Source organism: Malus sylvestris, chromosome 6 (assembly GCF_916048215.2).
Source record: "Malus sylvestris chromosome 6, drMalSylv7.2, whole genome shotgun sequence".
Taxonomy (NCBI): domain Eukaryota; kingdom Viridiplantae; phylum Streptophyta; class Magnoliopsida; order Rosales; family Rosaceae; genus Malus; species Malus sylvestris.
In genome coordinates, this window is record NC_062265.1 from 7,558,697 (window position 1) to 7,702,875 (window position 144,179).

Below are 144,179 nucleotides of genomic sequence, written 5' to 3' on the forward strand. Positions count from 1 at the left end.
TCGCCTTGTAGAGTGGTGGTGAATATCTTGCACATGAGATCATCGTTGTTTCGATAAAGGATCATTGCACTTTGGTAACGTTTTAAGTGTCTTTCCGGGTCTTCATCCCCTTTAAAAGATGTGAAATGTGGCATGCTGAACTCGCGTGGAGGCTCTGCCTGCTCAATCTCCTCCGTGAAGGGTGACCTGCTTATGTTGGTTATGTTCCGTCGTAGTGCCTCGTCGGTGACCTCGTTGCGTTGGAAATCATGCAATCGCTTGGTCAAGAGTCTCTCTACTTCTTCCTGAATTTGCATTTGTTGGGGTAGCGGAGCTCTCGGCTGCCCCCAGTCATGACTTGCTGGTCTAGGCTGCTCTTCCATGTGTTTGGCTCGTCTATGCCGCGGATGCAGTGCATGTGATGCGTTCCTAGTAGGTGAGCGAGTTCTTCGCATGCTGCTGGTTGAACTTGAGCTGGATTAAGTGACTGCTTCTCTCCGTCCGTCGTGCTGCCTACTCTGATGTGAGGTGGAGGACGCTCCTTGTGGGCTTAGCTGCGAATAGACACTTTGCTCGGAAGGTTGTTCATGTTGACTATCGGAGTATAACCCCAACCGTGAATGTATGCTCCTTCGTGGGCCTAGTCGAGAGTGCATGCTCCTTCGCGCTCTAAGACGGGAATGTACACTGCCCAAACGTTCGGCTCGTGGCTGCTTGTCGGGACGCTGCTGGAAATGTCCGTTTGCCCTTGTCCTACTTCGGGATACCTCGTCCAGGGCACGTTGGATCCCAATGTGTTGCAAAAGTTGATTCACCAAGGTTGTCTGTTGTGCAAGGGCGCTCGTCAACTCTATGACTTGTCGAGACAAGTGTTGTTCGCCATTTGGATTGGAAGAGCTTGGAAGGAATGCGCCTCCTTGGGCAGTGAAAGGGTGGTAGACTTCGGGCGCGAGATTTGAGTTGAGAAATGTCAAACTCGCGAAAAAATGTGGTGAGAATGCCCCCGGTTCGATGGTAGGTCCGGATGGTTGAGATAGTCTTGGGCCGACTTGGGCTGCTTGGAAAGCCACTGGAGCAGGATAGGCAGTGAGAATGGGCTGCTCGTCGGGAGCAGGCTGGGTCATGAAAGCAGGCTGCTTGGCAGGAGCAGCCTGGGCCACGGGAATGTGCTGCTCGACGGAAGCAGGTTGGGCCATGGGAGTCGGCTGTTTGACGGAAGTAGGCTGGACCACGAGAGTGGGCTGCTCGTCGGGAGCAGGTTGGGTCACGAGAACAGGCTGTTTGGCAAGAGCAGGCTGGGCCACGGGAGTGGGCTGCTTGATGGAAGCAGGCTGGACCACGGGAGTGGGCTGCTCGTCGGGAGCAGGCTGGGTCACGAGAGCAAGCTTCTTGGCAGGAGCAGGCTGGGTCACGAGAGCAAGCTGCTTGGCAGGAGCAGGCTGGGCCACGGGAATGGGCTGCTTGATGGAAGCAGGCTGGACCACGGGAGTGGGCTGCTCGTCGGGAGCAGGCTGGGTCACGAGAGCAAGCTGCTTGGCAGGAGCAGGCTGGGCCGCGAGAGCAAGTTGCTTGGCGGGAGCAGGCTGGGCCACGAGATTGGGCTGCTCGACGGAAGCAGGCTGGACCACAAGAGTGGGCTGCTCGTCGGGAGCAGGCTGGACCACGGGAGTGGGCTGCTCGTCGGGAGCAGGCTGGGTCACGAGAGTAGGCTGGGCCATGGGAGTGGGCTGCTCATCGGGAGCAGGCTGGGTCACGAGAGCAGGCTGCTCAATGCGCGGTGCATGTGAATGCGAGGCTTGGGCTTGGGTCCACGTAAACTTGGATGGCACGGCTTGGGTCGTGGTCTTGGTACCGTGAGCCTTGGATGGCACGGCTCGGGCCGTGGTGAAAGCTCCATGGACCTCGCCACGAATGGCTACCGAAGTAGCCACCGCGGTGGTTCCCATGGTGGCCGTGGTGAAGGCACCATGAACCTCGCCGTGGGTGGCTACCGAGGTAGCCACCGCGGTGGTTCCCATGGTGGAAACTCGTGGTGGTGATGCCGCTCCCCTTATTGTCGCATTTTGCCTCATAGATCTCCGCAATCCCATTTCTTGTATATTAGAATTTTCATTTATGGAATTTTCTAAATTTCTAGCCATTATATTTTGCTTATACGTTTTATTAAAGAACCTTTGCAAGTAAAAAATTCTAATAATAAGAACGTATGAAAAATATTCAAATGGACTAAAAAATAAAGAAAAAACCTTTTTGTGCGAGAGTCTTCTACGAGTATGGATTTCAACTCTCAATGAAAGCACCAATTTATGGATGCAAATTTCTTCCTCCTCGATCTTGGACGATTTTGCACCTACAAATTAATTAACACCTTAGGTTAAGGCCAAGAGCCTCACGCGCCCACGATGAATGGGGGGGGGGCTTTGGCCGAAGAACCTCTGATGCCAAAGTTAGAATTTAGAGAGAAATAGTGTTTAGAGAATTTTGGGATTTTTGCCAAAGTGTTGGAATTAGCTTTTTGGTGAGAATGAGAGTATATTTATAGGGATAGGAGGTGGCTAGGGTTTTTAGGTTTAATTTAGGTTTAATTAGCCAATTTATTATGATAAATTTGCTAATTAAACATAAAGGGAATAAATGGATGGTTATAGAATCAATTAGCTAGCTTAATTGGGGTAGTAAAGTGGGAAAAGATAGGGAAGGTAGAAAGCTTAAGGGGATGGCCGGCCATGTGATGTTTTAGGGTTGAATTGGTTGTATTTTGTGGTTATTTGGATATAATGGATGGTTTAATTGAGAATTAATGGGTTAATTAGGCAATAAACCCATTAATTAGCCAATTAACATAATTTAAAAGGAATGTGTTTGGGAATTACCTTGTAGAAAGGATTTGATGAGATGGACTTTGAATTGTTACCTATTTTGGGCACTTTTGTCTTGGTTGAAAGAGGGTTGCCCGCTGCTTGCGCGTAGGAACCTCGTTGTATTGCAAGGGTATTTTTTTCCTTTTTGTCCAAAAAACCCACGTGTCGCCTTGTGAATATTTTTGGCTCCACACATAACTGAACAGAAAACTGGTTTGAAAAGTAATTAAATTTAAAAAGTATACACAATTATCCTTTCAAACTTTGTAGTTATTCGATTAAAAAGGTGAAACACACACCGTGGCAAGTATTAAGAATAGTTGGCTGCACATGCTTATGAGCGTTAGTTGTTTTATGATTGGACTAGGATTCTCTCTCCTCCTCTTTCTATCCCCTTTCATCCCTTCATCTTACATTATCTTATTTTATCTTTTTCTTGTTATAAAAAATTAATATAAGATGTTGACGTGGTTTAACCATGACCGTTTAAATATGAGGAGATGGAAGGGGAGGGAAAAAAGAGGGAAGAGAATCCTACTCCAATGTTGTGTGGGCATAAAAGTGACAAAGCAGTCGGTAGGTGGAAAGGGAATTGTAAGATATTGTCAAGAAAAATAGTATATTATACTATGAGAAAGCCTTTACGGGAAGAGATTCTCATTTTTTTATTTATAAAAATAGAGACTAGTTGTGGAGTTCACATCATATCAAAATTTAACGATAAGAACTGTCTACTTTTTAAGTTGTACCTCATAGATTATCCTTGCAAAATATTAGCCAAATCGGAAATATATAAGATATCTAATTGGGTTAAAAAAAAAATGAACGAATACTTTCTTATACAATAAACAATGAAATTTGATCTTTTAATTACATAGGCAAATTGTTTCAGATTGAATTGAATTTTTGCAAAAATGATCTATGAATCGAGACTTACAAAATAGACGTTTCGGATCGTTAAAATTCAATGTAAAATGAGGCCCACACCTAATTTTCATTTTAAAAAAATAAGGATGTTTATCAATTTTTAATAACATATATTATTAATATATTAAAGCCAGTTGTATTTTGTAGTGTTGGAAGGAAAAGATGATACTGAATTCTTACTCTTAAACTCAATGTCATAGATTAATTGTTTATTTTGTTTTCTTACAATATTATTTGGTTCCTTGCTATATTTCTTTATTTATTTTTTACAAACCTCTTTGAACGTGCGGGCAATGACTTTTTCTTTTATTACGCATTTTACACTTGACTTAATTATGTTTTATTTCTTCAATCACTTAAAAACGGTTTGTGTTAGTTGTTTTATTTTCATTGTAATTGTCCAATTACCTTACTAAACAAATTGAAAACAGCTAATGTAAGTCATCTTTAGGGGTGCTACGTATTAGGGCTTCAATATTAGCAAATGACGTTTCGTCTACCGTTTTTTTTAATTTACATCTACATACTATTGTTCATCAACTTCAAGTATAAACTTGCACCCAAAATCTCATATTGTTTGACAATTACATGAATAACAATCTCATATTGTTTGAGGATTGTGTCAATAAAAGTATGTAGATACTATTGTTATGATGTGCGCACAACCACAATTTATGAAATAATCACTTTAAAAAAAATATAAAAAAAATAAAGAAACATATAAAAATGCCTCTCGCGGAGAGGCTAGTTATTAACTTATTATTGAAGCCGCAGCCATCACCAACTGCTTCAAGTTTTATTCTAAGAATCGTCCCCAGCTTATGAAGATGATGTGAAACTTTTTACAACCGCAAACAGATCCTTGTCAACAACCCCATGATAACCTCCTTCAACAAAATGTTCCACCACTTCGACCCCATTTTCCTTCAACATCTTCGCCACCTCCATCTGACGATCAATCAGTAAATCTCCATCGGATCCAGCCATCAAAACCCTGAATCCAGCTGCCTTCAATTGATCCAACTTCTCACTCATTGGATTGCAATACTCGTGGTCACGGTCAACGCCCATGGGCAACGACAGTTCCCACATCAGATCGCTACTACTCAGCGGCAACGTGGGGTTGTTCTCCAACCTTGACTCAGATCTGCTTCTCTGGGCCCCACTGAAGAACGGTTGATGCAATATCAACCCTCGGATTTTCAACCGGTGAAAATCGTCAGCTTCCGCAGCCGCACGAAGTCCTGCATGGTAGGCTATGTTGCCACCGGCGCTGCTGCCCATGAGGTAACAATTCGACAAGTCAGCATAGTCCCTTAGCCAGTTGTCTGGGGCTGTTTCGATAAAGTGCAGCGCTTCCACCGCGTCCTCGTACGCAGCGGGCAGCCGGTGCTCCGGAGCCAGCCTGTACTCCACCGATGCGATGATCACGGGGACTTGGGTAGCCAAGTTGACGTAGAAGTCGTTCATTATGGTTGAGGCTGCGCTGAGCAGTATGAACCCGCCGCCGTGGAAGTACACCACGAGCGGTAGCTTGGCGGGCGGGGTTGCGGAGGAGTGGTCGAGCAGGTGGCGGGGCAGGAATATTCGGACCCAGGTGTTGTTTGATTGGTTGATGGGGACGTCTTTGGTGAAAAATGGGGTGGGAAGGTTGGGATCGCAGGTGGCTGGGCTGTCGGGAAATTTGGTCAAGCGTGTGATTGTGCCGTCCGGATTGGATGCAAGGTTGAGGAACTTGTAGGGATCGGAATTATCGACAGTGGGATTGGACATAGTGGAAGCTGCCGTTTGTTCTGGCATTTCCTGACTTTGGGAAATATTGGAGATGTGTGAGTGAGTGTATGTGTGAATGATTGAAACCAAATGCTCAAGATGGAGCCTATTAAAAGAAAGTTGGTGGCCGAATTAAATATCATTCAGCTTCTCTTTCATGTCTAGATTCCAACGTTGTTGAGACAAGGGCATTACGTGTGCGTTAATTTCACAACATTTAATAGTTAATACAAACAAAAATTAGGTAAGGTAGAGGTAGAGCCATTCTTTTACCCACATTTCTTTGATTTTTTTTTTTTTTTATAAAAAATTATTAAAAGCTGAATAAGGCTGCCCCGAATACTACAATCTAAATACAGAGGCCAAAAGATAACTAAAAAACAGAAAACCCAAATCACATGCCCACCACACAACACCACAGAATGGAATACCTTAAATATGGCAAGGAAACTGATTTAGAACAAAATTGGGATGAATTTTACGAAGTAAAGTACAGAAAATGAAAGCGTTTTACTTTACAATTGACAAAATTGGGATGAATTATAGGTAGATGTTGTAGGCATAATTTACTGAAAAATTATGGAGGCCTTAGAGAGAGGGGTGCGGCAATAGGGAGAAGAATAGAGAGATGTGTAATTGTGGGTGTGTGTTATCTCACCCCATTGTGTCTTTATTTATAGTAGTAGGAAGGGTAAAACATTTCCTTTTAGGATTTGTTGACCCTAAAAACTACCAAGCCTACGTGGCGCGCAGGCTGAGTAATCTATAAGCTAACTACGTCCTTCGATGAATCCAGGGGGTGCCAACTCGTCGGCCTAGCCCGGCCGAGGAGTAAATTTGTTGATGTTGCGTTGGGCGCACGGCTGACTTCTGCGTCTCGCGATTGCGACCGAGGAAGGAACACGTCTCGGCTTCTTGGGTTCTCGAACCTGAAGACAAGACTACTATTCTTACGAAGTTCACGAATCGTCGTCATCGGATTCGGTCACAGTGATGTTATTCGTCAAAGTAAACTCACGCCGAATCGACACCAAAGTGTAAGGGCATAAATACTCAAAGCAAATATAAGTCTTTATAGTGAACGTGGTTTGGCCGTCTGAATGCCGAACTCTAAACCCCACTTGAGAGTATCCAATCATAAAATAACTCGGCGTGCAATGCGCCAAGCAAACTGTAACACCTCACTTTGCCAAGAAGGCTAATGAGATGACCTCAATCAACAAGGATTCGGAAATCCTTCTCGATCAAGACTTGGATAGGTAACCAACCGTCCTCGCCGCAGTGTTGTTGATGCCAACGGAAGATGCTGCGAGATCGGCTGATTCTACGGCGACAGAGCTATCTATGCCGACTTAAGATATCATCGGTTGCTTTCACGTTGCTGTTGATGCCAACAGAAGATTTGTCAGCGAAAAGAGAAAATAAAAATCTCAGTTGTTGAGAGAGTGTGCGCAGGGTAGTTGTGTGTTGAATTGGAGGCCCTTGAATGATGCACAGCCTCCTGTATTTATAACACTGGATACCTTTCAAGTTGAGTTAAAACCCTACTCGGACTAGGTCTTATTCTCCTGATCAAACACCAACTCGACTAGTCCTATTTTCACTATAATTGTGAACCTAGTCCTTTATCAAGCCGGATTCACTTCCGGGTTATTAATCCTGTCGAGACTCCTTATTGAGCCAAGACTCGCATGTCTTGCAGCATGACCTAACCGACCTAGGTTTGGAGGCCTACACACCAAACGATCCATGGTACCCTTGTTGTAAGGCCTTCCGGGCCAAGAATAATTCTACACTCAGCCCAAACTAATATTTTGGGCCCAAACATTGCCCCCTCGCTTCTGAGGTCCTCGGCCTGAATTCTTTGGTCGAGTTCCGACCTTGAAGAAGCGAATCTAACACTCAGGACCCAAATAATGTTTCCAAGGCGCATTTATTGAGCACGATTGCACAATCTTAATCCTCCTGACCAATACACCATGTGGCACCCTTTAACACGACCAATCCCTAATAATGATGTCTAAGGCGTGCGACTCCCTGAACTGTCATCCTATCATGACCTTGTTGCTGAACACCATGCCCCTTCAATCCGCAAGCTATTCGTCATCGTGCAGACGTCGAAACGTCTTTCGCCCTAAATCTCGCCGCCACACGCAATCGTGCGTCCCCAAAACACGAAACCCTCGGTCTTCTTAACTGGGTTATCTGAATGTTCATAATGATCAGCGAATTCTTCGGTCGATTTTACCCTTCATTTTGAATTTCGAACGATTGCCCTTCCTTCCACAATTCTATAAATACCGAAATTCTTTCATTTGTACTTTACGCTTTCAAATTTTGTGAAATTTTCGCCATCGTTCTCCAATGCATCTCTTCCTTCTAGGTCTTTGTCTTCAACCTTAACCTTGAAAGTTCTTTTCTTGCCATCCCTTCAAATCATTCACCATGGCCTCCTTTATCTCCAAGCTTTCCAATGAGTGTGACCAATGCTACAAAATCATCGATCGGAGTTCAATCAACACCATCCAATTTGAGAGTGACATGAGTACCCCTCATCATATCTTGGGTCCTCTTTTTAAAGCGGCAGTACCATCAACCGTCACTGGGCTTCTCCAGAAGCACTGCTTGTCACCCTTGCTACAAGGGTTTGAATGGCCGAAGTGGGATGTGGCAAGGCCCCAAGGCTCTTGGCCCTCAACCACTACAACCTGGGCAGCCTGGGTTGTACGAATGGAAAAGCTCTTCGGCGAACAATGGAAAGTCCTTGGCATTTACGACACCATTCATCTCTCGTCCATGGAAGTCATCTTGGACAAGAAGCTCCTCCTAGCAGCCTTATGCTTCTGGTGTTCGACCACCAACACCATGGTCCTCCCTCTCGGCCCCATTGGCCCCACCATCCTTGATCTCACTACCATCTTGGGGACTTCCCCAACTGGAATCCCAATCGATGCTGCCCTCTCTAGGTACCCGTCGAACCTCAACTTGAAGGCGCTCTTCGACAAGCGGGCTCTTGAGACACTAAGCGGTGAAGGCCAAATACCTTCGAAAGAAGAGGTTCACAAGCTTCATAAGAACTTCTTCAACTATAACACCCTCTATCTCCATTTTGCTGGCCGACGAGAAAAGCCTCTGCGAGAGGGAGAACACGAGGCTTTCATTTTCTATTTGTACAACAAATTTATCTGTTGTACCAAATCTAACAAGTGTCTGATCGAGAATATGCCGGTGGCCGAAGCCCTAGCTAGCAGTTACACTCTAGCACTCAGCCCGACCATTCTCGCCCATCTCCTACGCTGCTTGGTCGAAACGACCCTAAATAAGGTCGATTCGTAGCAGAATGGTCCCCTATGGGTCTTCCAACTCTGGCTGCAGGTCTACTTTGCTCCTCTTCGGCCGACGATTGCCGATTTTTCACCTAAGGAAGCGCTCGACCCTCAGCTGGCTTTTCGGCCAATCCCCCCTCACCAAGTCGAAGAAGTGTTCAGATACTTTTTCGCCTTTGACGACCTTTCTGATGACGAGTTCTTGATCTACCGTCGTCGAGAATACCCTTCATCGATCAGACTTCTTACAACAGCGTGGGGCGCGGACGAAGATGCCGACCTTCGTCAATCCTAAGGGTCTTTCGTGCTTGCCCGCGACCTGTCTCTCGGCTGTGAGGGTTGCCGAGCGAGTTGGGAAGTGTATCATCCTAACTTCCTTACTCGGTAGCTTGGTTACCTTCAAGGTTGCCCAGTCCCCCTTCTCTCCTCACGGTCCATCCTAAGCAGTGGACGCGAACATGGCTCTTCAGAGAAGGAATGCATCGACGCCAAAAGAGAGTTCCAGGAGCGGTGCCAAAAATTCCGTTTTCGACCGGTCACTCCAGAGCCTCTTTGCACTGACACCTTCGGCGACTGGTGGGAAGAGTACACCCAACAGTTTTTTGGTGTTCCGGTCGAAACCATTTTGAACAAAATCTTCGATGATCGACCTAAGAAGGCTCCTGCCCCCCACCCTCAAGGTGATAGTTTATTTCTACCTTTTCCCTTCCATTTTGAACTCTGATCGGCCTCGCTGATTTGCTTTTACTTTTCCAGGCAGTCGACCATTGAAAAAGGTGGAAGTGGTCACTGCGGCTGCAGCTGAGAAAAAAGTCAATCGTTTCCAAGAGGGCTAAGGCCGCTGTGCAGGCCGTGCTGAGCAAACCGCCTCGTTAAGAGGTCGAGCCAGCCATCAAAGCTCCTCGGCCCGCCAAACGGGTCAAAAAGATGGTGAAGAAAGGAGAACGGGAGATTCACGTTATTTCCAGTCAAACTACGGGGATGACTACTCCCAGTGTTTCCCCTTCTCCCCCCATCCTCCAAGCTTTGGTTGAGAAGCGGTCTGTTCCGGCCGAAGAAACAGTCCAAGTACGGCCTGTTTCCAAAGTCGGTACACCAGTTGTTGCTCCACTGGTCGAGGCTGCACCCATCCTGAAAGAGGCAGTCTTTGTGACCGAGGGAACTTATCCTGAAAATCCAAAACCCTCGGCCTTCATTCTGGAAGAGAGCGACGGGAGCGACGAGGTTCCATAGGCGAGTCGCTTTCGACCTCACCGTCAACCTTCTCTTGTGTCCGAGGAGGCTGTCCAAGTCGGCCCTTCTACGGTCGACTGTGGCAAACAACCTGCCGGAGAGCTAGAAGCGACGGCGGAAACGCCCATTCATCCGCAGGAAGCCACTTCGGCCTTCGTGAGTACCTCCTACCGCCTTTTCTTAGTTATTTCTCTGCCATATGACTCTAAACCAGGAAAATACTAAATGTTAGGTGCCTCTTCCTGTGTCTGAGGTGGCTGTCCAAGTCGGCCCCTCTACGGCCGACCGTGGCAAACGACCTGTAGGAGAGCCAGAAGCGACGACGGAAATGCCCGACCAGGACGTCAATATCCCTCCGCAGGAAGCCACTTCGGCCTTTGTAAGTATCCCCTACCGCATTTCCTTGGTTGTTTCTCTGCCATAGAACTCTAAACCAGGGAAATACTAAATGTCAGGTGTTTGTACACTCTTTTCATCGAAAATTTTATGCGCCTAATGGTGTTATCTATATTTCTTGGCCGCTTCCATGGCCCTTAAACGTAGATAACCTCCATCGGCCGCGTGAATTGAGAAGCCATCTAAGATACTGGGCTCGGCCATTAAGTTCTTTAGGTTCGAGCAACGATCCTGAAGACATGGTCGAAGTCTCCTCCCGGCAGGTTTAACAAAACACAACATTTTTGCTACATTTTTCGTGATTTCCTTGAGCTGAAACTGATTTTTGTGTATAGGCTTCATGGGAAGTCGAGTTCAAAGCCCTCATGTCAAGTACTGCTGGAGTGGCTGGCCCTTCAGTCCTTACAACTGACCCCGTCAATTCAACTGCTCTGGTTTGGGTGCGAGAAGTTCTGTCTCTCTCTGCGTCGCAGGTCCTTGAATGCAAAGGCCTCGATTTATTGGGTACCTGCCTAAACGACCTCGGTATAGATGGTCACATGAGCACCGGAGCCATTGTTCAGGCGTCGTCTGCCTTAGAGCGAGTTCGGGAGACTTTTAGTGTCCTTGAGACCGCTCTTTGGGCTAAATAAGATCTGAAAGCTGCCATAGCCATCCAAGATACTCTTTGTCCGAACATTGATGCTTTAAAGACGAAAGAGGAAGCTTTGGCCGACCTCGACTGTCAAATAGCCGTACTGATAGAACGAAGGTCGACTATTGCTTCCGAGATTACTAAAGACTTCGAGTCGGGCGGCAGGGATTGTCTGACTGAGTATGCAGCACGCGCAAAACTAATTGAGCAGTTGAAGATGGACAAGAAGAACCGGCAGACCGAGGTCATAATGGGCGAGGTGTGGTGGCTGGAGCTTAAGGCTCTTCTCGGCACTCTTCTTCCTTATTCGCCCTAAATTTATTTAGATGTAAACTGATCGACCAACTCAATTTGCATTATTCGATCTTAATGAAATGAATTTGTATTCCCGTATTTCCCATGTGACTGGATAATACTTCTTTAAAAACTTCCCATTGATTGGCAATTTGTGAACTAAACCAGTCCGGTCTCTAAGATGATATGCGCCTTTGCTGAGAACCTTATGTATGACGAAAGGCCTTTCCCAAGTCGGCGACCATTTGTCGAACCTAGGGTCTTTAATTCCTACGGGCAACACCGTTTGCCAAACTAACTCTCCTTCGCCGAATGTTTTTTGTCGGACCTTTTGATTGTATGCTCGCTCGGCAATCTGTTTTTATGCCACCAGCAAGTTATAAGCGTCGAGTCGCGCTTCTTCTAAGTCTTTTAACTCCTGTCTCATCGACTGATTATATTCGGCGCTAAACAGACTACTCTGTTCAATTGTTCGTAACGAGTTTATGCTTAGCTCGACTGGTAACATTGCATCGTGTCCGTAGGTTAGTGCATACGAGGTTGTCCCAGTCACCGATCGGAGTGATGTTCGATATGCCCATAAAGCCTCATTTAACTTTAAATGCCACAAGTCAGGCCTTTCTTTTATTATTTTCTCGATAATGCCGATCAACACTTTGTTACTTGCCTCGGCCTGCCCATTTGCTTATGAGTAATATGGTGTAGATTGTTGAAGCTGAATTTTCAAACTTGCCGTATATTCTTTAAACCTTTCGGCTGTAAAGACTGTGCCATTGTCAGTTATAATCGCTTCTGGTATGCCAAATCTGGTCACAATGTGTTCTTCCACAAAGTCGCAAACTTCTTTAGACGTTAGCTCGGCATACGATTTTACTTCGACCCACTTAGTGAAGTAATCGGTTGATACCAGTATCCATGCGTGCTTGGCAGCCCCGTAAGATGGTGTGATTTTGCCGATTACGTCCATGGCCCATCTTCTAAACGGCTATGGTTTAGTGACCGAATGTAATGACTCGGCCGGGACCCATTGTATAGGACCATGAATCTGACACTGTATGCACCCTCGTGCGAACTCGATACAATCCTTTAATATTCTTGGCCAAAAATAACCGTGTCGTCGAAGCAACCACCGTATTTTACGTCCGGACTAATGAGCTCCACAAACCCCTTCATGGACTTCTATGATTGCTTGAGCACTCTCTTGGGGGCCGAGGCATAGTAGTAATAGTGTTGGAAATGTGCCCTAAAACCAATCATATGATGATACTTTACGGACATTTCACATGTTAAACTAATCTAGTTTAATATCAAGGGCAAAGATTATTGTTTTAAGTCGTCTCATATAAATGTTATATGCTTAAACGATAAGTCCAAGGAATATGTAATTAGGAGAATGTAATTTAAACAAGTTAGATTAATGAGACCATTCTCTTTCGTATACATATCCTAAACGTTCCTGATCATAGGATTGCCAATTGGGCATTGACAGTCCGTTAAGATCAGTACGTGTTGTGTCTTCTCTCAGGGAGAGTGACTGGTCTCGAGTCATTAGTGTGATTGACACCAAGACAAGCATGTAGGTGCTCAATAGAGAATGAGTCCACTGAACACGATCAACGATGAGTTCTCATACTCATGTCACATGAGAACTCATAGTTGGGATAATGCAAAGTAGTCCTTTGACCTGAGGCATCATAGTTGTCTTGTGGTTAGGTCCTTGATCTTTGACTATGTCAAAGTCACCCCAACAGATGGTGTCCACGGCATAGTTGGGGTTAAGCGGGTTAAGCCACTTAACCATGGAGGCAAGTGAATGCGCAACAAGGGATCTCTAACCTTCAAACCGTTTTAGGGAGAATACTCTATGATATAATTAAGAATCTCTGGCCAGAGTATGAATGAGATTTAGGAAATCATTCCAAATCACACTCAAGGTAATCATATAAGTAAATGAATCACATTGGATAGTAAACATGAAAAAACTATCAAACCAAACAATGTGGTCAAGAGTATTGTATTAGAAAAAGACCGTATTGCATTGTAATCCTAAACTGAATAGGTTCTCCACCTCTTCTGATTAGCTTGGGTAACCATGACATACTGCTAGGTGTCACTCATGGTTTGTGGAAGCCCTAAACGTGTATAATCACTAAAGGGAGAATTGAAAGTAAGTTTCAATTCACAATCAATTTGAAAGAGTTCTAATCGCCCATTAGCTCGCTAAAAGGAACCTAATGGATCGTACACCGTGTAAGGTAGAGATTGAAGAAACAACGGAGATGAGTAAGGATAATTAAATGGTTTAATTATTTATGGCAAGGATTAATTAATATTATTAATTAATCAAACGAATAAAGTTCGTTAAAGACCTCGGGTTAGTTTTGGGCCTCAAGGCCCAATGGGCTTCGAATGTCAAGCCCATTGACTTAAGTTGTATGACAACTTAATGACTAAATATTCACAAAGGCCCAAATAGCCCAATAACACCCTATGGCCGGCCATTTGATAAAGGAGTGGGTTTTTGACTTATTTACAAGTTTGCCACTCCAATGAAGATAGGTATAAATATGACTTTATAGCCTTTTCTTCATTAGGGTTTCTTTTAGGAGAAAAGATGAGAACAAAAGCTCTCTTTGCTCTCTAACAGGCCGCCACCCTAGAGGAACATAGCTAGCAATCTTACTTCCTCTAGGTCACTCATTTCTTCATCAATCATTCCTTGGTGTGGAGACTTAGAGGTTCTCAACTTTGAGAACTTGGAGAAACCAATTCTTCCATCCAAATCCATGGAGTTAAGAAGTAAGGAATGAAGGCCCTACTCTTAGGTGATTATCCTTTACTTATGCAAAGAGGAATCAACAAAGGTATAAATTTCTCAACTCACTTTGTTTTAAGTTAAGTCATGGTTCACCTAACTACTAGGCTTTGAATTTCATGGGTAATGTTTTGTTTTTTAGTGCATACAAGCATGATTCCGCCTTTAATTGTTAATTGCATGTTATAGATGTTGTTTAAATGAACATGTTTTTCACAAAATTTCCTTCACAGGTTTCTCTCTAATCCAGGGAAGGACCACTGGGAAGCTGTTAAGTGGATTCTCAGATATTTGAAGGGGACTTCTAAGATGTGTTTGTGCTTTGGCGGTTCCAAACCAATATTGAAAGGATTTACAGATGCTGGCATGGGAGGTGACCTGGATGGTAGAAAATCTACGTCTGGGTACTTGTTTACTTTTGCAGGGGGAGCCGTGTCTTGGCAATCCAAGTTTCAAAAGTGTGTTGCTTTGTCAACAACCGAGGTTGAATACATAGCCGCTACAGAAGCATGCAATGAGCTTTTATGGCTGAAGCAGTTTCTCCAAGAGTTGGGTTTGAAGCAAAGTGATTATGGCGTTTATTGTGATAGTCAGAGTGTTCTGGATTTGAGCAAGAACACTACATACCATTCACGCACTAAGTATATTGATATTCGTTATCACTGGATTAGACATGCTATTGAGACCAAGTTGCTATAGCTGAAGAAGATTCATACCGATAATAATTCTTCAGACATGTTGACAAAGGTAGTCACAAAATCAAAGTTGGAATTCTGCATTAAGGCTGCTAGGATGGACTCCAGGTAACTTGGAGTCATGATTGGAATTCTTCCCTCATGGACTGGAGGGGGAGATTGTTGGTATATGGTCCAGCCCATGATGAATGTTCTAGATTATTCTAGTAAGCAAGTGAGGTGGCTGGAGCATGCTAGACAATTCTAGCATGTTATTAAGTTGATGGAAGAAGCTAGAGAGTACTAGCTTCCTTGGTTGCAAATGGAAAGATCTAGAAGCTATAATTTTGTGGCTAGTCTAGAATTATCTATGCTAGAAGTTTGAAGAATACACTAGAAACTAGTAGAATGTCAAACCCTCATCTATAAATATGGGTGTGATGTTGTAATGAAGTAACTAATTAAGAACCAAGTGTGAGTAGCAAAGGATCAAGTCCAAAGCTAGAGTTCCACTCCAAGAGTGAGAGTGAGAGTGTTCTACTACACATTGTGAGTGAAGTTTAGAGTGATAGAAAGTGTGTCATACTTTCTTGTATCCATCAAGCTTTGTCTTTAGCTTGGTAAGACTACTCTTGTTGTACTCATCTTTTTTCATATAGTGAAGATTGATCATTGTTTCGTGTACGTAGACATAAATTGATGAACCACATAAATTCTTGGTGTCCATTTTCTACTTTACCTTGAGCATTCTCTATCTTGTAGTACCGACATTCCTAACAGTAAGAACCCACTTCCGTGGTAGTACACCACGAGTTGTAGCTTGGCGGGCAAGGTTGCGAAGGAGTGGTCGAGCAGGTGGTAGGGCAGGAATATTCGGACCCAGGTGTTGTTTAATTGGTTGATTAGGACGTCTTTGGTGAAAACTGGGGTGGGAAGGTTGGGATCGTAGGTGGCTAGGCTATCGGGAAATTTGGCCAAGCGTGAAATTGTGCCGTCTGGATTGGATACAAGCTTGAGGGACTTGTAAGGATCGGAATTATAGACGGTGGGATTTGATAAGCTCATATTTATATATATTTTACATCAAATTCACTTGTCTTTTCTTAGTTAGTTCCTTATATTTTTGAGCTATTTACTTTGTTTTTGTGTTTTGTAGGATTTGTCAAGCAAAGAAAAGAAAAACAGCACAAGTTGGATATTAAGTAACAAATTCGTCAAAACTGCCTTATATGCTTAGAAAGCTACAGATGTCTATTTTCTGGAGCATTTCGCGGATTGTTAATAGCATTTTTGTAGAAGAAGTTATGGTCGTTTTAACACTGAAAGGTTTCCAAGACGTTGAGCAGTTTGTAACTGCATTGAAGGCAATAAATCCAATAAAACTTGCAGCCAAGAACAAGCCAGCTGACATCTCCTCAAATATCAGATGAAATGGAATTAAAGATGAGGATTAAGTGGGATTAATTGGCATAAAGGTTGTCCAAAGAGTTACAATTGTTTTACAATTTCCTCTCACTTATTGTCATCACTAAATGGCTGTTAGTGGGGTGAATTATGGAGCAGAAATGGGGCAGCAAGCATGGGCATAAAGGCTGGAGGTTGCAGCAGCAAAAGAGGGTTCTTGAGAGGAAAAAAAAAATAGAAAAAAAAGGAAGGAAAAAAGGCAAGGCTGCTGCGTTGAGAAAGGAAGGAAAGGAAGGAGGAAATCTTGGCATTCTCTTCTCTCGGTTTTATCTTCTCAAACTCATGTCTTTCTTTTGGTTTATTTTGAGAACTATGTGTAACTAATTTTTTAGAAGTTAGGGGCTGTTTTGAAGCCCCGAATATGATTGCAATTTTGTTATGACATTTCGTTGAATTACTTTTATGAATGGATGAAACTTGGTTCACTACTTGTCTCATTGATGAATTCTTTATTTGTTTTCTATGGATGCATACGTAGTAAGCATATCTAGGATTCTAATGCTATGAATATGTGTGTGCCTGCCCTTGTTGAATGAGGACCCACATATGTTCTAAAGTAGCACTTGTTAATTGCGATTAACATGTGAATCAATTTCTAGGATAAGTAAGACAACGCCAGTACTTACGATGCCTTGTGATGACTCAAACTCTTTTCGTTCTTAATGATTTCTACTTGTTAAATCTATGAACACGCCATTCTAGATTGCATGCTAGAGACTAAGTTAAGTTGAAAACGTCATTCTCTTAACATACTACGTAAGAAAAAGTAATAGGTTGAGTTCTAACATTGAGCCAACTTGAGCATCTTCATTCGGAAATAAAAGAAATTTGAATGAAACATAACATGTTTGCATGATTATTTGGTGGTGGATAGCAATACCCCTAACTCGTTTTTCTTAATTTGTGAACTACTTAAAATTTGTTTCTATCCTGTTTTTGTTAGATTTAATTTAAATAGAAAATCAACTCCAAAAATCCCTAAATTTTGTGTGAGTGTAGCTCTGTGTGTCTAGTATCTGCATATAAAATATCGTAGAATTTAGATAAGTGTAAGTCGGTCTAATAATTATTTTTCGGTGGCTGGTCAGTAGGGCTAGCAACCAGTTTTTGTGACATTTTAGGTAGTTAGATAAAACAATCTTCTGCGGGAAAGACCCTTATTTTCATATGCTACAATTGAAAAATCTTAGTGTTAATAAGGAAAATCAATAGGACATTTGTGTGCTACTTTGTGGTGTGCATTTAATCCTATCAAATTTTTGGCGCCGTGTCGCCGGGGATTGTTATTTTTAATTACTTATTTTTTTTTTGTTTTCTTTTCTTGTCTCATTAGTGTTTTTGTTTTTGTTTTTATTTCAGGTACTCTTCGTAGTATATGCATACTCGAAGGTCCAAGAGCATTGATCTAGCTTCATACGATCCTGAGCTTGAACGAACACTTCGAAAGCTTCAGGGCAAAATCAAGCCGAAGCGTGCATCGATGTCCTTACCACCATCTTCTCCATTACATTTGAGTTCTGAAGAGGAGGAAGAACCACAAGAAGGCATGGCTGATAACCGTACTTTGAGGGAGTTGGCAACGCCGAATACGGATCAACAACCATTGTGCATCACCTATCCAAATGCAGATGGAGGATTTGAGCTCAAGTCTGGCATGATTCACTACTTGCCTAAGTTCCATGGCTTCTCAACAGAGGATGCCAACAAGCATCTCATGGAGTTTCACGTGGTATGCTCGGGAATGAGACCAGCAAATGTGGATGAGGAGCAAGTCAAGTTGAGGGCATTCCCATTTACATTAGAAGCCAAGGCAAAGGAGTGGCTTTACAATTTACCTCCGGGATCAATGAACACATGGAACCAGGTGAAGCAAGCATTTTTGGAGCAATATTTTCTGGCCACAAAAGCTGCAAGCATAAGGAAGGACATATGTGCAATCCGACAACAACATGGAGAGCCCTTTGGAGATTACTATGAGCGATTCACACATTTGGTTGCATCTTGTCCTAATCATCAAATTTCAGAGCATCTTTTAATACAGTATTTTTATGAAGGATTATGTGGTACTGATCGTGTAATGCTTGATGCAGCAAGTGGAGGAGCATTCATGGACAAGACACCAATAAATGCTAAGGCATTATTAAAGAACATTGCTGGCAATACACGACAATTTGGAGGGAGAGATGAGCTACCTTTTAAGAAAGTTAACGAGGTAAGTGCTAATTCTAGTATTGAATTACAATTAGCTAACTTGACTAATCTTGTGCAACAGGTTATGGTGGCTCCAAAACAGGTGTGTGGTGTATGTTCAATGATGGGACATGCCACGGACATGTGCCCTTCGTTGATGGATCAAGGTGGTCTTGAGCAAGCTAATGCGTTAGGAGGATTTCAAGGGCAATAAAGGCAAAAGTATGATCCATATTCCAACAACTATAACGCAGGATGGCGCGATCATCCACACTTAAAATGGAACAATCAAGACAACAGACAACAATCTGTTCCCAACAACTATAACCGTCCGTCTGGCTTCTTTCAAGCAAGACCGCAGGCACCATTGCAGCCTCAACAACAACAAGCTCCAAGTAAGTCTCTTGAGGATTTAATTGCTTCTTTAGCTAACTCTACTCAATCTCATCAACAGAAAACAGACAAAGCAATTGAAAACCTTGAGCGCCAAATGAGTCAGTTAGCAAGTTTGATGGGGGAACAACACCAACCAGGAAGGTTGCCTAGCCAAACCGTGGTGAATCCAAATGCGGAGCAGATGAATGTTGTGACTTTAAGGAGTGGAAAAGAAGTTTTTGAGCAGCCGAGGATGCAAAAGAGGACTAGAAAAGACACAATTGAACAAGGGGAGCTACAAACCAAGAATCTTGAGCAAGATGAAGCTTCAACAGAAACTGAAAAGTCTCCTAAAGATACAGAATTGAACAAAAGAGATTCTGATAAGGTAAGTAAAGAAGTTCAAAATTCATTTAACTCATGTGTCCCTATTCCTTTTCCTCGTAGGTTTATGAAGTCTAAGAAAGAGCAAACTGATAAGGAAATCTTGGATACTTTCCGGAAAGTCCAAGTGAACTTACCTCTTTTAGATGCCATAAAACAAGTTCCCAAGTATGCAAAGTTCCTTAAAGAGCTTTGTACGAACAAAAGGAGATTCAATGATCAAGAAACTGTGGCATTGAGCGAGGAAGTATCAGCTGTTTTGCAGAGAAAGCTGCCACCAAAGTTAAAAGATGCCGGTAGCTTTACCATTCCATGTGTAATCGGAGGGAAAGAGTTTGGGAGAGCATTGTGTGATTTGGGGGCATCCATTAATCTGATGCCATATTCAGTGTATGAGTCATTGAACCTTGGAGACTTGAAGGAAACAAAGGTAGTAATCCAGTTGGCAGATCGTTCAAATAGATATCCCAAAGGCCTATTGGAGGATGTACTTGTGCAAGTGAATGAGCTCATTTTTCCCGCTGATTTTTTTGTTCTTGAGATGGAGCATGACCCTATGCCTACTGCATTTCCTCTTATATTGGGAAGACCATTCCTTAGAACGGCGCGTACGAAGATTGATGTCTACGATGGTACCTTAACCATGGAAATTGATGGAGAAAGTGTCAAGTTCAAAATCTTCAATGCTATGAGGTACCCTAGTGATTTAGAATCTTGTTTGTCTATTGATGCGTTTGACTATTTTGTGCAGGATTGTTTTAATGAAGGTGTGGGACAAGATAATTTAGAAAAGGCGTTAGTGCATAGCATTACACATGGAAATTTTTCAGAGCACATTGAAGAAGAATTAATCCAAACAATGGCCTCTCTTGAGTCTCTTTCGCCAATTCGTGGTAAGTGTTCTTCCTATTTTATTTCTCTTACTACTTCTAACGAAAAAACTCTTCCTTCTGTGATTCAGGCACCTAAATTGGAGCTTAAACCGATCCCTGAACATCTGAAGTATGCATTTTTGGGAGAGGATGAAACATTACCAGTCATCATATCGTCACAACTCACAGCAGAAGAGGGGGAGAAACTGATCCGGGTACTGAAGGATCACAAAATTGCCATAGCTTGGAACATTGCAGATATCAAAGGTATAAATCCAGCTACATGTATGCATAGGATTCTGCTGGAAGAAGGTGCAAAACCAACTAGGGAAGCTCAACGCCGTTTGAACACACTCATGATAGAGGTCGTTAAGAAAGAGGTTATCAAACTTCTTGATGTTGGCATCATATATCCTATTTCGGACAGCAAGTGGGTGAGCCCTGTTCAAGTAGTTCCGAAGCGATCCGGAGTCACAGTTGTTAAAAATGAAGCTAGTGAGCTAGTGCCTACACATGTGCAAAATAGTTGGAGAGTCTGTACAGACTATCGGAAGATAAATAGCACCACACGCAAGGATCACTTTCCAGTTCCGTTCATTGATCAAATGTTAGAAAGGTTAGCTGGTCATTCTCATTATTGCTTTCTTGATGGCTATTCTGGATATAATCAGATTGCAGTTGCTCCGGAGGATCAAGAAAATACGACTTTCACATGTCCATTTGGCACATTTGCATATCGAAGGATGCCGTTTGGACTTTGCAACGCCCCCGCCACATTTCAAAGGTGTATGGTAAGTATCTTTTCTGATATGATTGAGAAAATAATTGAAGTGTTCATGGATGATTTTTCAGTTTATGGTGATTCTTTTGATACATGTCTACATAATCTGTCCCTAGTTTTAAAACGTTGTCAAGAAACTAATCTGGTGTTAAATTGGAAAAAATGCCATTTCATGGTTTCGCATGGATTAGTTCTAGGGCATATCATATCTGAAAAGGGAATTGAAGTTGATAAATCTAAAGTAGAACTTGTTAGTTCTTTACCCATCCCTACTACTGTCAGGGAGGTTCGTTCTTTTCTTGGACATGCAGGTTTCTACCGTAGGTTTATGAAGGACTTCTCAATGATTTCTAGACCTTTATGCCGTTTACTTCAAAAGGATGTAACATTTGATATAAATGAAGAGTGTGTGGTAGCATTCAACAAGCTTAAGGAGTTGTTATCCACGGCTCATGTGATCATGCCACCAGATTGGAGTTTACCTTTTGAGTTGATGTACGATGCTTCAGACTATGATGTTGGTGCAGTTTTAGGGCAGTGTGTCAACAAAGTGCCACATGTCATCTATTATGCATCTCGAACACTCAATGATGCACAGTTGAATTATTCAACAACAGAGAAGGAGCTTCTAGCTGTTGTATTTGCTTTAGAAAAATTTAGATCTTATCTGATTGGGACTAAAGTTATTGTGTTTTCTAACCATGCAGCTTTGAAGTATCTACTCACAAAAAAAGATGCAAAACCACGACTCATTCGATGGATACTTCTGCTTCAAGAGTTTGACTTGGAGATCAAGGATAAGAAAGGGAGTGAGAATGTTGTAGCAGATCATCTTAGCCGACTTGTGCATTCAAACACAGAGGAAGATCTCATCCCTTTACGTGAATGTTTTCCAGATGAGCAACTGTTTTCATTAAAGATTACTGACCCTTGGTATGCAGATATTATCAATTATAAGGTCATCAAAAAGATTCCGGATGATTTTACACGTGCTCAAAAAGATAAGCTTGTCAAAACCGCCAAATACTACGAGTGGGATGATCCTTATTTGTGGAAATATTGCACTGATCAATTGATTAGAAGGTGTGTCCCCGAATCTGAGTTTAAATCTATTCTAACTTTTTGTCATTCTTATGCATGTGGTGGCCATTTTGGAGCAAAGAGGACAGCCCTGAAGGTGTTAGAGAGTGGTTTTTATTGGCCTAGTTTGTTTAAGGATGCGTACGAGTTTTGTGCAACATGTGATTGTTGTCAACGAACAGGTAACTTGGGCCCAAGAAATCAAATGCCACAAACCCCTATTTTGGTTGTTGAGATCTTTGATGTGCGGGGCATTGATTTCATGGGACCTTTTCCATCTTCAAATGGTTTTCTTTACATTTTATTGGATGTGGATTATGTTTCTAAATGGGTGGAAGCAAAAGCCACCAAAACTAATGATTCAAAAGTTGTTTCAGATTTTATTAAGAGTAACATCTTTGCAAGATTTGGAATACCTAGAGCAATCATTAGCGATAGAGGGAGTCATTTTTTGCAATCGAACATTTGAAGCGTTGCTTAGGAAGTACAATGTCACACATAAGGTGTCTACACCTTATCATCCACAAACTAGTGGTCAAGCAGAAATATCAAACCGTGAGGTGAAACAAATTTTGGAGAAAATTGTGAGTCCTAGTAGGAAAGATTGGAGCATGCGCTTGAATGATGCATTGTGGGCTTATAGGACTGCTTATAAGACTCCTATTGGAATGTCCCCATTTCGGTTAGTTTATGGGAAACCATGTCATCTTCCAGTAGAGTTAGAGCACAAAGCTTATTGGGCGATCAAAGCCTACAACATGGACATGAGTGTTGCTGGACAACAGAGGAAACTTCAATTGAATGAGTTAGAAGAAATCCGGAATGATGCATACGAGTCTAGTCAAATATACAAGGAGAAATCAAAGGCATTTCATGACAAGATGATATCAAGGAAGAGCTTTTCCATTGGACAAAAAGTTCTTCTATTTAATTCTCGCCTTCGGTTATTTCCAGGTAAACTTCGTTCTCGATGGGTTGGTCCATTTGTTATAACTAATATTTTTCCTCATGGTGCAGTGGAAATCCAAAGTGCAAAGACCGGAAACATGTTCAAAGTGAATGGGCATAGACTCAAGCCATATTATGAGTCTTTTGCGGAGCATGATGTGGAGGTTGTACCCCTCCAAGAACCATCTCCCCTTGGATGATTACTCTTGGTACCGTCCGGCTGCGGACGTAAAAGCAAGCGCTTATTGGGAGGCAACCCAATATTTCTATTCATTGTTTTTTTATGTCATTTTCAATTTTCCGTTTGTTTTTGTTTTCTGAATTTTCTTGCATGCTAAACTGATTTATTTCTTTTCTTTGTAGGAAAATTTGGTTATGTCCACCCTTGAAGTTGATTGTAAAATTGGAGTTTGGGGGTCATCGCTTGATTTTACTACAAATTGGGGAAGTTTTCAGTCCAAATGCTTTATTTTGTTTCTTACTATTTTATTTTATTTTATTTTTATTTTATGCATTCTTGTATTTTTTTCTAATATTGGGGACAATGTCTAGTTTAGGTTTGGGGGTAAGGATTGAAAAACTGACGAAATTGAAAATTTTCGTACCTTCAACTAAGAATTGGTTTGATTTGTTTCCGTGTTATTTCTTTTTGTTTTCTTAATTAGTTTTGTTTACCAAAAAAAAAAATATTCAGAAAATGTGAAAATCCAAAAAAATATTGTCTTATTTTCTTTATCGTTTTGAAGTATATTTTTGTTAGTTTCCCGACCCAATGATATAATTGGATTGAATTTGAACCACGGTGATCAAGAATTTAGTAAGCATGTGTTGTGTGAAATTCCTTATTCTCTTGTTAGCCTTGTACATGTTTAATCATCTTTGAAAAACCAAATGCACATAGCCTTATTGATGTGAAACTAAAGTATGACTTAAAACTTCGCATGTGAATATAGTGACCAAATACAACCTATGTGAGTTTTTGAGCCTATTGAAAGTGTGTGCATTTTTCATACACTCATATTCTTTCATGTGTGATGAACTTATGTGAATTACATCTCTAGAACTTGCGTAACGATCTTTTGAAATGTTTGTCATTGATTGCATGAACTTGAAAATGATAGAGGCATTAGGTTTATCACCATGGCCCAAATAAGCATATTTCCTAAAGAAAAATGATATCATTAGATTGCCAATTTGAGCTGTATATGTTGAGCCTTTTATTTCTTATCACCAAATATGTCTACCCTTATAGCTTAAACATTTTTCCTTACCTTTTCCAAGCTAGCTAGTGAGCAATGTGAGATTGTCTTATGAGAAATATTTGTGAAGTACTTCGAAAGAGTTTGGCAAAAGAATAAGTGTGGGGGTATTTCATGTTTGTATTTAGTTATGTACGAAACTTGGTTCAAAAAAAAAAAAAAAAAAGAAAAATTGTATACAAAGCAAATAAAAGTTTTTTTTTTAAGTTTCAGTTTAGAGGTGTGGTTGGAGGTATTAGTAGAATGGTTGGAGAGCTTGAGTTCTTATAAATCTCAACAAGAGAATTGCTTGCAATGTAGCTTAGAACTTGTGTTTACCTATCCCTTCATTTCTATAACCCTCTCCTTAAGCCTCATCACAACCAATAAAAGTCCTCTTGATTTAAGTTTTGCAATTATGATTGTGGAGATGAGATCTTTGTGCAAGCTTATGGTAGATCTTTCACATTTGATTCTTTGAGCGAAACACGTTAAACTAAACATATGTGTGATTGAGTGTATGTCCCGTGAGAAGATCACTAGTTAGCATGTGGTGTTTTAAAAAAAAAAAAACTTGAAATTGCATTAGCATGGCTATTACACACACTACACTTCATGGATGATTAAAAGGTTACTGCTAACATTTGAATAAGGAAGATGAGCTTGGATTAGCTTGTTTGGTGCTAGCTAAGGTTCTTGATGATTTTTTTTCTTGAATAAAATTTTATGAGGGTCACATAGGGGGAAGCTATTGTTTTTCATGTCGCTACTTTTTCATATTTTCTTCATTTTGCTCGAGGACTAGCAAAAGCTAAGTGTGGGGGTATTTGATAAGCTCATATTTATATATATTTTACATCAAATTCACTTGTCTTTTCTTAGTTAGTTCCTTATATTTTTGAGCTATTTACTTTGTTTTTGTGTTTTGTAGGATTTGTCAAGCAAAGAAAAGAAAAATAGCACAAGTTGGATATTAAGTAACAAATTCGTCAAAACTGCCTGTGCAGGTCAGCTGACTTTGGAAGCAAGTTTCGAACAGCTCAGAATGAATTAGAGAATGAGCCTTATATGCTTAGAAAGCTACAGATGTCTATTTTCTGGAGCATTTCGCGGATTGTTAATAGCATTTTTGTAGAAGAAGTTATGGCCGTTTTAACACTGAAAGGTTTCCAAGACGTTGAGCAGTTTGTAACTGCATTGAAGGCAATAAATCCAATAAAACTTGCAGCCAAGAACAAGCCAGCTGACATCTCCTCAAATATCAGATGAAATGGAATTAAAGATGAGGATTAAGTGGGATTAATTGGCATAAAGGTTGCCCAAAGAGTTACAATTGTTTTACAATTTCCTCTCACTTATTGTCATCACTAAATGGCTGTTAGTGGGGTGAATTATGGAGCAGAAATGGGGCAGCAGGCATGGGCATAAAGGCTGGAGGTTGCAGCAGCAAAAGAGGGTTCTTGAGAGGAAAAAAAATAGAAAAAAAAGGAAGGAAAAAAGGCAAGGCTGCTGCGTTGAGAAAGGAAGGAAAGGAAGGAGGAAATCTTGGCATTCTCTTCTCTCGGTTTTATCTTCTCAAACTCATGTCTTTCTTTTGGTTTATTTTGAGAACTATGTGTAACTAATTTTTTAGAAGTTAGGGGCTGTTTTGAAGCCCCGAATTTGATTGCAATTTTGTTATGACATTTCGTTGAATTACTTTTATGAATGGATGAAACTTGGTTCACTACTTGTCTCATTGATGAATTCTTTATTTGTTTTCTATGGATGCATACGTAGTAAGCATATCTAGGATTCTAATGCTATGAATATGTGTGTGCCTGCCCTTGTCGAATGAGGACCCACATATGTTCTAAAGTAGCACTTGTTAATTGCGATTAACATGTGAATCAATTTCTAGGATAAGTAAGACAACGCTAGTACTTACGATGCCTTGTGATGACTCAAACTCTTTTCGTTCTTAATGATTTCTACTTGTTAAATCTATGAACACGCCATTCTAGATTGCATGCTAGAGACTAAGTTAAGTTGAAAACGCCATTCTCTTAACATACTATTTAAGAAAGAGTAATAGGTTGAGTTCTAACATTGAGCCAACTTGAGCATCTTCATTCGGAAATAAAAGAAATTTGAATGAAACATAACATGTTTGCATGATTATTTGGTGGTGGATAGCAATACCCCTAACTCGTTTTTCTTAATTTGTGAACTACTTAAAATTTGTTTCTATCCTGTTTTTGTTAGATTTAATTTAAATAGAAAATCAACTCCAAAAATCCCAAAATTTTGTGTGAGTGTAGCTCTGTGTGTCTAGTATCTTCATATAAAATTTCGTAGAATTTAGATAAGTGTAAGTCGGTCTAATAATTATTTTTCGGTGGCTGGTCAGTAGGTCTAGCAACCAGTTTTTGTGACATTTTAGGTCGTTAGATAAAACAATCTTCTGCGGGAAAGACCCTTATTTTCATATGCTACAATTGACAAATCTTAGTGTTAATAAGGAAAATCAATAGGACATTTGTGTGCTACTTTGTGGTGTGCATTTAATCCTATCAGGATTGGATATAGTGGAAGCTGCTGTTTGTTCTTGCATTTTTTAAAAGAGTAATGCTAGGTAAACCAAATTTTTTACACTAAATTTGCAAACTAAATAATGTGATAGTAGATAATTGGATTATTAATTAAGTGTCAATTAACGTGTTTATTTCTTATTAGTGACACATCATTTGATTTGCAATTTGATTTAAAAATTTTGATTTCCCTTGTATTACTCTTAGAACATATTGGAGATATGTGAGTGTATGTGTGAATGGTTGAAGCCAAATGCTCAAGATGGAGCCTTTTAAAAGAAAGTAGGTGGTCGAGTTAAATATGATTCAGCATCTCTTTCATGTCTAGATTCCAACGTTATCGAGACAAGGGCAGTACGCGTCCGTTAATTTCACAACATTCAATAGTTAATACAAACAAATCATTAATAGCCGAACAAGGCAGCCCCAAATACGAGAAATTTTTCATTATGATCGGAACACGAATGATATATTACGTGGTGGTAATAAATTTTATTTTTTAAGTTATTAACTTTTTAACACATATATCTCATAATTTGTATAATAACACGTAGTGTACCACCCCATATTAAAACAATCTAAATACAAAGGCCGAAAGATAATTAAAAACAGAAAAAAACAAAGCACATGCCCAACACACAACACCACAGAATGGAAAACCTTAAATATGGCAAAGAAACTGATTTAGAACAAAATTGGGATGAAGTCTATGAAATAAAGAAAATGAAGCGTTTTACTTAACAATTGACAAAAAATGACGCAAGAGAAAAAAGCTCCACTCAAATATCAAATTTGGTATTAAAAGAGAAGAATTTTGTTGGAATTTTTCGATTGCTTGAGAAGATTTCAAAAAAAAAAAAATATTATCTTTGGCAACTATGTATTTAATTTCACATTTTATTTTAATTTAGAATAAATAATCTATTGGGATCTTGTTTTCTTTATATGATTATTCAATTTAGGATTTTCAAAGTCTAATAAATATTGGACTTTTGGTTTTTTCGTCCAATTTATGTAATTTCAGTTTCTCTAAGACCCTTGAACTTCTAGCCACTTAGGCTTCGTTTGGTAGGCCGTATAAAGCATCGGATAATATTAATAATACCTAACATGATCCTCTAGATCCATTTGTTGATGATCTTAATAATCCATAAATCGTGTTTGTTCATCGTACATCATACGATGAGTTTTTTTAGATACAATTTGTATTTAATTTTAAATAAAAATATTTAAAATGATTCATGAATTCTCACAAAGAGTATCCGGATTCAGTAATAATCCAGGCCCATCCATTATATTCGGTTCATGCCCACTTAATTATACTCTCCAAGACCACGGTATTATTTGGTTGGGTATGTAGAGAACACGCTTACTCTAGCTCTCTCTGTCTCGCTTTGCATCGCTCGCTCTCTCCTCTCCTCCTATTTTCTTCTTCTTCTCTCTGATTTGCCCTCCTCCTCTTTTTCTTGCAATTTTTTTTTTCTTCTTCTTCTCTACCAGTTTCTGCCCTCCTCTGTCTATTTTTCTTGCAATTTTTTTTTTTCAATTGAATGAATTTGGTTATTGTTCTCTCTAATTTTGCAATTGATTATAATTTTTTTATTAATTAAAATTTTAGGGTTTTGTCAGTATCAGGTCTGAAAAAAATTGACCTATATGTATATTTTTTTTCATTGTGCGCCCATCTCCCCTGATAGAAGAACACCCACCTGGTTTGTTTTCCTGGTATGGGTCGAATCATTGAAAAAAAATCAATTTGGTTAGATTTTTGGCAAGAATTGCAAAGATCCTGAGTTAGATATGTTGAAAATTCGATCCCAGTTGAAGAAATGGGTTCGGACGATATTTCCCAACTTCTCGAGTGTTTTGGTGAATTTGGTTATTTAGTATCTCTGTGTTAATCTACTAAATGGGTTTAAAGTTTAATTTTGGTTGGTGTGGTTATTACCTTCTGAATTTCTCTCTTCTTTTTTTTTTTTCTTCTTGGGTTATCTCGGTTGAAACTCTTTGAGTATGAGTACGGGAAACAAGTTCACGCCCAAGTCTGAAAGTACAACCTGCAGGGAGATGAATTCATTTGAAGTGGGCTTATTGATTTCTACTCTTCTTTGGGTTTATCTGATTATGCCTTGAGATGCTTTAATTTAACTCCATGGTTGCAAAGTTATATCCAAATTGGGGAAATTGAAAGTGCATTTTGATGTATTTCATAAAATTTTAGCATCTGAAATGAAACATGATGATTTCAATAATATCGAGCATGCTGGGTGCGGTGTATATATAAAATAGTGATTTGGTAGCAAGAATTGGTTAGAGTATAAATATAAATAATCCAATCATTAGTACATACCCACACATAAAGTATGTGTGAAATATTTAATTTTTGTTTTTAAAATTGAATGAGAGAGGAAGAGAGTGAGAGAGAACGTGGCAGTGAGAAGAGAGGGAGATAGGTTTATTTTTTAATTTTTAATTTTTTTTAATTCTTTTAAATCAAACATTATACAATAACTTGTAGGTGAGGTTTAAACAAAAATAAATAAAATTTTGTTTTATGAAATTACCTTACTATTCTTAACTTTTTTGTTGTGATAGAAGACAAAAATGTATTTTCACCCTCTATTGCTTGATAAAAAAAGGTTTCATTAATATGTAGTTTAGATTAGTCCGATGTTGCACCAAATATCCGACTAATTTAGTCAGTATTATCTGATAACTATTTATCTTATCAGACTAAATTAATCAGTATAGTCCGAATTGCCAAACGACACCTTAGAGTTTGAGTTTTGTAATATTTTTTCAAAATTGACGGTAACTGGGCAGCACCATTTCATCTCGCTCTCTCTCTCTCTCTCATCACACACAACTCATCCAGATAAGATGGTGCTTGGGTACTCAATAGTGAGTACTTACTTTTAGATTTTATCCAATGATATTTCAACACATTTTATTATTACTTAATAAATAAGAGACGTTATTAGTTTATCTTGGGTTTTAAAAAATAAGGAACACGTTGTTGTACAATTCTAATTTTCAGAATGTTTATGATTCCTCCATGTGATTTTCAGCATGTTTATGAACGAAAGATTAGAGAATCTTTTTGAACTGATTTAGAAAGGACAATGGATGTTTGGCGGATTTACTTCAGGATTTCCAGCTAGTTTATTTATAATTTTATATAGTATGGTTTTATAATGATTTAGATATGATTCGTTGATTAATGTGGTTAAGATTAATATTGTGCATCGTTATTTCATGGAAATGTTATGCTTTGTTGATTGTGGTTTGTTGATGGATAATGTTGTGATCTATGGATGATAAAATGACTACTTTGATTTTCATATGTTTTCGTTTTGTAAATTCGAAGTCTAGTGAGACATGTGCGTTGAGTTCCTTTGAGGGATTCTGACTCTATGTTTTCTTGCCAGTTTTTCATTAATTGTGAATTACGATTGGCTTGATCTCATCTTAGAATACTCATTGTTTCATTTTTGGTCATGTCTTAGGACGGTTAGATAGGTAAGTTTTTTACATCACGTGTCATTCCTAGAGATAATTCAGGATGGGGCATGACACTTCTAATGCAGTACTGATTAATAGTTTTTGTACAGCTGGAATTAGTTAGCCAAGGGCTTTTTGTAATTAGTTGTAAATGTTAGGGTCAATGATGTCAACTGAATTGTATCTATATATACTGAAATGTGTGCGTTGTTTTGTCATTGAATGAAATGAGAAGAAGCATTTTTTACACCTCTGAGTTTTCTTACAAGCTAAGTTTCTTTATTAAGGTTCCACTATAAAATTTAGACATAAGAGTATGATTGACCAAGAATTTAGACATAAGCGAAGAAAGTTGGGGTTCCACTATAAAATCAATTGGTAATATAAGGAGTATATAGCTCAATTACTTTTTATTTGTCCAGTTAAGATTTGATTTTAATTCCTATTTCGGATTATCCTTGTATTTTTCTTTCTACAAATACCTCCACATAAAGAAGAATAAAAAGTAAGTTGTGTAGAATTGTAGAATATATATATATATATATATATATATATTTTATTTTATTTTTTTTTAGAGAACCTCGGCGGTACGAGAGAATTTTATTGATAGGAAAAAAGAAGTTACACCTAGACAGGGAGGACATAAACCTAACCCCTCGTATATGTTTAACTTGGTATTAGAGCAAAATTTTGAAGACTCAATAAAGTAGCTTTTACTTTCTGGTTTTTAATTTTTAATTTCATTGTTTTGAAAACTCAAAACTAAAACTAGCAACCAACGTTCTTCAGTTTTAGAAAAAAAAAAGAGTAAAAACTAAAACCGAATAGTTATCAAATGGTCCCTCAGTTAATGAAATATTACGAGCACTCGTTCATACTCAATCCATGACCATAGTTTTAGCCGCGGCAAACATCCATTTGTCCATCAGTCCAGTCCAAAATTACACTTCTCGTGAAAAGCATATCTATTATCTATGGAAGGGATTCAAGTCAACGAAATCAAGCTTAAAGAAGATGAAGATGACTTGGGAGGACTTGCAACTTGTGAGAAGTTTACAATAAGCCTTATAAATTCATTGCCTTTCAATTGGTTGATCCCAACTCCCAACCGTCATCATTGGTTTTGGCTGGCCACTTCGGACCCCTCCCTCTACCCTTCTCATCTACTTCCTCATTGTATTGCCCCAAGTCAGAAATCAACCCCAACCAACACACTTTGGTGGCCCAAACTTTGTTTAAGATTGTAAACATAGTTGCATCAGTTGGCTAAGATAGTGTGTCTGTCGCTTATCTCATAATTTGAGTCCCTTCTCGTAGATTGGAATAGTTTAAAATATTGTCCTTGTTTAAGATTAAAAAGAAGGATAGGGTCACTAATTCCAACTTGGAGACTTCACTTAATTTTAATATAGGGGTGTGACATCTACACACCTCATTTTACTTCTCACACACCTTTTTAATTTTCGGCCGTCGGATCGGATGAATTGAAGAAGATCAACGGACATAAATTATCAAGGGGTGTGTGAGAAGTAAATATATACTACATTTCATTCCCAGTTGCCAAGCTATGCCTGCCTACATCTTCTTTATCCTCTTCTTCAGCTCAATATTTCTTGATACAGTGCAATCATGACTGCGCTCCCGATATTCAGTCTCCTTTCCATGTAAGAGGCCCGCATTCGCAACACTGTGGCCACCATGGTTATGAGCTTCACTGCAACAACAACACTACCTTAATTCACTTCCCATCGTATGGTGACATGGTAGTGAAATCCATCTCGTACGATGTCAAAAACCTCGATCTTATCGACCCCAAAAATTGCATCCATCAAGTCTTTCTCAATCTCAATCTCTCCCTTACCCCATTTCGATATTACTATGCTCTGAAAGAATACTCGTATCTCAACTCTCCTGTTAGGCTTTCGCCTTCTTTTGCAGAAGTCCCCTGCTTAAGCGGCTTGGGCTATCATGTTTACACTGTGGAGCCTTCTTTGTCGGTCCCGGATTCTTGCAGGGTAGTGAAAACGATCCCCATTACTTTCGGGTGTCGTCCTTATCTCTCGGACAGTAGTTTTGATCTTGGATTAACTTGGGGCTTTCTTGGGCAACAAGATTGTGAAGCAAATGAAGGCCAAAGCTTACCGCAGCTCGAAACAGACCAACAAACACAAGCTAAAAGTAAAATATTACCGGACTCCATCTTTCTTTTCTTTCTTATTCCAAAAACTTTTAAATTTCTAATGATAATTTTAAAACTTCTTGGTGTATAGTAACATAGTAATTCCTTATTTGTTGTCATTATAGTTGGAACCACAAGTTATCGAGTGGGAACAAGGATGGAGCTATATGCAGAAAGGGATCAGCAAGCTAAAGAGGATTATACAAGGATTGCGAGAGCCTCAATTCAGCTCGAAAGATTATATGATGCTTTACACAACTGTCTATAACATGTGTACTCAAAAACCGCCTTTTGATTACTCTCGGCAGCTTTATGACAAATATCAGGAGACATTCGAGAACTACATTAATTCAACTGTGTTGCCCTCTCTGAAAGAGAAGCTTGACGAGTTTATGTTGCAGGAGCTTGTCAAAAGTTGGGAAAATCATAAAGTTATGGTTAGATGGCTGTCGTGCTTCTTTCATTATCTTGATCGCTACTTCATCGCTGATAGATCACTCAGGCCCCCGAATGAAGTTGGACTTAACGGCCTCCGCAACTTGGTTTATCGAGAGATCAAGGCCAATACCAGAGTTGTTGTAATTGGTCTTATTAATAAAGAGCGTGAGGGGGAGCAGATTGACAGAACCCTGCTGAAGAATGTGATTAACATATTCGTTGAAATTGGCATGGGAGAAATGGATGCTTACGAAGAGGACTTTGAAGCACATATGCTAACGGATACTGGAAAATAGTATTCTCGCAAAGCAGCAAGTTGGGTTTTGGAGGATCCTGAAACGGATTACACGTTGAAGGCCGAGGAGTGCTTGCGAAGGGAGAGGGATAGAGTTTCTCATTACCTGCATCCGAGCAGTGAGCAGAAGCTAGTGGAGAAAGTTGGACATGAGCTGCTCGCGGTTTTTGTAACTGATCAACTGCAGCATTCTCTATAGGAAGGATAAGCCTATTGCCAATGTAATAATGTATTTAAGCTGAAACGTTTCTGCTTAATGTTTGTGCAACAATTCACCTAAAATTTGATGAAAACTTCCCTTCAAAAGTAATTTTCCGAGTTTGTGTAGTTTCAATATTTGATTCATTCTTGTTGACAGGACAAAAATTTAATGTGACAGTACGTACGTGGTCATCTCATCACGTACTTGCCACATTTGATTTCTGTTTTGAACATTAATAGGGGCTAAAGTAACATATAAGTTATCAGATTGCAAAACTGAAATTAGAAAATGTTGTGATGCTGCATATGTTTGATACTGCATCTACTGATGCTGCATATGGAATCTAATACCAAGGTGACCCCTAGGTAAATCTCTAGGGTAAGGCTTATTGTAATCTTTAAGGTAAGGCTCATTGTAATCTTTAGGGTAAGGGTATGTAAATCACCTTTCCCTTGATTTAAGGGAGGAGACTGATTGGGTAATGTCTTTGTGCTAGGTTTAGATTAGGTAGGCAACACGCCTTCTTCTTTCTTGTTGACTGCTTGCTGCAGCCATCCTTCCCATCTCGTTTCTTTTCCCTCATCCTTCTCATATATACCCGGACTCACTCTTGTACAAACACATGAAATATACATTGAAACTTTAAACCAGAAAATCTACATGGTATCAGAGCAAGTTTTGTAACCTGCCTCTGGCCATTTTTTTCGCTGCATCTTTCCTTCAATCTTAAGCCATGGTTGAAGAAGATTCAGTAAACATAGAGGGTGACATCTCGCATACCTCTCCTTCAAATTTCTCAGACGTCGAGGTTAACACCAATCAACATTTGTGTTTAGTTCTCTTGAACGAGTTTAATTATCTCCCTTGGTCTCGAGATGTGTCTCTTGGTCTCGGAGGCAAAGGGAAATTAGGGTTTGTAGACATCTCTTCCTCTACATATGGTGCATGGCTTTGCAAGGATCAACTTGTCATGTCCTTGCTGCTCAACACCATGGAGAAACATATTGTTGAGATTTTTAGCTACTACAATTCTTCATGTGAACTTTAGACAACCTTGCAGGATATGTATGGAAATCAAAACAACTATGCACGTGTCTTTTAACTTAAGAAGGACATTGCCAGGGCCCAGCAAGAAGGGAAAACATTTGTTCAACACCTTGGACTCCTCAAGGCTATGTGGAATAAGTTGGATGTATACCTTTCACATACCACAGATCCTGCCATTCTCCTGAAATGAGCTGACGAAAACAGAATATACCAACTGTTGGGGAGTTTGAACTCTAAGCACGACGATCTAAGGAGTCATGTCTTGATGAGTCAAGAGCTTCCCACCTTCAACAATGTTTGTGCAACTATCCAACGAGAAGAAGCAAGGAAGAAAGTGATGAATGTTGAGCACAACTCGAGATTGACTTAGACTTGGGCATATGCCTCAAATTACAAGAACTTGGAGGCTAAGGTGTACAATGGTAGAAATCCACACCTAAAATGCAAATATTGCAATGGCATTGGTCATGTGGAAGACAAGTGTTGGGAACTTCATCCTGAACTCAAGCCTAAGTTCAGCAAAGATGGAAAAATGATACCAAGGTCCTCATAGCAATTTCAACCTCAATACAAGGCCCAACTTGCTAATGTTCATCCCTCTATTGTCTCACAAGGATCCATGGAGTTCACTGCCAATCCATTGTCTCTTGTCAATGAGTTTGCAGCTTATCTTCAAAGTAAGGGACATGGAGGAGGTTCGCAAGCTCAAGGAAATGAAGAGAACAATCATGCAACCATGTTGGGACAATTTGCCGGCTTTCTTGCTGGAAATGAGAAAGTTTCATGAGATGAAGTGATGAGTAGATTTTATATTATATATTTTACCTTAATCTTAGTATATTTTGGTTAATATATTGGAAGAATTTTGATACTTTGAATTGTATTTTCAATATAGGACTTTCGGCTTTCTTGCTGGAAATGAGAAAGTTTCACGAGATGAAGCACCAGATATACTCAAAGCATTCACTACTGCCTTGTTAACTAGTACTGAAAATGATTGTTGGTTAATTGATTCAGGAGCCACAGATAATATGACAAACAAAATCACAAATTTGCATCATTTTAAATGTTTTTCAAATCCCTCACATGTGTTTGTTACAAATGGAAAAACTGTTTTAGTTTTGGGAAAAAAGAGAAATAAACTTACTCTCACACAAAACACCTTCCATTGCCTTATATGTGCCAACATTTCCTCTCCAACTTCTATCAATTGGAAAGATCATAAACACCCTAAACTGCCTGCCATTTTCTCACTAAATAACGTGATGTTTGAAGATGTTCTCACCATGAAGATGATTGGTGAGGGTCTTCATAAATTTACTTTATTACTTGTGCAAGAACACCTGTTTTACTCAAGATTTTCAAGCCCAATCGAAGTCCATGGATGAAAATCAACTTTGGCATAAGAGATTAGCTCACCCCTCTGAAGTTATCTTGTCTAAACTGTTTTCAAATTTTTGTAAATCACATTTTACTTGAAATACTTGTCAATTTTCTATGTTTACTAGACTACCTTTTGGTAACTCAATGTCTAGGACAAGTAAACTTTTTGAAATGGTGCACACCGATGTATGGGGACCTGCAACTGAATCAATAAAAGGGTTTAGGTATTTTGTCTTATTTGTTGATGACTTCTCTCGAATGAGTTTTGTGTATCTTATGAAATCAAAGAGTGAAGTCCAAACTATTTTCAAAGATTTTCATATGCATGTTAAAACTCAATTTCAATCAGACATTAAGGTGTTGAGATCAAATAATGGCACTGAATTTCTATTCAACAACATGCTTCCATACAGAAGTTCTCAGGGCATAATACATCAAACCAGTTGTGTAGGGACTCCCCAAAAAAATGGAGTAGACGAGAGAAAAAATAGAGATCTCATGGAGAAGACTCGTGCTCTTAAGCTTCACATGCATGTTCCAAAGAAATTTTGGTCATTAGCCATCCTCACTTCCGCTTACCTCATTAATCGACTCCCAAGTCGTGTGCTAGAGTTTAAATCTCTCTATGAAGTACTCAAGGGTAGAAAATTTGATTTGACACACCTCAAGGTTTTTGGATGTGTTTGCTTGGTTCACATTCAAGCCTTGAACCATGACAAATTAGATGTCTGGGCAACCAAGTGTGTGTTTGTGGGGTATTCTTCCACCCAAAAGGGATACAAGTGCTACAATCCAGCCACTAAAAAGTGTGTTGTGTCAAGGGATGTGAAATTTGAAAAGATTGCCCACATTTTACTCATAGAGAGAATACTGCAGGTCAGGGGGAAGAATTGTTTGAAATGTTTCCACTTCCTCCGGTCATTAATAATCCAGTGTTGAAAGAAAGCTTAGTTGCAATGATACCAAATATTGAAGAAATACAACCTGGCTCAATCTCTGATCATTGTATCCCTGCTAATAAGGGAGACGAGGAGTCTCATTCTGATCATTCACAATCTCCGACAGAGTCTCAAGGGTTTAGAAGAAATCGTCTCGAACCAGAAAACCTCCAACTAGGCTGCAAGACTATGTTACTTATGCCTCACTGTATCTTATCAGTTAAACTATCAGCCTTGGTGAGTTCTCAACATCTCATGATTCATTTCTCTGTGAAATTGATAAACTCAGTGAACTAGAAGCTTTCAAGAGACATCTATCCTCCCACAATGGACTCAAGCCATGGTAGATGAGCTTCATGCTCTAGAAGAAAATAAAAACTTGGAGCTTGGTTCAACTACCACCAAGAAAAAAGGCTGTTGGAAGTCGTTAGATTTACAAGATTAAATTCAAGGCTAATGGTTCTATTGAGAGACACAAGGCCAGGCTTGTTGCTCGAGGGTTCACTCAAACCTTTGGGGTAAATTACAAGGAAACATGCACTTGTGGCCAAGATGAATTTAGTGAGGGTTTTACTCTCAATTGCAATCAATTGTGGGTGGACTCTTTATCAAATAGATGTGAAGAATGCTTTCTTTCACGAAGAGTTACAAGAAGAAATGTACATGCAGCCTCCTCCAGGTTATGATGGTATTAAAGGCCACATGGTTTATAAACTACACAAGGAAATCTATGGATTGAAACAATCTCCAAGAGCTTGGTATGCCAAGCTCAGCTCAGTTCTAGAGAATAATGGATTCCTATGAAGTACTATTGACTCCTCATTGTTTGTAAGAACTAACACTAGTGGGAAATTGGTGGTGCTTATCTGTGTGGATGATCTCATCATCACAAGAGATAGTGTCGCTGAAATTGAGGCACTAAAACTCTCACTATGCCAAACCTTTGCTATCAAATACTTGGGAAAGCTGAAGTATTTTTTGGGCATCAAAAGGGCAACCTTTTCAAAGGGATTGTTTCTACATCAACGAAAATATGTATTAGATTGATGTGTTATAAACTTACACACAAATTAAACCCTCTTTTTGACAATTGTAGTAAAGATGTAAGTAGGGATCGTTCTGGACCGGGGATTATGAGGGATTGCTAATCTATTAAAACTGACCTTAAAACATCAAACTAGGCTTTAAAAACACTTAACTAGACTCAAAGAACTCAAAACAAACTGAAAAGACTCAAAACTAACTAGAATGGCTCAAAACAGCTTAAAACAACTAAATAGACTCAAACTAGACACTAGCAATGACTTGGACGAAAATTGATTGAAACTTGACTCAAAACACTTAAAAACACAAACTCAGACTGATTCTAACTAATTAGACACTCTAAGGTAAAGGGGATTGGGTTTTTGATGAGTTTTAAGCAAACAAACAAATTGTAAAACTAAACAGATTGTAAAACGAATTTTGGGAAATAAGATGGTTGATGGATTAGCTAGAGGTTCATTCTTCACACATGGCACACTTGTACATGAATCGATTTCCAATTTCTTTTCAATAAATTATGAAGTTCAACACCCCAGATTAACCATGATGCACTAATTAATCCTCAGATTTTCCTTGACTCTTTGAATTGGATGAAAGCATGCGACAACCCAAATTATTCTCGAAAAGTCCCCTACATGAATGCATAATAGAGATACAATCAGAGATCATTACGTTCCATAAAAATCTTAAGTGTTGACGAGACATTTGTAACTATGAATGCATAATACGTTTGACAAGAATTCAATTAACACGATTGTGACTAGTAACCTTCACTACTCATGAATATAAACTTGTAACAATTAAGTGAAACTCATTTATATTCTAGCATCAAATTCATGCATGAAAACGAAGTATGCATCCTTAATCAACATACAAGAATCAGTTTTGAAGAAAACAGTTAATTGAATTGCATTCACAACTTATCAAATCACAATTGGAAGAAATCAATTCATATCTCAAGGATGTTCATGGCTTCGAACTTCCCTCTAGCTAAGTAGGGGTTTAGCTCCACATGTTCACAAAACAAAGATACATAAATTTAGACATTGAAAACAAAATATTGAAAACACTTAAGAATGATCCAGCAATCCAAACTTGAATGCAAGCTCCAAGGGTCCTCCTTCTTCTCTTTGTTGCGACACAAGGTATGGGTTTGAGTGGTGGTTTGTATGGGAGAATGGTTGAAAGTATGTATGGTGGTGAATGGGTGAGATGATGGATGCAGCAAAGATGTTTGTATATGGATTTTGGTTGTGAGAATGGTGGTGAAAGGTGTGTATGGAAGTGGATGAATGATGAATGCCCAATGGCTGTTACACACTTACTTAAATAGCAAAATATGTCAAAACACTAAGGAAATACAACTAGGGTGCGGCAAAAAAACCAAGGGAAAGAAAGTAATGATTGTAGAAGGATTTTTAACTCTAAATCAAATCAAAAATCCAAGGAAAAGGTTAAAGGGACAAGGAAGGGGACACAAGGCAAGGGAAAGGGAAAGGTATGACACAATAGTGAAAGTGAAAGTGAAAGTGAAAGTTGTGGCAGAAATCTAGAAGAAAGGGGAAGGAGTGCACAGATAGGGAAAAGAAAGGGAGTGGTATGACAAGGAAAAGGGAAGGAAAGGCAAAAGGTCAAGGCTGCAAGGAATGAGACAGGATATGTGCACGGCAAGGAAGGTGAAAGGTGGTGGAATGGTTCAGCAAGGGGACAATGAAGGGGACAAGGGTGGTGTGTAAGGCAAGGAAGGGGAAAGTGATAAAATGGTGTAGCAATGAGCCAATGGAGGGGACAAGAATGGTGTGCACGGCAAGGAAGGTGAAAGGTGGTGTGACACCCCTTTGTGGCTGAGATTAAGGCTTCTAGAATCCTTTATTTAGTGTCCTAATATCTTTAGGAACCCTCCTTGTGGCTAGAACTTAGTTGGATTAGGATTAAGAAAGGTTAAATCAAAATAAGGTAACTTGACTCATGTTTCTTCTTTTCTTGCTAAGCTCTTTATCTTCTTTAAATTAACTCTTCTTTATCTTTAACACATTCCTAGCCTCTTTCCATAAAATCTACAGAAAAATTTTAAACTGCATTGAAGAAGTGCAAAATGGCTCAGATTGCATGGACTAAATATGCAATTTTTTCTTTTTCAATGAAACAATATTAATGATCTGTGTGGCTCAAAGTAAAAAGAATGTATGTATTTGTTCTCACGTATGGTGCGGAATGAGAAACTTTTTATTGTGACCGAAATACAAGTAATACACCACGTGTTTTTATATAAGTAGTGAGAAATTTTATTTTTTAAGTTATTAATTTTTAGGAAATTTAGCCATAAATTAATAAAAAAAATTACTAATTAACCATATATCATCAATGCAGAGGTTTTCTTTTGGACTTAATCAATGGACTATTTACATTATTTTGGTATAAGTCAATAAAGAAAGCCCAAGTTACTATAAGCCATTACAAAATTACGTTTTTGCCTAACAAATCTCCCTTTATTTGCGCAAAGAAGCCTTCCATTCAACTGATGAACTATCATGCGAAGAAGCCTCACATTCAATAGAGGACAATCGCACCAGAGCTTCAATGGCAGCGAAATTTTTTCTTCAATTTTAGCTGCAACTTTAATCAAGATACTTGGTTGATGCATACGATTCCAAATCTTCTAAGATTTTCAGTTTTCTGCTGTGTTTAGAGATCAACCATATTTGGTGTTTGATAAATTGAGATATGTGTTTTTTTCCCAATTATGTTCTATGCATTCAATTGTTTCTTCGTTTTCTCTTTGTTTATTTGCATTGAATTGATGTAGTTTTGTGATTTTGTACTAAATTTGAATTTAAATTTTTCAAAATTTGGCTTTGCCTATGGTTGTGGATATGATTTGATAATTTGTTGCTCTGAAATTTAAGCTTCTTCGAAATCTCAGTTAATTATAGCTTAGATGTTCGTTGGGTAGAGTTTTGGTGTTTGTTTGATTGTGTTTGAGTGTTAGTGGCATCTTTTCAATTTTGTAGGAACTTCATTGCAGTGTCTATTTATGTTTTGTGTTAGTGATTTCAGTCCTTTTGTTTTTGTTTTAGGATAATGGAGCTTTGTGTGATTGCAAAGTGTACATACAAAATGGAAAATTTGTTTTTTCCAGTTTCACGTAGTTCTTTATATGTTGACGTTTACAAAGTGATTCATTTGAGGTTTAAGGAGTTGTATATGAGAAGTTTCATGCTGAGGTATTCACTGTTGAATTATTCTAATTGTGTATTAGAAAATGAGAATGAGTTTGATATAATGTTGGCATGTTTGACAATAGCAAAGGCAAAATCAATTGATATATTGGTAAAGGATGTTAGTGTGTGTAGTGAGGTTTTGTCAATGGGTAATGATCTAGTACAATGGAACGACGATAGTTCTTTATCTTGTGCTACAAGTTCAAGTTGCAAAGATCGCAAAAACTTCTTGGGAAGGTCAATGACAGCTAGTAGCAAGGCTTTGTTGTCTAATGAATGGTTGCATTATATTCATCACGTTGGGCAACAATTTGAGGATGGGGTAGAAGATTTTTGCATAATTGTGTAAGTATGCTCTTGAGGCAGGTTTAGTTTTGTATATTTGAACAATGACAAAAGTCGCATCATTGATGTGTATTTCATCATAAAATTCAAATGTTAATAATTGAAAACTACAATGCATTTAAAACTTAACATAAAAATTAAGAAACTTCATTCCAGTTGTTGTTTACTTACATTTTCATCCTTGCTACCCTCATCCTCATCACCCTCCTCATTCTCGTCACCCTGATCCTCTTCACCATCATTATTTGTTGCACTAGCAAAATTTTCATCCTTGACATCATCGTGATTTCCATAATCATACCCTTCCACATCATCACAATCATTAATCTCACTTTGTGCTTCGAAAAATGGTTGCACCATGAAAGTTATTGTGTTATAATATGTATGATTGTAGATATGTAAATTTCGTTGCATACAAATGATGCATCACAAGGCTCCACATGGCATATGACTCATCATAAATGGACAAGTCATCAATGACATGTCGCACAAATCAAGCAAAGGAAGTGTAAAACATCCCCAAAATTCGGCACAAGGGAGGAAATCCCCCTTAAAATCGGCAAGGGGCCCAAAATCTCTCAAAACCGGAAAGAAAGCCAAAGCATCTTCACAAAACAAGCAAGAATTAAAGATTGATCACAAAGTAGGCAACAAGGCTTATAAATTTCGGCCAATATGAAGAAGGTGGCTAAAATTAAGACACAAAACATGCCTAAATTCTCCCATGGACGAATCATGTCACAAATCAAAGCCAAATCCATCCAAAGGCAAGCTTTGAAAGTCTATAAATACAAGGACCCAAGACACACAAAGGGGCCGAAAATCCTACATAGCTAATTGAAGCAGACTTCATTCGAGGGGTGCAATACCCTAAATGGATCTCCAACATCATCATTGTCCTTAAGAAATCTGGACAAATACTTGTTTGCATAGACTTCTGAGACCTCAACGATGCTTGCCTGAATGATGACTTTCCCTTGCCAATCATCAAAATCATAGTGGACGCGACCACTGGCCACGAGGCACTACCATTCATAGATGGCTCTTATGGGTACAATCAAATCCGCATTGCTCCCAAAGACGTGGAGCTAACACCGTCTGCACTCCAAAAAGTATCTACTGCTACAAGTTAATGCCTTTTGGCTTGAAGAACACTGGGGCTACATATCAATGTGCAATGTAGAAGATCTTCAACAACATGCTACACAAAAATGTAGAATGTTACATAAGCAACGTAGTTGTCAAGACCAAGAAGATATCCGATCACTTGAAGGATTTACGAATGTTGTTCGACAAACTACGGCACTACAACCTCAAGATAAACTCGTTGAAGGTGCATTCGGCATCACCTCTGGGAAGTTTCTTAGCTTCATTGTCAAGCACCGTGGCATTTAATTAAACCAATCGAAGATTAAAGCCATTCAAAGAATGTCCGAGCCAAGGAATCTACACGAGTTGAAAAGTTTACAAGGACGGCTAGCCTTTATCAGGTGCTTTATCTCTAACCTTGTTGGACGCTGTTAACCCTTCAGTTGACTCTTGAAGAATGATGTTTCATTCATATAGGATGACATCTATCGTAATACCTTTAAGAGCATAAAAAGGTACTTGGTAAGCCCACCTATCTTAGGAGCTCCCGTGCCTGGAAAGCCGTTCATCCTATACATTGCCGCACAAGAAGGTTCCATTGGAGCACTCTTGGCATAAGAAAATGAAGACCAAAAGGAAATAGCACTCTACTACCTAAGTAGAACTCTCATTAGTGCCAAGCTTAACTACTCACCAATCGAGAAGATGTGCCTTGCCCTAGTCTTTGTCGTCCAAAAGCTAAGACACTACATGCATGCTTACATTATCCACTTGGTTGTTAAAGCTGACCCAATCAAGTACGTTATGTCCAAACCTGTTCTGATAGGACGACTAGCTAAATGGTCGTTACTTCTCAATCAATATGAGATTATCTATGTCCCAGCTAAAGTCGTCAAGGGATAAGCCCTAGCAGATTTCCTTGCCGACCATCTAATCCTAGCCGATTGGAAAATCACAAATGACTTGTTTGATGAAGAAGTGTTCTACATCGACATCTTCCTGACATGGACAATGTTCTTTGAAAGATCCGCACGAATGGACGGAGCAAAGGCAGGAGTAGTTTTCATGTCACCACAAAGACAAGTACTACCCTACCAAGCATTGATCATTAGACTCCAAATGGCGATCGACATGGAAATCATAAAGCTAGAAGTGTATGGCGACTCCAAGCTCATAATTAATCAACTCTTGACTGAATATGAAGTGAGGAAGGATGATCTTGTACCATACTTTTGGCTAGCAACTCAACTGCTACAAAAGTTTGAGGCTGTAACGCTAGAACATGTGCCAAGAAAAGAAAATCAAATGGCAAACGCTCTTGCTAACCTAGCCTCAAATAGGGCACTAGGAGAAAATGAAGTTGCGGACGTGCTAGTTTGCCAAAGATGGGTGATCCTACTCGTCACTAAAATGCTACTAGATGATACAAATCTCATCTTAGTATTTCTAATCGACGCTGAAAAGTGGAGACAACCACTGATTAACTACTTAGAGCATGGACAACTTCCAGACGATCCTAGAAACCAAACTGAAATACGTCAACGAGCACCTCACTTCCTCTACTACAAAGAAACACTATACCGACACTCTTTTGAATGAGTACTTCTGAGATGCCTAGGTGAGGAAGAAGCCAATCAAGCCATGGAAGAAACACACTCAGACGTATGTAGGACATATCATTCTAAACCAAAGCTACATTTCCAGCTCAAAATAATGGGTTACTACTAGCCAAGCATGGCGAAGGATTGCCTGGAGTACACCAAAAGGTGCCAAGCCTGCCAATTCCATGCCAACTTTATACATCAATCGCTTAAGCCATTACACTCTACAATTGCTTCATGGCCATTTGATGCATGGGGATTAAACGTCGTGGGACCAATCACACCAAAATCATCTGCTGGAGAAGCCTACATCCTAGCCGCAATGGAGTACTTTTCCAAGTGGGCTGAAGCAGTACCCCTAAGGAAAGTCAAGAAGGAAACTGTCATCCATTTCATCAAAGAGCATATCATTCATCGATATGGTATGCATCGCTACATCGTCACCAACAACAAAAAATAGTTCTCCATTCGACTCATGGACGAGCTCTGCGATAAATACAAATTTAAGCAGCATAAGTCTTCCATGTATCATGCTTCAGCCAACAGTCACATGGAAGCATTCAACAAAATGTTGTGCAACCTCCTAAAAAAGGTAATCGGCCGAACAAAAAGAAACTGGCATGAAAGAATAAGCGAAGCATTTTGGGCATATAGGACGACATGTAGAACTCCTACCCAAGCTACGCCTTATTCTCTAGTATATGGTGTGGAAGATGTCCTACCACTCGAAAGTCAAATCCCTTCACTAAGGATGGCTATACAAGAAGGCTTGACTGAAGATGAAAATGCAAAGTTATGACTTCAAGAGTTAGAAGCAGTCGATGAAAGGAGGCTTGAAACTCAACAACACTTGGAATGCCATCAAGTATGGCTATCCAAGGCATTCAACAAGAAAGTCCGCCTAAGTTCTTTCCAAACTGGAGATCTTATCTTGGTATTACGAAGGCCTATCATCACAACTCACAAAACAAAAGCAAGATCACATCAAAGTGGGATGGATTTTACGTAATAGGTGTACACCAACGACGCCTACTTAATCATGGTGGAAGATAGCTTGAAGATTGGCCCCATCAATGGCAGATTCTTAAAGCGCTACTACCCCTAAACCAAACAAACAATGCTCCTTGTTAGCTCGAGCTTAAAAGGTAACACTCAATTCGCACAAGCTTAAAAGGTGACACCCAATGCTCCTCGCCTACATGAGCCTAAACTGCACATAGCACAAAGCTCATCGCCTACATGAGCCTAAACTGCATGGCACAATGCTCTTTGTTCGCACAAGCTTAAAAGGCGACACACAATGCTCCTTGTTCGCACTAGCTTAAAAGGCGACACCCAACGCTCATTGTTCGCATTCACATTGCAGGACTTCAAAACACGTTTCCTACATGTGACAAGCACATGCCTACAACGCGCCTTGAAGTGGGGGCATTTGTAAACATGTAAATTTCGTTAAATACAAATGATGCCTCACAAGGCTCCTCGTGGCATATGACTCATCACAAATGGACAATTCATCAATGACATGTGGCACAAATCATGCAAAGGAAGTGTAAAACATTCCCAAAATTCGGCAAAAGGGAGAAAATCCCCCTTAAAATCGGGAAGGGGCCCAAAATCTCTCAAAACCGGAAAGAAAGCCAAAGCATCTTCACAAAACAAGCAAGAATTAAAGATTGCTCACAAAGTAAGCAACAAGGCTTATAAATTTCGGCCAATATGAAGAAGGTAGTTGAAGCTTTCTTTCGACCAAAAGCCGAAACACTCCCTTAAAGAATCAACAAGCCCTTGTGCTGATTCTTTCAAGACTTTGTTGCAAGCTCAAAACTTGTAACGACGTTCAATTCAAGATCAAGTCGTCAAGGCCCTTGAATCAACGAAATCTCACATCTACACCACCTTTGCCATAGCTTTGACGTGAAAACCATCCACGCGTTGTTTTCAAGCTCAAAACTTGAAACAATCGTTCAATCTTTCGTTCGAGATCAAGTCATCGCGACCCTTGGATCAACAACCTACACATCTACATCAAATTTGAAGATTGGATCAAAGGAAAATTGTAAACAGAGATTGTAACCCTACAAATTCAAATCAATACAAATCTACTTGGTACACGTGTTCTCATTTTATTTGTTACAGAATTTTCATGTTTACAATGATCAAAAGTAAAACATGCGTATAATGCTATGAGTATGTTTATACCTCAATATTTTGAACATTCCCTAATTGGTTGAATTTGGTGTGCAGCTCTTGAAGGCTCCATTTTGTCATTATTGGTGTGGAGATCTCCTTCCCAATCACTGGTTGTATGAGAGTAGTTCTATCACAGAGTAGTTCTATCACATAACAGAAACTGCATAAAAATAATGAAATACATGTTAAGTTAAAAGCTAATTTTTATACTATAAAAACATCAATCCAAAAAGTAATAAAAACAAAAAATTAAAATAAAAATGAATATAAAAAATTGTTGGACTCACTGGAAGTATAATGATGCAACCACCGATTGATCCCATTGGTTTATTTTCAGTTTCTTTCGCCTTAGCGTGTTCAACCAATGAAGTGTTGATGTAGCTACAAACAAATTGAGCCCATGAATATTTAGATAACTTCTCTAACTTCTCGCAATACTCCACAATTTTCGAGTTTAGTGTGCTAGTAAAGTTGCTGAAAAGCATCGTGAGACATAACTCAAGAAGGATTAACACTACCACATCCTTGTCGTAGTCAACAACTTCAGACTCTTCTTCACTCATTTCTTTTCCTTTTCCTTTTGCTTAATTTGAATTATGTAGAGGTGGATTGGTAGCCCATGCAATTGCTTTATAAAGTCCATTATCAAGTTTCACTTTCGATATTTTCCATTTACCAAAATACCTTTGTCGGAAAGTTGAGTTGAACCTTGGCCCTATCATTTAGGCATCTTTCCTTCATTTGGTAGCCCCAAAACCTTCGTCACTTATTTGGAGGTTATTTTGATACTTTGTTTCCCAAAGTTGAATGACTTGGTTTGATGGTTACTTTCACCATCTCGTTCAAGTCGAAGTCCAACTTGACTATGTCATCCTTGCTCACATCGTAGAATGGCTTTATTAAGGGCCAACATGGAGTTTTCTTTGGCAAGTCAATTTGCTTACTATTGAGGATGCCTTTCACCTCTTGAACAATTGTGTTGAAGGCATTCGTGTTGCACCTAAACTACGCATGGTCTAGGTGCTTAGCTTTTCGATCACATGCCTTTCTGTTTTCTTGCCCTTTTGCTTTCATTTTTTAAGTACTGCCTTTCGCTTGTCTATGTATCCCTTTAACTTTTTTTGGGGACATGTTTCAACTGTAAAAGAAAAAAAAATATACAGTTTCTGTAAGCGATATTAATACTGTATGTATGAATCCATTAATGTAAAAGCATACAACATGAATTAGACACTGCAACGAAGTGCCTAAATTCACGAACAAGAAACAGACACTATGTTCCAGTGTTTGAATCCACAAACCTATTTGAATCTCAATGCACAATTATAGAACAAGAAACAAACACTACAACAAAGTGTCTGAATCCACAACCTATTTGAATCTCAATGCACAATCACAGAACAGGAATCCACAAAATTTAGAATTTGAAATGGAACACATAACCTAAGAAAAAGAGAACGGGAAGAGGGAATTAAACTAAACAACATAACCACCATGAATAAACATACACAGAGCCAACAAATATGCCGAAACAAACTAAATTTGTTATATGCCCATACCAATTTTAATATCCAAACAAGCTCAAATTCAAAACCAAAAGGTATAGTGTGCAAAATTACATCAAAGCTCTCAAAAACACAATTCAAATAACCTAAAACGTAAGAATTGAAGAACAAGAAGAAAATAGGGAAAAACAAATTACCTTGAACGTGATTTCTCAGTCGCAAGTGCAAATTGTTCGTTGGAATCAGTGCAAATGCGAATTGTTCGTCAGAATTTATGGATGTTGTGCGATTTAAAATGAGGGAGATGGAAAGGTTTGGTGTTTTAAATGATAATGGCATCATTTGTAATTTTAATTTGATTGAGGTGCTTTAATGCATCTTAAAGTCTCATTGACCTATTTATAATTCCAATAAATTTGATTGACCTATTGTTAGTATCATAACTTTTAATTGATTTTATACAAAATCACCCATAATTTTTTAACACACATATCTCACCATTTGTATAGTGACATGTGGTGTACCACCCCGTGTTCTAGTCACGTTGAAAAATCTCTCGATAAATAACATATCTCATCATACTTAATATTAAAATATGAATTAGGGTGAGGGTGGGCCGGTAAATGAGTGATTATGTTAAGTTAATAGTTTTGACGAGTGAAGTGAACTTGTGATTTGCTGCTTAATTGCTCTAATTATGTGCTTAGTTACAACCGAAGTTACATAATTTTCTCTTCAAAAAGGGAACCTGGTGATGATTTTGTCACGTCAGTCCACTTTTTGGGGGTTAAGAAGACTAAGAGAGGCATTTCAGCCTCTTTCTAGCCACTATCTTCTTATTCACCAGCATCATGATGAATTTCCAGCTATTGTTACTCGTTTGAAAAGTACTTTTAAATGACTGAAAATGCCTTTACATAAAAAAAACACTTTTGCATGATTAACTTGTATTTTTATTATGGATTGGTTTCTAAATCTTTTTTCAAAAAAACGATTTCAGTCATTTAAAAGCACTTTTAAAGAAAATGTTTTTGGATTTTAAAAGTACAGTGTTTTTACATGACTAACTTGCATTTTTTCTAATGACGTTTTCAGTCACTTAAGACTGCAATTTGAGAAAATGTCTTTGAAGTGCTTTTTCCAAGATTAATATATTTTTACAAAGTATTGATCTAAAACATTTTTTCTAAAAGAGCTTTCACTCACTTAAAAGCACTTTCAGAGAGAATATTTTTGAATTTTAAAAGCACTTTAGATGCTTAAGCATCGGTTTGCACATAATTGATGTTTCTTGTAGGAAGCAGTTCAAGTGTTTTTTTCAGGATTAACTTGTATTTTTATTAAAAATTATTTTCTAAAACATTTTTTTATAAAAACGATAGAACTTTTCAAACGAGTGTAACCCCACTACATACACATACGAACAATGGGACTTAACTGAAACAAACAGAAAACCACGAGGACTTAATGGTAATAATGAAAAGCCCCAAATCCTAATTTCTCTGTATATTACAATGGGGGTTTGAGTCTTCACCAAAACCCTCCCTGCGCGTATCCTCTAGCTCCAGCTCTCATGGCGTTTGGCAATCTGCCTGCTATGAAATGAGCTTCCGGATTCCGCTTTTAGTTTCCCACTTGATTTACAGTTATCTCTTTAAATTACTTTTACCGTAGACCAATATTTTTACCAAGTTGAAGTGAGAAGAAAAGCAAACCTAAATTTTCACCGGCGAACCAGTTAAAGGTAAATTCCATTTTTCTATGCTGCTTGTTCTTAATTTCTGTTATTTAACTTTTTTAATTTTTAGTTATTTTTCTTTTTTAATTTTTTAGGAATTACTATCGTGGATAAAATTGAGTGAACAGAAATCGATTGGATTTTGGAACATCTATTTGGAGAAGCAGAAAGTTAGAGAGAAGAGGATTATTTGCTCAATTTCCGAAAGTATAGAATTATCTAATTTCAAGATAAACACTTTTTCATAAAAGGATCAATGCATAATACAAAGAAAGAAAAACTCGAAAAATGTCGTGGTTAAGGTGTAAAGAGAATTGTAGGAAACTAGAGGGGTACAGATGCCGATTTCTGTAATGTTTCCAAGTGTGCATCTTGTATTGCTACTGAGTATAGTCCAACACCCTTTTGAGTCTTAAAGTCAGCATCATCATCCGTTACATTCTGTATATGTCGAAAATCGAAATGGAGGGGAGCTTTCGGTTGGGTTCTGTTGTATGTATGCTGTTTATATTTCATGTTCATTATGTTTTCCCCGGCTAGGTGTTCTTGCTTTATTTTAGTAAGTCTCCCTCGTATCATCGAGGTTACAGGAAAAAGGAATGTTATTGGATTCAGACTTAACATGTTAGCTTGTGGTTGTTGTGAATTTGATGTGCCTTATATAAACGTAGGACATATGCATGAGTTTGGGCTCAGGTCAGTTAAATCCTTCAATGAAATCACTATTTATTGTTCTTAGTGCCTATTTGACGGCCATAAAATCTCATACTAATTATTTACCTTTTAAACTTGTTTTCTCGCTAGTTATTTCTTTTATCGAAGAGTCTGATAGAAATTCCAAATTGTAAATTTTAGCCACTCAAGGTCTCTAGCTTGATACAAAATCTCTATGTTTATGTTTTTTTTTTTTAAAAAAATACTTGGAGGATATTAATTTTTTCAGGGACAACAATGGGTTACCAATTTATCGAGTGGGAGCAAGGTTGGGACTATATACAGCAGGGGATCTCAAAGATGAACAGGATTGTACAAGGATCATCAGAACATCAGTTCACCTCAGAAGAATATATGAAGCTTTACACAACCATCTATAACATGTCTATTCAGCAACCTCCTCATAATTATTCTCGGCAGCTTTATGAAAAGTATCGGGAGACATTTGAGGAATACATTTCTTCAACAGTGCTTCCCTCTCTTCTGGAGAAGCATCATGAGTTTATGTTGCAGGAGTTTGTCAGAAGTTGGGGAAATTATAAAGTTATGTTTAGGTGGCTGTCACACGTCTTTCGTTTTTCTGATGACCACTGCATCACTCAGAATCAGACATCACTTCCTGGGCCAAACGAAGTTGCACTTAATTGCTTCCGTAATTTGGTTTATCAGAAGGTAAATGCTGATGTGAGATATTATGTACTTGGCCTTATTGATAAAGAACGCGAGGGAGAGAAAATTGACAGAGCACTACTGAAGAATGTGATAAATATATATGTTGAAATTGGAATGGGAGAATTGGATGTGTATGAAAGGGACTTCGAAGAATACATGCTCATTCAGACTCGCGAGTACTATTGCCACAAAACATCAAGTTGGATTTTGGAGTACTCTTATACGGATTACATGTTGAAGGCTGAAGAATGCTTGAGAAGGGAGAAGGATAGAGTTTCTTATTACCTGCTTCCAAGCAGTGAGAAGAAGCTAATGGAGACAGTGAAACATTGGTTGGTAGTGATTCATGCAAATCAACTGATTGAGAAGAAGCATTCTGAATCTGGATGTGCTTTGCTTACAATTGAAAATTTGGAGGAGCTTTCTAGGAGATTTATTACTAGTGTGGCACTGGAACAGCAAGTTCCTGCTGAAGGTTCGACTATTGTTCAACAGGCTGAAGATGCTGTAATGATTGAGGAGTGAGATGAGTCGCACTACAACAATTGAACGATAAAAAATGGTAACAAAGTGTAGTTATCATGAGTTTTACTTTTGGATATGCTGCGAATTATGTGCAGCTATTTTGAAATCCTTGAGTTTAACTACCTTGGTGCCATTTGTGTCTTGGAAATGTTGCCCTTGTGGCATTTAAATGGATATATTTCTAACAATAGAACTCATAGTTTCCGTTACAGCATCTTCAGCCTTGTGGCATTTAGGTTGCGTTCATTGGTTATTCTTCTCGTTTCAATCCCGTTCATATGTGTTTTCTGCACTTGTTCGTATCTAGAAATTGAAATTAGGATTATAATGCCTAACAATGTTTCCGTTACAGTTTGGACGTTATATATTGAATATTTCCATTCACAACAATGGCAACCAAAATAATGGAGTGGGCTGAAGGATGGATCTATATGCAGCAGGGAGTTACAAAGCTAACGACGATTTTAGAAGGATTACCGGAGACTCAGTTCACACCTGAAGAGTATATGATGCTTTACACAACTATCCATACATTGTGCATTCAAAAACTCCTTACGATTATTCGCAGCAGCTTTATGAAAAATATCGGGAGACATTGGACGAATACATTACTTCAACTGTTTTGCCCTCTCTAAGAGAGAAGCAGGATGACATTTTATTGCAGGAATTTGTCAAACGTTGGGAAAACAATAAAATTATGGTTAGGTGGCTTGCGCGCTTCTTTCATTATCTTGATTGCTACTTCATCGCTCGGAGGTCACTTCCTCCGCTACATCAAGTTGGGATGAACTACTTCCAGCGATTTGGTTTACCGGGAGGTAAATGCGGATGTGAGAGTTGCTGTAATTCGTGTTGTTGGAAAAGAATGCGAGGGGGAGGAAATCAACAGAGAAGTATTGAAGAATGTGATAAATGTGTGTAGAATTTGGAATGGGAAAGATGGATCCTTATAGAGAGGACTTTGAAGAACACATGCTACGAGAAACTGGTGAATACTATTCTCGTAAAGCATCAAGTTGGATCACGGAGGACAATTACTCGGATTGCATGTCGAAAGTAGAGGAAAGCGTGAAAATGGAGAAGGATCGAGTTTCTCATTACCTGCAATCGAGCAGTGAGAAGAAGCTTACATGAGTTGGTGGTGGTTTATGCAACTCAACTGATCGAAAAGGAGCATTTTGCAGGTTCTTGATCTAGTTCTTGTGCTTTTGTGGCATACTATGTGCAGTGATCTGTATTGTACATGCCATTTTACTCGTTTGATCATGGTAAAGATTTGTGCTAAATACCAGTTTAACTCTTGGATTGCTGTAAATTATGTGAAACTCTTTCAATCAAAAACATGAAAGTGAATAAAATGGAAGATATTATGAAATTACACTTTGCACCCATCTTTCATCCGTTAACATCAAGTCAATGCTATTTCTTACACGGCACTTGATGAGCCTACGTTTTGCTTACATGAACGTCGGAATGATACCACATCAGTCATTATTTATTTTTATCTGTATCTCCAAGCTTGCGATTTTCATCTAGCAACAAAAAAAAGGGTTCTTATTTGTTTTCCATGTGGCATTTGTTAATCAATTTGACATCGACGTGACTTCATACAAGCAAAATATTGGCCAACTGGATGCCATGTCGGAAATACAATGTTAACTTGATGGTTACTAAGGCTAACTCCAACCGAAATGGCTAAACATAGCCCTCTCCCGCATTATAGTCCTACAAATAATTATTTTTAAATAAACAGTGTCAAACCATATTCATATACCAACTCCAACCGAAGAGGCTAAACATAGCCCCTCGATAATTTATTAGTTTTAACTTTTTATTTTAAATTTATTGGTTAATTTAATTAAACTACCATTTGATGTTTTCAAATCTAGCCGTTAAGTTTGAATCAATTATTACAACTGAGGAGTTGAGTCACAGAAAAATCGCTAAGAGAAGGGCTACATTTGGTTAGCTTAATGCCCATTTGGATAAATAATAGTATGATGGGCTCTATATAATTATAGCCCAGTCATTGATTGGAGATGAGGTTTTTGACAAATCAAACCTTTTTTCTTTTTTTTTGCTCTAAACCTTTAGCCCTGTTCATTGGAGATGACATAAACTAATAGATAGGGATAGGCAAAATACCCATGGATTTGGGTAACCACGATTATCCGCCCATTTAAAGCTCACAGTTATGGTTATGGGTAACCGTTTAGATGAACAAAAGGTTATGGGTATAACGGTTTATCCGTGAAATTTAAATTGAGGGTTATGAATATTACCCACGGTTATAACCGGTATCCATCGGTTATGGTTATTACCCGCGTTTATAACGGATATCCATTTACCAATTTAATTTAATATATGTAAAATTCAAAATAAAATAAAATAAAAACCCTAAATTTTCAATCTCTTCGCCAAACTCAGAGTCTCAAACGCCCCATCCCCCGCTTATCTCTCCCTCCTTACTGCCCTCTCTCTCATCTCCGAACCGATCCCGAAAGTTTCGGCTTGCGATTCGGCCACATCTTTAAAAGTGTTCAGTAATCCCGAACCAACCGAATATTATAATATATATATATATATATATAACATAGGCATATATAAAATTAGAAGGCATACATGATACTGAAGCAGTAAACTATATATTATATATATGTAACATAGGCATATCTAAAATTAGAAGGCATACATGATACTGAAGCCGTAAACAAAATGTTAAAAAGGATTTTGGGTTTAATACAGCTCTTCCAAGCAACTCTGTCCTCTCTCTCGCTTCTGTCGCCCTCTTCTGATTCCTCGCATCATACAATTCATACCTATCCAAACTATCTTTCAAAGACTGAGACTATAACGGTCTTTAATTGTCAAAAAACGAAAATTATGACAAATTTTTCTTTTGTAATTTTCAAGTTGTTAAAAAAAAAACATGTAGAGGGTGAAAAAAAAAGGGTAAAAAAGGATAAACGGGTTCAAAAGGGGTAAACAGTTATGGTTAAATGGGTATACGATTATGGGTCTGGTTAACCGTTTATAAACGGTTATAAGTATGGGTATAACCGTTTATGTAATTACCCAACAGGTAAACGATTATGATAGTATAAACATAAACGGTTATGGGTAAATAACCGCGGTTATCCGCCATCCATAACCATTGTCCATCCTTACTAATAGATGACAATCCATCAGAAATGAGAAGGAAAGTGGTAGGAAAACTGAAAAATCAACCCCAACAAACACTCATTGACCTAAAGTTTGTTTAAACTTACAAGTCACCCAAGTAGGCAATTAACTAAGTTCTATAAGAAGCCTCATTGTCTGTGGGTCTTTCCAACTTGGCCTAGTCTCCACGGTATCTTTTTATTTATTTATAATTATTATTTTCTTGGGTCAAGGTCTTCCAGGGCGTCCACCTTAGCAGCTTGACTTTTTCATGGGCTTGGTCTTCCCAGTTTTTATGTTACCTTTGTTTCTATATATACATAATGCTCTGAGTACAACATTTCTCATTGCCAAGCTATGCATGCCTTGATCTTCTTCATCCTTTTCTCCACTGCCATCTTTCTTGACACACAGGCATCCACTGAAAACTGCACAACTACTAAGTGCTCTCATGGCAAACCCGATATTAGGTTTCCTTTCCAAGTAAGAGGCCGGCACCCCCATCACTGTGGTCTCCCCGGTTTTGAAATCGACTGCAGCAACAACGCTTCCACAATTCACTTCCCATCTTATGGTGAACTGGGCATCAAATCCATCTCGTACGATGCCAGAAGACTAGATCTTCTCGACCCCAAGGGTTGCGTCCATGAAGTCTTTCTTAATCTCAATCTTTCCCTTACCCCGTTTCGATATTACTATGTTCTGAAAGAGTACTCGTATCTCAACTGTTCGGTTACGCTTTCGCCTTCTTTCTCTCAAGTTCCCTGCCTAAGTGGCTCCGGCTATCATGTTTACACTGTGGAGCCTTCCATGGCTGTGCCGAACTTTTGCCGGGTTGTGAAAACTGTTCCCATTCCCTTCGAGTACAGTCCTTATCTTTCTGACAATAGCTTCGGTCTTGGGTTAACTTGGGGCTCAGTTGGGAATCAAGAAACAGGATGTTTCACCATGGCACATGTTAAAGGTAAATTCCATTTTCCTTTATTTTCTTCTCCTTTCTTTTCTTTTTCTTCTACTTTTTTCAGTTATTTTCTTTTCCTTTATAATGCTTTATTTATGTTATGGACGAAATTTAAAGTGCAAATAAGAAGAATATTGTTTAACTTGTAAAACCAGATATACCAACCATAAGGTTTCTCATAGGGACTATGTAACTATTTGTAGAGAAAAAAGTTATAAATCTAACCAGGTTGATGCTACATAATATTACAGTCTAGTAATATTTCTCTTGACAATAAATAAAGGGTCTTAAGTTTGAATTTCAAGAATGAAAAGTTCACAATCAATTTATAGTGATATATCAACTAAGGTGACCCATAATAGGTAAAGTAGCTTATAACATGTGTGGAATATGTGTATACCTACGGTGAATAATAGTAGGGGTGTACTATTCACATACCCTTATTTAATTCTCACACATCCTTTATTAATTTATATCTTTTGATTGTCATCAATTGATTCGATCCAACGGTCGAAAATTAAAAGAATGTGTGAAAAGTAGAAAGCGATGTGTGTATCACATCCATAAATAGTAAATGGAATTATCTGAACAACATATGACTTAAGACTTAAGTTTTACCAAAACAAAATTCTGAGATGTTTAAAGGGCAAAATAAAGAAAGAAAAGTGTGGGGCAGTAGGGACTAGGGAGAATTATCTAATAGAAGATTCCAAACTGTGGAGCTTTGTTCCTCGCTTGGAAAGTTATTTCATATATTGTCAAGAAAATGCTCCATCTCCAACTTGTTGCGTATTCCTTGGCTTTCTGTGTTAAAAAATAATTATCTTAAAGTGATTAGTCAATAAGTTAATTTTAATTTAATAAATAAACTAAGACTTAGAGCCGGCTAGTCAAACAAAAGAATTTTTCCATCCAATTGTTTAGCCCCCTCCAACTACCTTATCACGATATGTGTCGTGTATTTAAAGAAATTGAGGTTTTTCTATAAAATCAATTGACAATATGAAGAGTAACTTAATTGCTCATAAACACATACGAAATCTCTCTTTTTTCCAATGCAAGATGGATACTGTCAACAATATTACTCTTTATTCCAATCTAAATTGCACGTGTAGGCGTGACTTCTACTTAGCCCTGAAGCTTAGGACTTCCAAGTATTTTAGACAATCAAAAGCGATGATTAAATAAACTTTTTAATACACTATATTGCATTTTTTTGGGTCATAAAAGCACTCCTTAGTGCTTTCTGGAGGAGCACTTAACATGTCTAGTAGTTTTAGGAAAAGCACCAAACAGATGTGCTTTTTCATGAAGCATTTGGATTCTTAGTGAAGATTTCAACATGTTTATAATATAAGCGTATATGAATAGAAGTGCCTCCTATAAAAGTCATTCTAGTTGGAGATATAGCCTCTTACACTTGTGGTTTTTTATGTGTGCAGTGGCGTGTATTGCCATTTTAATTTTGGTGCTGGCAGTGCTGGCAAGAATAAGCATGCATCGGTCCAACAAAACACAATGTCGGAGAGAAGGGGACGATCGAATTCAGGTTGAGAAACTACTCGGAGACTACAAAAGCCTGAAGCTTGAAAGGTGTGAAATAAGGCAACTCTACTCAGTCTGAAACAGTTTTGGTCGACATTAGAATCATGATGAAGCACCATAAAATGCAAATGAAATGAAAAACTGTAACTTTTCAGATTTTGATGCATCTTTTTTCACCTGTTTTAGTAGCAATTTTTAATAATAATCCATGTTTGAAGCAGCGACCACATATTTGTACAGTTTGGGTAGTGGATTTTTTTTTTTTTTTTTTAAATTTTTTATTGGATGAAAATGATGATTTATATTTAATAAAATAAAGGATTACAACCGAAACAGAGAAAACTTAGCTCTTGAAAATTGGGTGGGCTAGACTACACACCAGGACTTAGAGCAAATGGAAGGAGCCAAGCCCCCGATAGAACGGCCCCTATCCCCTTAAAAACGCGAACCAAGAAAACCCAATTTTTTCTTCAAACAAGAAGAAAAAGAAAACCCAATTTGTAGTGTATAAATACGATTCATCTAACAATTAATTAGCGACCAATACAAGAAAAACGGGCTGTACATTTTTTATTAATGAACTTTTCCTTCATCGATTCAAAGCCGAACACAAAAGGTTTGACCCTCCTTAAGTCGACCAGTTTCTCCATATACTATGATGGAATTTAGGACTACATGAATTGTCTTTTCATGTCAAGATCAATACTTAAGTAATAATTCAATTATCAACATCCATAAAATTTGGTTAATAAAATTTGGTTTTGAAATTTAGTTTTCCGAGCATTACCCATACTGAAAACATAAGCATTTAATCGCTATTCCATTAATACTTACGGCACATCGGCACCTAATTAACGACTAATTTGAGTACTCAAGGTTCCAATGTATGAAGCAAGAAACCAAGGACAGTTATGATTCTACCTTAAAAATAAAAAACACTTGTGAAATTCCTAAATATGATATAAAGAAGGAATTATCCAGATTGTTTAACTTTTTTGCTCTTTCTTTCTGCATATAGCACTCTAATTAAAGGTGAAGAAATAGTGCCACATAATGGTTGTAAAACCACACTAATTAATTACTTAGCCTTCCAATATTCCATATTCGAGCAGGGAAGAAATAAACGCGCAATGTAACAGTACTGACAGACATTACATCTGGCAGAGATTAAAAAGGTAAAGGCTACTTTTCTGTCTTGTTTTGCGATGTCACCAAAGTAAAGTTAAACCCTGCCGGCCGGCTACTCATATCTCAACCGAGGCTAGGGTTCCTGACTACTTTGTTTGTCCCAAATCCATCCTTTGACTGAGATCAGATCCCTTGCATTTTGTAGCTCTTTTTCTTCCTCTCTCATGTAAACGTGGACTTAAAAAACTACCAAGCTTGCGTGGTGCATAAGTCGAATAACTAATGAGCTAACTACATCATTTAGTTGAATGCGAAGCATGCCAACTAGTCGACAGAGCTCGATCGGTGAGTAAATGAATGCATGGTGATGGTGTCGAATACGCTACTAACTTCTTATCTAAGCAATTGTGGCCGAAGAAGAAATTTGTCTCAGCCTCTAGGTTCTAGAGCCTGAAGACAAGGCTACTAGTCACTGCGGAGTTCAAGGATCATCTGCACCATGCTCAGCTGCTTCAATTATATTTGTGCAAATATAAGTGCGCCGAATCGGTAATACCTCACTTCACTGAGAAAGCTATGAGATACTTCCTTCAACACATACTTAAAGACTCCTTGTCGCCAGAGACTTGGATAGGTAGTTAGCTGAGCTTGAAGTAGTGATGTTTATCCAAATTGGAAGATACTCCATGATCGCCTGACTCTACAGCTCCAGAGTAGGTTCTACAAACTAAGAGATGTCACCGGTTGTCAACCACATAGATGTGTATACAAACTAAGAGATAAGCTTGATGAAGTTAGGAAGGTTCATGTTTTCTCAAAGGTGAGAGAGTTTCGCGTAGAGCGAGAATTTGCGCATGGCAGATTGTGTGTATGTTAAAGAGACTTTGAATCTTGCAGGTCATCTTCTATTTATAGGAGTGATTTTCACCTTATGCCTAAGTAGGGTCCTATCTAGATTGTACTTCCTCGGCACCAATCCATTCCAATCTCTGCATAGAGCTCGGGTACTCCTATTGGGCTTAGGACTTAGGTTGCTTATTGTGTAACTTAGTCAAATTCCCCTCTCTCCTTAGTGTAAAATATAGTTTTTTACTACTAAAAAAAATATAACACTTCATGATTTAAAACTTCAATTTCCACATTAAAAATGCTAAATCTAATGTAGCACTTGTGTAATAGGCCAATACGGCATGGATATGGACTTTTAAATTATTTTTTTTCTTTGTACGTGTGAAGATGTAAAGAATTGTTCTTAATTAGGAAGTTAATAAGCCTATAAAGAGTTGAGTCACTCTGTTTCCAATAGTTTTTTAGGTTAAAGCATCAACTTTCTTTATGCATCAGAGCTAGTTCGCCTGCCTGTAAAGTCCAATAAGTACATGTATTTCATGTCATCCATTTAAATTGTCAACTTATTAGGCTTGAAATTTTTTAACAATTTGTTACATCGAAAAGTTAATTACAAAACTTTGCAATGACTTATACTTTAACTTTCATGTTTCCTAGTTGAATAAATCTTTTATAGGGTAGGGTTTAATTATTTTTTCATGTGTAAGTTGTAGAATTATCAAAGAGATGGGTCGAAGACCCACTTTCAATAAGATCAATATTGCCCCCATCTTGTTAATTACCACTTGCACAATTCGTCAGATGTGAGGTTTTATCTCAAAAGGTAGTTGGAGTGGGGTTGGGATATTTAAACTCATATTTTCTTAGAGATGAGATATTTCAACACCCCCTCACGTGGGAGATCCACATATCGGCAACCACCTAAAGCCAAGGGGACTCACCCTACATGCGGGGCCAAGGGACCCACCATCATTGCTCATGCCCAAGGGACCCACATATCACGTGGCAGTACAAGCGCGCTTTCTGACTCTGATACCATGTAGAATTATCAGAGAGACGGGCCAAATGCCCACTACTCACAACACCAATATTGGTAATTACCACCTGAACAATCCGTCAGGTGTGATGTTTTATCACAAAAGGCATCGGTATTAGGTGCAGTGGGTTAGTATATTTAAACTAATCTTTTTCTCATATATATGCTCAATGTGGGATATTTCACATAAGTGAGATAGAGCAACTTAGATCACTTAGATCTTTTCACAATAGTTTGATTGAGTTTGATACCTGTATATAGGAATCAAACAACTTAACTTTAACACATATAACACTATTACTATACTAGTGTAAGTTCAATATATTAGTATGTCCAGAACACAGGTAGCATACCATATGTAATTATATAAATGAAGGTATAAGTATCGCATCACTTATATAAATAAACGTGGTATTACACGCCGAAATATCATACTGAAAATTCTCTCCTTGATGTGGGTTGTAGAATTATTAGAGACATGGACCAAAGACCCACTTCCACCAACATGGTTATTGTTCCCAACTTGGTAATTACTACATGCACAATCCGTCAGGTGTGAGGTTTTATCACAAAATGTCTTAGTGTTAGTTAGAGTGGAATTATGATATTTACTTGGCTACTCAAAGATGAATAGGAACTCCTACTCAAAATTGTTCGCTGTCAATTTATAAAACTTCGTGTTTATAATCAAAACTGTTCATATTATAAATCACCATATAAAGATCGTCACTAAAAAAAATTAATTAAAACTAAGGCCGTTTAGTCATCAAACTATTTAAAAATAAATTAACGGTATTGGTAAAAGCATTATGAACCGTTTATGTATTTGCTACAATAGATTGACTAAACGAGCTTAGTTTTAATTTATTTTTTGCGGAGATGACCTTTACAAAGTGATTAATAATATGAACGGTTCTATTCATAAGCAAAAAGCTCTGCGATTAAAACACTAAGAATTTTGAGTATGAGTTCTTATACATCTTTGAGTAGCCAAGTATTATTTCCTTTTAATTTTCTTTTGGGTTTTGAAAATAAAATTTACGTTCATGATGCAAAGATTAGTTTGCCACTTTGCCCTTCGATTTAACAGAAAAAAATAAATGGAATCTAACAGCAGGGTGTCAATTGATTGTTTTCAAAAAGTTTACATAGTTAATTAAATTTATTAAAAATAGTTTAGGGGTCAATCTCTAATTAGGAAATCCTTCAGGGGTCAAATGGCATTTTACCCTAATGTATAAATTCCACTCAGGAGACACGGAGACTATCCCATTACTTCATTTCTCCGACTCCGACTTTTTGCTTCTTCTTCTCCGAGAGAGAGAGAGAGAGAGAGAGAGAGAGAGTACGGCGGATGGGCAGTGGATGAGCTAGCTCAGCTGTTGACTAAACTGAAGAGGATCGGCGGAGCTGCTCGGCCTATCTCCGATCATCTATTCCATTTTCCATTTCTTGGGTTTTCTTCTCCACCGTCATCAGCTCCTCCCTCACAATTCTCCGGCAGCTATGAGTGTGGACTCAGGTACGCTTCTTTCCATGAATTCCATGAAATTAACTATTTACAACACAATTGTTTTACTGGTATTGTTCTCTTATCAAATATATCCACTCCATAAAAGATGAATTGTTGTAGTAGCAAGCAAATCTGATGTTACTTTTCTGGTTCCACAAATAGTTCTGTCAATGATTCTGTTTCAAAGCTTTTAAATTTACCCCATTACGCGTATCGTTTGATTATATAGGTAGTCAATTTCGGCCACTTATCGAGTTGGATCAAGGATGGGAATATATATCGAGTATGTTTGCAAAATTAAAGAGGATTTTAGAAGGATTACCGGAGCCTCAGTTCAGTTCCGTTGAATATATGACCCTTTACACAACTGTCTACAATATGTGTACCCAAAAGCCGCCTCACAATTACTCTCAACAGCTTTACGATAAGTATAGGGCGGCGTTGGAGGACTATGTAACCACAACGGTGCTGCCATCTGTAAATGAGAAACACGGCGAGCTTATGCTGCAAGAGCTTGTGAAAAGATGGACGAATTATAAAATTATGATTAGGTGGCTGTCAAATTGTTTTAATTTTCTTGATCGGTTTTTCATCCCTAGGAGATCGCTTCCTAGCCTGAATGATGTTGGAATTACCTGTTTCCGCGATTCGGTTTATCGAAAAGTACAAGTCAATGCTAGAGTTACTGTAATTGGTCTTATTGATAGTGAACGCGTGGGAGAGCAGATTGACAGAGCACTAGTGAAGAATGTGATAGATTTATTTGTTGGAATTGGAATGGGACGAATGGATGCATATGAAGAGGACTTTGAGGCGCACATGCTAAGACATGCTGGCGAATACTATTCTCGTAAAGCAGCAAGTTGGCTTTTGGAGGATTTCTGTCCTGATTTCTTAGTGAAGGCCGAAGAGTGCTTGAGAAGGGAGAGGGATAGAGTTTCTCATTACTTGCATTCAAGCAGTGAATCGAAGTTGGTGGAGAAAGTGCAGCATGAGTTGTTTGAACCGCTTGCTGAAATATTAAAACAGAAAGTTAGTTTTGAAGTAAAATCGTTGGTCCAACAGGCTGAATATACTGCAAGTAACGAGACTTCAGATAGATCTTCTGGCATGCTGGAACAGGTCCTTGTCACAAACATAATCGAGCTTCATGATAAGCATATGGCGTACTTTAATGACTGCTCAATCAAAAACCATGTCTTCCACAAAGCTCTGAGAGAGGCCTTTGATGTATTTTGCAATAAAGCTGTTTCTGGGTATTCAAGTGCTCAATTACTCGCAACATTCTGTGAAAATATCCTCAAAAAGGGTGGGAGTCAGAAGTTGAGTGATGAGGCCATTGAAGTAATGCTTGACAAGGTTGTTAAGTTTCTTACTTATATCAGTGACAAAGACCTTTTTGCAGAATTCTACAGGAAAAAGCTTGCCCGTCGGCTACTTTTTGATCCAAGTGCTGACAAGGAACATGAAAAAAGTATTCTTACAAAGATGAAACAGCAATGTGGTGGCCAGTTCACCTCAAAAATGGAGGGAATGGTCACAGATCTGACATTGGCTCGGGAAAATCAGACTAGCTTTGAGGAGTACCTTTGCAATAGCCCAAATGTAGATCCTGGGATTGATTTTACAATCACCGTTCTTACAACTGGTTTCTGGCCCAGTTATAAAACATGTGATCTTAGCCTTCCTGCAGAGATGGTGAAATGTGTTGAAGTTTTCAAGGGATTCTATGAAAGAAAGACGAAATGCAGAAAAATTACATGGATCTACTCTTTGGGAACTTGCAACATTATTGGAAAGTTCGAGCTAAAAGAAATTGAATTGGTTGTATCGACTTATCAGGGTGCTCTCCTACTGCTTTTCAATAGCATGGATAGGTTGAGCTATTCAGAAATTCTAAGTAAGTTAAACCTTACCCATGAGGCGGCTATCAGGGTTCTTCATTCGCTTTCCTGTGCCAAGTACAAGATCCTTATTAAGGAGCCTGATACAAAAACTATATCACCAAATGACAGCTTTGAGTTCAACTATAAGTTCACCGACAGAATGAGAAGAATTAAGATTCCTCTCCCACCAGTGGAGGAAAGGAAGGAGGTGATCCAAGATGTTGAGAAAGAAAGACGATATGCTATTGATGCAGCAATTGTGCGGATTATGAAGAGCCGGAAAGTTTTGGAACATCAACAGTTAGTTACGGAGTGTGTTGAGCAGTTGGGACATAAGTTCAAGCCTGACATCAGAGCGATTAAGAAGCAGATTGAAGGTCTCATCATCCGTGACTACCTGGAGAGGGACAAGGAAGATCGTAACTTGTTTAAGTATCTTGCGTGATTCGAGTCTTTGACTCTTGATATAACTTGTTGGGATATGCTGGAAGCACAGGAAGATGAAGTGTGTAATGTGTGTGGAGAATTATGTTAATATTGTCATCTAGGTCTAAAGCTGAAGGCTGAACCTCTGCTTGGTTTTCTATACTTATAACAATGAATATGTGTTTTACAGGGAGATTGTCTCTAATAATCGTCGAAGAGTAGGGATTTTCAACTCATCAGACATTCTGCAGACAACGTATATAGCATTGTAGCTCACTCTTTCGTTCTTTGGGTTTCTTCGATTTCACTTTTCGTTCTTAGCTCTTTTACAGTCTGCATATCCAACTTGATGCATATTTCTGTCGCATCTCAAGTAGAACCTGCTGTGTTTTTGTTCATGTATTTTTCCGATAGTCTCTTGCAGAATCCTGTAGAGCTTAAATCTGATACTTCCGTGATATAAACAGTCCAACTTATGACTGAGGAATAATTTGGTGCTTGTGGCTTGTGCACAAAATAGAATGTGGGGTGGGCCTACCAGCGTGTGGTGTTTTAATGTGTTCGTATAAATTGAAAGTATGGTCAACCCAAATATATAAACTCGAACTCATGAGCAAATTTGTGTTATGCTGTTTAACCCAAATATATAAACATGATTTGAGTCATTGACACCTAAAAGCATCCCCAACCAAGGACTTCAATCCACGCTAAAATGCTAGGTCGCAGAATTTGAAGGTAGAATGAAACATCACCGCCAAATTTGACAGCAAACAAAGCTGGGTCATTTTAATTTTTCTAATTTTTTAATTTCTTTTTTAAAAGGTTCTACATTTGTCACTTAATATTACAGTTAGTAGTATTCATCTTTACTTGTAAGTAAGAGATCTTAAGTTCGAGTCTTGCTAAACACTAATTTGAATCAAATTTATTATGGCCATCCCTAAGCCTCCCACACCGCCTAGTGTAGATATCACATGTAATAAAAATAAATAAAAAAACCTAGTCTTACATTTATTATTGCAACTGCAAAAAATATAGTTTGGGGAGAAAAAGAAATTTGACATCTTCATTGAAGATGCTCTAACTTAGTTGTCGAATGGTATAGCCTCATGCTTCTTACCTTTAAATCTTAGTCAGCATTAACTCTTTGGTTAGAGGAGTTTGTAACATAAAATATTACTATTAAAACTCTAAAAGTAAGATTTTAACATATTGGTTGAAGATGTTCTAAATAAGTGCAAAGTAGCCTAGTTAATTAGAAGGAGATAGGATCCTCGCCCAATCATCTTTGTGAGGATCCCGGAGATCCTTTAATCTTATCATTTCATTGTATATCGTGCAGTCAGAAATCATTTTAAATTATATTATTTAAAATTGAACACAAACAATACCTGACGAAAATTGGTCGCACAATTTACGATATATAGACAAAATTAAAGGATTCCTGGGATCCTCACAAAGAGGTTCCGGCGATAATCATATCTCAATTAGAAGAATTAGAGATGAGGGAGAGAGCTTTGTTGTTGTGAGGGGAAGTGGGCTTTTCTCTGCGTTGTCTCTCTCCTTAGTAGTTTAACTTCAATTTTCACTTAACAATTTCCCACAACAGTGTTTTATGATATCTGGATCGTTGAGCCACTGACACACGACAGAAAAAAATGCGTTTTAGAAGGATTTGGATCCCATTCGGATCCAAATTGTAGGAATTCTAAAAATCCTCACATCTTAGCTATTTATCGTGCATCGTACGGTTAAAAATTATTTGCTTTTTTATTTTATTTACAATTAAACATAAAATAATATCTGACGAAACTGATTGTACAATTTACGATGAACAGTTAAGATGTGAATATTCCTAAAATTCTCATAAAGTGAATCCGGAAAGGATCCTCTCCCGTTTTAGAAAATCCTTGTGCCTAGAGTAAAACCGGATTGTGCGAATTGACGAAAAAGCCCCTCTCTTTTTCCTACCAAGGTGAAGAGAGTACTCATTGGAGTGAAATGGGGGCGACTGAACTACTGAGTGTTGCTGCTTCCCGCCTTTGCTAATTCCATCAGGAAATAATGAAATTAATCTAAAAATTAGAAACTTGCCCCTCTCTCTCACTCTCTCTCTCTCGTTTTCTCAAAAGCTCTCAACTTTCATGTCTTCTGTTCTCAGAGATCAAAACCCTCATCACTGATCATACATTCGAGGAGGGGTTTGCCTCCTCAGAGATCGCAAGTAGTTCTCTCAATTGGGTTCACGCCAAACTCCTTTTTCATCTTCGAAAAGGCGAAAACGCTTTGAAATTTGTCACATATTTCTTTGGCTTTTGAGGTTCAGTTCCTTAACGAGTTACGACCGGATCATGGAGGAGTTTTTTATTCTTGAGGAACTAGGCGGTGGTTCTTTCGGGACGGCATTTAAGGCGCAGCACAACATTGTCCAGTTGAAGAGTGTCTTCCCCAATACGATTCTGCATTCTTGTCTTCGAGTATATGCAGAGCAGTCTCCTTGATCATATGATCAAAAGGCGAACCAAATCAAATTCACCGAGGATGAAGTTCCAAGCATCTGCTTTCAGATGTTTCATGGCCTGGAATATATGCACAGAAACGGCTATTTCCACCGTGATTTGAAGCCCGCTAACGTCTTAGTTAACGATGGTGCACGTGTGGTCAAGACTGCGATTCGCCCCCTCCCTACACAGACTACGTCACCACTCGCCCTTATCGAGCTCCTGAGGTGTTGCTGCGGTCAGGCTTCTACGGTCCTAAGGTCGATATGTGGGCAATGGGCGCCATCATGGCAGAGTTGCCTTCAAGATTTGCAGCGTCATTGGCAGTCCAACTTGGGAGACATGGCCAGAGGGAGAGCTTCTTGCCCAAAACTTGAACTATGAGCTTCCACAACTTCACGGTGTTGATCTATCTGCGATGATTCCTTGGGCAAGCAGATCTGTCATCCAGCTGATTTCTTCACTTCGTTCTTGGGACCCTTCCGCAAGGCCTGCTGCTGCTGAAGCGCTCAAGCCTCCCTTCTTCGTTGGCAACCACAAGATTCCACGCGCCATCCCTTTGAGACAACGCAATATTCTGCCTGCGTCGAAACCTCTTATTTTCATGTAGATTTGACACGACTAATGTTGTAGTTAATTGCTTCCGATTCATTAGCCTTCAAAAGCTACAAATTTCATTTAACGAGTCACGTTGTTTTGTTTGGTTCAAATTTCATTATTCCAAACATATGCCAAATCAAATATCGACGACAAATTACTTACGCTAATTTGAGAGTAAAACAAAACTCAAAAACATAACGCGAGGCTTTAATTTACAACTCAATCCGTACACATGATTGACCAAGAATTTTAGGCAAAGTAAAACAGAAATCCGAGTGAAAAAAAATCTAAAATCTTCTATTTCTATTGACCTGATTATATTGAAACCAAATCGAGCTACAGAAACCACTGAAGGGATATGATACTGGTACCTCTGGATAGAAGATGAAAAGAAAAAAAAGGTGAAATTCATACATCGGTCAAGATTAACGAAGATACAATCACAACATATGCCAGGAAAAAGAAAATGGCTATCTGCACGTAGAACTTCGGATTTTCCCTCATGTTTGGAGATGTAACTGCCCTGTAAACAAAATCCGTACATTCTATTTGTTAAAGCCAGAATAAAGCATTAGTAAACAAATGAAACTGAACAAAACGTTGTTACCTAGCAATACGCTGAGAAAATCGATGAAAAGGTAAACTCTGAATGAAGACAATGCCTGGCCCAGTTAGAACAGCCGTTACCAGATTGTCACTCTGTGATTTGGTCAACTGTTAGGAAAATTTGATTCTTGGAAATTGGAAATGGAAAGAAATAGCATGTTCAAGCTGTATAATTTCAGGAGCCGGAAAACATGTTAGAAAGAGTTTTCAACATCGGGGTGGAGCTCGAAGAATAAGTTCATTTGCACTCAAAGTGTCTTCTAATCATCCGCTGGGGTTGAAATCAAATTGCCTCTTATGTGTCATGCCAATAAATGTGGACAGCAATATATTATATGTAATGCAACTATACAAGGATGATGCTAATTTTGTTCAATGTGGTCCAAAGCACTTCCTGAATGTTTCATTCAGTTGCATTGGCAGCCCATAATTTGGATGCCAGGAAGTGCTCTGGACCTCTCCGATAGTCATGCTGTTCAAATTTCAATCCTTAAATGGGGGCATCCCGCCATAACCCTTAAGCCTGGAGATTTGAGTGCTCTGCAGGGCAACTAATAGGTTCGCCCAATCGAGATATTATAAAGTACATGGCAAACTTGCAAGTAATGAACATGTAATACAATGCCAACTATGTGTAGAAATAGAAGCACTCAAAAAGAGTGCAAACAGAAAGAAACAGAAGCAACTTACACCAAACAGTGCTCTTCTCACAGTACCGTTGAATTTGATTTGGATATTGACTGTTGCAGTTACAGCAGCTATACAAGACACATCAACAGATAATACCTCTCCCACTTCAAGATTTTTCTGTACAACTGGCAAATGGAGAAACAAGAAAGGCTTGCAATTAGTCTTAGGTTGATAATTCCTACCATAACTTCAGTAAGCCTTAATCCTAACTAATTTAGGGGCCCCTTGCTAACCATGTTGTTTTCAGTTTTTAGTTTTCATTATTCAAGTTTTCAGTTTTCAAAAAAGTGAAAACAAAAAAATAATATTGATAACGCAATGATTATCAAATGGCACCTTATTTTTTTCCAAAAAGAGGTAATCAGTCTTTTAATTTCATTCTCTCATGAAACAAAATAAACTATAGACAGGTTGGTTTGGAGTTCAAGGCAATGGGTCAAATAAAAAACAGAAGGACAAAAGGAGACAAAAATGAGGGTAATCTGATTCGGAAAGTACATCAACACATCTGAATTGAGTTTTTAAGCTAAGTAAATGACTGAATAGATTATGGAAAACATGTGCAAATAGAAATAAACCACCGAGAATTGTAAAGCTTCAACAGGCATAAAATGCCTTCAATTTAAAGCAAGAAATAAAATTCTCGACATAAATTTGGGCAGACCAAAATTTTAAGAGGCTGAACCTGAAATTTAAACACTTACCAGATCCACCTCCAAGGATAAATGCAAGACCTTGGCCAGATAGCTTCTGTCTTAAAAATATCTGTAAAAGTATTATCACAGCCGTCAGAAAGATAAAGATAATACAAATGGCCTTGAGAAACAATTGAAGTGACGAATTAGAAAATGGAAAAGGGAAATTAGTTGATCGTAGGAGCAATCTAAGCAAATTCAAGAGAAGCGATTCTGAAACGTCTCTAATATCTCACCTCTGGACCAGGAATAACATTACGTGCCCTTTGGTCGAGTGTATTACTGACTCTCACATCATTCACAGAACAAAGGAATGCATCTGGCTACAAAAATTGTAACGAACTCCATAAAATTCCAGTTGATTAAACTAATACGAAGTGATTGTAACAGAAAGCATGGAATATCTAAATTTGTTCAACAAAAACTGGGAGAATAACAGAAACTGATAGGACACAATTACTGAACAGGAAAATTATATATACCTGGCACAAAATCTCTCCACCAAACATAGCTAAATCAATCTGTCAAAAGAAACAAAAATACATACAACCGAAACAAAACTAAGTCATTTACCATGGTTGGGATCAAGAGGAATGCTAGGTAATAAAAAAGTGCCTTATCCACATAAAGTTGGCATGCTTAAAATCACCAACCGGGAGAACTCTCGCAAGAGAAGGTGCAGCAATTCCAACAAATCCATCACCTGGACCAGCATTACAGAAAACTATGCTACTGACCGTCTTCCCAAAAATCCACTGCCACATGCTTCCTTCATTTTCAGGAACAAAGACATTTTCCATTTCCATTGACCCAGACATGAAGCACATTGAACCTAAAATTTATTTGTCAATCAGATGCACGTGCAATAGTGACAACAAATTACATTTTCTCTAAGGCCTTGCAAACAGGTCGGATATTAGATAACTTCATTGTGACAATGCACTCACAGAAAGAAAAAGCCCAGGCTTGCAACTTACCAGGCTTGGCTATAACCTTTTCTTCTGGCTTCAACATTATCTGATATACCAAATGCAGAAGTTTGTAATTCTAGTGATGAAAAAGCAATCAGATGATAAGGAGCAAATACAGACAGGAGATACACACACACACACGATATAGGTTGGGATTCTCATAGCATGTACCTGAACCAGTTGAGCTTCACCGCCCAAAATTTGAAAAGGTATCACGGCATCTTGTGGACTCTACGGTACATTATAGAAGATACAAACATCAGTAACTCTTAAGTTATTGCACAATCCAACTTCATACTTTTGCATTATGGTCGACAATTAAATATTCGCGGAACAAACCAGACACCATAAGCCAGTGTAATGACCATTAACATGAGATAAATACCAATACCCACCAATGACTAGACATTTCGATTCAAAGTGTATTATAGATTACCATGTATCAAATTAGTCTATACCAAAAATGGAAGTGAACAAAATCTTGCAAAAATGGAGAAAAAAATTGGTTTGTTGCAGACGGAAAGGATTCTACTCAAAGTACGGCATTTGTCCGCCAATATATGTCCAAATTCCCGCAACAGTAGCAGAAATATTAATAAGAAATAAAAATCTCCATGTATAGTTTATACTTCCAATACAACACGTCGAACCTACATATACTTCTATATAAGTCAATAAACATCCACCGTTGCTTCTTAATAGTAGCGCTGGTGATACAAACATAAATATGGACGGCTATAGAAGCCACTAACGAGTCGAGCCATCATCAAGTGGCTGAGTATCTCTGTTTGGAGAATGAAGTTATAGGTTCATGGTGGCACAATCAAACCACGAATTCAGCATCTATCAGTTGTGCATCCAGACATGTTAATGCCGTAATGAAACTCTAAATCACCTCAATCTGAACCATTGAAGTTGGAATGTCGGTTTGAAGGATCATGCACGTGAGCCGTACAGCCAAAGATCAAAACTTTTATCACATCAACATTTCCATGGAGTACATCCATGCCAATCTACCTTGTATAGCATCCAACTTATTGTCTACTTCATTCTTAACCATTCTATATTTTCCAACTAAACCCGGTATCCGCTTACGCATAATTTCTTCCCCCATATTACATAATTTGCATAAGCTAAAGGGCAGGATGCAACTGAACACTACCTAAGCAAATCTCAAGCATTGAATTAAACCTTGCATCTAATTAGCTGATAAACACAGATCATCTTAGCTAATCAGCAGCACTACACTACTACCACGAATCAAAACCCTAGCTTGAAGCAAAAACTTCAGATCAAAAATTCATTGCTTCATTCAGTCTCTGCAATTCAGTAATTAACTGATTTATCAACACAATAGATGCGGAAATTAACCAATTTTCGACCTTTCTCGGCAACCAAACAGAAGACTATAATTTTTTTTTAATTAATTCATAAATTATGAATAAAAGATGAGTACCTGGTAAACGAAAGGCTGAAAAGGCGTTGAGAAAAACGGAGCAGCCATGGGAGGATGATCAGAAGCTCTGAATTCGACGAAGATCAAACAGAATTGATGAAATCGAAACCTGCAATCTGGCGATTTCAACAACTACTACTCACCGCGCCATTATTTTACCCACTCTTCTTTATTTTAATTTATATATTTTAATTTAATTTACGAACCAAACCAATTTTAGTTCCTTTTTTCCTCTCGTCTTTTATTTTTCTTTGTTTATTTATACCCGGTTTAAATGGGTACAGTAACAAGAATTCGTTAAATTGACTAAACTAACCTTTTCTTGGTAGTTTTGTTAGGCTCTTACGTGGAGGGATTGTATAGTTTTGCCTGTGGCAATTTTGTCAGTCTAAGTGAACAGAAGGTGCAGGCGTGGACGTATTTGACGTGGCGATGTCTTATTGGAAGCAATGACAAATCTCGACGTGTAGAGATGTTGTCAGTCATCCCAACTCTCAACTCCGTGTGGCATTAGCATACTGCTTAAAGCTCCTCGAGGCAGTTTTCTCTTTTGCTTTCTCATCCCTTCGAACCGCTGTCTTTCTGTCTTTGCGATTCCGGCGACCAGAATCTCGGTTGGAGGTACAATAGTTTTTCTCAAGACTTAATTCATGCGTGTTATCAGTCATGGATCCAGTTCTAACATCGAGTGTTCCAATATGAAAGCTCCAACGAAAATAACATTGAAAATGTATATGATAAATTACTAACTTTTCATTCATAATCTTGTACAAGCAGCATTACAAGCTACAAAAACTAATTTGCTCACGACGAAGTTTCATACTCTAAAAACATGTCACGTGTCACCATAGTTTTATTGTTAATACAAGAAAAAGCATATTGATGATGATTTGGAACTATCCAAAATCTGAGTTGAACTATCCGGAATATGTTTGGAACTATTCAAAATTGGAATAAGATTGTTTGAACTAATCGATGATGATTTTCAATTGTAATATCGTTACATATTTCTAATTTATCTCATAGTAATTATTCTAAACAAAAAACCATCAATTGATGAAGTCAGTGTTCTAAAAATTGGCCTAGGCAGCGTCTAGGCGCTCGGCGATGGTGTTCCAATCCGATTCAGGCCAAACCATTTAGAAAATCAGGGAGGATTTAGGCAATCGCTAGGCGCTTTAGGTGGCTCCAGCGGCTCTAGGCAGCAGTCTGCCATCAAACAACCCACAGCGATTTGCTTTGCTTACTATAAAGCTCAAAACAATGTACACAAGTGGTTTAGATATTGACTCGTAGGGTCAGATTTCAAGCTTAATAAAAGCCAAAATCAACCAAAAGCAGAAAAATCAAAGCCAAATCACCATCAGAGGGCTAAGTTACAGACCTTCGCGAGGAAGAAGAAGGCTCTTAACTCCTTCATTTTTTTTCTAAGAGACGATGTCGTCTAGGTAGTTAGTTAAGTGAAACATATTTGGGGAAAAAATGAAGCGTGTTTGGTGTTTTACAATAAGCATGTTTGGCGTTTATGTGCCATTAAATCCCTAATTCCTAGAATACTATTACTTTATAATTACAAGAAAAAAATTAAAAATGAAAATTATTCCTAGAATCCTAATACCACGAAATCACAAATAAAATAGATTTGTTAAAAAAAAATTATTCAAAAACTCATAATATTTAGTACGCACTATATTTTGTAATTAAATATACGTAACATATATTCTTTTTAGTTCTATATTTCTTAGATGAGTTATATATGGTTTTTAGTATAATGCTATGTTTGTACCATACTTGACCAATCCAGAAACTACTGAGCACCAGTTGACCAATCCAGAAACTACTGAGCACCAGTCAACGTTATACCGTCAAGGACCCAGAAAAGTTTCCCTTAAACTAAGAAGCCAATCATAGCGTGATACGTGTTGACATCAGAAGCCAATCATAGCGCGACACATGTTAACATCAAAAGCCAATCACAACACGACACATGTTAATGTCAGAATGAAACTAGAAACTCTCTTTTATAAATAAAGATCATTCTCTCACAGTATTTCCTAATGTCATTTGTACTAAATCATTCACTTGTACCCACTAAAGGAGAGCTTGAACCTATGTACTTGTGTAAACCTTTCACAATTAATGAGAACTCCTCTACTCCGTGGACGTAGCCAATCTGGGTGAACCACGTACATCTTGTGTTTGCTTCCCTGTCCCTATCCATTTACATACTTATCCACACTAGTGACCGGAGCAATCTAACGAAGGTCACAAACTTAACACTTTCTATTATACTAAAGTCCTCACTGATTTTGTGCATCAACATTTGGCATCGTCTGTGGGAACGACACTTATTCCCACTCTCTTCAGCTTTGTCAAGTTGGTTTCCACCATTCGTACACTCTCTTTTGACCAGGCATCCCTCTCCAACATGGGGAGCGAAGGAAGCCGCAGCACACAGAATGACACCCCTCTTGCACCTAGTGCGAAGCAACGAAAGAAGGAAGGAAAAAGGGTTGCTCTTCAAGCTAAAGTCGATGAGTTAGAAGCTCAGAACAACAAGATAGCAATGAAGAATGAGGTCCTCTAGGAGCAGTATGAGAAGCTCTTTAAGACGCTTCACGAAACTAGGCGTACACAAACATGTGAGCTCGTTACCCCTGTGGACATCAATCATCACCCAGGTGCCCCCCAACACGGAAGGTCACCTTCCTTAGACATGGGTATCCCTGATGAGGAGTAAGCTAATCATCAAAACATTGATCAATATGAGACTTCTCTCAACCTAGCTGCTTCAACCCGAAGCAGGAGAAGTGGAGGAAGACACCTCCTTGCAGAAGGGTTGGAAGGATCGAAAGTCGTTTATTGTGACTGCTGAGACTTCCTAAAGCAACGTCGAGAGAATCCCCTCCACATATGCTCGAAGATCAATGACCCAAGGGTTTCTGAAAGACTCGGTCCCCTCCCACGACCCAGGCCAGCTGCTAATCTAGGGAAGGAACGACAGGTCCCAGAGGAACATGAAGGTACAGGGGACTTTGAGGTATTCCGACAAACTCGCCTTAGAAGTTAGAACGGTGAGTCTAAGGAAAAATCACACGCCCTTGCTCAAACTTTCCTACTTCCAAGAGGCGATGGAGACTTACGAAAGAAAATCCCAATGGTACATGACTCCACTCATGACCCCCTTGTCCTACAGCTCCTTGAGGAAGTAAACAAGTTAAAGGCCGAACGTCAAGCCGAGATACCTGACTGGAACCAACCCAAGCCTGGCCCTCTCACAAGGAGGATCCTCGACACCCCCTTCAAGCAAAGACAAAACAAAAGCTTGGTTTACAACTCTATACTTGAAGAGAGGACCCAATTGAACACCTTAACCTCTTTGAGTCCACCATGGCATATCAGATGCATACCGATGAAGAGCGATGTCTTCTCTTCCCCTCTACCCTCTCTGGCGGAGCTCTAAACTGGTATTGCCATCTTCCACCCGAGACAATGGACTCATTTAAGAAGCTGAGGAAACTATTTATCTCTCAACACATTTTTTAGACCGATCGCTTGCATTTTGTAGATGACTTGTACACTATTCGCCAGAAGCCGGACGAGTCACTACGAGAGTATGCTGGTCGTTTCAGCCATAAGTATTCTCGCTGCGCTGAGGCAGATGACAAGACCGCCCTCAAGGCCTTCACGGCAGGCCTACATGATTGTTTCTTCAAGTACATGATCAATGCCAACACTTAGAAGACTTACTCTGAGGTGATGGCACATGCTTACAACCATGTCTCCGCCGAGGCAAGGACATATCAAGGGAAACCCCCCACAACACCCCTTATTAGCAAGTAGGGAGTGGAAGCCAGATCTAACCAAATGAGAAGACATCGACCTTCCAAACGGCAATGGTGCCTCCCCATGCCTTACTTAATACTTTGCCAAGTCAATAGACATATCAATCTCAGGGTAAAAGGAAAGATTTCCACCTCACCAGTCTCATTTTAGTAAAAGGAGTAAGGGACACTACCGCGATAACCAAGGGTATCGCCATGATAATCTTTGACCCTAGGCAGTCAACACAGTGGGTCAAGCACGTGTCAGGACAGCCCTTACCCCGAGGTATGAGGCATACACACCTTTGAACGCCACATGTGTGGCCATTTACCCCAGCATAGCACATTTGATACTGAAGCCAAATCCGAGGCACCCGAATTACAAGCCCACGAAGAACATGGGCACGTTTTGCTGCTACCATGAGCATAACGGCCATGACGGCAAGAAATGTATCACCTTTCGTGATCATATTGAAGCTTTGACACGTGAAGGAAAAATTGATCAATTCCTCATTCACCCTCCAAGGGGTAACCATAACCAACGCCAGGTAAATGTGATATATTCCATAAGTGGTGGCACACCCATATCTAAATCTTCCAACAGGGCCATGAAAAATAGTGAACGAGCTTTAAGGTCTGGTCACCAAGTGTTTCACGTGGAAGACATCAGGGGAGGTAAGTATCAAAAGCCTAACTGGGATCTAATATGTTTCTACCATGAGGAAGAAAGAGTTATCATCTACCCTCACAACGACCCACCGATCGTGGAAGCTCACATAGCCAACTTTGAAGTACGACAAATCCTGGTAAACACGGGGGCTTCGGTCAATATCATGTTTGCTGAAGCTTTCAGGGCACTTAATGTAGCTGAACACTTGCTCGACCGCTCGATTTCCCCTTTGATAAGCTTCTTCGGTGATATTGTGCAACCTTTAGAGAGCATACACTTACCTTTCACCATTGGTACAGGCCCTTACACAGCTACCATTACCACTAACTTCCTGGTGGTTGATTGCCCAACGGCATACAATGTTATCTTCGGATGCACAGGCATCAATGATCTCAAGGCCATGGTATCCACATATATGTTGATGAAATTTCCAACCCCCTATGGCAATGGTTACATCAGAGGAGATCAACTTAGTGCATGATCATGTTACAACACTTCGGTCAAGCAACAACACCTGTTTGTGCCCAAGGAAACCCTTTCTATACATGACCAAGTCATAAAGACCAGCCCAGACGAAGCCAACTTGGATCTTCACAGTGGCAACAGTTAACCCGACGATCCTCGAGATGACTCTTTCACCCAGTAAGCACAACCCGTTGAAGAGTTGGAGAAGGTCTCTATCTCAAAAGATTATTCGGATCGTATGGTGAAGATTCGTACCACCTTGTCACCACCCATTCGGTTGGCATTGATCTCTTTTTTACAAGAGAACACTGAGGTCTTCGCCTGGTCATACGAGGACATGTCAGGCATCTCTCCTGATATAATCTGTCATCGCTTAAGTATTGACCCCAAGACCAAGCTAGTGAGACAGAAGCGAAGATCTTATGACGTTGAATGGTACGAGGTAATGAAGGCAGAAGTTGAAAAACTCAAAAGCATAGGCTTCGTCCATGAAGTCAATTATCCAACGTGGGTAGCAAATGTTGTCCTTGTTAAGAAGAATCCGACCAATGAAAGTCTCCTACTCCAAGAGGTTTTGTGAAGAATATGTATCGATTACACCGACCTAAACAAAGGATGCCCGAATGATAGCTTTCCTCTTCCTCTCATAGACAGACTTATAGACTCTACGGTAGGGTGTGAACTTCTGAGCTTCATGGATGCTTACTCAGGATACAACCAAATCCTCATGAACCCTCCGGACCAAGAACACACAGCCTTCACTACTGACAGGGGACTATATTGCTATAAAGTTATGCCCTTCGGCTTAAAGAATGCAGGAGCAGCTTATCAGAGACTAGTCAATTCAATGTTTGTCGAACAGATTAGGAAGAACATGGAAGTTTAGATTGATGATATGCTAGTCAAGAGCAAACATGCTGACCAACACATCACCAGCCTATCTGAAACTTTCACCATTCTGAAGAGGTATCGAATGAGGTTGAACCCCAACAAATGTGCCTTTGGCGTAGACTCTGGCAACTTCTTAGGCTTCATGATAAGCCAACGAGGCATTGAGGCTAATCCCGAGAATATCAAAGCAATCCTCGACATGAAGGAACCGGTAACTTTAAAAGACATTCAGTGCAAGGTGGCATCCTTAACTAGGTTCATCTCTAAGGCCACCGACAAATGTGCTCCTTTCTTCAAAGCACTTAAGGGAAGTAAGAAGTACATTACATGGACTAATGAATGTGCTAAGGCATTCAAGAACCTCAAAGACTACATGAGTAAAGCCCCTTTGCTCTCCAAACCTGAGGTTGGTGACACTCTCATTATCTATCTGTCGGTATATGCTTCAGCAGTATGTTCTGTTCTCATTCGAAAGGATGGTAATGTCGAACGACCTGTCTACTACGCTAGCAAGGCCTTACAAGATGCGGAGACACGATACTCTAACATTGAGAAATCGGCTCTAGCATTGGTCATGTCTGCCCGAAAACTTCGCCCTTTCTTTTAAGCACGCTTCATCATCGTGCTTACCAATCATCCTTTTCGACAGATACTCCAAAGTCCTGACACTTCTGGGTGAATGATCAAATGGGCGATAGCATTGGGTGAGTTTGACATCTCATACCAACCAAAGCGAGCTAAGAAGGGCTAAGCAGTGGCAGACTTCATCGCCGACTTCACATATCATGTTGACATTGTTTCTACGTCTAAAGAAGCGGTTTCATTACCCTCGGAAGCTTAGAAAATAGAACCAACAGCCCCAACATGGAGTCTAAATGTTGATGGCTCGTCCAACCAACAGGGTTGTGGAGCAGGACTAGTCCTTACGACCCCTGACAAAGTGGCGATGGAGTATGCTCTTCATTTCAAATTCAAGGCGTCGAACAATGAGGCCGAATATGAAGCCCTCTTAGTAGGCTTACATTTGGCCAAACACCTTGGGGTTAAACGAATTGATATCTTCAGTGACTCCCAATTGGTGGTTAACTAGGTCACCAACAACTTTGACGCTAAGGATAGCTCTATGACAGCATATTTGACACAAACACAATCGTTGCTCAATCACTTTGCACTACCAAATCATCTAAATTCCTCGAGCAGCAAACAGTCATGCAGATGCTTTGGCTCACCTCGCCTCAGCAGTGGAAGACAAGATTGGGAGAAAAATTCAGGTTGAATTGTTGGCAGCACCAAGCACCATGGCTGCAGAAGTGTGCAACTTACAATAGGGGGATAGTTGGATTACCCCGATTTATAAATTCCTTACTCATGACACCCTTCCAAATGACAAAGTCCAAGCTAAGCAGATTCAATACAAGGTTACTCGTTACTTAATCATTAATGACCAACTCTACAAGTGGGGTTTTAACTTACCATACCTAAGATGCCTTACGCCCGTAGAGGCGGAAACTGTCCTTCGGGAAATACATGAAGGAGTTTGCGGAGATCATGCTGGATCTCGATCCCTAGCACACAAGGCTTTTCGCCAAGGATATTACTGGCCAACACTCCACCAAGATGCCATCAGAATATCCCGCTTATGTGATAAATGTCAACGCTACACAACTATTCCTCACTCCCTTCTCGAGCCACTCACTCCTATGATTAGCCCTTGACCCTTCACCCAATGGGGACTTGATTTGATCGGCCCAATGCCTGCAGGGAAGGGCAAGGTTCGCTATGTAATCGTTGCAGTTGACTACTTCACAAAGTGGGTCGAAGTAGAACCTTTGGCAACCATTACTGAGGCAAAAATATAAGACTTCGTATGGAAGAACATCCTTTGTAGATTCGGCATTCCCAATGCGATAGTCATTGACAACGGGCGACAGTTCGACAACAATAAGTTCATGATGTTTTGCTCTAAGTTCAACATCAACTTATGTTTTGCCTCCCCAACTCATCCCCAGTTTAATGGACAAGTTGAAGCCATCAACAAAATAATCAAGCGAACTTTGAAAACCAGCTTGGACAAGGCTAAAGGTTGTTGGCCAAAATTTGTACCCCAAGTTCTTTGGTTATATCGCACTTCGTATCAGACATCAATAGGAGAAACCCCATTCTTACTTGTTTTTGGTATAGAGGCAGTTGTCCCAGTTGAGCTTGAGCAAGCAACGTTCCGAGTCCAGAACTACATGCAAAGTGAAAATGAAAAATAACTTACCCTCAACTTAGATCTAGTCGAGGAACTATGAAACTAGGCTTACTTGAGGAATGTCGTCTACAAGCAGCGCATCTCCATCTACTATGACTTAAGGGTCAAACCTCGTTCTTTCAAAGTGGGGGACTAGGTATTGAAGAAAAAATTACTCTGCGACAGAGTCCCGAGTGAAGGAACACTTAGTCCAAACTGGGATGGACCGTTTGAAGTTGTTGGCATCAGTCGCCCTGGCTCCTACAAGCTTAGAAGCTTCGATGGCAAGACCCTTGGCCATCCATGAAACACTAATCACTTGAAGTACTATTACAAGTAAACTCACATTGTACAAGTGTTAAGCTTCAACCGTTCGGCATCCTATGTAACGAAGACTATTTGGCATGAATTCAATAAATAGGTGATTTAGACAACTCGGTCATAATCTTCTTACATTCCTAGCAATGAAAAACTCGGGTTCAAAGCTTCAACATGAATGCTTCCAACATGAAACAAAGTCTAAGTATATGTCAACAAGACTATACAAATTAACAAGCAGCTTCATAGTATATTTGTTCAATCATACACTCCAACATATTCATACATAAGCCAATTGTGCTTTGAAAGGGTTCAACATACTATGTGTCATTTGACACTTGCTACAATGTGCCTAGACACCTTGCCCTTATTCTCACTAACTAGGTGATGAAATGTAAAGAAGGAACTCATCTTCATGCCACCAACCAGGTGATGAAATGTACAACCTATACTCTAATATCATTTGGCAACTTGCCACTTATGCCACCAACCAGGTGAAGAAGGAACTCATCTTCATGCCACTAACCAGGTGAAGAAGGAACTCATCTTCATGCCACCAACCAAGTGATGAAATGTACAACCCGTACTCTCATTCATGCCACCAACTAGGTGATGAAATGTACAACCAGTACTCTAATATCATTTGGTAACTTGCCATTCATGCCACCAACCAGGTGATGAAATGTATAACTTGTACTCATTTTCATGCCACCAACCAGGTGATGAAATGTACAACCCGTACTCTCATTCATGCCACTAACTAGGTGATGAAATGTACAACCCGTACTCTAATATCATTTGGCAACTTGCCATTCATGCCACCAACCAGGTGAAGAAGGAACTCATCCTCGTGTCACCAACTAGGTGATGAAATGTGATGAAAGGTGATGAAGGAACTCCTAGCATTCACAAATAATAAAAAACCCTCAAGCTTGACAACTCAACTAGGGGAGCACTTATGCCAAACAAGAGTTATAGTCACCAACAAAGTCTTATTACAAGCCAACAACAACTTCAGTGCATAGCATACGAAGATCAAGCTATTCAGCCCTCTTGCATCTGCTTTAGACATTTCCCCTCTGTAACAATGCAAACACTACAACTCATAGAAAGCTTCACACACTCTTGATCAAGACAGTGTGAAGCAAAACCAATTTATGGTGCCAACAAGAACTTCATCAAAGGAGTTCAACCACAATTCTCAAAAGCTTCACACACTCTTGATCAAGACAGTGTGAAGCAAAACTAATTTATGGTGCCAACAAGAGCTTCATTAATGGAGGGTAACCATAATTCTCAAAAACTTCACACACTCTTGATCAAGACAGTGTGAAGCAAAACCAATTTATGGTGCCAACAAGAGCTTCATCAATGGAAGACAATGGAGGGTAACCACAATTCTCAAAAGCTTTATGCACTCTTTATCAAGACAGTGTGAAGCAAAACCAATTTATGGTGCCAACAAGAGCTTTATCAATGGAGGGCAACCACAATTCCCAAAAGCTTCACACACTCTTGATTAAGACAGTGTTAAGCAAAACCAATTTATGGTGTCAACAAGAGCTTCATCAATAGAGGGTAACCACAATTCTCAAAAGCTTCACACACTTTTGATCAAGACAGTGTGAAGCAAAACCAATTTATGGTGCCAACAAGAACTTCATCAATAGAGGGCAACCACAATTCTCAAAAGCTTCACACACTCTTGATCAAGACAGTGTGAAGCAAAATCAATTCATGGTACCCATAAAAGCTTCAACACAAAGCTTCACCAACAAAAGCTTCATCAATGGAGGACAACTACAAATTCTCAAAAGCTTCACACTATCTTGATCAAGATAGTGTGAAGCAAAATCAATTCATGGTACCCAATAAAAGCTTCAACTCTAAAGCTTCACCTACAAAGCTTCAACTCCAAAGTTTCACCTACAAAAGCTTTAACACAAAAGCTTCACCCACAAAAGCTTCAACACAAAAGCTTCACCAACAAAAGCTTCATCAATAGAGGACAACTACAAATTCTCAAAAGATTCATACTATCTTGATCAAGATAGTGTGAAGCAAAATCAATTCATGGTACCCAACCAAAGCTTCAACTCCAAAGCTTCACCTACAAAAGCTTCAACACAAAAGCTTCACCCACAAAAGCTTCAACACAAAAGCTTGACCCACAAAAGCTTGACCCACAAAAGCTTGACCCATAAAAGCTTGACCGACAAAAGCTTGACCCACAAAAGCTTGACCTACAAAAGCTTGACCCACAAAAGCTTGACCCACAAAAACTTCACCTACAAAAGCTTGATCCACAAATGCTTGACGCATAAAAGCTTCACCTACAAAAGCTTCACCCAGAAAAGCTTAACCCACAAAAGCTTGACCCACAAAAGCTTCACCTACAAAAGCTTGACCCACAAAAACTTCACCTACAAAAGCTTGACCCACAAAAGCTTCACCAACAAAAGCTTCAACACAAAAGCTTCACCTACAAAAGCTTCACACTATCTTGATCAAGATAGTGTGAAGCAAAATGAATTCATAGTGCCAAACAAAGCTTCACCTACAAAGCTTAAAAAAAAAAAAATATATATATATATATATACAAATTTTTTTAGAAATTCGAAATTTCAAAAATTCGAAAATTCGGAAAAAAAAAATCGAAAATTCAAAAAAAAAAAAAAAATTGAAACTTCGAAAATAAAAAAAAAAAAAAAAATCGAAAAATCGAAAATTAAAAAAAAAAAATTGCCTAGGCCTCCTCTTCTTTGGGCCTAACAACTTTCATAACAAAGATATATGAAGGAGGAGTTTTGGCTACCACTTAGAAAGGAAATGCCTCATTCGTCAACTCCCTCGACCGGAGACTTGGGGAACTCCTACCATATGCTACTGCACCTTGATACTCAGAAGTCTCACGACCACTCACTGACTTGGATTTTTCAAGTCTCCAACCGAGAAGTTTTCCTCACTCGGGAAATTAAGGGAGCACTACCTCAACATACATGCTTCACTCTCAAAGCTTCAACATACAACTTCAACAAAAGAAAAAATTCAAAGAACTTAGTGAAGAAGGCCTTGGTGTATTTAACACAATACGTTGAAATGAAGCAAAGCTTGTTTATTGATATCTCTGATAAGTTACAAATATGTACATATACATGAATCAAAATAAACAAACAAGAGGGAGCCTTCACAAAGGTTGCTCATGAAAAGTCTCAGCAGTCGGCAGAGCCTCAGAAAGAGTAGGCACCAGAGGGTGATCATTCAGAGCCTCAGTACTAGGCAGAACCCCAGAAGGAGGAGGCATCGAAAGTTGATCATTTGGAGCTTCATTATGCGGTACAGCCCCAGAAGACGAAGGCAATAAATGCCTTTGGAACAAACCCTCAAACCTCTGATGATCAAGTAAAATTTGACCATCAGATTCTTGCAGCTAGTCAAGCTTCCTCTTCATATTTGTAGCATAGTTATGTGCGAGCTTGTGCAACTGCTTATTCTCATGCTTGAGCTCTCTGATATCCTGTTTGAGACTTATCACTTCAGCTGCCAATGTTTCAACTTGGCGGGTTCGAGGAAATAGGCGTTAGGCCATATTAGACATAGAACCTGCACATTAAACACTAAGAGCCAGAGAATCCTTAACAGCCAACTCATCAGACGGTTTGGAAAATAGTCTGTTATCTTTATGAGTGAGAAGGTTCCTGGCCACCACCGCAACGGTCATATCATTCTTCATCACAGAGTCCCCAACGGTAAGAGGACCAATAGGGGATAAGAAGGATGGGCGTCATATGTTGTCTTGAGAAGGCATGGATGCCTCTTCACTAAAGTTCAAGTCAAAACGACGATCGGATGGGCCAGACATTCTCAGAAATGATGAAGGAGAAATGAGGTGCAATAAATCTCTTAAGTACAAAAATAAGGAGGAAATTCCTATAAGCAATAACTCTTTGAATGTACTTATTGCACACAATTGGTGCCCTTATAAAAGAAAAGGTAACAGGGTCGTTGGTTCAAAAATCGAAGAGGCACCACTCTTCGGAGTTCGAAGAGGCACCACTCTCCATATGCAACATCAGCTCCTCGGGTACCACAGATAACTTTGCCAAAGATCTCTGACAAAGTTTAGACACATAAATTTTGAAGGTCCAGCTACCCTACTATTACCCACAAGGGTAAAGGAACAGCACCACTGCTTGATAACTAGAAAGTCCCAATGTGTATCAACCTCCGTGCTCTGTGGCAAGGCAGACTAGCAAAAATGCCCAACCTTTACTCACATTCGAGAAAACACTCCCAACAAGATTGCTTGCTCAAAAATCGAATAGGCACTGCTCTCCAAATCTCGAGAGCTAGACTCCCAACAGGATTACATGCTCAAAAATAAAAAAGGTACCGCTCTCCAAATCTCGAGAGCCAGACTCCCAACAGGATTACTTTCTAAAAAATCTAAGAGACACTGTTATCCGAATCTCAAGAGTCAGACTCCCAACATGATTGCTTTCTAAAAAATCGAAGAGATACTGCTCTTCGAATCTCAAGAGTCAGACACCCAACATGATTGCTTTCTCAAAAATCGAAGAGGCACCGTTCTCTGAATCTCGACAGCCAGATCCCTGACAGGATTGCTTGTTCGAAAATCGAAGAGGCATCGCTCTCCGAACTTCGAGAGCCAGATTTCCTTTGATAAAGCTTGTCTGTAATCTTTACACGCAACATCAGCTTTCCAGATACCATAGACCACTTTTTCAAAGTGCTCTGACAAAGCTAAAACACGTGAAGTTTGCAGCTCCCACTACATTGCTATGACCAAGAAGGGTAAATGATTAGCATTACTATTTATTGTTAGGGAGACTCCTATATATGTCGACCTTCATCCTCCACAGCCAGGCAAACCTGCAAATAAAAAAGAATGCTCAACTTTTCTTCACATCCGAGATGGCACTCTCAACAGAATCTCTCGAAATACTCAGCTTCTTTTCCTCCCGATAATACCTCTGCAAACAAGCCATACCAGAGCAAGAGTATCTCATATCATCAGGGTTAAAAGCAAGAGTATCCCATATCATGCTTTTTCCCTATCTTTTCCTTTGGCCTTGTTCTTACTGGCAAGACAAGGAGAAAGAGAGCAATCAATCAACACTTGGAATCAAGCTTCCAGTCAGGAACTGACTGCCTGAAACCCCTTGCCTGATTACTTACCTGGCATTGCTCTTGAGTACTTATCTTCAACATCTTATGCTTCCAGAGAAGATACCACATCTGCTTGAGGAACAGATGGGGCAAGTGAGAAGGATACAAAGAAGCATGTGGAGACACACGTAACAGAACACGTGCCGATACATCCACTACTTTGTCAACAACAAAAGTATCCCATATCATCAGGGTTGAACGTACTCTAGATTTGATGGACTTGTTTTGACCCTTAAATTCTTGAGTCGGCTTTATACTCTAGAGGAAACCAGAAAACCCTCCAGCCCAGTTCAAGAATAAGCCTGTGGAAAGTTACTTCTTCAAAAGCAAAAGTATCTCATGTCATCTCTTCTCCATTTGCTTCTCATTATCCTTGTTGCTGTTTACGACATAAGGAGAAGGAGAACAATCAACCGGAAGCCGAAGTCGAACCTCCGATCCAGGTTGCTTACTTAGAAGTCTGATTGCTTACCTTGTCTGTTACCTCATTCGGCAAATCTCCTAGCTCGGCGACTTGGGGGACTCCTATTATAGAGGTTTGTATCGCACTTAACCAAGCCCGAAACTACAAGTATGCTTCAAGTGAAATTGATACATTACCTTGTGCATCTTCATCGGTTAAAGATACCACCCCTGGATAGAGGCAAAGTACTTCCAGAGAAGATGCCACATCTACATATAAGACAGATAAGGCAAGAGAAAATGATACCACACTTCGGTACTTAGAAGTTTCGTGATTACTCAATGGCTTGGATCTTGCAAGTCCCCAATCGAGGAGCTTCTCTCACTCGGGAACTTAGGGAGCACTGTTTATACCATACTTGACCAATCCCGAAACTAATAAGCACCGGTCAACGTTATACCGTCAAGGATCCAGAAGAGTTTCCCTTAAACCAAGAGGCCAATCATAGTGCGACACGTGTTGACATCAGAAGCTAATCATAACGCGACACATGTCAACATCAGAAGCCAATCACAACATGACACGTGTCAATGTCAGAATGAAACTAGAAACTCTCTTTTATAAATAAAGATCATTCTCTCACAATATTTCCTAATGTCATTTGTACTAAATCATTCACTTGTACTCACTAAAGGAGAGTTTAAACCTATGTACTTGTGTAAACCCTTCACAATTAATGAGAACTCCTCTACTCCGTGGACGTAGCCAATCTGGGTGAACCACGTACATCTTGTGTTTGCTTCCCTGTCCCTATCCATTTACATACTTATCCACACTAGTGACCGGAGCAATCTAGCGAAGGTCACAAACTTAACACTTTCTGTTGTACCAAAGTCCTCACTGATTTTGTGCAAAATATTATTTTTTAAATATAAGTGTGCACTTATTTATTTTATATACAATAAATTTCCTTAAACCGCCTAGTCCGCCTAGACCCTGCTTAAGCGCCTATGCGTTAGGCCTCAGCTCGCTGCCCGACTAGCGCTTATTGTGTGTATATATATATATATAAACTAACCAACACATGGATGAAGAACCATGGATGAAGAAGCTAAAACTATATATATATATATAGATATATATAAACTAACCTACACATGATCCAAACAATATAAAAAAAAACATAACAAATTAACAACACCTATAATCTATTATGAATTTAAATTTTCAATCCAATACACATCAATTTTAAATTTCAATAAGTGGAGGTGTGGAGCAGCTAGTGGTGGTTTGGGGATCTGCCAGGTGGGTTTAGAGGAAAAAGGGAATATGATTTGAGAATTATCCAATTTGAGAAAGTGAATGCAAAATAGATTGAGTAGATAACTCGAGTAGGAGGAAAGAGAATAGACTCTCTATTTTTTTCTTCTAATTAAATTGGGTATGCTTCACATGGCTTAATAAGAATACTTACTTTTAAATATTTTCTTTTAAATGGTTGGCTCGAAGCGATATCGTTTTGTCCAAGTTTAAAAAAAAAATAGAATAGTCTTCTTCTCCTTAGTTAATCATCTGTAGAACCTACAGTCGCCTGTCCGCCGTTGCACTCTTCTCCTCCACCACATGCTCAAGGTCCTCGGAAGTCCTCACAGCCACTTATTTGGACTTTCGAATAGTCCCGAAACCACCCGGGTCCCTTAATGCATCAGCCACTACGTGTTACACTTTTTATTTATTTATATTTGTATACAATTAATAATGAAGAGAAATCAAACTTAGGACATCAAATACAAAGATCAATGTGCTCAATTGCTTGCTTGCGCGTGACAGTTTTATTTTGGATTATACTGGATGAAATCGAACCTTTTATACATTGCGATTATAACCCATTACTTCATGCTCCTTTACTATTTGGGCTAACCTTAAGCGCGTCAGTCATACACTTCCGATTACCGTCCACACATTGGCTATCCAAAATAAACAAGCTAAGATTACCTCATTCTCTTTTTTTTTTTATTTTTTTTTATTTTTTTTAACAAATGATATTATCTACACAAATGGAAAAGAGGTGGGCTTAGCCTCACGATGAGCTAACAATAATGTGGTTCAAATTCGCCTTTGGGGAAAATCGAACCTAAGACCTCTCGCTTACGAGTAAAAATAAATATCACTAGATCGTGGTACTAAATGGTAAGTTAAGATTACCTTGAATACACTTTTCAATTATTGACCAATTGTCTTATCATAAAATTTGAACAGAAATTTCCTCTAGAAAAGTAGAGACTAAAGATCGTAATACATCACTTTAGTCTCTGAGATTGATAATCAATAAAAATGGTCCCTGAGATTGTCCACCATCCATTATTTTGGTCATTCCATTAAAAACTCCGTTAAGTGTCCCGGAGCTTTTGGCCGGAAATTTGGGCAATTTTCAAAGCTTCGTAACTCAATCGTTTCTTAACCAAATTAGACCCATACTATATCAAAATGAAGATAGAAAAGTGTAAAACAAGATTATACCTATTTGGTAGCCCAATGGTTGACAGAGATGCCCGGAAAATAGCCTGAAAGGTGACTGGTCCGCGGGAAAACTAGAAAACTCGTCGGAAATTAGGTAAACTTTAAACATTAATAACTTCTTCAATACTCAACAAAATCGAGTGATTCAAAAATGAAAATCATACTTCTCAACGAGGCCAAGAGAATTGTATCTTTATCAACGGCTAATTCACTGTGGTTTGGCCAAAAAACCGCTTGAAAGTGGCTAACTTGAGACCAAAACAACAATTTCGAGCCGTTTTCAGCCAAACCACGGCGCGTTAGTTGTCGAGAAAGGTACCATTATCTTTGTCATATTGAAAAGTATGATTTTTGTTTTTGAATCACTTCATTTTGTTGAGTATTGAAGAAGTTATGAATGTTTAAAATTTAACTAGTTTCTGGAGAGTTTTCCTGTTTTCCCGCGAACCAGTCACATTTGAGGCTATTTTCTGGCTATCTTCGGCAACCATTGGGCTTCCGAATAGGTATGATCTTGTTCTATACTTTCTTATCTTCATTTTAATATATTATGGGTCGAATTTAGTTAAAAAACGATTGAGTTACAAAGCTTTGAAAATTGCCCAAACTTTTGGCCAAGAGCTCTGAAACACTTAACAAAGTTTTTTTTTTATGGAATGACCAAAATAATGGATGGTGGACAATCTCAAGGACCATTTCTATTGATTTTCAATCTTAGGGACCAAAGTGATGTGTTATGCAAATTTCAAGGACCATTTTGGCTAAAAAGCCAAAAAATAAAGCACTTAAGTCTCTTGACCAAAAAAAAAAAAGGGAAAACTAACGAAAAGTCCAAAAAAACTTCCCTTTTAATGAAAAGCCCTTTTTAAAGGTATAGTGAATAGTACCAGGGAAAGGTATAAATGTGGTTTTTCGTTAAAAGTGAACAGTATCGGGAGTGTTTCGTTAAAACTCCCAAAAAAAAAAGCACTTAAGCCTTTGGCCGAATCGGATTAATAGTCCCCGTGGTGATAGGGTATTCGGAGGATTGCCATGTGGTAAAAAAATTAGGATTTAAACCCTTGTGGTGAAGATTATTAGAAAAATTAACCCAAAAAACAAACTTGTGTTAAACTCAGTTAAGTATAAGGATAAAAATGTCCAACCACTCTTATTTCTGCTAGCCTTCTCTTCCTCTCTTTGTGTCTGCGTAATTATACCTCCACAGTGCAATGCAAGGCCATGATCGGATCAACACGTGTCTCCTTGCGAGCTGAACTACCACAACTAGTTTCCGGAATGCTGTCTCGTTTACCAAATCCTCAACCTTCTTCATCTCTAAAGGTATCCCCACGTGCTTCACCTCCCATTGTTTCTTCGCCCAAGATAAGCGAGCTTCATGAGCTTCCTAGAATCAGACTAGATTAAGAACCAACAAATCCCAATTCATCAGCTGCCAAACCAACAAATAATAAATTAGATGGCAAGAAGAATGAAGCACAAACTGTTCCAACATCCACCCCCCATCATATATATGTCTCGTGCTAGAGCAATTTAGTTCTAACTTCTAAGAAAGGAACATTAACTGGTGAGGAAAAATACTGAAAAACGCACGCTAACCTTGAATCGGACTAGATTGAAAGGCCACTTCAGAAACATTTGATACTGGTTTGAGGTTTGATAGGAAAATTGGCGTCAATGGAGGTGAAGCAACTTCTTCAGCCTTGCCTGGAACTTGAGAAGACTCCAAATGTCTTGTTACATGCAATGCCATTGCTCTTTGATTGCTTGAAGGTATGGACAAGCTTCGGGGAACTATCAAAGGTGGAATTGGAAGTGGAGATGCTGCATTTGATCCGATCGTGGCCTTGCATTGCACCGTGGAGGTATAATTTCACAAACACAGAGAGAGGAACATAAGGCTAGCAGAAATAAAGAGTGTGGTTGGACATTTTTATTCTTATACTTAACCGAGTTTAACAGAAGTTTGTTTTTTGGGTTAATTTTGGTAATAATCTTCATCACAAGGGTTTAAATCCTAATTTTTTTACCACATAGGCAATCCTCCGAATACCCTATCACCACGGGGACTATTAATCCGATTTGGCCTATGCCTTTTTAGGCAAAAACTCCACACACTTGGATGATGGTTGAGTTATGGATAGTACGTACATCAGATTCAGTCAAGAATAGAAAAATAATTAAATTCTTCTTGTCATTTGAGTAAAAGTTAAACGAGTCGCCTCTCCTACAGTTGAAAAGTAAGTGTCCGCTAGTACCATTTAGAGAGACATGCATATATATGGGTAACGTAAGAAAATCAAATTTGAAAATCGAATGATATATTATCAATTTATTAATAGAAAATAAGTATGTTAATGAATACTTAATTAATAATCTAATCATCAGTACATTATTTGGTTTACAACATTTGATTTAAACATTTGATATCTTTGGAGAACTTTCATGAAAATGGCTTGAGTTAAGTTTATTTTAATAAAAAAAACCATGCCATAACTTTATTTATTAAAAAAACTTAAATTTTAATAAAAATGACAACAACAAAAAAAAAACTTAAATTTCAATGAAAAAGACATAATTTTAATATTAAAAAAATTTGACCCGTAGATGTACGAGTCCTCAAAAAAACTGTTTATGAAACTTTCTACATTGTTTATGAAACTTACTACACTGTTTATAAAAACTTAATACACTGTTTATGAAACTTACTATACTGTTATGACACTTACTACACTATTTATGAAACTTAACGGTATTCTTCTCTCTCCTCTTCTTGAATTTTCTTGGCACATTCTCACATTCCAAACAAATTTTCTTCGATACTCATCAAATTTTCTCTGTATCTCTTTAATTTCTTAACTTTCTATACAATTACTTAATTTTCTTCTATTGTCCACCCATATGTGGCTTCCTCTTCTCCTCTACCTTCTTAACTTTCTACGCCATATGTTATTATGTAAGTGGTGGAAAATTTTATTTTTTAACATAAGAATCTCATCACTTGTATAGAGACGTGGTGTATTACTTCGTATTCCGGACACATTGAAAAATCTCTCGTTATCTTGACTACTATTGGAAAACAATACCACAAAAATAAAACTGGGAAAATGTAATTCAATTTGAAGCCTTTCTCTTATTCTAAGCAATAAATAATAATAATAATAATAATATCTTAATGATAGTTGACAATGGAGAGAAAACACATTGGAAATGGGGGGTGGGGTGAGGTGTATGTGTGCCAGGGCATGTGGTGTTTTTTATGTTTTTTTTAATTTATTATTATTATTATTTTGTCTCTTATCATTAAATAAAATTAGAAGAAAACTAATGAAAAATATTTGAAAACTTTGAGTTTTAACAATAAGAACAAAATAAAGAGTAAAATGAATAGTACCAGGATTGACTTTTTAGTGTAAATATATGATTTTTCGTTAAAGAACAATACGATGAGCTTTTCGTTAAAGTTCCTAAAATTAGTGGTTAATTTTTTATTAAAATGCAAAAATTTGAAACTCTTTCCATTAGTTTTCTTCTTAAATGTACAACTGCCCAAACGAAGAATCCGATGGCAAACTTGCCAATTCAGATTTTGATTACGGTTATTAGGGTTTGTAGAGGTTTAAGGTTCAAATTGAAGAAACCCTCCCTCCTTCCTTTCTCTCAGATTACTCGTGGCGAAGAACGGCTCCGAATACGAACCCACTTTCACAGACGACCACGATGAAGAATCCGAAGAGCTCCAAGACTGGAACGATTGGAATGCAGAACCAGAAGAAGAAGAAGAGGGCTCAGACTTGCTGTGCTTGTTCTGCGACTCCAGGTACAGCTCGTGCGACGACCTCTTCGACCACTGCACTTCGACCCACTGTTTTGACTTTCAGGCCGTTCGGAAAGCGCTGGGTCTGAATTTCTACGGCTCCTTCAAGCTCATTAACTTCGTTCACTCTCAGGTCAGTCATTGAGCTGACAGACAAACAAAGGGAATGAAAATAAAAATTTAATTTTTTTGAGATAGAATGTAGTAATTGGATTGGATTAGCGTTGTTTGAATACTTCTTTCGCTTTCGGGTTTGACTTGTTTGAGTAAGTGAAGTTTGAAGAATTCGGTTTTTCCGGGTAGTATCTTTGGCTGCAATGCTAAGAAGTCGAAAATGGAAGTTTGATTGTTTATCTAATGTGAAATCATTTTCATTGTTTTGGTTGGCGTTAGGATATGAATGAGAAATGGGTTAAAAAGAGCAATCTTTGAATCCTTACGCTTGGCAAAACACGAAATGCCCAAGTCAACTTGTAGTAGTTGTCTGCATTTGTATTGATGTATGAAATGAATTCTTGGCCCTTTAAAAAGTTTATTCATTTTTCCTTTGCTTGTTGGTATTTGGTGTGCCTTTTTTGTTTTTTCGGTTGTTGGGATTTTGAATGTTAATGTGCAGAGCTAAGTGTTTCATTCATCCTGTAATTTTGAATTTTACATCTTTCGTATTTTCTGCTGATTCTATTTGTTTCCAGGTTGCGGAAAACAGATGTCGGAGTTGCGGGCTGACTTGTCAGTCCAACCAAGATCTACAGAATCATTTGCATGAAACAGTCAATTTCAAAGACATTACACCTGGATGGGATAGTGATGAGTATATAAAACCTTTCTAGCAAGACGATTCGGTCTTGTATAATAGCTTTGGCAAAGATGAAGAAGGTGAAGATGACTACGCTGCATCAGTTAACAAGGACGAACTTATAAGTGATTTGAGGCAGTTTTAACACAAGAATCCCACCACTCGTGTAGAGAAGTGGTGTATCACTCTATGTTCCGAGCACATTGAAAAACCTCTCATCATCTTGACTACTGTTAGGAAACAAAACCACAAAAATAAAATTAGGAAAATGTAATTCAATTTGAAGTATTTCTCTTATTCTAAGCAACAAATAAATAATAATAATAATAATGTCTTAATGATAGTTGACAATGGGGAGAAAACAAAGTGGAAATGGGGGTGGGGTGTATGCGCACCAACGTGTTTTTTATGTTTTTTTTTTTGTTATTATTTTGTTCCTTAACTTAAATAAAGTTAAATGATGGTTTTTTTTTTTTATTAAAATGCAAAGATTTGAAGTCATTTTCATTAATTTTCCTCGAGAGCTTTATATATAGAGACAAAAAATTTCATTATATTTCAAAGAACTCTACTAGTTTTTAAACATTTCAAGGAGAAACAAAAATATAAAAACAACTAAAGCTCAGTCCAAAAACATGGAAACAATGTTTTAAAATACCAGCCATATTGTTAAGGCTTTAGGTTATTAATAGAACCCAACCTTAAAAACTCCAACAAAATTAATATGTGTCATAAGCTTAACCCATCTATTTATGCATAATTAGTTTTGAAACTATATGTAGAATCAGTTTGTATCACTTATTACTAGAATCAGTTCAACCCGTCATAGACCATTTTTGCAGAATCAGTTCAACCTGTCATTAGTCATTTTTGCAGAATCAGTTCAACCATTTCTCCACCATTTTTGCAAGATTAGTTCAACTCGTCTTTGACCATTGTTGCAGAATCAGTTCAACCCGTCATCGACATTTTTGCACAATCAGTTCAATCACTCTTCAACCACTTTTGCAGAATCAGTTCAACTTGTTCTCAATCATTTATGCAGAATCAGTTTAATCAGTCTTCAACTATTTTTGCAGAACAGTTCAGTCATCATCCATTTTTGCATAATCAATTCAACTCGTCTTCGACCATTTTTGTAGAATCAGTTAAACCTGTCATTGACCATTTTTGCATCACTTTTGCAGAATCAATTCAACCAGTTCATGACCATTTTGGCAGAATCAGTTCAACCCGTCATTGACTATTTTTGCAAAATCAGTTATACCCGTCATCGACCATTTTTGCAGAATTTGTTCAAACTGTCATTGACCATTTTTTTGCAGAATCAGTTTAACCCGTCTTCGACATTTTTTTTGCAGAATTAGTTTCAAATATATGTAGAATTAGTTGTGTGTAATTTTTTAATAGAATCATTTTGTATAATTTTAGTAAAATGGTTTGTATATTTTCAACAAAACTACATACAGTCCAATCTTTCTTTGACCATTTTTGCAAAATCAGTTTGTATATTTTCAACAAAACAACATATATGCCATTAGTCCAACCCGTCATTGATCAAACTATACATTTTCTACACAAAAATAAACTACAGACTTATGCTACAAACTAAAAATGAGCTGCAATTTATTCTGACTTAAAACGAAATAACAACTTTATGAAAAGAAAAAAAAAACTACAAACTTTTGTCTTCGGTAATTTTCTTTCAAATTTCTCTACACTTCTTTAGTTAATGGTAATTTCAAACAAATCTACTTACATGAAATGAAAACTATTTATTTGAAAATTAAATATCATGAAACGGACGCACTATTCTCTAAATTCAATCAGACAAAGCATTTCTTTTTTTTTGTTGAGTAAATTGTAATAATGGTCCCTCAATTTTAATTAAATTGGAACAATGATCTTTCAACTAAAAATCCATTACCATTGATCCCTCAACTCATCAAAATGTGTAGCTATGATCATTTTCATCAACTTCGTTAAAATTTTGTCAAAATAAGTTATGTTGGAAGGACCATTGCTACAATTGGGGTCCCTCAACTCATCAAAACATATACGTATGGTCATTTTCGTCAACGTCGTTGAAATTTTGTCAAAATGAGTTATGTTGGAAGGACCATTGTTACAATTGGGTTAAAATTGGAGGATCATTTCTTCAGTGGGATCAAAGTTGAGGGACCAATGGTAATGAATTTTTAGTTGATGGACCATAGTTGCATGTTTTGATGAGTTGAGGGACTAATGATAATGAATTTTTAGTTGAGGGACCATTGCTCCAATTGAGTTAAAGTTAAGAGACTATTGCTACAATTTACTCTTTTTTGTTTATCTCTAAAAAAAATACAAAAAAAAAAAAAAAAAAAAAAAAAAAAAGAAGAAGAATGCAATACAAGACAAAGGAATGATGAAGCAGCAGAAGTAATAGCAGAGGGTGGTTGCTGCTGCTGCTGCGCATGTCCCATAAAAAGAAGCTGCAGCGGTCAAACCATAAATTCCTCAACACCATCAGGTTATTAACGTTTTCTGAAAAATTATGAATTGTGGTTTGCCAAAGTATACAAACAACAACAACAACAACAAAGCCTTTTCCCACTAAGTGGGGTCGGCTATATGAATCCTAGAACGCCATTGCGCTCGGTTTTGTGTCATATCCTCCGTTAGATCCAAAATCAAGTCTTTTCTTAGGGTCTCTTCCAAAGTTTTCCTAGGTCTTCCTCTACCCCTTCGGCCCTGAACCTCTGTCCCGTAGTCACATTTTCGAACCGGAGCGTCAGTAGGCCTTCTTTGCACATGTCCAAACCTCGGATATCCTCATTCCCAATCTTATCCTTTCTCGTGTGCCCATACATCCCACGAAGCATCCTCATCTCCGCTACACCCATTTTGTGTACGTGTTGATGCTTCATCGCCCAACATTCTGTGCCATACAACATCGATGGCCTTATTGCCGTCCTATAAAATTTTCCCTTGAGCTTCAGTGGCCTACGACGGTCACACAACACGCCGGATGCACTCTTACACTTCATGGTTGAGATCCAGCTTGTATTCTATGGTTGAGATCTCCATCTAATTCTCCGTTCTCTTGCGAGATAGATCCTAGGTAGCGAAAACGGTCACTTTTTGTGATCTTCGCTAGATTGCTCCGGTCATTAGTGTGGATAAGTATATAAATGGATAGAGATAGGAAAGCAAACACAAGGTGTACGTGGTTCACCCAGATTGGCTACGTCCACGGAATAGAGGAGTTCTCATTAATTGTGAAGGGTTTACACAAGTACATAGGTTCAAGCTCTCCTTTAGTGAGTACAAGTGAATGATTTAGTACAAATGACATTAGGAAATATTGTGGGAGAATGATCTCGTAACCACGAAACTTCTAAGTACTGGAGTGTGGTATCGTCTTGACTTTCCTTATCTGTCTCATAGGTAGATGTGGCATCTTCTCTGGAAGTACTCTTCCTCCATCCAGGGGTGGTATCTGTAACTGGTGGAGATGCACAAGGTAATGTATCAATATCACTTGAAGCTTACTTGTAGTTTCAGGCTTGGTCAAGCGCGATACAAACCATGTAGTAGGAGTCCCCCAAGTCGCCGAGCTAGGGGATCTGCTGAAAGAGGTGACAGACAAGGTACGCAATCAGAGCTCCGGCTGATTGTTCACATTCTCCCTATCTTGCAGGCAGCATGAAGGATAAAGAGAAGAAAAATGAGAAGAGATGATATGGGATACTTTTGCTTTTGAAGAAGTAACTTTCCACAGGCTTATTCTTGAACTGGGCTGGAGGGTTTTCTGGTTTCCTCCAGAGATAAGGCCGACTGAAGAATTTGAGGGTCAAAACAAGTCCATCAAATCTAGAGTACGTTCGACCCTGCTGATATGGGATACTTTTGCTTTTGACAGAGTAATGGATGTATCGGCACGTGTGCTGTTACGCTTGTCTCCACATGCTTCCTTGTATCCTTCTCACTTGCCCTATTTGTTCCTCAGGCAGATGCGGGATCTTCCCTGGAAGCATAAGGTGTTGAAGATGAGTACTCGAGAGCAATGCCAGGTAAGGGGTTCCAGGCAGTCAGTTCCTGGCTGGAAGCTTGATTCCAAGTGCCGACTGATTGTCTTGCAGGTAAGAACAAGGCCAAAGGAAAAGACAGGGAAAAAGCATGATATGGGATACTCTTGCTTTTAACCCTGATGATATGAGATATTCTTGCTCTAGTATAGCTTGTTTACAAAGGTATTATCGGGGGGAAAGAAAGCTGAATATTTCGAAAGGCTTCGTTGGGAGTGCTCTCTCAGATAAGAGGGAGGGTTGAGCATTTTTGCAGGTCTGCCTGTCCGTTGGGGATGGAGGTCGACATATATAGGAGTCTCCCTAACATCAAGTAATAATGCTATTCCTTTACCCTGCTTGGTCATAGCACGGTAGTGGGAGCTACCAGCTTCACAAGTTTTAACTCTGTCAGAGCACTTTGAAAAAGTGGTCTGTGGTATCTGGAAAGCTGATGTTGCGTGTGAAGATTACAGACAAGCTTTATCCAAGGAGATCCAGCTCTTGAAGTTGGGAAAGTGGTGCCTCTTCGGTTTTCGAACAAGCAATCCTGTCGGGGATCTGGCTCTCGAGATTCGGAGAACGATGCCTCTTCGATTTTTGAGAAAGCAATCCTACTGGGGGGTCTGGCTCTCGAGATTCGGAGAGCAGTGTCTTCGATTTTTGAGAAAGTAATCATGTTGGGAGTCTGGCTCTCGAGATTCGGAGGGCGGTGCCTCTTCGATTTTGGAGCAAACAATCTTGTTGGGAGTGTTTTCTCGAATGTGAGTAAATGTTGGGCATGTTTGCTAGTCTACCTTGCCACGAAGCACAGAGGTTGACACACAGGGACTTTCCAATTATCCAGCAGTGGTACTGTTCCTTTACCCTCTCTTCGATTTTTGAGAAAGTAATCATGTTAGGAGTCTGGCTCTCGAGATTCGGAAGGCAGTGCCTCTTCGATTTTGGAGCAAACAATCTTGTTGGGATTGTTTTCTCGAATGTGAGTAAAGGTTGGGCATGTTTGCTAGTCTACCTTGCCACGAAGCATAGAGGTTGACACACAGGGACTTTCCAATTATCCAGCCGTGGTACTGTTCCTTTACCCTCTCTTCGATTTTTGAGAAAGTAATCATGTTGGGAGTCTGGCTCTCGAGATTCGGAGGGCGGTGCCTCTTCGATTTTGGAGCAAGCAATCTTGTTGGGAGTGTTTTCTCGAATGTGAGTAAAGGTTGGGCATGTTTGCTAGTCTACCTTGCCACGAAGCATAGAGGTTGACACACCGGGACTTTCCAATTATCCAGCAGTGGTACTGTTCCTTTACCCTTGTGGGTAATAATATGGTAGCTAGACCTTCAAAATTTATGTGTCTAAACTTTGTTAGTGTTGTTTCTTTGCTAATCTTTTACCCTTCTTGGTCAGAGCGATGTAGTGGGAGCTGCAAGCTTCACGTGTCTCAACTTTGTCAGAGAACTTTGGCAAAGTTATATGTGGTACCCATGAGCTACTGTTGCGTGTGGGAAGTGGGTGATTGAACAGTACGATTCATGTGCTTTCTACTTCGCCAGAAATCTTCGACAGAATGCCCATAAATTCCGCAAAGCTGAGTGTGCGTGTGACAGGTGCTGACAGGGCTGGAAAAGTAGGTGCCTCTTCGATTTCTGAGATCGGCCCTCGTGGTCGCTGAGCAGCCCAGCTTTTGAGAAAGCAAGCCTCTTCGATTTCTGAGATCGATCTTCGTGGTCTTTGAGCAGCCCAGCTTTTGAGAAAGCAAACGCCTCTTCGATTTCTGAGATCGACCTCGTGGTCTCTGAGCAACCCAGCTTTTGAGAAAGCAAACGCCTCTTCGATTTCTGAAGCTTCATCGAGTGCAGATTTTTATAGGGGCAGACATTAAGTTCCAAAGCACACTTGAATATCCACCAGTAGAAGCTCCATTCTTGCACTTCTAAGATCTTGATTTGTCCGACCTCTTCTCTCTTCAACACCTTTGAAAATGTCTGGCCCCTCCGACCGTCGTTTTGACTTGAACCTTGTTGAAGAGGCAGCCCCGCCTTCTCCAGACAACATATGGCGCCCATCCTTCGTCTCCCCTACTGGTCCTCTTACCGTTGGGGATTCCGTGATGAAGAATGATATGACCGCTGCGGTAGTGGCCAGAAACCTTCTCACTCCCAAAGATAACAGACTACTTTCCAAACGGTCTGATGAGTTGGCTGTTAAGGATTCTCTGGCTCTTAGTGTTCAGTGTGCAGGTTCTGTGTCTAATATGGCCCAGCGCCTATTTGCTCGAACCCGCCAAGTTGAATCATTGGCGGCTGAAGTGATGAGTCTCAAACAGGAGATTAGAGGGCTCAAGCATGAGAATAAACAGTTGCATCGGCTCGCACATGACTATGCTACAAACATGAAGAGGAAGCTTGACCAGATGAAGGAATCTGATGGTCAGGTTTTACTTGATCATCAGAGATTTGTGGGTTTATTCCAAAGGCATTTATTGCCTTCGTCTTCTGGGGCTGTACCGCGTAATGAAGCTCCAAATGATCAACCTCTGATGCCTCATCCTTCTAGGGTTCTGTCCAGTACTGAGGCTCCGAATGATCCCCCTCCGGTGTCTTCTCTTTCTGGGGCTCTACCGACTACTGAGACTTCTCCTAAGCAACCTTTGTGAAGGCTCCCTCTTGTTTGTTTATTTTGACTCAAGTATATGTACATATTTGTAACTTATCGGGGATATCAATAAATAAGCTTTCCTTCATTTCAACGTATTGTGTTAAATACACCAAAGCTTTCTTCGCTAAGTTCTTTGAATTTTCTTTTGTTGAAGCTTGTATGTTGAAGCTTTGTGAGTGGAACATGTAGGTTGAGGTAGTGTTCCCTTAATTTCCCGAGTGAGGAAAACTTCTCGGTTGGAGACTTGGAAAATCCAAGTCACTGAGTGGGATCGGCTATATGAATCTTAGAACGCCATTGTATACATGTTTGAAAAATATTTGCTGGTGCCTAAACGTAGGAGTAGCCTAGCAGATGAAGGAGAATTGGCCTATGTGTGAAAAGTACATATAAATGAAACATTTATAGGTTTTTCCAAGGATATCCATGCACAAAGCAGAACCATATGCTCTTTTGGTTCTTAATTTGTTGCCCATATTGCTTTTATAGTTTGCTGGATACTGAGGACGGTTTACTTCTTACAGTTGAACTTTTTGAAAGCTCAAGTAAGAAAATTGAAGAGAGCTGATAACTGTCATACTACAACAATATTGCTAGTTGGAATTCCTAATGTTGGAAAGTTAGCCCTTGCCAACTCTTTGCATCGAGTTGGGAGGATTAGCGCAGCAGGTACCACTTTAAATCATAATCATTCAATTTTCTTTTCTGGGAGTGTTTAGCTGGAAATAATCACAAACAATTCACTTTTGTTTATTATGTATCAGTTGAAGTCGAATAAATTCTATATTTTATTGGACATTGGTTGTTTTGTAGAGAAGGGAGAGTTGAAGTGTGCTACAGTAAGTCCACATCCCGGTGAGACAAAAAATGCAGCTTGAAGGTTTGTAGACTTGTGTCTTTTAACTGGACAATATTTCTGAAAGAGAGAAAGAAAGAGAATGGAGCACCAGATGAGATACAAGTGTTTGGATTAATATTTGAACATTGAGTTGCAAGTGTGAGGAAGTCTAAAGATGCAAATTAAAAGAAGACTTGCCTGATGCCCAGCACCAAGCCCAGAGATAAATTGGCGCCTCCCCATTAATGCATAGACAATGTGTCTATGATTTCAATGTCAAGTGATGGAGACTAACTCACAATCAGCCAAAAAATATTTTTTAGTGGCAATACAAGTAAAATGATGATGAGTCCCTACCCTCCAAATGCTTACGAGCAAGAGCAAGGTCACAACAGTCGGGCTAATTGGTCTATAAAAGGAGGAAGAGGCCCCATAGACAAGGACACTCAACCAATCAAATAAACAAGCATACAAACTGTGCTTTCAAGCCAGATTTGTATCCAAAAGCTGTAATCAGCCCAGATCTCAGATCTTTTTAGCAACAAGCTATCTCTTGTTTATATCTCCTTAGAAAGCCTATCTTTCTCTAGTTTAAAAGCTATGCTACCTCCCTTAGTGGTGTAGTATCGATTCCCTCGTGTAAACTTATTTACCATTCATCCCTTTCCAGCATACAAACCTCTGTAAACTCAAAGAGAACTGGCTACAAGAGGTTCAACCTTAATAGACAAGGTGAAATCTTGCCCGACTTTCTTGTGTTTGTACTTACATTTCTAGATCTATTACGTAATGCATTCTCCAGTATGTATTCAAGTCATATTCACTTGTTTTCCTACTTTAAGAGTCTCATTTGCATCTGGATCTAGTTAGTTTAATGGATATGTTATCATTAAAATCAATCAAGAACCAAGCAAACGACTAAATGACTTAAAGGGGATCTGGATTCCTTTTATTCGAATATACAAGACTTTGAACCAAAAGTCCTTCGTCACAAGGCAAGAAAAAGAACTTAATGTGGACCCATCCATGACAATCCTTTGATAACAAGAAGTTCGAGTAACTGGGGGTGCAAGTAATCGACTAAAACACACTTGTTCTACATCTGCTATACTGAGATAGCAATGGAATGCCTAGCACTTAGTTAGTTTTGATTGCGATCCTCAAGGCCTACACTTAAGGCTCGACAAAGGCACCTTTCAGAAACTTTATCCTCTTTTTGTAGCACATCAACAAGCAAGAGCCCGACTACACATCCAAAGTGTCAATCTTTTGGGGAGTTGTGCTGAGGTGCCGATGACCTTTCCCCATTGAAATCTTTGCATACCTACATAGTTTTGGCACGCCCGGTGGGATATTCATAATCTTGTATGCCAAGAAGAAGAAGGAAGGACAAAACCTTGAGGTGGAACACAGAATACAGGCCACCCCACTGTTTACCAAAACCAAGCATGACAAATCACCAAAGGATTTTCCTTCCCTCCAAAGACCATCTATTCTAGAAAGCCTGAGCTCATCTGAGAAGTCAGGAGGGAAGGTGACCAATGAAGACTTGCAAGCTACTATGATGCAAGTATTGAAAATTATGAAGAGTATCACTTTGGAGACTAGAGGAGTAGTAAACAAACTCTATTCTTTAACATGAAGTCTGCAAAGAAGATTAGATCTAGAGTTCTCTACTCCAAAAAATGGTTATGCCAGGGAAATCATGAGGGAAAATAGCCCTGAGAAAGAACCAGTTATTCCTCTGTAGAAAAGGCGAGCCTACCAAGGCAGACAAACCTCCTCTTTACAGGTCCCAACCATTGGCCAGTAAGGGAAGAGATGCCAAATGGAGGAAGCCCGAACCAAGGAAGGAGATTTTCTCGGGCAATGATCACAGCCCGAAGTGGGAAGCCCCACATAGCCCAAACAACAATGCGACTAACCAGCAGCTCATAGATAAGTTAGCTGAGTTAAGAAGGATGGTGGCCCAGAATGCTCAACCCCAAGCTCACCCACTGTTTAGGATCACCTACCATAAACTATACCTGGAGTACATTGATGAGCAAAATCCGTTTCCACTTAACTTTAAGATGCCCGCATTTCCCACTTTTAGTGGGGAAGATGGCAATATATCTTCTAGAGATCACATCTTCATGTTCTCTAACCATTGCGTGACATTTGAAGACAATCCTAACATCTCAATGGAGATGGCCTAACATCTCAATGGTATTCTTTGTTACCCCCCCAATTCCATTGCTAACTTGGGGCAAATGGAGATGGCCTTCCATGAACAGTTATATAGGATGGAGCACGAGATGTCTATCAGTGACCTGGTGTAGGTGAAGCAATACGAACATGAGTCCACAGAAGACTTCATGATGAGGTTCAGAAGGACAATGATGAGGTGCTGATGCGAAAATTATCTTAACACACAAATTTAACCATCCTTTGACAATTGTAGTACAAGTATAAGTAGGGATCGTTTTGGACCCAGGATTAGGAGGGCTTGCTAATAACCTCTAAACTGACTCAAAAACATAAAACTAAATTTAAAAACACTTAACAAGACTCACAAGACTCAAAGCAAACTTAAAATACTCAAAATAGCTTAAAACAACCAAATAAACTTAAACTAGACACTAGGAATGACTTTGGATGAAAATTGACTCTTACTTGAATCAAAACACTTAAGAACACAAACAAAAATAGATTTGAAACACTTTGAAACAAGAAACTAAAAGGGGGGTTTTGATTTGGATGAAGTTGAAACAAACAAACAAGTATGAAAAATTAGACAGATTGTAAAAAAAATGTGAGAAATAATATGATGGATGGGATAGCTAGAGGTTTTTTCTCCACACATGACATGTATGCAAATAACTCGATTTCCAGTTACTACTTCATTGAATTATGAATGACAATGCCCTAAATTAACCATGACATGACTAGTTAACTCTCAGATTTTCCTTGTTTTATTGGATTGGATGACATCATTCGACAACCCAAAACGTTCTTCAAAAGTTCCCTACATGCCATCATAATAGAGATACAATCACAGATCATTATGTTTAATGAAAATCATAAGCATTGACAAAGCACTTGCAACTATGACATCATGTCACTCATGATAGGAATTGAACTTAATGCGATCGTTTATAAGCGACCTTCACTACATGTGAATATAAGTTTGTAACGATTATGTGAAACTTCCTTATATTCTAGCAACGGATTTATGCATGCCAATTAAGTGTCGACCCTTAATTAACAAATACAAATAAGTTATCAATCAAATAGTTAAGCCAATTGCATTCACGATTCAAGAGTTCCTAACTGAAATTTATCAAATTATATTGCACACATAGTCTTTGCTTTGAAATCACCCCTAGTCAAGAGGGGTTTAGCCACTCATATTTACAACAAAACAAAAGGAAATGAATTTAAACATTAGAAACAAAAGAAAGAAAACACCTAAACACTCAAACGATCCAAGTTGGACAGCAAGCACGTCCAAACACTTTCCTTCCCTTCCTTTTCTACGACACAAGGTGTTGGTGAGTGTTTGAAGGTTTGTTTGTATGGAGGAATGAATGTGAAGATGAATTGATGTGTTTGGATGAAGGTTGTATTGAAATAGGGATGAATGATCAAGCAAAAACTATGGTTGCCACACACACTTCCTTTTATAGAGGAAGTGCATGGCAAGGAAGGTGAATTGGTGGTGTGTGTAATGATTCAAGGGTGAAAATAAAGTAATGATGCAAAGCATGAGGGGTAAAATGGAGTGGTGTTGCAGCAATGAGTGTAAGGAGCAGTGTTGAAATGATTCAAAGGTGAAAGTGAAGTGATGATGTAAAGCATGGGGGGTAAAATGGAGTGGTGTTGTAGCTAGGGAACATGAATGATTGTGCACATGGTATAGAAAGGAAAGGAAGATGGAATGGTGCAGAAATGAGTCAAAGGTGCAGCAAATGTCATGATGCATGGCATGGGATTCCAAAGGTGGTGGATGGTGCATCATGAGTGCATGTAGTGGAGGTAAAAGTTGTATGAAATCTGATGGGTGAAGGGAACAAGGAATGTGTAGCAATTGAGTGTAATGATTCAATGTATTGATGCATGAAATACGAAATAATGAAGGAGACAAGGGTGGTTCACGACAATGAAGTGTAATGAGTGTAATGGTGCATGAAATGAGTGCAAGAAATCTGGTGCATGAAGAGGACAAGGGTGATTATGCATGGCATAGGTGGAAAGGTGAGTAAGTGGTGAATCAATGAGTGCAAGGTGGTGAAAGGATATTGTGCACGTGGTTGACAAAGGAAAGGAAGTGGAATGATGCAACAAATGAGTCAATGGAGGGAACATGGATGATGATGCACGGCATAGGAATCCAAAGGGAGTGCAATGGTGGTGCACGACAATGATGGAAAGGTGAATGGTGGAGTGACACCCTTTTGTGGCTGAGCTCTTTGTTCTTTTTACATTAATTCTTCTTTCTCTTTAACACATTCCTAGCCTCTTTAGTCTTCAATTGCGTCCATCCACCTTGCTCCATGCATGTGCTATTTTCTTTATAGGATTTTTACAACTTATGTGAATGCAATAAAAACCTCTTATTTTACTTGCAAGAATTACAAGGATATTGTAGTATAAACGGATCTCGCAAGGTCATTCTCCACAGGGATTATTAAATAATTCGAAACAAATCAGATTCCAATTAATGATTGTAAAGTAGAAATTTAGATGATTGATTTTATAACCTACTTAAATTAAAAACGAATTTAACTATTAATGATAAGAGAATCTGCAATATTAAAACTAGAGAGAAAAGAAAACAGTTTTGAGAAAAATCAAATTAAGAAAGCACTAGGGTTCCACCATCACCCAGCAATCCTATGAATTTTTACCCATTACTTATGATCTACACATGCCACTTTGAAGGTTAGATTTTCCTAATTCATATTCTACTTGGAACCTCCAACATAGAACGCATATCTAACATGCAACCCGTCCGGACGTTCGGATCAAATCTAAACATGAAAGACTCATTATGCTTTATGAAAATCCTTTGAAAAACCATGCAATCCTTAAGACGTGATATTCATCCTAAGAGAAATTACAATTATTAATCACAAGAAGCCAGCGTCAATTTCAGGGAACCTTCCGACCAAAATTGCATCAAATTACTTTTCTAAAGATCCTAATGGTGATCAGGCATTAAGACAATTAGATAGTTTTTATCCCGGTGATTAACAATTCAAAGTACGCATGCAATCAATCATAAGCAATTAAATAAAAATCACATATTCATGCTAAGGCTCAAGGCTTCGCCCTAGCAATAGAAATTAGTTACGCATACTCATAATTGAAATCATAGAAAATATATTCAAGAAAAGGATTGAAAGCACCTTCAAGTAGAAAATCTTCAAAACCCTAACACTTCTCTCTGTCTCCAAAATTGCATAAAAATCAACGTCTAAAACTGTAGACGGCTAAGCAATATATTTGCCAAGCCACCACCCAAACCCTAGCAAACTAAAATTCATAAAAACCCTAAATAAAAATAGTAAAATTCGTCTAAAATCTGAACAGCCACGTTTTGGCCCAAAAGCTACTCCAAAACTGGCCCAATATAGCTGGATTTAATGTTTGGAATATTCTGAACACTTTTCCAGAAGGCCACGAACCCATCCGAGGTCATCTTGGGCTCCAAAACGTCATTTAAGCCCAAAAACGTAATTTTTCAGCACTGCGCACTGCTTCTTTATTTCATCGCCAGAAAATAACCGCTTGGTGGAAAAATCCCAAATTTTGATACGATCAAGCTAAGTGACTCACGAACGTCCTCCAACTGGAATTACTCCAAAATTCGTCCATTTGGTCCTGTTTTGCTCCAGAGGAAGTCGAAAGTCCTATATTGAAAATACAATTCAAAGTATCAAAATTCTTCTAATATATTAACCAAAATATACTAAGATTAGGGTAAAATATATAATATAAAATCTACTTATCACATGTGCTACTCATTCCAAGCCCAAAACTGCTCCAAAATGCACCAAAATACATCTTATTGCTTTATAAGGCCTATGGACTTACAAACACACGAAAATAGCTTAAAATACATAATTAACCAAGAAATAACAACATAAATGCATGAGAACAAGCTAACTCAGTCACATAAATATGTTATCAAATTCCTTCACACTTAGCTTTTGCTAGTCCTCGAGCAAAACAAAACAAACGAAACAAACAAAACACAACCTAGATCTTCCAATATTTGCCTCAGGGATTTTTAATGAAACATGACATGTTAAAAATCATCATTCCCACAGATTTTGGTCATCTTTACACTTGAGCACATACTTAATCACAGTCACCACTTACTAGTTCACAATTAACCAATTAAAACAATGTTTTGAATGTAGTAACATGCCTTAGAGAATTTGCTCAATTCCTTACAAGATACTCTCTATTTTCACACACATTTTATGACTACACACCCTACACTAGTATATGTGAGAAGATTGATGTAAACATGAAAGACTAGGACTCACATATGTTATAACAAAGAAAGCAATTTTCTGGAGTTATTAAGCATGTCTAGATATGATCTCATGAATGGAATGCTACTACTTAGATGCGAGAACCAGTGACACCATATGCTCATACCAATTTCGAACTCCACAAATTGAAGCACACAACACTCAAGATTGAAGTCAAGGGTTGTAACACGGCTTGGGGGTAATGGCCAACAAAGAAATGATAGGGATAACAAACGTTCTTAAAGCGATAGCAAGCAAAGTAATGAAATAGACACTTGGAAATCACTTTAGAACGCATAATCAACTTTTAAATGCAAAGGGAAGATTCATGCAATACTTAGGGCCGAATTCAATGTTTTGAACCATTTCTTTAACAAACAACACTTTAGAGCTCTTTTTCATACTTTTTTTCAATTCTTTTTATTTTTTTATTTTTTATTTTATTTTTCTACCCGTGCCTTATTAAGGACATTGGCGCGCGCGCACACACACACACACACAGACACAAGAATCACTTCCCCCACACTTGCTTTCTGCAATACATTGATAAAAAAGGAGTTCATTTTAAGTCATGCTTTACTATGCTTCAAGAATAAGGGTATGGATGGTCCTAAAACTATGCTAGGTAAGGATAGTGTGGGTTAACAAAGAACATAGGCTTAACAAGGTTCAACGGGGTTAAACTTAAACACATAATGAAATAGGAGCATGGCAATGGTGGTCACTACACAACTTCATCTTGAATATGTGTTATGCAAATCAATAGCATGCTTTGAATGAAATAAGCATGAGTTCTAGTATTTGGAACTAAATGATGAAACGCCTTCTCAGTAGCAACCAAGCAAAGAATAATGAGATCATGCAACGACTTTAGAAAACAATGGTGCACAGATTATTAACTCTCCAAATAAACGTTTAGGCTCAAGTCTCACAAGGTTGTAGCGTTCATTTGAGTTCCTTCCTTCAAGCATGTTACAAAACTGATATTTCCTTTATGATTGCATGTGAATTCATAAATTATAACCACAACCAAGCATACACAAAGAGTAAATCAAAATTTCATCCATGTTTATAACTCTCTTTAACAGTCATGTAATTAAAAACCAAATCCTCATCATTGTGTTGGAAGGTACCCTAAGACACAAATAAACACACAAAAACAACTATGTTTGGGTTTTTCAAAACAATTTTTCAAATTTTTACGAGATTTTCGAATTTTTATGTCAAAACACACTAAAATACTCCAAAACAGCTTAAAAACACTTAAAAACAGCAAGGAATAACACTAGAAGTAATGGGTGATAAACTCCTACAAATTTTATGCAAAACAACTTGGTTACCCCCCCTCCCACACTTAAATCAAACATTGTCCTCAATGTTTCAAGCATAAACTGACACAAAAACAAGCAAACAAACAAACAATGAATAAACATGACAAGTATAGCAAAGTAAAAACCAGACAAAGTAAAGTTTAAGAACGCAAATCTAGTTTTGGAGATAGATGATCTTGTTGACTTTCCACAGCTTTGATCTCGAACTGGTTTGGAATTCTGAGCGAGGGATATTAGAGTTCCTTGGTTGTGCAGTCTGCATTCTTCTCTGCTTGTTTCTTCTGCACGGCAGGCAGGCACGAGGTAGAGGTGTTGGTCTGTCCAAGTGCCGACCATTTGCTTTCTTTCTCCTTGTCCCTAGCTAAGGATAAATTAGCAATTGTCTCCACATGCTTCGAGGTATCATTTTCACTTCCCTTATCTGTTCCCCAGGCAGATGTGGTAGCTTAAGGAAGCATAAGATGTTGAAAATGAGTACTCGAGAGCAAAGCTAGGTAAGTAATTAGGAAAGGGTTCCAGGCATTCGATTCCAGATCGGAAGATTGATACCAAGTGCTGGTTGATTGCTCTATTTCTCCTTGTCCTGCAGGTGAAAAACAACGACAAGGAGAATGATAGGGAGAAAGCATGACATGATATACTCTTTCTTTCAACCTTTACGATATGAAATACTTTTGCTTTTGATGGGTTGTTTGTAGAGGTATCCCAGGGAATAAGGAACACTGAGTGACTCGAGAGGCTTTGTTGGGAAGGCATTCTCGGAGATGAAGAAGGGTTATGTATGTCTGCCTTGTAATGGAGGGTGAAGGTCGACATTTATATGAATTAATAACCGGTACTATTCTTTCACTCTTGTCGGCAACCGTTGGATGATTGAACAATATACTTCACGTGCTTTCTACATCACAAAAAATCTTCGACAGATTGCCCGTAATTTCCACAAGGCTGAGTGTGAATGTGACAGATGCTGATACGTCTGGAAAAGCAAATGCCTCTCCAATTTCTAAGCTTGCCTCTTTGATTTCTGAGCTCGCCTCTTCGATTTCTGAGCTCCGTCGAGTGCAGAGGTTGCATGTGACAAGTCCGAACAAATTTGGAAAAGAGGATGGTCCGTGGTTTCTGAGCAAGCCCAGCTTTTAAGAAAGTTGGCGCCTCTTCGATTTTTGAATTGGCCTCTTCGATTTCTGAGCTCGCCTCTTCGATTTCTGAGCTCGCCTCGTCGATCTCTGAAATCCCGTCGAGTGATGATTTTTATAGAGGCGCGCAGTTCGTTTCAAAGTACACTTGAATTTCCACCTGTAGAAACTCCCTTCTTGCACTTCTAAGATCCTGATTTGTTCGACCTTATCTTTCTTCAACATCTTTGAAAATGTCTGGCCTCTCCTACCGTCGTTTTGACTTGAACCTTGGTGAAGAGGCATCCATGCCTTCTCCAGACAACATATGGCGTCCATCCTTCATATCCCCTACTGGTCATTTTACCGTTGGGGATTTGGTGATGAAGAATGATATGATCGCTGTGGTGGTGGCCCGAAACCTTGTCACTCTTAAAGATAACAGACTACTTTCCAAACGATCTGATGAGTTGGCTGTTAAGGATTCTCTAGCTCTCAGTGTGCAGTGTGCAGGTTTTGTGTCCAATATAGCCCAACGTCTATTTGCTCGAACCCGTTAAGTTGAATCATTGGCGGCTGAAGTGATAAGTCTCAAATAGGAGATTAAAGGGCTCAAGTACGAGAATAAACAGTTGCACAGGCTTGCACACAACTATGCTACGAACATGAAGAGGAAGATTGACCAGATGTAGGAATCTGATGGTCAGATTTTACTTGATCATCAGAGGTTTGTGGGTTTGTTCCAACAGCATTTGCCTTCGTCTTCTGAGGCTATACCGGGTAGTGAAGCTCCAAATGATCAACCTTCAATACCTCCTCATTCTGTGGCTCCGCCGACTACTGAGACTTCTCCTAAGCAGCCTTTGTGAAGGCTCCCTCTTGTATTTTTCTGCCTCATGTTCATTTTCAATGAATTTTAATGTAAAAATACCTTACATATCTGTCAATGTTTCAAAAATAAACCCACACCAAAAACAAGTAAACAAGCAACAAATAAAAATGACAATCATGGCAAAATAAAACTGTAGAAAAGGAAAGGTTTTTAGGAACGCAAAACATGGGTTGCCTCCTAAGAAGCGCTTGCTTTAACGTCTTGTAGCCGGACGAAACTTCCTTCTAAGCTTGGATAGGGCCCACGGCACTGAGTGGGATTTCTTCCATAATCTGCCCCATATCACTCTCATAAATAGCTTCAGGCGATGTCCGTTCACTTTGAATTCGTTGCCGTTCCTTAAGCTTTTAACTTGGACTGCACCATGGGGAAAAATATTAGTGACAACAAATGGCCCAATCCACTTAGACCATAACTTACCAGGGAATAATCGTAGATGGGAATTGAATAGAAGCACTTTCTGTCCAATTGAGAATGTTTTTCCCCGAATCATTTTGTCATGAAACACCTTTGTTTTCTCCTTGTAAATTCGTGCATACTCATAGGCTTCTTTCTGTATCTCCTAAAGTTCATTCAGTTGGACCTTCCTATTCATTCCAGCATCATCTAATTCCAAATTGAATGTTTTCACAGCCCAGCGCTTTGTGCTCTAGTTCCACAGGTAGGTGACGCGGCTTGCCGTAGATTAGTCGAAATGGAGAAATCCCTAGAGGTGTTTTGTAGGCAGTGCGATATGCCCACAGTGTATCATCTAAACGTAAGCTCCAATCCTTCCGGTTTGGCCCAACAGTCTTCTCCAAGATTTGCTTGATTTCTCTATTCGAGACTTCGACTTGGTCACTTGTTTAAGGGTGGTATGGCGTGGAAACCCGATGCTTCACATTGTACTTGTTAAACAGCGCCTCAATGGTGCGATTGCAAAAGTGGGAGCCTCCATCGCTTATGAACACCCTCGGCATGCCAAATCTGGAAAAGATGTTAGCCTTGATAAAATCTGCCACCACTATAGAATCGTTAGTATGGGTGGCTTTGGCTTCCACCCATTTCGACACATAATCAACTGCTAGCAAAATATAAGTAAAACCATATGAGGGCGGAAAGGTTCCCATGAAATCCATACCCCATACATCAAAGATCTCCACATTAAAGATGGGGGTTTGCGGCATTTGGTCATTGGCACCTATTGTACCTGTTCTTGGGCATCTATCACAAGTTATACAAAATGTTCTAGCATCCTTAAACAATGTAGGTCAATAGAAACCACTCTCTAAAACCTTAAGGGCTGTCCTTTAGGTGCCAAAATGACCCCCAAATGCATAACTGTGGCAAAATGCAAGAATTGAATTAAACTAGGAATTATGCACACATCTACGAATAATCTAGTCAGGACAATACTTCCACAAATATGGATTATCCCACACATAAAATCGTGCATCATTTCTGAGTTTATCATGCTTGTATTTATCTAGAGTGCTAGGAACTTGTTTTGTGACCAAATAATTGACCAAATCAGCATACCAGGGCTCACTTACCTCTAGGGACAGCAATTGCTCGTCAGGGAAGGTCTCTAGAATGGGTAAGGAGTTCTCCTCGTGCACCAAACGGCTGAGGTGGTCAGCCACCACGTTTTCACTCCCCTTTTTGTCTCTTATTTCAATGTTGAACTCTTGAAGTAGGAGCATCCAACGAATCAGCCTTGGTTTGGCCTCCTTCTTGGTGAGAAGATACTTCAACGCTGCATGTTCAAAATATACAATCACTTTAGTGCCAAGTAAGTATGAACAAAATTTATCTAAAGCAAATACAACTACAAGAAGTTCTTTCTCAGTGGTAGAATAATTCAATTGAGCATCATTTAGGGTTCGGGAAGCGTAGTGGATGACGTGGGGCTGTTTGTTCCTCCTTTGGCCTAAAACGGCACCAATGGCATAATCGGATGCATCACACATCAGCTCAAATGGAAGGCTCTAATCTGGTGGCATGATGATGGGGGCTGAAGTCAACGTGTCCTTGAGGGTTTTAAAAGTTGTCTCACACTCTTTGTTGAACTCGAAGGCTACTTCATTTTGGAGTAAACGGTAAAGGGGTTGAGCGATTTTTGAGAAATCCTTGATGAATCTCCTATAAAATCTTGCATGGCCAAGAAAAGAATGAACCTCCCTCACCGAAGTGGGAAAGGGTAAGTGACGTACAAGATCTATTTTAGATTTATCAACCTCAATCCCTTTTTCTGATATGATATGCCAAAAAATACCTTGTTTTACCATAAAATGGCATTTTTCCCAATTCAAGACAAGATTAGTTTCGATGCATCGTTGTAAGATCAAAGTAAGATTATTCAAGCATGCATCAAATGAGTCACCAAAAACACTTCAATGATCTTTTCCACAAATTCTGAGAAAATACTTACCATACACCTTTGGAATGTGGTTGCGTCGATAAGCAAGGGTACCAAAAGGACATGTGAAGGTAGTATTTTCTTGGTCATCAGGAGCTATCACAATTTGATTATACCCCGAATAGCCATCAAGAAAACAATAAAATGAATGACCGACTAACCTTTCCATCATTTGATTAATAAAGGGCAGCGGGAAGTGATTTTTTCTTGTCGTAGCGTTGAGCTTCCGATAGTCAATACAAACTCTCCATCCGGTTTGGATTCGGGTGGGCACAAGCTCATTATCTTCATGTTTTACCACAGTGACTCCGGACTTCTTAGGAACAACATGGACCGGTGAGACCCAATGGCTATCAGAAATTGGGTAAATCACTCCACAATCTAGTAGCTTGATGATTTCCTTCTTCACAACGTCCATCATGGGTGGATTGAGCCGACGTTGTGCTTTTCTAGATGGTTTGGCTCCTTCTTCCAAGAGTATTCGATGCATGTAAGTGGTAGGGCTAATTCCCTTGATATCGGCCAATGTCCACCCAATGACAGTTTTGTATTCCCAAAGCACCCTCACCAACTTGTCATCCTCTTGTGCAGTGAGTGAAGAAGAGATGATGATGGACAACGTCTCTTGTTCTCCCAAAAACACATATTTCAAATGGCTCGGCAATGGTTTAAGCTCTAGGGAGGGGGGCTGGATTACAGAAGAAAGCAACTTGTTAGTTGAATTAGGAATTGAAATTAGGTCAGGAGACTTACCAATATGCCTTGGATTTGACTATAGGATAGCAACCATCTCCACTAATGCTTCTTGAATAGGCACGGCAAGATGTTCCTTGTTGTTGCTGTGTGCATGCCTAAGTGCTAACCCTTCGTTTTTTAGTCCAATGCTTTGCGTGAGAGTCTTTTCAAGTGCATCCTCACTCAAATCATCAAGGAATTCCTGCACCCAAGAGTCAATCACATCAATAGAGAAACAAGAGTGACCATCATGAGGATATCTCATAGCATCAGAAATATTGAAATCAATAACTTCCCCATCAAATTCCATGGTCAATGTTCCCTTGAATACATCTATCTTTATACAGGCAATCTTCATGAATGGTTGGCCAAGTAATATTGGTAATTGAGGGGAATGGTTCGAGTCTTCCATTTCAAGCACGTAGAAGTCTGCCGAAAAGACTAGTTGATTCACCTGCACTAAAACATCCTCCAAAACACCTTTTGGATACGCATTAAATCTATCGGTCAGTTGAATGATCACTCCATCATTTTTTAATTCTCCCAAGTTCATAGATGCATATATTGAATAAGGCATGACATTTATTAATGCACCTAGATCTAACATGGCAGATTCAAAGCGAGTATTTCCTATAACACAAGGAATTGTAAAACTGCCTAGATCTTTGCACTTATGAGGTAATTTTCGTTGCAACACAGCTGAGACATTCACACTTACCTTTACCACCTCTTTGTTCGAAGCCCTTTTCCTTGTAGTGCACAGCTTCTTCAGGAACTTAGCATACTTGGGGACTTGTTTAATTGCATCTAGTAGTGGAATGTTGACTTGCACCTTTCTGAATGTGTCAAGGATGTCTTTGTCACTCTCATCCTTCTTTGATTGCATAAACCTGCGACGAAATGGTGCATTGGTTAGAATGGAATTAGATGTCATGGAATTTGAACCCAACTTACCTTTGGTGGTCGAATTAGGGTGTGTAGATGGTTGCGGCAAAGATTGCTCAATCCTTGCCGAGGGCAGGCCTTGTTCCTTCTCCTCAGATTGCATCTTTTCGTCCTCCTTTTGATTGGATTTAGATGGGTTGGGATCAGATTCAGCTTCCTTTCCACTTCGCAAGGTGATGGCTTTGGCAGGTTCGAAGCCTCTATTTATATTCACATCTGTCGAACTAGGTAACTTACCTGGTTCTCTACTAAATTGCCCTATGAACTCAGCTATTTGTCCCATTTGTCTTTTCAATTCAGTCACCTCTCGAGCTTGATTTTGCACTTCCTTGGCGTAATTGTGCATATCTTTGGCTTGATTTTCCTAACCCTTTGCCAACGTAGTTAGTAACTGAATAACTTGAGTATTATCAAAAGACGAACCTGAGTTATTTTGCGCATGTTGTGTTTGGGGTTGTGCGGGTGCATACGGCCTTTGATAGAATCCCAGAGGTTGCTGTCTGAATGCACTTTGTTGTTGGGTTTGTTGGGGCTCCCTTCATTTGAAATTTGGATGATCTCTCCAACCTGGATTGTATGTATTCGAGAACGAATCATTCCTTGGTTGGTTTTGACTCCCAAAACCCACGGCATTGGTAGATTCCCACCCTCCGTTCTCAATCAATTGAGGGCACTTATCCGTGAGATGTCCATTCATTGAGCACACGCCACAAGCAACTACACTTTGTTCTTTTGGTTTTTCAACCACCTGTGAAAGAAGAGTAGTAAGATTAGCCATTTGATTTTGAAGTTCGGAAATAACACTTACCTCATTAACTTATTGCTGCCATGGGTTGTCTCTTTGACGAACGCCTTCATATTGTTAGGCATTCAATGCTCGGTTAGAAATTAAGGTCTTGGTAGCCATGGGTGTTTTGTCCACCAAAGCTCATCCCGCTGAGGTGTCTAACATTTGGCGTTCAATTGGTAGAAGCCCTTCGTAGAAATGTTGAAGAAGAAGCTCCTCCTTCATCTGGTGTTGTGGACATGAAGCAACAAGGGTTTTAAAACGCTCATAGTAAGTGGGAAAAGATTCATCTTGGTTTTGCTGAATGCCACTAATCCTTTTGCGTAGTAGAATGACTCGAGAAGTTGGGAAAAACTTCTCCAAAAATACCCGTTTCATACTCTCCCATAATGTGACAGTTCCGGGGGCTAGCTCATACAACCAATCTTTAGCCTTTTCCAAGAGAGAAAAAGGAAAAGCCTTCATTTTCAGAATGCTCCCATCAACATTCACAGGGGTCATGCTTGAACAAACAACCTCGAACTCCTTCAAATGTTTATTAGGATCTTCCATGGACAACCCATGGAACTTAGGAATATGATGCAATAAACTGGACTTTAATTCGAACTCGTCGGTATTGTTTTGGGCCGCCCTTGGATATTGAATGCATAAAGGCAGAGCATTGTCCAATCTCGAAGCGGAAAGCTCATTGATTGTTCGATTATCTACTGCCATATCTTGGACTTCTTCAAAAGTCCTTGCCGTGGCCTCCTCTTGCTCTTCTACTTTGTCTTTTTCAAGATCAGGTGCAGGTTAAGATGGTTGGGGATCTTGTTGATTCCTTGCTCGTCTCAAAGTTCGTTCAAAATCGTCGTCAAAGTCAAAGATGTGCTTATGAACAGGTTGAGAACTTCAAGTCATAAACCACCTAAAACAAGAAAACAAGTAAAATCAGCAACTAGGAACAAAAAAAGATGAAAATACACAAAAAGAAATAACAAGGGATTAGCAAAGTTGCTAATCCCCGGCAACTGCGCAAAAAACTTGATACGAAAATTATCTTAACACACAAATTTAACCTTTTGACAATTGTAGTACAAGTATAAGTAAGGATCGTTTTGGACCGGGGATAGGAAGGCTTGCTAATAACCTCTAAACTGACTCAAAAACATAAAACTAAATTTAAAAACACTTAACAAGACTCACAAGACTCAAAGCAAACTTAAAATACTCAAAACAGCTTAAATCAACCAAATAAACTTAAACTAGACACTAGGAATGACTTTGGACGAAAATTGACTCTTACTTGAATCAAAACACTTAAGAACACAAACAAAAACAGATTTGAAACACTTTGAAACAAGAAACTAAAAGAGGGATTTTGATTTGGATGAAGTTGAAACAAACAAACAAGTATGAAAAATTAGACAGATTGTAAAACAAATGTGAGAAATAATATGATGGATGGGATAGCTAGATGGTTTTTCTCTACATATGACATGTATGCAAATAACTCGATTTCCAGTTACTACTTCATTGAATTATGAAAGACAATGCCCCAAATTAACCGTGACATCATTAGTTAACTCTCAGATTTTCCTTGTTTTATTGGATTGGATGACATCATTCGACAACCCAAAACATTCTTTAAAAGTTCCCTACATGACATCATAATAGAGATACAATCAAAGATCATTACGTTTAATGAAAATCATAAGCATTGACAAAGCACTTGCAACTATGACATCATGTCACTCATGCTAGGAATTGAACTTAACACGATCGTTTATAAGCGACCTTCACTACATGTGAATATAAGTTTGTAACGATTATGTGAAACTTCCTTATATTCTAGCAACGGATTTATGCATGCCAATTAAGTGTCGACCCTTAATTAACAAATACAAATAAGTTATCAATCAAATAGTTAAGCCAATTGCATTCACGATTCAAGAGTTCATCACTGGAATTTATCAAATTATATTTCACACATAGTCATGGCTTTGAAATCACCCCTAGCCAAGAGGGGTTTAGCCACTCATATTTACAACAAAACGAAAGGACATGAATTTAAACATTAGAAACAAAAGAAAGAAAACACCTAAACGCTCCAACGATCCAAGTTGGACAGCAAGCACGTCCAAGCACTTTCTTTCCCTTCTTTTGCTACGACACAAGGTGTTGGTGAGTGTTGAAGGTTTGTTTGTATGGAGGAATGGATATGAAGATGAATTGACGTGTTTGGATGAAGGTTGTATTGAAATGGGGATGAATGATCAAGCAAAAACTAAAAACTATGGCTGCCACACACACTTCCTTTTATAGAGGAAATGCATGGCAAGGAAGGTGAATTGGTGGTGTGTGCAATGATTCAAGGGTGAAAATGAAGTAATGATGCAAAGAATGGGGGTAAAATGGAGTGGTGTTGTAGCAATGAGTGCAAGGAGTGGTGTTGAAATGATTCAAAAGTGAAAGTGAAGTGATGATGCAAAGCATGGGGGGTAAAATGGAGTGGTGTTGCAGCTAGGGAACATGAATGATTGTACACATGGTATAGAAAGGAAAGGGAAGTGGAATGGTGTAGAAATGAGTCAAAGGTGCAACAAATGTTATGATGCACGGCATGGGATTCCAAAGGTGGTGGATGGTGTATCAATGAGTGCATGTAGTGGAGGTAAAAGTTGTATGAAATCTGATGGGTGAAGGGAACAAGGAGTGTGCAGCAAGTGAGTGTAATGATTCAATGTATTGATGAATGAAATCAGAAATAATGAAGGAGATAATGGTGGTGCATGGTAGTGAAGTGTAATGAGTGTAATGGTGCATGAAATGAGTGCAAGAAATCTGGTGCATGAAGGGGATAAGGGTGATTATGCATGGCATGGGTGGAAAGGTGAGTAAGTGGTAAATCAATGAGTGCAAGGAGGTGAAAGGATATTGTGCACGTGGTAGACAAAGGAAATGAAGTGGAACGATGCAACAAATGAGTCAATGGAGGGAACATGGATGATGATGCATGGCATAGGAATCCAAAGGGAGTCCAATGGTGGTGCACGGCAATGATGGAAAGGTGAATGGTAGAGTGACACCCCTTTGTGGCTGAGCTCTTTGTCCTTTTTACATTAATTCTTGTTTCTCTTTAACACATTCCTAGCCTCTTTAGTCTTCTGTTTCGTCCATCCACCTTGCTCCATGCATGTGCTATTCATTCCAAGCCCAAAACTGCTCCAAAATGCACCAAAATGCATCTTATTGCTTTATAAGGCCTATGAACCTACAAACGCACGAAAATAGCTTAAAATACATGATTAACTAAGAAATAACAACATAAATGCATGAGAACAAGTTACTCAGTCGCATAAATATGCTCCTATCAGGTGCCAATTCCTTATTAATTATGCCCAACTCATATCCATTGCTCAAAAGGCCTTGAGGTTGCCTTTCAGGAAGAAGTTTTATGATGTACAGTTCAACGAGTTGCAAGAGTTAATGTTTGTTGCCATGAAGTATAAGAAGCTGTTGCTCGTAGAATAGCATGTGAAGCACTCATTTAAAGCTCATCCTTTCTACAAAAGCAAAGTTGCAATTCACCAAGTGAAGTTTGAAGAGGTAGAGCTAGAAAAAAGTGATGGCCATAGAAGAGAAAGGATGGACATGAGTGTGGCAGAGATGACTACTCCTTTTAAACCTTTAATAGTGAAGGGGTTAGTCCAGCCAGTCAAGGACCAAAAAGTGGTGATGAATGATGGTGGATTTGTCCCAATGAAGCCCCCAAAATACCAGAGTTATTCATTTGATTTAACCAAGGTCTCGGAGATTTATGAAGAGTTGGTGCGGGCAAGAGTGATTATGCCCAACAGTACAAAAAAGATGCCAAAACCAAATGAGCTAAGAGGAAAAAAGTACTGCAAGATGCATTACACTTTCAATCACTCCATAACCAACTGTGTCCAGTTTAGGGATTGGATATAAGACTTTATAGTGAAAGGAAAGTTGTTGGAAAAACCACAAGCCAATATGATGATTGACACGGATCCCTTCCCAGAAGCCCCAATAAACATGATCAACTTAACGTGGGCTGAGAAAGGGAAAAGAAGAGAAAAAGAAGAAAAAGAATCCTGCAAAAGTATCTTGTGAATAGTTGAGAAAGAGACCTCAAGAAATGTTTTCCAAAGGTTAGGAGGAAATTCACAACCTAAGGGCTTGTCAGAAGTATTCAGAAATTATGAAGCCTCTGAAGAAGTGGAAGACAAAGAAGCCAAAGTGCCAAAATAGGTGGACGTAAGGCCACCCCAGCCAAGTTATGCCGGTGGAGATGTCAGAAGAAGGGAAAGGGTAGTGAATCCAATCATGAAGAAGAATCTTGCCCGACTCGAGTGGAAATGGTATGTGGTTGGAAATGATGGAAGACCCGTCAAATAAATGGGAGCCTATATGATCAAAAGAGTTCAGAGGTTGCACAAATCTCACATGAACTCATTAAAAGTCCTTGCTACCTTAGAAGCTTTTAAAAATGTGAAGTTTGAGAAAATACCTCATGTAGGAAGAAATCAACTTCAGTGGAGAATCAAGAAGGAGGTAGAAAGAGCTAGTAGCAAAACTGAAGAAGAAGGAGATTATGTGCCACAAAACCCTTATCTAGGAAAGTATAGAATCTTGAAGAAAACTCAAGAAGATATGGTGATGATGCCAACCCCAAGATGGAGCCCAAAACCCATATGTTTTGGAACTATCTCACCTGAGAGGGGGATACCCTTACCTTTGTTGATTGATACTCTTTGTGAAGTTCCATGACCAGCACCAAACTTTGGCATAACTTAAGAGGAAGCACTGCTCGAGTTAATGTTGCCTAAAGAAGCACATGCCTGGTTAAATGAATTCATGGGCCACATCGGGGGCAAGAAGAAGGACTTACCTGGACCTAGAAACTTCCACATAAACATGACATATGTTTCATCTGCCATGTTTTGTCCCAAGCATGATCAACCTGCCATAATGGAGGGTGATTACTTGGCAACATAACCTATGATGGCGCATGGTAGTGTTGAAGAAGTGGGAAAAAAGGAGTCGGGCAGAACAAGTTTGCCCGAACTCACAAAGAAAGAGCCCGATAGGGTGTACACATATATAATGGTTTTCAGCCACCCAAAATTGACCCTAGCTAACCATCTCAAGCCTATTTATGTAACTGCTCATCTGGAGAGAGTACCTTTCAAAATGGTTTTGATTGATGGAGAAGCTGCGATCAATGTGTTGCGTACAAGTAAATGAAGAGGATGTGTAAAAGTGAGAAGGATATCATCCCCACAAACTAACAATTTCCAGCTTCTTTGGAGCCATCACTAGAACTCATGGGTGTTGCCATTAAAGGTGGACTTGGGTTCCAAGCAAATCATAGTAGCCTTTTTGGTGGTAGACAACACTTCCATTTATAGAGCTCTACTAGGCCGAGATTGGATTCATCAGAGTCTCCTTGTGCCTTCCACCTTGCATCAACAAGTAGCAATTTACCATAAGGAATGAGCCATGGGGCCAGGATTTTGGGAAATGGTGTAGGCCGACTCACGGCCATTCCTCCTCACTGCAAATGTTGCAAAAGCCAGTTTTTACAATTCCAGTGTTGGAATTCTCCAATGCTTAAAAGCTGATAAGAACGGCCGCCCGACAAAGGTGATGGCACAAAAGCTTCTAGAACAAGGATTATTCCCCACTAAGGAAGAATGGGATAGGCCCCATATTGTCCCAACTCCCCAACATCAGTAATGACACAACAAAGAAGAAATGACCAAGTAGTTGCAGTCAGGTCCTTAATCAAAAGACTGTTAGTGCATGAAAGAGGGAGAAAACAAAAAAGTAAGATTAAATCCTTCAAGGAAAGAGAGTTAATATGCAATGCAATTCTACCTTTAGGAGCTCAAGTTGGAGGCTTTGGGAAATTGAGTCCTATTTGGGAAGTACCTTTTGTTATTCACCAAGCACTGGATAGGGGAGGATATTACTTGACAGATTTAGAGGAAAACTTGCAAAGACATCCAATTAATGCTAAGTTTTTAAAGAGATATTATCCAACTTTGTGGGATGTTAGGATCATTATATTGTAAAGGGTTAAAATTAAAGATAGATGGCGCATGAAGACTTCAATTTAAAGTAAGAAGTGAGAAAAGTAAAGACAGAGAAAGGATTCATTTCATTTCATTACAACAAACCTAATCTAACAATTTTGTATCCTCGGCCAGGGTAGCTATTCTAGAGAAGTAAGTTTGCATAATAGTAAAAATTCTATCTGGTTCTCTTAGATACATGTTGCTATTTGTAAGTTGGTTCTTCGAGTCCTCCACTTCTTGAGAAATCTTCTCCATCTCCTCTACCTTCTTGAAAAGATGATTGGTTAAGTCATCTTCTCGACCTTAAGTGAAGACAGTTACTCTTCCAACCTCTGGATTTCAGAATCAGCCACTGCGATCCTATCCTCCATCATTAATCCTTCTTCCACTAACTGTTGAAAAGTGACTAAGGTCTTTATATGTTTTTCCTGAAAGCACCTTACTTTGTTGGATGCCCGCTACACTTTTTAGTGTTGTTCCCTTAGTGCCCGCAGATTTCAAAGAAGTTGAGAAATGACTCATATTGAGCCTTTGTCAGTAACTGAGCTTTGAAGAGCTCGATGAGAGCCTTCTCAATGTTATGAAGAATCTTAAGACTAAAAGAAGTGGTGAAGTCTCTTTTCATCCAATCCTTGAAGACTCGACGAACATTTTGATGAAAATGAGACTCGGATAAAGGTGAAGGAGATTGCAGCTTGGTCTCGATCTGCCCAAACTTCTGGACCAAGTCAAGCAATGACGTTGCTGAAGAAGAGGATGACTGAGGTGAGGGCATCTCTCCAACACCTTCAGCGATAGTAGAAGAGGTAGCCTTAGTTGACAGAAGAGGAAGAATCTTAGAAACCGGAGCAGGAATGGAAGTAGCATTAGCTCGGAGATTGGTAAAGATACAAGTTTAAAGAATGGAAGTAACATTATCTCCTATTTTTGGATTAAATTGAGAGGTTGGAGTCACCACCAATGCAAGAGAACGAATAGAGGACTTGGGAGTTGAGCCCTACCTAATTGAGGACACAGGTTCCCCAACCTTAACTTGCAAAAGTAAAAGACAAGTGTTAAAGCTCGGAGATTGGTAAAGATACAAGTCTAAAGAATGAAAAAGAGATATGCCTTTGAAGACTTAACCTATAAATGAGAAGTTTGTATCATTCGGGCTAAAGGAAAAGAGGCCTCGTACGGAGAGATCATTTCTTCCCTCATGACCTGTTTTAGAAATTGGGCAGAAAATCAAGAAGAGATTAGAAAAGGAGAAAAGGGAAGGACTCAAAGGAATGAAACTTAAGATGTAGGCATACCTCTAGAGCTACAATAGTGGATTCTTACAAATCCTTGGCTTCCTGATATATCTCGACCCCTAGTGGATTTTCCCTCTAAATAACGGTTGGCTTATTGGTTGCTTGGGGCCTTAGAGTTGAAGAAAATAGGATTGTCAGCTCTCATTACAAAATTATGAATAAGAATGAAAGAATAAAATAAGGTTTACTTACTAGAAGCTTTCTATTTCTTCCTACCCATACCTGCCTCAGCTATAGAAACGGAAGTCTTGGAGGATTTTGAAGTTTGTGCCTTTGTTCTTTTCTTGGTGGGGGTTGCCCGTAACTCAAGAGTGGAAGGCCGAGCTTAAGGTCATTTTTCGGGCTCAGACTCTGATGTCTCCACTACAGTTGCCTGAGTCATCCAAGTTGCCTGAGGCTCCATTACCCTTTGAGTCTTTAAATAACTCAAAAACATCTCTGCCTTCTTCAGCGCCTTGCTTTTTGCATCAACTGCAGCTTCTTGGAGGATGAAGGCGTTTGCGGCATCTTCATCTTGCCCGACGACCATCTTTGTGGAGTTCCCTTAAGCTATAAGTACAAATCAGAAGGAGTTGTTTTTTCTTTTTAGTAAGAAGTACCTATCAGAAGGAGTTGGTTTTTCTGATGAATCATTTGCTTCCAGTTCTCAAGCTCATTTGGGCTAAGATAAAACTTAATAGAGAGATGCTTGAACATGCAATCATGAGCTTCGTACAGATCTCCTCCATAATTTTTGGTCCACTTTGTCTCCCACCAAGAAGCAAAGCTTAAAGTACATTCGAAACTAAGGGTCATAGGTTTTCTGGTAACCTTACTCATGACCTCAAGACTACGACGAGCAGCTCAGAAAGTGACTTCTGGTGGAGAGTGAAGACAGTATGAGGTGCCACATTGAATAGAATCAAAGAAGAGGACTGGAATGGCTTGCCTAAAGCACAATTGCCTGCTACAGAAGTTTGGATGATAAACTTCTAACTCGTGTTCGTAGCGATCACTCCTCACACCCTAAGCCAGATCCTTCGATTGGATGCAGCTAATAAATCTCTCTCAACAAAATAGACTAGCATCTTCTCCAAAAGCATCTTGGAAAGCTTGGTCACTGAACCAATGGTATCTCCTTAAGACTGAAGAACCCCACTCTAAGTATGCCCGAGTCTTACAGACTCTGAAGAAGTACAAACAGTAGTCTCACAGGGAAATTGAATTCGAGTAACTTTAGGTGCCAATGGATGATCTTGAGGAGAAGATAGGAAGAAAATCGGAATTATGGGGCAAGAACTGTAGAACGAGAGAAGTTTCTGAGAATTATGGAAAGTTCTGGGAATTTGAGGGCTTGAAATGGCTAACATAATTTGCCGAGAAGGTTAAGTGAGAATTATACAGTGAGCGGTTACTTAATCATGGAGTTCGTGGGTTAGTGCAGAGGTTTTGGTTAACCAACGACCACTTTAAATGGTGCAAGTCCTAAGTGAAGGCATGCGATGACTATTTAATCATTATTAGTGTCTTGGGTTGCAGACTTAACAATGATTAAGGGGGTACTGTTTGAGTTAATATTTGAACATTGCGCTGCAAGTGTGAGGAAACCCAGAGATGCAAATTAAAAGAAGACTTGCCTGAAGCCCAGCATCAGGCCCATAGATAAATTGGTGCCTCCCTATTAATGCATAGACCATTTGTCTATGATTTAAATGTCAAGTGATGGAGACTAACTCACAATCAACCAAAAAGCACTTTTAGTGGCAATACAAGTAAACAGATGATGAGTCACTACCCTCTAAATGCTTTCGGGCAAGAACAAGGTCACAATAGTTGGGCTAATTGGTCTATAAAAGGAAGAAGAAGCCCAAGAGACAGGGACACTCAACCAATAAAACAAACAAACATACAAACTCTGCTCTAAAGCCAGATTTGCATTCAAAAGCTGTAATCAGCCCAGATCTCATATCTTTTTAGTAACAAGCTATCTTTTGTTTAGATCTTCTTAGAAAGCCTATCTTTCTCTAGTTTAAAAGCTCTGCTACCTCCCTCAATGGCGTAATATCGATTCCCTCATGTAAACCTGTTTACCATCTATCTCTTTAGCATACAAACCTCTATAAACTCAAAGAGAAGTGGTTGCAAGAGGTTCAACCTTGACAGACAAGGTGAAATCTTGCCCGATTTCCTTGTGTTTGTACTTACATTTGTAGATCTATTAGGTAATGCATTCTCCAGTATGTATTCAAGTCATATTCACCTATTTTCCTACTTTAAGAGTCTCATTTGCATCTGGATATGGTTAGTTTAATGGATATGTTATCATTAAAATCAATCAAGAACTAAGCGGATGGCTAAATGGCTTAAATGGGATTTGGACTCCCTTCATTCCAACATATAAGACTATGAACTAAAAGTCCTTGGTCACAAGGCAAGAAAAAGAACTTAGTGTGGACTTAACCCATCCACAACAATCCTTTTATAACAAGAAGTCTGAGTAACTTGGGGCACAAGTAATCGACTAAAACACTCTTGTTTCACATCTGCTATACTGAGATAGCGGTGGCATGCCTAGCGCTTAGTTAGTTTTGATTGCGAGCCTGAAGACCTACACCTAAGGCCGACAAAGGCACCTTTCAAAGCTAACTTTGTCCTCTTCTTGTAGCACATCAACAAACAAGACCCCGACTACACATCCAAAGTGCCAATCCCTTGAGTAGGTATGCTGAGGTGTCGAGGACCCTTCACCATGGAAATCTTCGCATACCAACAATAAATGTGAAGAGACTTTACCACTAATAATGATATTTGCATCACTTACACTCTAAAGAAAAAAAAAAAAAAGGAAGCCAATGATGTCATCTTTCCCATTTATTAACTTTTGTCTTTCCTTGAAATGTTTAAAAAAGTGTTGTCTCAATATATAATTAAGTATTAAAATATACTCTATGTGTAATTTTTCCTTATCATTATCCTATGTATTATGTATATACACAGCGAACGGAAATTAAGTAAACAGATAAAACTGGTGATTTAAGTAATTACAAGTTGACTTTGTGAGGCTAAGCGTGTGGAGCAAAAAATAATCCCAAAAATCATGGAGCTGACACGTGGATTATTTTCCAAGAAAGACAAGATTGCCCCTATTAAATAAGCAAGGAGTAGCCTCATTCACCACGTGTAGCTGAGGTAGAGTAGGCGGAGATCAACGACTGCTTAAGGCACCCCTACTAGTAGGAAAAGTCAAAGGTATTTATGATAGAATAATCCCTTATTCTTATCATAAATACATTCCTAATTAAAGAAGACCTCTTTCAAATAAGTTATCCTAATTGCATTTATTTAGGATATTTACCTATTTATTCTAAGATATTTATTTACACAAATATCTTAGAATATTCTCACAAAAATACCACCTAGGACCAGCCACCTCTAAACCCTAGAGGGCTGGCCCATCTCATCCATCTCTCCTATAAATACTCCATTTGTCTCCAAAATTTAGTAAGCTTTTGCCACCCCTAAAAAGAATTTTTGCTTCCCACAAACACTTAAACACATTCTTTATAGAATTCTAACTTTGGCATTGGAGATTCTTCGGCCAAAGCGCCCTACTCATTGTGGGCGCGTGAGGCTTCTTTTCAGAATCCAAAATAATCTTTGTTGTTATTATTTTGCAGGTGCAGATTCCTCAATCAAGGAAAGGCAGAAATTTGCATCCACAACTTGGTGCTTTCATTAAGAGCTATGATTTGAAGACTCGAAGAAAACTCTTGCTTTCAACTTTCTTCGTTCGTAGATCCACAACTACGATGGCAGGAAACTAAAAAACCATAATCAATATGACCTCCTACATTGAAAGACATGGACCAACAGATGGAGATCGCGACGTGGCTCTACACTGTTGCTCCTCAAAGCTTACCACGACAAAGACTGCACATTTACCACCACGAGGTACCGTGGCCATGTAATTAGTGGCAACCGCCGTTGTAGTGGCCCACAGGGCAACCTTTACTCAACGTGAGGAAACCCTAAGGCAGGAGGCCCACGGTGCAAGCAGCCAGTATGCCTAGACCTAAGCAGTCGCCTTAACTTGGACGCAAGTTGCCCAGACCGAGGCAACCCAAACCACGCCAATCGAAGTGGCTCATGCGGTCGACCTACTCCTGCAGCCGTCTAGATGGTCCAACATAGTCCCAAACCATTTCAACCAGCCTAGATCCAAATCTTAAGGCCGACGATTAAACCAAGGGTATTTTCACCCTACCTTACTGCAGATCTGACCCATCTTGGCTTAAGCTTTACACCCATAGTCCATTACATTTCCACAACTCAAGTAGACGTTTATCGTACCAACTCTTCCACCACTCACAAGCGGTTAGGCCCGCAAAGAGCATCATCCACCTCACATCAGAGTAGGTAGCATGAGGGATGGGGAGAAGTAGTTGTACAATCCGACTCAAGTTTAACTAGCAGCTTACGACTAATCATCTAGCCTGCCAAGAACGTACTACATGCATAGCAGTCGCGGCATAGATGAGCCAAGCATAAGGAAGAGTAGCTAAGACTAGCAGGTCTTGATCAGGGGCAGCTGAAAGCCTTGCTACCCTTACAAAGGCAATTTTAGGAAGAAGTAGAGAGGCTCATGACTAAAATTTTGCATGGATTCCAACGCATCGAGACTACAAATGAAACCCTTCACAAGGACGTGGCTCACATGGGTAGATCACCTTTCACAGATGAGATCAAGCAGAATGAGTCTTCGCGTAAGTTCAATACGCCATATTTCACACTATCCAAGGGATCTAGAAACCGAAAAGGCACTTAAAGCACTACCGTAGCACGATGATCCTCTACAAGGCCAACGACACCTTAATGTGCAAGATATTCGCCACAACTTTATAGGGCGAGGCGGATAATTAGTTCCATACCTTACCTCCACAGTCCAACTGGAGTTTTGATGAGCTTTCCGTAGCTTTCACTAAGGAGTACTCATCTTACCGCTCGATCAAGAAGAAGTCCGTTCATCTCTTCAACATCAAGAAGAATCCAAAAAAGTTGTTTTAGGACTATGTCAAAAGGTTCAAGGTGGAGAAGGCGAAGATAGTCGGTTGCAACGACTCGATCATCAACACAGCCTTCCAAAATGGACTCCTAATTGAACATCTCCTATTAAGAGAATTGATTATGAAGGAAGACCTGACTTTAGCAGACTCATTCGCTCTGGCAGAGAAACATGCACTTTGGGATGAGGCTCGAAGTTAATTTTTAGGCCCACATCTCAGCTACCTAGCACCTTCTGACGACTTAAAAGTTCTAAGCTTGATCCATGAAGTAGTTTATGGAAACCACTCAGGAAGCCGACCCTTAGCAGATAACGTCTTCAATGCCAGTTATTACAGGCCCACCATCCATCAAGACGTTAAAGAATTTGTTCAAAAGTGCGACAGATACCAACGCTTCAAGCATGTACCCGCACTAGGGGGAGAGGCATGATGATCATGGCTATCTACTACTTCACCAAGTAGGTAGAAGCCGAGCCCATGACCACCACTACTCAATCAAACATAGAGTGCTTCATATGGAGGAACATCATTTATCGATTCAGCATCCCTCAATCTATCGTCACCGATAACAGCTTGCAATTTGTGGGCAAAGACTTAGCGAAGTTCTTCTAGAAATATGGCATTAAGTAGCACATGTCTACTCCTAGATATCCCCAAGGCAACTGGCAAACCTGGACAATCCTGGACTGCTTCAAGAAATTCCTCACAGACAAGTAGGGAAAATGGCCAGATGAGCTTGCTGGTGTCCTATGGGTATATTGCACGACCAAATGACGAGCAACTGGTGAAACTCCTTTCTCATTAGCATTCAATCCAGAAGCAATCATCCCTCCCAATGTCATCATTCTGAGCATCAGCACCATACTGCCAACTTTGGAGCAAAACAGAAATGAGATGGCCACAAATTTGGATTTGGCAGAAGAGGAACACGAGAAGGTCATCAACTGCATTTCAGCCTACTAGCAATAGCTCATTTCCAACTACAACAAAAGGGCAAAAATATGGTAGTATCAACTTGGAGATCTGGTCTTAAGAAAAACATTCATTATTACCCTAAGAAAAGGCTCCAAAAAGATGAATCATATATGGAAAGGTCTATACAAAGTCAGCAAAGTAGGCGACAAGGGTAGCTACACCCTTACCACCATGAATGACAAAGAGATCGATAAGCAGTGGAATGCCTACAACCTGCAGAAGTATTATACATGACCTCCCACTTCTCCCAAAGCTCTGCTCGGACGAAATAAAGCTCAAAAACTCAAGCAGCTTAACGAGCACTACCTCGCAAATAGAGGGCTATCCAGTTCTTACGCAGTTTCTACCTTCAAGCTAAGTTCAATATTCTTTTTCTCATTTTTCAATGAAGATTTCTGAAGTTATTCATCATTTGGCTCAATTGCGTATCAACAACAACTGTCTACTCCTGCCCTCATCGAAGATCGCACCTAATCAGGAACTTATCATAGAAATTATGCCCCTTAGGGACCAACCATGCTCTCTCATTAGGAAAGGGTAAATTGCGCACTCTGAATATCTAGACGTGGATGGGTTGGGCTGCCCTGGTGTAACTAGAGCACGATGGCTTGCACCAGCATCCCTAGAAGTAACCACAATGGTCTTTTTCAAGGCTTAGCTAGAGTGAAGGATTTTAGGCCTTTCGTTTGATCGGCAGGGAGCCGAGCCTCATAGGCAGAGAAGGCACACTGCACAGCTCGCCCATTGGATGGCTGCCCATGAAGATGGACTACAGTTGAGCATCCATGATGTGACCAGTTGCTAGTAACCCCAACTAAGCATTCTATATATGACCAACTAGCAATCTTCGTGTTACAGAATAATATTCCCTCTACCCGTTAGATGAACATCCCCTTTGAGCATCCAATATATGACCAGTTAGCATTCGCAGTTGAGATTCCTAGTGTAATACATAGGTGATCTCTATGAGGATACAAAATTCTAGCTCTGCTACATGCATAGGGTGCACGTGGTTGAGCATCTTGATGTGACTAGCTAGCGTAAAGAGCTGAGCATCTTGTATATGACCAACTAGCGAACTCTGCATATCCTTGGAAACCTAATGCCACTGCCAATTCAAAGAACAGCCTACGGATTCTGGAAGATCCTTGGAAACCTAAAGTCGTTGCCAATTCAATAAGCATCCTATGGTTTCTAGAAGATCCTTGGGAACTTAAAGTCGCCGCTAACTCAACAAGCAACCTATGATTTCTGGAAGACTGCCTACGGTACACACTTCGTGCAGTTAGCCACATAAACTTATACAACCGCATAATTTTGTAAAAGGTTAACAGGTAAACGCAAACATGCATTGCCTAGCGTAGAACAACCCATTGGGTTTACATTAATTCTTAAAGTGTTGTGCTACTTGCAACACAGCCTACCAAATTGGTTATATAAAGTGCAAAGAGTTCTTTTGAGCCACTGCCCACCAAATTCCATATAACCACACACTTTTGATGCGACATGTTTGTGAATTTCGTGTCCTAGCAATCTTTAGTATGTTGTGATGCAAGCCGCGCAGCTCAAGGATTGAAGAAATGACGACCAGCTAAACAACCTATGGTCGGGTGGCAATAACGTGAGGTAAAGCTTAGCAGTTCAATGCCTTAGAAGATCAAAGTTAACAACCGAGCAGTCATGCAAACTCACCTGTTTATGTAAGTAAGGTGCTAGGCTGCTGACTCTCTGATTAACAACTTTGCAGAGGTCCTAAGCCTAGATCGACAATCACATAGGTCATGCAAGTCCGTTTGCTTATTAACAAGCAGCGCACTTCACTATGATGTTGTGATTAAAGATTTAGTAGACCATTAATAGGAAACATGCAACAAAGGAGGTCATTTGATCCTGTAAGTTAAAAGTTTCAAAAGAGGCCTTAAGCAAGCGAAGATTCACAGCCGACAATCTAAAGTTAGCGCCTAAGGCAATATCGATGGGCTTGACTACTTTGTTCAAAGCAGCCTGCTCAATTGTTCGCTTTATGGCAAAAGCTTAAAGTAAAACAAAGAGACAAAGATGAAGTAAAGTGAAGAAAAACGGTTTATTAATTTCTAGCAAATTGTTAAATTGGCACGAATGCCAACAAAGTTCAAGCAAAGGACAAAGCAAAGCAGGAAAGGCAAAGAAAGTAAATCCTAAAGTCTATCTAAAAAGACTACTCCTTGGAAGCTTGGACATCTTCAGCAGCTGTATCTACAACTCCCATGCTTTATCTACATCTCCTAATAGCATCAACCTCTCATGCTTCATCTACAGCTGCCTCATCCTGGGTAGTACTATCATAAGCTGCCCTTACCTGGGCAGCATCGCCTTTGGCTACACCTACCTGGGCAGCTTGATCTTTAATTGCTCCACCAATGGTGCCCTCGAAGGAAAACTTAAGCAGATTCTCGAAAGAAATAACAAAAAGCAAAAATCTTATCAGCCGCTTATTATCCTCAATCAGGTCAGTATAAGCACTCTGCAACTTATCTAGTTCATTCTTCAGGTTCTCGTTGGAAGACAACGCTCCTTGCAAATTTACCTCATTGGACTTAAGTCTGCTAGTAGCGTTCTCGAGTCGAACTACGTCATTATGCGTGGCGAGCAGCTTTACATCCTTGGCATCATGGGCAGACCGAAATTCTGAAATGGCACTCTCAAGGTCCTACACTAGCAACGCTTGGACTTCAATCTCCTTCTCTGCAACGCCATATTTCCCCCGGAATCACGTTAAGCAGAGCCTTCAAGTCATTGATCTCTTGGTGAGCGATCTCAAGCTATTGAGCAGTGAGGGTAGAAACATCAGATCCCTTTAAAAAGGCTCTACTACCATGGCTTCTGCTATCTCCCTAGACGTCATCCTACTCTATACGAGTGTACTCAGTTGCCAAGATCATAAATTTTTGCATCATAGCAAACAAGGAACCCTTTCACGACTGAGCCTCATGGCTCGTAAAGCAACTGAAGTCGATAACTCTGCTCACGCCATCAACAGACTTGGCACATGCCTATGTGTCCTCAAGCAGATCAGGCTTCAACAGAGCATGGATCTCAGAAAACTCCCCTAAGGCTAGTTTAGCAGGCTGATCATGGCTGCTTATGCTGGCAGACGTTTCATTCTTAATAGGAAGGGTCTGCCCTGACACCGCCTTGGTTGTGGAATCACCATCCTCGCTCTTCGCTGCTGCACACACCTTCAAAATTAAATCAGACTTGGGCACAGAAGGCTACCTCGAAATAAACCCAAGCTCGGCTGAACTTCTCCGTTGCGTAATCCTATCAGCAACAATTCTAGCAATCCTCGGAGTAGCAGGCTTCACAGGCTCAAATCTAGCAGTATTTTTCTTCTCATTTGGAGAAGTCAAGTCAATCATGAGCCTCCCATTAGTGGACGAACCCTCACTAGCAATAGAGGAAGTCTTCAGTTTTTTCTCTACTAATGACTCTCAAGTAGGCGACGAAGATCTCTTTCTCCCACCTTCGCTTGAAGTAGACTCTCGAGTAGGCGACGAAGATCTCTTTTTCTCTACTAATGACTCTCAGCCAGCATGTCTTGCCCTTGATCCTTTTAATCTCTTCTAATTGGGGCAACCCACCTTTCTCTCTACGAAGAAGACTAAGCAACCAACACCATTCACAGTATGCAGTAGGGATCCTAAAAGCGATGTGCACCTTCTTCATGTCTAGAAAAGTCTTGGGAGTTGAACCGACTATCGAGTCTACATAAATAGAGGAGGACAAATCAGAAGGCAGCTCAACAAAAGTATAAAGCAGCTTTCGTACCATCGATGAAGGTAGAATGAATTCATCGTTCTTGTGGATCGAAGAAGACATGTTCAAAAATCTCATAATGACGTAAGGAGAAATTATTAGAAGGCTGCTTAAAGAAAAAAAAAATCAAGACCAAAACTGTAGGAGCTGAGCAGCCGTGCCAGGCCCTACAGTTTCGTCTTATTTCCTCGGCCCAAAGGACGAAGCAACCAAGATTACATGGCAGAGGGTAAGTGCCTTAACTTTGAATCTCTTCCCCTTACCGCCCAAACCAAATGAAGGGGATTGGCGCCCCCGCACCTCCCTTTCTCTTCCTCGCATCTCCCTTGCTGCATGGGCCCAAGCCCAGCACCCAGCATGCTAAGCCCAACACCGACTAGCCTAGCTGAGCCACCTGCAGCAGCATAGTAGCTCCACAACTACCCTTTTTCACTACTCCTCGACCCCTGTCGAGCCAAAAATTCAAGCCCTGAGGTTCCAAAAATTCAAAAAGAATGAGAAAATTAATTTTTTCTTACCTTGGAAAAGAAGAAAAGCAACAGAAAAAAAATTCTTTGCACGGGCAAATGAAGAAGATTGCGAGGGAAAAGGGAACAAATATCCTCTAGTTTTCTCTCTTCCTTGCGGGGTTTTAATTCCACTCCAAATTTATTTAACCCCCTGCTTGACGCAAGACTTAAATAGGCTTTGGTGCCAATTACATTCCCTTTCCTAGAAGAATTTAAATTCCAAGTCAAAGAAGGAATCTACATCCAATTGGGACACAAAATCCATTGCAGCTTTGGATTCCTACACCTCCTCCATTTTCTAACGAGCAGCCTAGCAGGTGTGGGGGCATTTGTGGAGTAAAAAATAATCCCAAAAATCATGGAGCTAACACGTGGATTATTTCCCAAGAAAGACAAGATTGCCCCTATTAAATGAGTAAGGAGTTGCCTCATTCACCACGCGCAACTGAGGTAGAGCAGGCAGAGATCAACGACTGCTCAAGGCACCCGCCCGTAGGAAAAGTCAAATATATTTATGATAGAATAATCCCTTATTCTGATCATATATACATTCCTAATAAGAGAAGACCTTTTTCAAGCAAGTTATCTTAATTTCATTTATTTAGGATATTTACCTATTTATTCTAAGATATTTATTTACTCAAATATCTTAGAATATTCTCACCCAAATACCACCTAGGGTCGGCCACCTCTAAGCCCTAGATGGCCGGCCCATCTCCTCCATCTCTCCTATAAATACTCTATTTATCTCCAAAATTTCATAGGCTTTTGCTACCCCTAAAGAGGCTTTTTGCTTCCCATAAACACTGAAAAAAATTCTTTTCATAATTCTAACTTTGGCATAGGAGATTCTTCGGCCAAAACCCCTCATTCATTGTGGGCAAGTGAGGCTTTTGGCTTTAATCTTAGGTGTTATTATTTTGCAGGTGCATATTCATCAATCAAGGAAAGGTGGAAATTTGCATCCACAAAGCGCACCTCTTCCCCCTTAGTGTAGATAATATCGTGTGTTAAAAAAAAGTTGACTTTATGTGCAGGTAATCAAGCTTAATTGTGATCAAGTGACAAAACCAGCTGATGGTTACGACCTTGATTGTTGCTGCTGATTTCTTATTCATAACGGCACGTGCATGCGTGCAGGGACGAAGTCAAAGATTTGTATGGATAGGGGTATTGTTAAACAACATAAAAAGCTAAAGAACTTACTAAATAAAATACTTATTTATTAGTCCATAAGATTTTTCATACAATATATTACAATATTCATCGATGTGTTTTAATGTTTCAATAGCGTTGCACAACAACTTCATTACCAATACCATCACATACCTTTCTATATAAAAATAACAATGTTATCATTCATCCATTTATCTCCCATCAGATTTATAAAAAAATTATAGCCGAAAACGCTCTTTCAACGTTGGCAGTTGCAGCTGGAAATGTTAATGCTAATGTCACAAGCATGTACATTTTTTTGTGTGCGGAAAAAAAAAAAAAAACCTTGAGTAGGGGCATTTGCCCCCTTTGGGCCCAAGGTGGCTCTGTCATGCATACATGAACTTAGATGTATGTTGACTACTTAGCTACCTATCAAAATTCATTATTCTATTTAATTTCCAAGTATGGATATTCAAGAGATAACTGGAACAAACAATCATAAAATACTTAAATGAGCGTTCATTGTGGTCCTTAGAGATTTTAAAATTTTTAAAATATTACTCGCTTAAATAAGAGAGATTATTTATGTATCTACAACACGAGTCTGTACACCACATGTCATATTATAAGTGGAGAGGTTTTATTTTTCAAGTATCCCTCCACCTATATTATAACATGTGGTGTACTGTTCCGAGTACACTGAAATATTTCTCCTTAAATAGGGTATTGAATGTTGAACTACCGTTGAGGTCAATGGAAGGAAATATAAATGGATCACTTACCAAAAATAAGGAAGATCAATAATTCAGTATTGAATTGTCCACTAACAATATATGTGAGAATGAGAAAAAAAATGTTACACATAAGAAGCTTACCAAATTATATGTGCCTTCATAACGGGTTAGAATCCTTCCTATATTACCAATTACTTTTATTGTAGAATTTCAACTTTTTTCATGGTATCAAAATAGGTTTGTCATATATGAAGCCTAATGGCCATCCATGCTCCATGTCATGTAGTTTGTGTTGTACATGTAGTAGGTTTAAAAATACGCAGTACATGAGGGGAGTGTGATGCGAAAAAATGCTCACATTTTGTTTGTGTTATCAAGTGTTAAGCTTTCAAATTCATCACATGTAAGGGGTATGTGGAGAGGTGAAGAAAATGTCCCGCATTGAAGCTTACCAAACTTTTTTGTCCGCATCTTATAAAACAGTTTTCTCTCCTTTTCAGAGACTTTCTCTTTGCTTGAGAGTTTTTCTCACCGTTTGTGTGAGGGTTTCACTTTTGTCCAAATTCGATGCCGCCGACCCTAGCTGTGGCTAGGGTCGATGGTCGCGCTTTCCTTTTTCTCTTCGTTTTCTCTTGTCTTCCTTTATGTTGTTTTCCCCTGCTCTCCATCCCGATCTGCCCATTTTTTCACACCCCATTTGCATCCCTCTTACTTGTTCATCTCTGCTCCAATCTACAGCTGCTTCATGACATGATTTGTTGTGGTACTTTGAGATGGTGTGTAAAGTTCTGATGTTCCCACCGGCTTGGGTGTTCAACACCACCACCTTCTCATTGTCTGCGTTCATTGGCAGTGTTGCTCATGGAATCCCACGGGCTTCCTTCACTTGGTTGTTGGTTCTCGTCTTTGTGGCTATTGTAACTCACACAAGATAATTAAACCAAAAACAAGAACAACAAAGTATGAACAATGGAAGCCTTCTCTATTGATGAATAAAGAATTACAAAAGAACTCTCAAATACAAACACATTAGCCTTTTTGCCTCACAAGTCTCTCGAATTCATACACATGACTAATGCTAAGACTTATCTATATATATACTAGATAAAAAAGCCACAAACCTATGTTGGAAATTACATATTATAATTAATATTATAATATTTAATTTTTATATGAATGAAAAAAAAAGTCATGTGTCATAGTTGAATTCAAATTCATGAGTTGCATCTATTCGTTGGAACTTTAGGCAACGGTCACAATGTTTCGAAAGGAGATGGATTGAGTTCTATATAAACTCAAACATCCCACATATCTAAGGGATCGAAGAGAAGAGTTTTTCTCCAATGTCTTAGTAAAAATCCGAGTCGTGTCTTGAGAGTACGGAATAAATAAAGTTCACCAAAGTCCGAAGATTGAAGTGCTTTGACTTCGGATTATAGATTGTTAAATTCTGGAAGATGGACGCTTACCGAACTACAAGCACAAGAGTAGGGGTGAAATTTTATCTTTAGGACATTACATTTATGCAAGCCTCAAGTGTTTACTTGATTTATGCCTTTTGCATTGTATGATGTTTAAAACTTGACAGTTATTATGGCAAGAAGTAAGTGCCAACTGTCAAAGAATGACTAAGAGACACAGATGAACATGATAAAACTGAACATAAATATGCGCCATATGGTATAGTAGTTCATAGTGCAGACTACTAATACTAGTCCGTGGGATTAGTTCCTTTATAAGGAAGGAAATTCATTTGAATTTGATGCACTTAATTGATATGTTGCCAACAATTTGATGCATTTAAATGATTTTATTTAATTTGTATGATTGTTTGCTTTTGATGACTTGTAGTCCAATCTCGCTAACCATTGCGGCTATTAAAATACGTTTTCTTAACCAAGTTGTTATGAAGTGATTTCTCTAATAGAATCAAATTGATATGCAGTATTTCATTAGTTTATTAGTATGATTATATCCCATTTATTTAAAAATGGAAGATGAAGTGGCTTTATGATCAGGAAAGGCCTATCTTGATTGGGAGATGCAAAACACTGCATATATTTTGACGAAGCCATATATGGGCTTGATATTCCAGGCTAATGTTTGGCTGGTGTTTAATTTTTACTGGAAAAGAAAATGAAATGGGATTCGGTGCCTTTAACCAAGACAATTAGTTCTGATTGATGAGTTTTGGTAGTTGATCGAAACCACTCGTGGCTCTTTATTTGAAAGATATCTGTTGCGAAGCAGTATTGTCAAGTTTAAAAAAAAAAAAAAATTTGAACCAATCAAATGGATTGATGATTGATCTGCATATTTAACATGTTTGGCGCAGTGAGATGCAGTTTTCATCTATTTCTGTTGTGATCAATATAATGATCCATATATATATCTTTGAGTTTGTTATTATATGTGATTTAATATCAACATGAAACCAATGGGACAGTCGGTGGGACACCGGATACAGTAACTGGAACTCTTTATTTGGAAAGATCTGTCCCTTGGAAGGCATGCAAACATGGCTTGTGAAATCCGTTTGATATATTGTTTTAAACATTAAAATTATCTCAGCCACATAAGTGTTTTTGGGATTCCTGCACCGATTTTTGGAAATTTCAGTTTTCCAAAAAAAGTTTTTTCATCATAAGAAGACGCATAAAATTTTGGATTTAGTTTGTAAAGAACAGTCATGTATCTTCCAAAGTGCACGTGCAGATGCATAGACTCTTTGATACTCATTTAACTGAAAGTATCAAGGAGTGGTGGTTTCGTAATGATTTAACAAAAAGACATGATCACTTCGTATGTATCTGTTGACCCTAGAAACTACCAAGCCTACGTGGTGCGCAGGCCGAGTAATCTATAAGCTAACTACGTCCTTCGGTGAATGCGGGGCGTGCCAACTCGTCGGCCGAGCTCGGCCGAGGAGTAAATTTTGTTGATGTTGCGTTGGGTGTGCGGCTGACTTCTGCGTCTTGCAATTGTGGCCGAGAAAGGAACACGTCTCGGCCTCTTGGGCTCTCGAACCTGAAGACAAGGTTACTATTCTTACGAAGTTCAATATCAAATTCGGCTCTCAATGTGCCGAATGTAATAACTGTAACACCTCACTTTGCCGAGAAGGCTGATGAGATGACCTCGACCGATAAGGATTCAGAAATCCTTCTCGACCGAGACTTGGATAGGTAATCAACCGTCCTCGCCGCAGTGCTGTTGATGCCAACGGAAGATGTTGCGAGACCGGCTGATTCTACGGTGACAAAGCTATCTATGCCGACTTAAGATATCACCGGTTCCTTCCACAGTGCTGTTGATGCCAACGGAAGATGTGTCAACGAAAAAGAAAGAAAAAATCTCAAGTTGTTGAGTTTGCGCAGGGCAGTTTTGTATTGATTTTCAGGGGCTTGAATGATGCGCAGTTTCTTCTATTTATAGCAACGGCCCTCCCCAAGGTCGAGTTAAAAACCCACTCGGACTAGGTCTTCTTCTCCTGATCAGTACCAACTTGACCAGTCCTACTTTCATTAGGATTGTGAACCTAGTCCTTAACCGAGCCGGATTCGCTTCCGGGTCTTGCCGAGACTCCTCATTGCATTAGGACTCGACTTCTTGCGTTATGACCTAGCCGACCTAGGTTTGGAGGCCCACGTACTAAACGATCCATGGTATTCTTGTCGCAAGGCCTTCCGGGCCGAGAATGATTCTATACTCGGCCCAAACTATTATTTTGGGCCCAAACAGTATCATTTGGTGCTATTTCCATAGTGTAACCATTCCATCACAAATGTGGTTCCATTCGGAAGAGAGTGGTGTGATTAGGCCACTACATGACAGTTGTTACAGAAAGTGCAAAGAATTGCAACTCAGTTTGGAAGGAAACTAGTATGTAGAAATCAAGGTTTGCATAAATCCCGAGTACATTGCTTTCTGAGATGGTGCAAGTAATTGTACAACATTGCAGTTACGCACATTCATATTCAACTAACGGAAATATAGTTATCTATATTTTCTGATAAAAAGTATGCAATGCTCGTAGACTGAAAAGTCCTGGTTTATGTTAGTAATCGGAAAGTCAATGAATTTGACTTGAGTTGTATAACAGAAAAGGTTGTGGTTCTTTGTCAAATCATAGAGTTTGACTTGAAACGTTGACGATTGAATCGTGGACGTCAAGACTTACTTCGTAAGGATAAAGCATCCTATAGTAAGGCACTAGTCATAAGAATTTAAAGATTCTACATACGGGCTAGTGACATAACCCAATGTGAGTAAATTGTGGGGGAATGACATAGTTATCTTTGGATAATATGTCAACTTAAGAAGAATGATAAAGTAATTTTCTTATAGAAAGAGATGAAGATTATCTCTTACAATGATAGTTTAAGGCATTGAAAGGTTAGAGACCTTCTGGAAAGTACCTTAAATGTGGGGGAGTTTACCCAAGTGTTAGTAAATTACATAATATGGAAGTGCACACCATAAGAGTAGTCAACTTTAGTGGTACCAATTATTAAATGTTTGACTAGAGAGTAAGTTGATCATCGAGGGGAATAAGGCTAAAGCCAACATAACTAATGAATCCACCGAGCGGAAACCTAACTTAGTTGATTGGAGATCCTATGGTCTAAGTTCAATAGGCAAACTGATTGGGCATAATTCAAAGAAGTTAACACACTATATACCTCATTCCTATGATGGAAGAAGTGTGTTGTCTGTAGATGTTTTAATTTGTATATTTATACTCAATGACAGTGATATCTTATAAATAAGAGGAATATAGCAAACTATTCTTAATCAGTGGTCACCAAGTAAATCCGATAAGCATTCACTAGGGTAGGTTCAAGTCCAAAAGACACCTCTCTCGATGCATCTCTTGTCCGCCTGTACTCTCAAATTCTTCCTAATTTTTCATTCATGTGGGAGATTGTTGGAAATTATATATTATAATTAATATTATAATATTTAATTTTTATATGAATGAAAAATAAAAGTCATGTGCCATAGTTGAATTCAAATTCATGAGTTACGTCCATTCGTTGGAACTTTAGGAAACGGTCACAATGTTTCAAAAGGGGATGGCTTGAGTTCTATATAAACTAAAACATCCCACATGCTTAGGGGATCGAAGAGAAAAGTTTTTCTCCAATGTCTTAGTAAAAATCTGAGTCGTGTCTTGAAAGTACGGAATATATAAAGTTCGCCAGAGTCCGAAGATTGAAGTGTTTTGACTTCGGATTATAGATTGTTGAATCCTGGGAGATTGACGCCTACCGAACTACAAGTACAAGAGTATGGGTGAAATTCTATCTTTAGGATATTGCATTTATGCAAGCCTCAATCTCCAAGTTTGTCAGTTATTCTAACTTTCACTCTAGTTCTTTATATTAATCTCATATATAATTGATGTTGTGAATTTCTTTATGATTATTATCATTGAAGTTCTTGTGTTATTTTTCATATTTTCTAATATTGCTCCAACAACCTATTCCTAAACTAAGTCAGAATCCAAAACCAACTTGGAAGCTTGCATTCAAGCCTCCCAAACATTTTACAAATCGAATTCCTAATTTACTTAGGATTACAAACCAAATTTCATACTAATTCTAACAATCTCTACCTTGGTAAGAAATTCACATCAAAGACGTTCATATGCTTCCATTGCTCCACCATTGTCAAGTTATCAAACTTGCTTAACATGAACCGAATTCAAGCAATGCTCGAACTTCGATCAAATACCTTAGTTAACATATCAGCAGGATTGTCAGCTGTAGCAATTTTCTTGACTCGAATGTCACCTTTAGCTATAACCTCTCGAACAAAAGGAGATCTCACATGTATATGCTTGGTCCTCGCATGATGTACCTAATACTTTGCTAAGTAAGTGGCACTTTGACTATCACAATACACATCCAACTTGTGTTGATTTACATACAAATCTTCTATCAACCCTGGTGTCCAAATTGCTTCCTTAATGGCCTTAGTCATCGCCATATACTCAGCTTATGTGGTTGATAAAGCAACAGTTGGTTGTCGTATTGATGTCCAACATATAGGACCTTTCACCATAGTAAACACGTACCATGTCGTAGACCTTCTATTGTCTAAATCACTAGCAAAATTAGAGTCCACATAACCAATTGAGAACTTGTCAATTTCTCCACCATTCCTTTCAAAACAAATTCCTAAATCCCTTGTTCCATGAAGATACCTCATGAACCATTTAGCAAGATCCCCTTGCATTTTTCTAGGATTATGCATAAACCTACTCATAATTCCAACTGCAAGAGCAATATTACGGCAAGTGCATACCATAGCATACATTAACCCCCCCAACCAAACTAGAATAAGGGACATCTTTCATCTTGGATTTTTCTTCATTGGTTTTAGGACATGGTTGAGTACTCAATTTAAAATGAGAAGCTAGAGGTGTACTTATAGGTTTGGTTTCCCCATTAATCCTAAACTTGTGCTGCAATTTTTCAAGATATTCTTTCTGCTATAAATACACCAGCCCCTTCTTCATGTTTCTCGTGATCTCCCTTCCCAAAGTCTTCCTTGCTTCATCGAGATCTTTTATCTCAAACTCTTTTTGCATCTGAGCTTTAAGCTTTATAATTTCTGTGATATTACTAGAAGCTATGAGAATATCGTCTACATAAATTAATAAGTAAACATATGTACCTCCTCTTAATTTCTTGTGGTGCACGCAATGATCATAATAAGTCTTAGTAGTCTTAATCCCTCATAAACTTATCAAATCTTAAATACCAATGGCGGGGTGATTGTTTTAAACCATATAATGAGTTGTTTGAGCTTGCAGACTAAACCCTCTTTTCCTTATTTTTTTTCATATCCTTCAAGTTGCCTTATGTAAATCTCTTCAGACAGATTTCCATGTAGGAATGTAGTTTTAACATCCAACTGCACTAACTCAAGGTCATACTATGCTAGTAAAGCAAGCAAGATCCAAAAAGAGGAGTGTTTCATCACTGGAGAAAATTTCTCATTATAATCTATTCCTTCTTTCTGAGCATATTCCTTAGCCATTAGTCTGGCCTTGAATATTATTGAACTCGCATCATCTATTCCATCATTCTTTGCATATACCCACTTGCATCCAATAGCTTTTCTTTCCCTAGGCAACTCCACTAGTTCCCAGGTTTTGTTCTTGTTGAGATACAACATCTCGTCATCCATTGCTTCATGCCATTGCTTTGCTTCTCCGCTGCTTACTGTTTCACTAGAGAAGTGTTATCCTTGGATTATTACTTAAGTGTTGATTAACGTGCTTATTTTTTGTTTGTGACACATTATTTAGTTTAAAATTTTAGTCTCCTAAGCATTAACCAACAAGCTATCGTCATGCTTCATTTTTCAAGTGATATTTAAAAGAGTAATGCTAGGGAGACTAAATTTTGGAAACTAAAGGACATTGAAGTTAATAATTGATTTATTACTTAAGCATTGATAAACATGTTCATTCCTATTGGTGACACATCATTTAGTTTGCAAATGTTGTTTCCAAATTTAGTCTTCCTAGTATTACCCTATTTAAAATGGAGTAGGTTCTCTCCCCTCATAATCTCTCTCATCTTCTCTCCTCTTCTCTTTGAACAGTTACAATTGAGTCACATTAACACCTTATATTCATTTTTTATAAATAAAGAAAGACAAAAAAAAAAGTGTAAGAAGAGAAAAGGAAAGGAGAAAGGATTACGAGGGAAGAAAATCCTACTTCATTTGAAATAGGAACGACTCTAGCCGACACAAACATTATTAACAACAGTTCTGCTATTTTAAATTTGAGTAACAGGCCTGTTTGCATTGGCCACAAAACCTAGATTACTCAAATCCAATAAACGTTTGTTTTCAGTTAGCAAAAGATTAAAATATTGATTAACTCCAATAAAACAAGGGTTCTTGAGAGAAAGGCCCTTGAAATTCCTATTTTTCAAACAAAAACCCAATTAATATTAAACATTCTAATAAAACCCAAATTTCAAATAGACTACTATGTAGATAAATATATAACCAATTATTACAACATATTTACAACTTATTCCACAAAACCCTGATTATGTTAATAAATATTATTACTCACCCTAATTATGATTAGCAATTAACCCCATATGGAAATTTTACCTTTTTTGTTTCATAAATATTATTTACATATATATATATATATTGATTTACCCATATTCATAAACAATTATAGGCATATTTTTCGTATAAAAAAAAGGATCCTTTGTATAATCAATTACTTTGCATCAAATAATATTGTTTGATAAAAAAAAAAACAAGAATCAATTAATATTCTTTTATTTTGTAGGTAAATTATTTTACACAGATTATTACATACATTAGCCATTTTGATTTGTTATTATATATGCGTGTCAAAAATAATTTATCTATATTTATATGTAAAGTATAAGTAAATTAATTTTTTATAAGAATTAAATAATAGGTAAATTATATTGTAGGTACATTATGTTTTTTTTTTTTAAAGAAAAATTGAAATTTATAAACAAAAAGTAGTAGATATATTATCTTTTCAATCAAATTACATTCCTTTATTTTGTAGATAATTTTTTTAAAGCATTATTACTTATACCGGGCACATTTTACTACTAATATATTTATATATATATATGTGCAAATATATATTAGTTTTAGTATGAATTATATATTGTAGGTACATTACATTTGTACAAAAAAAACAATAGGTAAATTAAAATTCATAAAAAAAAGTAGTAGATATATTATTTTTTTAATCAACTTACTGTCACAGCCCGTCCCGAGATTCTATTCACGAGGTTGTGAAACAACGAAACTGCCCTGGTGGTTACTAAGGTATGGGTGTGACATATTATGAATAATATATATATTCTTCCCTAAGTTTTGGAAAAATTGGAATTTGATTAAAGGATATGTGTATGTTTGTGTGGTTAGGGAATTAAAGAGTGGAATTTTTTGAGGGACCACACACACACACGGGACACCCTGTCCCTTTCCCCGTGCCCTCTATCTCTCTCCCCTTCTCAGTTCTTCCTCTCTCCCTCTCGACTCGTACGGACGAGGCACCAAAACCCTCCAACCTTCACAGATCGACGTCAAAAAGGTAAGTTTGTGAATCCTTGCAAGCTTGTGAGTTCATTGGTGCAATTTTTAGAACTTGGAACCCTCGATATCACGTGAAATCCGAAACCCATTTTGAGATCACTATTCATGCACACGTGAATTGTTGGATTTCAGGAAATTCTAAGCTTATAGTGAGCTTAGTGAGGTCCTAAGGAAGCTCGGAGTGCTTAGTTTGAAGATTTTGGACGTCGGGATCATTGAGTTCAAAGTTGGCTGGTTTTCTTGGAATTTTTCCGGTGAGATTTCGTTATTTTTAGAGCCTTAAATTAGTCTAACGTGATTCTACATGTTGAGGGCTTCAAATTGATATAAAATACGAAGAAATTGGTTGAGAAATGACGGAGAACAAGGAGATTGAAAAATCTCCAGTTTTCCGGCCACCGGAAAAACCAGTCCGGCGAGCCCAAGGTAGGAGACGCGCGTGGGGACGCGTGGACCAGTGCCTGTCCAGGTGCGTGGGGGCGCGTGACAAGCCCAAAATTTTTTCTAAAAATATGTCAACGTTCGTGACGTCGAGTAGGTCATTGTGGTATATTCATATACCCAAATTGAGCACCGTATGAGAAGTTATTTCGAATTGTCGGTTAT

The 144,179-nt window shown here is 39.0% G+C and overlaps 6 protein-coding genes, 3 long non-coding RNA genes and 4 pseudogenes across 17 annotated transcripts; 10 read left to right on the top strand and 3 right to left on the bottom strand.

Moving 5' to 3' along the window:
- Window positions 1-4,308: 4,308 nt before the first annotated feature.
- LOC126627514 (carboxylesterase 1-like) lies at window positions 4,309-5,664 on the bottom strand. The gene has a single exon (XM_050297096.1). It carries the CDS (start codon window positions 5,565-5,567, stop codon window positions 4,587-4,589), a length of 981 nt encoding a protein of 326 aa, XP_050153053.1. The 5' UTR covers window positions 5,568-5,664; the 3' UTR covers window positions 4,309-4,586.
- Window positions 5,665-15,387: 9,723 nt separating this feature from the next.
- Window positions 15,388-16,801, top strand: LOC126627523 (uncharacterized). The gene is made up of 2 exons (XR_007625033.1): window positions 15,388-15,957; window positions 16,069-16,801. It is a non-coding gene; the product is annotated as an uncharacterized LOC126627523 (long non-coding RNA).
- Window positions 16,802-17,751: 950 nt separating this feature from the next.
- LOC126625422 (uncharacterized) lies at window positions 17,752-23,206 on the top strand (annotated as a pseudogene).
- Window positions 23,207-31,867: 8,661 nt separating this feature from the next.
- LOC126627519 (putative RING-H2 finger protein ATL21A) lies at window positions 31,868-32,624 on the top strand (annotated as a pseudogene).
- LOC126625423 (cullin-1-like) lies at window positions 32,620-33,537 on the top strand (annotated as a pseudogene).
- A 12,175-nt stretch (window positions 33,538-45,712) lies between these two features.
- On the bottom strand, window positions 45,713-48,072 carry LOC126627522 (uncharacterized). 2 transcript variants are annotated; one of them, XR_007625032.1, is made up of 5 exons: window positions 47,993-48,072; window positions 46,809-47,428; window positions 46,578-46,671; window positions 46,300-46,450; window positions 45,713-46,120 (listed from the first exon to the last, which is right to left on the bottom strand). It is a non-coding gene; the product is annotated as an uncharacterized LOC126627522 (long non-coding RNA). The 2 variants fall into 2 exon arrangements; XR_007625031.1 differs by having other exon boundaries at window positions 46,578-47,428.
- Window positions 48,073-49,297: 1,225 nt separating this feature from the next.
- On the top strand, window positions 49,298-51,653 carry LOC126627515 (cullin-1-like). Of its 3 annotated transcripts, XM_050297098.1 has the most exons (3): window positions 49,299-49,539; window positions 49,629-49,740; window positions 50,477-51,653. In XM_050297098.1, the coding sequence occupies exon 3, from the start codon at window positions 50,485-50,487 to the stop codon at window positions 51,442-51,444; it is 960 nt and encodes a 319-aa protein (XP_050153055.1). In that variant the 5' UTR covers window positions 49,299-49,539; window positions 49,629-49,740; window positions 50,477-50,484; the 3' UTR covers window positions 51,445-51,653. The 3 variants fall into 3 exon arrangements, with proteins under 3 accessions (XP_050153056.1, XP_050153055.1, XP_050153054.1); XM_050297099.1 differs by lacking the exon at window positions 49,629-49,740 and having other exon boundaries at window positions 49,298-49,539; window positions 50,460-51,653; XM_050297097.1 differs by lacking the exon at window positions 49,629-49,740 and having other exon boundaries at window positions 49,301-49,539.
- Window positions 51,654-51,865: 212 nt separating this feature from the next.
- Window positions 51,866-52,578, top strand: LOC126625424 (cullin-1-like). The gene is made up of 3 exons (XM_050294521.1): window positions 51,866-51,931; window positions 52,013-52,262; window positions 52,367-52,578. The coding sequence occupies exons 1-3, from the start codon at window positions 51,866-51,868 to the stop codon at window positions 52,576-52,578; spliced, it is 528 nt and encodes a 175-aa protein (XP_050150478.1).
- Window positions 52,579-54,892: 2,314 nt separating this feature from the next.
- LOC126627517 (RING-H2 finger protein ATL22-like) lies at window positions 54,893-57,332 on the top strand. Its single transcript, XM_050297107.1, has 2 exons — window positions 54,893-55,570; window positions 57,010-57,332. The coding sequence occupies exons 1-2, from the start codon at window positions 54,964-54,966 to the stop codon at window positions 57,189-57,191; spliced, it is 789 nt and encodes a 262-aa protein (XP_050153064.1). The 5' UTR covers window positions 54,893-54,963; the 3' UTR covers window positions 57,192-57,332.
- A 4,059-nt stretch (window positions 57,333-61,391) lies between these two features.
- Window positions 61,392-64,237, top strand: LOC126627513 (cullin-1-like). The gene is made up of 2 exons (XM_050297094.1): window positions 61,392-61,647; window positions 61,868-64,237. Exons 1-2 carry the CDS (start codon window positions 61,632-61,634, stop codon window positions 63,967-63,969), a joined length of 2,118 nt encoding a protein of 705 aa, XP_050153051.1. The 5' UTR covers window positions 61,392-61,631; the 3' UTR covers window positions 63,970-64,237.
- A 499-nt stretch (window positions 64,238-64,736) lies between these two features.
- LOC126627518 (cyclin-dependent kinase F-4-like) lies at window positions 64,737-67,135 on the top strand (annotated as a pseudogene).
- A 98-nt stretch (window positions 67,136-67,233) lies between these two features.
- Window positions 67,234-71,711, bottom strand: LOC126627516 (uncharacterized). Of its 6 annotated transcripts, none has more exons than XM_050297105.1 (10): window positions 71,470-71,711; window positions 70,185-70,244; window positions 70,020-70,089; window positions 69,696-69,820; window positions 69,525-69,563; window positions 69,279-69,365; window positions 69,052-69,112; window positions 68,348-68,472; window positions 67,659-67,765; window positions 67,234-67,574 (listed from the first exon to the last, which is right to left on the bottom strand). In XM_050297105.1, exons 1-10 carry the CDS (start codon window positions 71,515-71,517, stop codon window positions 67,460-67,462), a joined length of 837 nt encoding a protein of 278 aa, XP_050153062.1. In that variant the 5' UTR covers window positions 71,518-71,711; the 3' UTR covers window positions 67,234-67,459. The 6 variants fall into 6 exon arrangements, with proteins under 6 accessions (XP_050153062.1, XP_050153063.1, XP_050153057.1 ...); XM_050297106.1 differs by having other exon boundaries at window positions 70,020-70,059; window positions 71,470-71,710; XM_050297100.1 differs by having other exon boundaries at window positions 69,696-69,874; window positions 71,470-71,710.
- Window positions 71,712-91,649: 19,938 nt separating this feature from the next.
- On the top strand, window positions 91,650-92,939 carry LOC126627521 (uncharacterized). Its single transcript, XR_007625030.1, has 2 exons — window positions 91,650-91,933; window positions 92,493-92,939. It is a non-coding gene; the product is annotated as an uncharacterized LOC126627521 (long non-coding RNA).
- The last annotated feature ends 51,240 nt before the right edge of the window (window positions 92,940-144,179 follow it).

Bases quoted from the DNA above. Each gene is read 5' to 3' on its own strand.
- LOC126627514 (XM_050297096.1), bottom strand. From the start codon at position 5,567: ATGCCAGAACAAACGGCAGCTTCCACTATGTCCAATCCCACTGTCGAT.
- LOC126627515 (XM_050297099.1), top strand. From the start codon at position 50,485: ATGGGTTACCAATTTATCGAGTGGGAGCAAGGTTGGGACTATATACAG.
- LOC126625424 (XM_050294521.1), top strand. From the start codon at position 51,866: ATGGATCTATATGCAGCAGGGAGTTACAAAGCTAACGACGATTTTAGA. The intron at 51,932-52,012 runs GTTCACACCTGA...GATTATTCGCAG, and splicing joins GAAGGATTACCGGAGACTCA to CAGCTTTATGAAAAATATCG. The intron at 52,263-52,366 runs GTAAATGCGGAT...AAATGTGTGTAG, and splicing joins GCGATTTGGTTTACCGGGAG to AATTTGGAATGGGAAAGATG.
- LOC126627517 (XM_050297107.1), top strand. From the start codon at position 54,964: ATGCATGCCTTGATCTTCTTCATCCTTTTCTCCACTGCCATCTTTCTT. The intron at 55,571-57,009 runs GTAAATTCCATT...TTATGTGTGCAG, and splicing joins CACCATGGCACATGTTAAAG to TGGCGTGTATTGCCATTTTA.
- LOC126627516 (XM_050297100.1), bottom strand. From the start codon at position 71,517: ATGGCTGCTCCGTTTTTCTCAACGCCTTTTCAGCCTTTCGTTTACCAG. The intron at 69,366-69,524 runs GTATATATAATT...CAATTTTTGTAG, and splicing joins GTGGAGAGATTTTGTGCCAG to CCAGATGCATTCCTTTGTTC. The intron at 69,113-69,278 runs GTGAGATATTAG...ATACTTTTACAG, and splicing joins ATGTTATTCCTGGTCCAGAG to ATATTTTTAAGACAGAAGCT.